This window comes from Podarcis pityusensis (assembly GCF_964106645.2).
Source record: "Podarcis pityusensis genome assembly, chromosome: 1".
In the NCBI taxonomy this organism is placed as follows: Eukaryota; Metazoa; Chordata; class Lepidosauria; order Squamata; family Lacertidae; genus Podarcis; species Podarcis pityusensis.
In genome coordinates this window covers 95,406,640-95,550,818 of record NC_138028.1, presented here as the reverse complement: position 1 = coordinate 95,550,818, position 144,179 = coordinate 95,406,640, and the positions used below count along the sequence as shown (strand labels likewise).

Here is a 144,179-nt window from a genome sequence, read left to right as displayed (position 1 = left end):
GTGATAACACATGTTCATCCCTGTCCTTAGGGAAGCACATTTATTATGTGATGTAGCTTGAAGCAGCCAGAAAATAAATGTAAATAAATACTTATGGCTTTGAAGTTCTGCTAATGATTAAGTAGTTTATCATGCACTGATGAGTTCTCTTCCAGCCAGCTTTCCTCCAGCCAAACTGCACTGCTTCCTGTTCCCCTCTGCACCCTTGTGTTAATTACTTTGATTAACTACAGGAGAGACTTTATTAAATTTACTGATTCCACTGTCTATAAACCAATACCCTGTAATCCCTCTGCATCAATAACCAGCAGGAGACCTGGTAGCTACAAACTTTCTGAAAGAATCACACTTCTTATTTTTTGCTTGTGATGGATGAAATTTCTATCTATATAAGCCCAAAGCACATCTGAGTTCTGCTCGAAGGAGTTAAGTAAACTACACAAACCTTTGAAACTCAGAGGATTCCAATAAGACAACCAAGATGATAAGTCTCGCTTTGAACATCACTGTGATTGAGTGGAGGGGTCAAATACATTGCAAACTGATCCCTTAGATCAGTGGTTTTTCAAATCTACTCCCAGGAAATGCTTTCTGCAGTAATTTGTCTATGGAGGCACCCTGCCAAGTCTTTAACCCAACTCAATATTGCAAAATAAAAAGGAAACATTTAGCTATAGGAGTCCTGTGCCCTGCATATTCCCATATCTCCAGTGGACCCATGAAACACTCACTCCTCCCACATCCCCTGCCAGGAGTTGGTCCCTCTCTCATGCCAGGGTTCCTTGTGGGAATTCCAGAAATCCTTCATTATTGCTGTTTTTTAGATCGCGGATGGCGCACTGTGTGGGGAGGGGGCCAGAGTCAGGACAGTGCCCCTGCGTAATTGATTGGTTTTGAAAGAACATATACTAAGTTCCAAGAGGCCTTCATGGAACTTTAGACCTTTAAACCACAGACCTGCATGGAGCGACGATGCCGCACCCTCAGTGCACTCGCCGAAACCCAGCGCCCCGGAAAATGCCATTGAATAAGCAGCTCGAAATAACTTGACCTCCAAGGAGGACCAACATACACTGCGCAACTTGTCCCAAATCAGCCACAGGGTTTTGAGAGTAATAGGCGTTTCTGGTGTCTGGCACTGCTGGGTGCCTGCGGCGGCGCCATCCCACAATTAGATTTTTCACATGGAAAGTATTACAGGGTTCTGGCAACCAAAAGCATTTGCTAAAGTAGGAGACAGCTGCCCTGTGGATGCTCATGGTCTTAATGGGCAAGCCTTTCCTCTTGAGGAAGACCAGGTATTTTAGAACATCAGATTCATCAGCGGAGTGCCTATGAGAGCAACAATGTGTGGCTCTAAAGCCTTCAAAAGATGACCATGCTCTTGTATGGGCCTGCAGTGTGGTGGGTGCAAGTGCCTGTAATACTCCCTCTGTTGTCCAGTTTCCCAAAGATCTTCCAGGAAGAGATCTGGTAGCTGGGCAGCCTCGGATGCCAGGTCACAAAAACATTCCATCTGGAAGTGAGACAAGGCATCCACGATGTCATTGTGACCTATTGACATGGGTTGTGGGCAATGAAATGGGTTGTTGCATATGAAACTTAAGGTGGAATTTGGAGATAATTTTTCCAACAAACAAGAAAATAATGGAGGGACTTGTCTGGGGATGAAGGGTAGAACTAAGTCATTGGCTCCCTTCCCCCTTCGATGTTTAGAAAGATGTTTAGCACAATGAACATTTCAACAAAGATATTGTGAGAAATTGTATGAAATCGTTTTGATAAACAGCATTGTCAAGAAAGAACGAATGGATGCTTACTGGTATTTTCTGCAGAGGGCAGGTGTTTTGTTAAAAAAAATGAAAACAAGGGTCTGATTCAGATGTTAGCCTCTTTCTCTCTTCTCTTCTCTTCTCTTCTTTTTTTTTTCAATGAAAGTAGAATGAAATTGTAGTTGAAACAAAAGTAATACGGCCAGGGACAAGTTTGAAATGGTAATGAGAACAGAAAAGACGAAACATGCATCCTTTCCAGTGCCAAACACTTTAATGAGGATAAAACAAATTTAAGATTGTAATCTCAAGTTGCTTATTGGGTGCCAGCACTGATACTACAAAAATGTGCCAGTCCAGCACTTTATATCAAGCACAACAGTGTAGAAAATTGCTCATTTTGAAACATATTATCTATCTCCTGAGTCACCCAATCCAAATAACTCTGGGATGTAAATCTTTCCTTTCCTAGATAATTGATTCTGATTTTGCATTACTGCTACCTCTCATCTGAAACAAATTAGTGGTTTATCAAGCTGTGACCGCGTTACCAAGTCTACCATCACATAACCCGAGCTGGTATAGGAAGTAACAGACAGGGCTGGTTTCATTCAGCAGGAACCAAGGCATCAGCTGGAGTTGTAGCTATTTTCTGCCATTAACTTCAAAGATGATAAACTGAAGGACAGTTAGACAAAATTGAAACCCCATTATGTTGCCTGAGTATAGCCTTTGGAAGACAAAAAACAAAAATCCTAGTGAGACATTCTTAACGCAAAATTCCCAACAAAAGAAAGAAATTCCTTCCAGTAGCACCTTAAAGACCAACTAAGTTTGTTATTGGTATGAACTTTCGTGTGCATGCACACTTCTTCAGATACCAACATGGCTACCTACCTGTAAAATTCCCAGTACTGGATATCTCCAGAGAAAGTATTGCTCAGTAGATTACGTGTGCTGCTTTCACCTGGAATACATCAAATTGGCACTAGATATTTAACTGGCACGGTTTGCTATAACAAAAGGGATCACTAACCTGGATACTGGATCTTCTTAGCTTCTGCTTCTTCTTCAAAGAATATAAAATAGCATTTTTTAAAAACAAAACAAAACAATGAACAGTTACAAGATTACGAATAGAGAGCCAAAACCGTGCTGGTTTTACATTTTCTTAGTTTCTACAATTAGAAAAGTCATCCCCAGATGGGGAAACAATGTCTCCTATTCCCAAGGGTTCAAAGGCTGCCTGGAATTACTTGACAGTGAAGGAAAAGCACTATACAGAAACTCAGAAGCACCCCTTTCTTTATCACTTCACATTTCTAAAGGCTAAGCCCTGGCATTTACTCTGAATTAATTTCACAGGAGTACTATTGATTAGTTTACTGGAAGCTTTATGCCAGGGTCCACAAGCACTAGTTCAGGAAAGGCCTGATATACCATAGTTTTCACAGTGAGGTACCTATCCCTTGCTTACACACTAGAAAACATGAATGGCATTCATAAAACAAAAACAAAGGCAACCTTGTTGGTCCATAAAGGTGAGAAAGCCTCAGAAATGCTCAGTCAGTCAATGCCTTTATTAGGGCCAACCAAAGTGCAACGATACAGCTCACAAGCTGGAGAACTTGAAAGCTTTCACACTATTTTGAAACATTTTGGGTTGGTGCTAATAAAAAAAAGTTCATTTTGAAGAGTTTTTAAATATAAAAACATGCACACAGCTGTCTTATTTATAAAAGGAAAGATATGTCTTCTCTGTTAAGTGGTTTTTATTATAAAAGGTTATTTTCCTTTTAAAAAATGCTCTAACGAAAAATTTCTTGTAAGTAAACTTATTTATGTCTGTAAACATCAAGCGATATAGAACTGTTATTAAAGCTGCGTTCTCGACTTTTTAGTTCTGTTGCAAGTACCGCTTTTCTGTGCATCTATGGTTAGATATTACAGTGAATGTCAACTTTGGAGTATGTCCAAAAAATATAAACATTCCTTCTCTCTTTGGCATACAGATATGAATGTTGAGCTGACACCATTATATTTAGGTGGCTGTTCATGTTCACCAGTGTATTTTGTAGTTTTTGGATGCTCACAAAATTCATCTGAGATTGTCAACATTTACCCACCTTTTGACCTTGCGATGTAACATATGGAAATCTGGAGCCAGTGCTATCAAGGGTCCTCATGTGCCTGAATCTTCTTGTGCCAAGGAAATATTCATCATTTGTTGATCATAGCAGCCAGGTGTTTATCTGACTTAGGCAGCATTCCTAGATACAGTGGTACTGCTGGTTAAGAACTTAATTAGTTCTGGAGGCCCGTTCTTAACCTGAAACTGTTCTTAACCTGAGGTACCACTTTAGCTAATGGGGCCTCCCACTGCCACCGCGCTGCCAGAGCACGATTTCTGTTCTCATCCTGAAGTAGAGTTCTTAACCCGAGGTACTGTTTCTGGGTTAGCGAAGTCTGTAACCTGAAGCGTCGTCTGTAACCCGAGGTACCACTCATTCCAGTGTGGCAAAACCTCTGCTACCTTCAGATTCCAGCAGGTGATTTGGTCCTTCACATAAGGCTGATCAAGTTAGCTTATCAAGGTGGCCCTGTGCTGCATGTTTTGCAGAGGTGCAGCAGCTCAGCTGGCTAATTGACTGATTGGAAAGAATAATACAATCATAGAATTGTAGACTTGGAAAGGACTCTGAGGATCATCTAGTCATGTAATGCAGGAATATGTAGCTGGCCTGAACCCATGACCTTGGCCTTACCAGCACTATGCTAAAGAAAAGCAATCTTCAAAATTTACTTAGGTAGAAGGTCTGATTTGGAAAAATACTGAAGCTGTGCCAGCGGAGTACATTTGCGGTTGATTTCCAAAAGCGGTTGGAAGGTATTGAATCAGGGATAAATTAAGCCCAATAGCTTTTTCTCGTTCTTCCATTTTGTATGGAATACGGTTTCTTTACTATTCTTTCCCCACAGCAGAAAATCTGTAAGTAATTTCGAATGCTGGAGAAAAAAAATCAACTAAATAGATGGATAGCTTCACCCAGCAACTGCATTTAGTTATTGTTTGTACAGCAAAAGCAGATCTACAGTCCCATTTTCTTCCCTCCGTAAAGCTTTTTTGCCTTTCAGCACAGTCATTTACTGTAGTTTCCTTCAGCTAAACTCAAATCACCTCGCTTTATTGACTTTATCAGATGGCACTAAGTTTAAGATCTGCTAACTGAGCCATCAATGTTATTGTGTTGCATTTGACTCCATGGTGTCTGAGAGCTCTGCTAAAGAACATTTTCTTTTGGAACGCTACCAAAATTGTCATATGATGAAGGACACTGTGTTTAGTTCCTCTGACTATACCTAGGTAAGCACTAACCATCTTTTCCCTTCTTAATGCTATCTAGGTGATGTCTAAAAGGAAATAACATGTAGTTAGACAGCTCACTGCACTGATTTTTTTTTCTAGTTTACCTATCCAAATCATTTTACTTGGATGTTTTATGGCTTAAATAGCGGGTGGGCAGATTCAATAGTCTCAGTAGTTGCTTCGTTCTCCAGTGTTTCAAAGCAAGTGTTGCTACGTACTTTGAGTCTCGTAGGGTGATGAGACTCTGTAATAAAGTCAGCACCATCCAGGGTTTCCCAGTTAAGGACAATACACACTGGCCCAGCCTGGGATGGGTGAATGTTTGCAAGCTGGCATCTCAGCAAAGAGGCAATGAGGGAGGGAACTCACATGGTGGATCAGGTCTTTGAGCAGCTGGGTAGACAGACCAGACTATGAATCTTCACAGGGCCAAAAATCACACAACTGGGTCCTTGCACTAACTGATCACTACCGAGCTTGAAGATGCAGTGCTAACCTCCTGAGAACCAAATTTAGTGGCAGGGTAAAGAAGTGAATCTAAGAAAATGCTCTGCAAATTGAAAATACACTGCTGTTTCACATGTTTATGAGACATGGATGGCTCACTACTTACCAGCCAATGCAGATCCTCTATGCAGAATCCACACACCAATTGCGCACAAGCACAAAGCAACACTCAATCAAGCCCAGCTGCCCATGACATCAGTGAAGAATACTACTGTATTAAGGAACTGAGCATTTAGAAGACGCTCCAGAAAATGTTTATTCAGCCAGATAAACCATACATGGCTCCTTATCTCTCTTGGGAAACTACGGAAGATAAAATTCAGCAAGAGTAGAAGCAGCTCCTTGCAGGGTTTTCTCTTCTGTGCAGCTGTGGACTGTGTTGTCTGTCTTTGCAGCTGAAAGGTCTTGGCCAGGCATAGGCAAAACTGGCCCTCCAGATGTTTTGGGACTACAACTCCCATCATCCCTAGTTAACAGGACCAGTGGTCAGGGATGATGGGAGTTGTAGTCCCAAAACATCTGGAGGGCCGAGTTTGCCTATGCCTGGTCTTGACTGTCTTTGCAGCTGATCGCCCTGAGTCTCCCACACTAGATCTAGTGGCTCTTACCAGTGACAATAAGGAAGGTGTCCCTGACTGAGAATCTCCTGATGATTCCTATTTACAGTAAAGGCTTTCGTTAAAAAAAAAAAAAGTTCCCATTGATTCAAATTAAGAACAGAAGCCTCCTCTCTCCTGCTAAGGTCAGGGGAAGTCTTTCCATTGATCTGATGTGTCGGAAGATCCCAAAGGGAGGTTAATTGAATATCTGCCTGGTGGAAGTTAGATAGGTGTGTTAATAATTAAGATCCTAGTTTTCAGTTAAAACCTCTCTCCTGTCTGTTAGCAGAAGCTTCAAAAAAATCTTGAGCACAATGTTCTGTATCTTATAATTGCTTGGGAAATATAATCACTGTTAACTTAAGCATTTTTCTTGTTTTGCTCCAGCTTCAAAGAGCCATTGTTGTGAGCACTGTTGTGCTCAGCTAATGCTATGCTTGCTAGGAAATCTAGACTGAATATAAATTAAGTGCTAAACATACTTACTAGGGGGAAGGCTGCACTGATATAATGGGACTTACTTCTGAGAAAATGATGCATGGTTCACATTAGTCTAAGTGCAAAACAACAGACATACAAGCCAATTAAATAATATAACAGCATATTAAGACCAAAGCAATCACCAAATCACAGCAACCAAAACAACAGTGAGAGATAAAAAGATAAATATAGATAGATATATGTCTAGGGGGTGCACCTTTGCTCACATCACTCGCCAACCCCCTACCACGCCCTCATATTAACTTCCTAGAGCTTTCTCTTCCCACCCGACACAACCACTAAGCACTCATTTCAACTTCCCAACCCTATAATTGATGCCACTTCTCTCTTCCATTCAATAGCCTCAATTGCACCCACTTTTACATTCAACATGACTACTTCTCCCCTTTTCTGTAAACCCCGCCCCCCATTGTATACAGACCACTGCCATGGTAACTTCTTGCATCTTCCTCCTTCACATTGCAAATGCTAAGCAACCCTTTTATCTTCTGCCCAGTTACCTCTGTGCCATGAGAAAAGGCATTGAGGGGGCCTGGCCCCCTTCCAAAAAATATTGAGCGGGTCAAAAACAATTTGGCCACCTAGAGGTAGTGTGCCTGCCCATCAGGATGTTAGATTTAAACCTCTCCATGCACCCCCAGAATTTTGTGTGTGTGTGTGTGTGTGTGTGTGTGTCTGTCTATCTATCTATCTACACACACCATTTTGCTAGCACTACCAAATTTGGTTGGATCTTGTGACATAAGGAGGAAGACACCAGACCTCCAAACAGAGGTTTAGCCACCCCTGACTTACACAATATTTTACATAAGCTTTTCCTTGTGGTTGAATCTATCAAAAAGGTTGCCCCACTTGCATAGTTTCAGTTTTCTTCTGTTGAGGTTATTCTAAATGCCTTTCCCCAATTGTGTCTCACAATTCCATTTTTCTAAGAACTCCAGGCATGCAATATTATGTTGCTGGGAAAATGTGCTAGCATTTCCCTTTCCACTCATCACCAGAATGCTCTATTGCATTCTGTGAAATGTAGCCATACATATGTTATGGGCACCTATTGGTTAGTGTCTGTGATGTCAGTGGTAATCAGCAGCACAACTTTCTCTTATGTATGTACGGTTTAGAGACCTTAAAAGCTGTGCAAATGTATCATTGTTGTCAGCTATATTACAGTTTGCATGTGCAGAGGTTCTGGTCACAAGACCTGCTCAATTGCAGAGGTCAGAGATAGGATCTGCTGCACAATCAGTGTGTGTCTATTGAACAATGTGCTGCAAATTATTAAGGCGGCAACTTCTGGCCCAGAACTTCTTGGTATCCTTCTGATTAGAAAATAATTATGTAGCCAAGTCCTCATAACTGTACTATTAGGAAAGAAAGTGCAGAAGAGGCCTCAAACTAATCAAGTTTCCTGTTTATGCAGAATGCTTGCCAATAAGCTATCTATCTATATCCTTTTTTTAAAAAAAAATGTATAATTATCATTCCGAGGGAATTAAATCCAGCTGATTGACAAGAGAGAGGAAAGAAAACTTGACAAGGTATTTTTGCATTACAAATCTGAAGCCAGAAGCAAACAAGGTGTTACGTTCCTGATATTTACTACTCATCTGTGATCATAAATCACATGTTTTAATTAGGGATTTATGCCAGTGATTTAGCAAAAACAAAAACACACACAAAACAGGCCAGAGAGTGTTTTCCTTCGAATGAGAAGGTTTGGAATAAGAAAACAAAACTAATAATGGCAAATAAAGGAAGAGCATAGAATTTCCATATGCCAGCCCTCAGCCCAGAGCAGCAATCTGGTTATGTCTGGCTAGGGTCAGTTGTTGTGTACCTGGGAATCCATTTGCCCAGCCAATTTTAACTGTTTTCTTTCCAGATCAGCAACATCTATCTGTGATGCATGTATAGATAATATCCAGCTGTGTGGATGGTGTCCTTCATTGGCTTTCATTTGCCTAGGTTTGGCCCCTGACTACCACAAATCCATAATCTGCTAAGTCAGCCAAATGTATGGCAAGAAAATACCATCAGCAAAAGGATCAATGAAATATGTGGCAAGGTTAGCTTTGTTGCTTGCTATAAGAATGTAAGGTGAGACCTGCCGAATTAGACCACCTAGTCCAGCATTGTCCTCTCAGTAGCCAAAGAGATGCCTATGGAAAGCTCACAAGCAGGACCTATGGGCAGCTGCACTTTCTTCACTCATGTTCCCCAGAAACTGCTATCCAGAAGCACATTTGAAGTGGTGGTTGTTGTTTTTCCAATCAAGTGGTATATAAATTTTATGGAAGAAAGAAAGAAATGACAATACTGGATATAATGTAGCAATTAGGGCTATGCACAGCCCCCTCCATCTGCCCCATGGCCTCAATCTAGGGATCAGGGTGACCAGCCCTGGTCTGACCTGGGAACCACTCACCCCATCCTAGATACAGTTCTGAAGTAGTGTGCAGGCAGGGTTTCTGTTTACTTGGGATACTTTTTCAAAAATAAAAACCTAATTAAACATACAGCTGGGAGTGGGGCTGGGGAAGGAGGCATTGTACTCCACACACACACACACACACACACCACACACTGAGGCCAGGCCTAGTGAGTACAGCAACTCTTCCTCTTAGATCTTGAGCCAATGAGGCAGTTGTGAGGACTGAAGGTCTACCCACAGTTGTTGAAGCCTCCTCCTCCCCCAGATCCTTCCTGAGAAACCTGAGACTCTAGGGATACAACTGTCTCTTCTCCACCCTCTTCATATTTCTTCTGGCTCTGGGAGACCAGAGTGGAGGGGAACTGGTCACAGCAGGAGGGGGAGACCCTTTTTCAGCAGCCTGTCTCAATTCTGCCTCTTGGCCTCCCTCTGCTCCAGCCTCTGTTTCTGACCCTGATTCTGAACTGCTCTCTGCCCCAGTGTCTTCCTGCTCACTAAGCCCTGTCACCTCTTCCACTACTCCTCTGCATTCAGTGAGCACATGACAAAGACAATGATCACGCTTCTGGCTCATGCATTCAGACACCACCACATATCCTCAAGATCTAGTGAAATATAATCATTCTGACCAGTCTCTTCGTCCTGGGCTCTGACATTCTTCTAAGAGTTCCATCAACCCTAAGAAACAAACGCACTGCCACCTAGTGCTTTTCATCTCTAAATGTCCAAACGTTTTTTTGGAAGTAAATAAAATTCATGCCAGTTTTACAGATGGTGAAATCGAGGGAAATTGTTCCTCTGGCTGTTTCCAGAGAATTGCTCTGAGATACAACAATAGCTCTTTTGTGGGTGACAGACGTCCTAAATCTGTGCCACTGGCACATACATTCCTCACGATGGCCCTGAGTCTAAATGGGCTGGGCAGGAACTGTGTGGGTGGAGAAGCTGCTAATCTAAACAGAGATGGTAGCACTAAACCCCCTGTAAAAGTGGGATATTTTATTTGAATTCTTTCCTCCCCTGTTTTCTGCTCAGTGTTACAATCCGCAGGAAATCAGCTGTCTAGAACAGGAGTGCTGTCCACCTCCAGGTGGTGCTGAACTGCAACTTCCATCATGACCAATGGCCAGGGATGATAGCAACACCTGAAGGTCCACAGGTTAGACACCCGTGCTATAAAAGCATCCCAGCACTCACCTGGTTGGTTAATAGAAGAGTCAGTATGCTCAGGTCCCCACCAGGATAGTTATTAGAGGACATATGACCATTCATATTCCCATTAAATCTTCCCGTTAGAAACTTCCCTATGCTCCCTGTTCAGCACTTAATTTTATTACTATTGGATTTTCACACTACGCTTCATCCAACACAGTCCAAGATGCCTGCAGAGATGTCCCACATGTACACACATACAAAAAGCAACAAACAGATGCATCAGATCTTCTGCTTTCCAGAGAGCTAATTTAGAGATTTTTCTTATCCCCCAGGACATTTCTCAAAAGAAGTAGAAGAATAATTTAGCTGCAGTAATCTGATTGTTTGCTCTGAGCTTCAGAACATTTAAGCAAATATAGCAGTAACATGAGGACGATACAGTTACTGAAACGGCAATTCCTGCCATCCAAGACGCATTGTTGGGAGGATGCAAACAGGGCTGCTGCCTCCCATGTCATTCTTCTCCCAGCTTGCTCAAACAAAAACACCGGCAATCAGGAAATGATGCAATGGGACAGGCACACAGCCGGGGAGTGTTGCAAATGCAAATCGCAGCAGTAGCAGAAAAGGCAAGACTCTGGTGGGTCTGGGAGAGGTCCCAGAACGTTTTGTGAAAAGACTGCACAGGCACACAAAGAGACCAAAGGAGAAAGCATTTACAGTTGAGACTCTGCAGTTGAGACTCTAAGGGAGAGAAGGTGTTAGAGAAAGAAGAGAGGTTGCAAGGGAAGCCAGTGAAGGAAGGAAGAGTAAGAAACTAATTCTGGATTGGTAAACCCAGTGCTAAGGCAGAAAGAAAAGAGAGGAGGGTGGGGGATGGGAACCACCAGCTACAGAGAATAGCAAGGGGTGTGGGTAGAGGCAAATAAGCTAAACAGAGGGGTCCACTGAGGACATGGGGTTCCAAATCCTAGTGGTAAGGGTCCTACCAGGATCTCTGTGAATTTCAGCTATCGTCTGAGGCTCTGAGGAGTCTTGGGACCTTAACAGCGAATTCTGACATGTGTTAAAAACACACATTTTACCTTTAGAATTTGACATATCTCCAACAATTAAAATTGTCCCAAGAGAGTGCACAAATTTTAAAAGCACCTTCTCTATATCCATTGGTTGTGCCATGGATTCTAACATTTTCCCCTTCAAGACACTCCTGTTCTCCATGACAGCACAGAAGATATGAACAAAGAACACCATGGCCCTTTGGTGGTAGGCATCCATCCAGCATGTCTTAACTAGCCTTAACTATTAGAGTCATCCCTTACCCAATTTTCAGCATACCGGTACCAGCAAGCCAAACCTTCTTACATTGCCTTCTGCACCTATGTACATTACTTGTGTGAGCTGAATTAAAACCACCTGTTACATCATTCTGAATCCAATTGTCACATCACCATGCTCCCTCAGTTGAGCTTGTCCAAAGAGGCAAGATTTCTGGGCTGAAATGTGGAGTGGGGAGAGGTGGCCTGTTCTGCCTTGCATAAGCAAGCTTTTGGATTCTGCCTACCTAAAGACATTTAGCATTCGGCCCGAAGTCTCCCAAATTCAGCATGGACCATCCTCAAACTTCCATTTCCTACAAATCAGTCTGTTGAAACATTTGCTAACTATGAGCTGTAGAACCTACAAACACACACCGATTTCCCATTATAATGGCATAATATGATTATATCCCTCAACATAGGGCTATAATAACAACCGAACACTCCAATGGCCTTTGCTATGCCTCTGATTCTTTTCAAAAGCTTGCATGCACTCATCCATAATCTTGAAGAGAATGTGCTCCATCCTCAGCAGTGCTCATAGAACTGTCAACAACCTTGGCTTCCCGCACTTGGTTTGACATCCAGCCGTGATGCTGACAAAAGCAGAAGCTAAAATACTTAAACTAAAAATCTGAGAGATGTTGTTGCTCAGTTGTTGACATTTTTTGTGATTAACTACTAGGATCCAGATCCTAAATGTGGCACGGTTTGGATATATTTCACATAAATATTGACACACTTCATTTTTTCTTATTTGAGTGCTGTTTATTTAATTTATTATTATTATTATTATTATTATTATTTGGTACGCTACTAAACCCTGGCTTTTTTCAAACACATTCATTTCATTAGCAGCACACACTGTACACATCGTCCATTCCCATCACATATTGACTCAAAACAGCATGGTAGTTTGGTTGAATATTATTTATTACAGTGATCTAGGGAACTTAGAGTTCACAGAACCACCAAATAACACGTTCTCTTTTCCTCAAGGCAAGTAATTAGCCTTCCTATTGCCAAAGGGCTTCCTGGCTGCCCTGTCATTATTATCCCAATGAAAGAAAGAAAGAAAGAAAGAAAGAGCACTCACACTTTACATTGTGGGCGTACTTTGCTGGATCGTGCACAGTGCTACATTTCTCAGGGAACTTACTGGCAAACAGGGACTGGCTTGCCTCTCAGTTTTACTATTTGGAGGTTCACGCCCAGCCTCAGTAGTCCAGTTTCACTGCTGGGAGGTGAGGCCAGTCCCATTTATATAGGGGGTGGAGCCGACAGTAGCCAGGCAGTTGGCTCAGGAGATTCACCCACACTACTCTCCCTTAGTTTAATGTTTTCTTGTTTGCAGGTTAACTTTTTCTTCCTGTTTAGCGGATGCTGCTATGGTCTTTGACTGGTTGCTGTTGAAGGACCAAGAAGACATTTCCCTGCATTGGCAGGTTTTGGCTTCGCCATAGCAATTCGTCACAACTTTGGCGGTTTATGGCCTTAGGTGGAATCCTTTAGTCTTTTCTTCCCTATAATGGGCAGGGGGAGGGAGTTGACCTGGAGTCATTTTGCATGCTGCTGTCCTTCAGCCCTGGCAGGCTTATTTGGCTGTGGTGGCAACAGTCCCAAGTAGTGCAAGTGGGAGGGAGCTCTCTAGCTGACCTCCCCCCACTCCACCCATAATGCTTCAGCGCAATCCTAGATCCAGCCACCCGGCACCAACTCCTACAAGTGGTGGGCCAGAAAAATAATAATAAAGGGGAGAGCCATGGCTGTATCAATAGTGGGGCCTGTAGGGAGGGGGACTGAGGCCCTGGCAACTAACAAGTGATGCTAGGTGCTGTTACCAGCTACTTTTGTTCCTTGTGTGGCTTTTCCAACCCATCCTAGAACCAAAGGGCACAAGGGCAGCTTCCTATTCCCACCAGCATCACCAGCCGGATCAAAGCTTCTGTCTTCTTTTCAGTCTAACTTCAGCTATACCCACCTGAGAACTCACCTCTGTTTTAGAAGGCAGCATGGGATTAGACAGCATTTATTTATTCATATACCACGATGCACCTTAAAAACTCAAATACAGTAGTAGAATATACACAGTAGCAGCAGTAGCAGTAGCAGAATCTACACAGCCTTCCTATAACCTTGAATCAAATTTCCCCATTCCAGCTCCCCCCCCCCCCACAGGCAGAAGTTCTCCTGACAGGTTCTCTTCTCCATTCGTATAAATCCTCCAGCCTTCAAACACAACTGTACCTAGCACACCCATGCTCCTAACAGAGAAGAAATTAGTGCAACAGATGTCATCAAGCAGGCCATCGAAACGTGAAGACACCACTGTTAAAGCTGCAGAGTCTAGGAGGAGCTCGCTGTGGTGGTTCACTATTTCCAAAGTCCAGCAATCAATCAAACACATTTCTTCGTAAGCTGAGTGGCATAGATGTTTCTTTCATTCTGTCTCCTCTCTTCATGCTTCCTGCATTTGTTATAACTTCATTTTGTTACTTTTGCTCCTTAATTACTCCTTAAGTGCCTTTTTATTCATGTTCCATTTAATACAATTATACCCAATGCTTTATTTTCAGTATCGATTAGAAGTATCTGTGCCTCGTACATAATGTAGCAAATCTCAGACGTTCTCCTTTCTTATTTCAAGTTTTCTAGATTGCATGCTTAATGAGCTCATCTTTCCCAGCTTGCTACATTGAATTTGAAAACACTTTGACACCCCTTCCCTTTTGTCAGATTACACCTCCAGTTATCTGTTTCGCTCTCCCACGCCATTCATTCTTTTCTGGATCCAACCCATGCTATTACACATCCTTACTCCTAGGCGGCCTTCTCCACACACAGACCTCAGGACCATAAGTATAAGAGGCAAGAACTTGAGCTATATGATCAAATCTCAGAACTCAGTCTTAGAAAGTGGCTGATGCATTTGTAAAGTTAGGAAACCAAAGATGATACAACATTCAGTATAATATCATACCTCTTTTTTAGGACTAGGTAAAGGTACAGGGACCCCTGACCATTAGGTCCAGTCGTGGCCGACTCTGGGGTTGCGGTGCTCATCTCGCTTTAGTGGCCGAGGGAGCCGGCGTACAGCTTCCGGGTCATGTGGCCAGCATGACTAAGCCGCTTCTGGTGAACCAGAGCAGCGCATGGAAACACTGTTTACCTTCCCGCCGGAGCGGTACCTATGTATCTACTTGCACTTTGATGTGCTTTCGAACTGCTAGGTTGGCAGGAGCAGGGACCGAGCAACAGGAGCTCACCCCATCACGGGGATTCGAACCGCCGACCTTCTGATCGGCAAGTCCTAGGCTCTGTGGTTTAACCCACAGCGCCACCAATGTCCCTTTTTAGAACGAGAAGCTTGGTATTCCAGCCATGGAATTTGGGCTGCATGCGATATCAACAATGTTTGAAGGAAATAAGCATATTTAGGGCAGAGAATAATGAAACAGAATACAAATCTTTAAGCATATGGAAAGTGGGGAAAGGGAGAGTAAGGACAAAAAACTATTATCTATTGTTGCACGTCACCTCAGTCTCCAAATGGTGCGAGATTCCAGGGGTTCCAATTATGTTTACCCAGGGTCTGTGTTTCGTTTTGGAAATGAGGCACAGCAGAGACTGTTGTGTCTTTATTACATATGGTTTATTTACGCATATATGCAACCAGAGCCTACAATGGAGGGCTTCATAGCATTAATATTCCAAGAAGGTCTTCCTTCTTCCACAGCTGCAACCTTAGATACAAACTGACCTCAGCCACGGCTCTGACCCTCTCTTGCACTTGCTGCATTTTACAGACCGCCGCCTTTAGCAGACTGCAACCTTTTTTCCCTAGTTCACATCATGAGAAACCCCAATCCTGAACTGAACTCTAATACTTCAAAACTCTCCTTTAGCTTCCAGACTAACTCTGACTTGAGGGAGGAGCACCTCCCATTTGGCTTTCTTAATGGCTCATCACCCAGGTGATTACTAGGCTGGCTTTCCTATTCCCGCAACTGAATCTGTACTGGATCCTGGAATTAAAAGGGGATCCAATAATTCAGCCTAACCCCCCCCCCCAAAAAAACCCCTATATATTTGGGAAATTACTGTAGAATAGAGCAAAGCTGAGTAGTTTCCAAACTAAAGGAACATGTGAGCAAGAGCAAAATATATAAGCAATTAGTAAACATTCTCTTATCAATGATTAACAGAGAACTTTTAGGGTGCTTTAAATCAGGCCCTCCACTAACACCTTGGCCAAGCTGCCTGAGGCTGATGGGAGTCAAAGTCCAACAACTTCTGTAAAGCTGTATGGTCCACAGCTGTGTTTTAAATGTAAGATGGCTTCCCTAAGAGTGAAAGTGGTGCTAGATAATGCATTCCTGTGGAACCTCCCAGCTCAATCAAGTTCTGATTTAGCTTAATAAAGAATCAAGAACTCTTCAAGAACCCTTCAGTCTTAATTGTGCTGATGTAATTCCACACAGTCACATTTTCTGGCACAAGTACATAGTTAGATTTAGACATTTGAAGGGAAAAGGCTGTCTCATTCAAAAGACTGCCTGAAAATAGCAGTTGATCAAACTGCACATTCTTAATTATTGACATTTTGCCATAAAATGTTAATTCATGCTGGGGGTATTTCAGACTTCAAAGCATTTGATATTCCTCCTTCCATAATGCAGCTAACCTCTTTCCAATCCAATCAATGGGTTTTATTCAAGTGCAAGACATCAAAGCTTTGTCAACATTTGCCTTGTTTCACATTGATTTAAATCACAACCCACCACAAATTAGAATAATTTAGCCCTGGGCTGCAACCCTATACACACTTATCTGGGAGTGAGTCCATGGGAAACAGTGAGTTTTACTTCCAAGTAAATTCTGTTCATATTTCCCCCACTCTCAAATCTGCATCATTTCCAGGAATAGGCAATAGGCTGTAGGGATTCATTCTCTCTCTCTCTCTCTTTTCTTTTCTCTATAAGGTGTTTCAGACAGGGGACATTCCCAACCCAATCTGGGCATGCAAGACATGGAACCTGGAATTTTCTGCATGCAAAGCAGATGCTCTGAGCTGTGACCGATTCACAAGGAATGCTCAGATAATTACCTCTGTTTGAATACAACACACTGAAGACAATATTTCTAGGCCATTAAATGGAAGCAGTCAGGCCTCAAGAAGGACTCAAGTCTTTAGCATAGAAACAGGACCAAGAGCTGATTCTCACACTATACACGGTCGGGTTCCCTTCAGGTGTTGACCAGGAATGACCAGGGATAGTGGGATTTGAGGTAAAACAAAATTTGTTGGGCACAACATTGGCTGCCCATGGCTTATAGTTTTCCAGATGATAAGCTTCAGCAGGCTCATTCAGACTTTCCGCGTTGAGGGACTCCAACTTGTCTGCTGAGGAATATCTGTTCTCTAGAAACAATCCATTTATGCTCTAGAGCAGTGGTTCCTAATTAGCTACGTATTGCAGACCCCCTGTTTTTCAAAAGCGAAGCCATGAACTCCCTACTTTTGAAAAAATTGATACCTCTTTGGTAGTTTTTGTTATGTGAATGGTGCCACAGGCCCCCGGGTGGGTGGCGTCCATGGACCACCAATTGGGAACCACTGCTCTAGAGAGTTATTGCAGGACAGTGGCCAGGGCTGTTGGCTCTAGGGATAACTAGATGTAAAGGAGTACAACACTCTTTAATTAGTGATGCCATGTCTGCTTCTACGTCTACTCTGGCAAAACTGTTACAAAGCCCGATAATCTCATGTACAACATCAGAGCCGTGGGGGAAGGGGAGAAGTGGAAACCATGTTGCACTACCAGGATTCCTTGAATTGGTTTCCGCTAATGGAACCGAGTACTTGAATCCATCCCCAGGGGTTCTTTCACCTGATCATTTCCTAATGGGATGTATGCTCTCATATGCCGACAGTGCCCTTCTGCATTCTACGTAGGACAACCAGGCCAGTCTCTACTCAAAAGGACACAAAACTGACATCAGAAATGGCAATCTCAACCAATGGGATAACATTTTGGCCTCTGAGAATACTCTATAACTGACTGTAAAGTGGCCATACGGGAACAAGGAACTTCCGAGGAAGACTGCAGTATGAAATCATGGAGTTACAGTTCATCAAGAGGTTCAGGGTTATAACTTGTACAGTGGTACCTTGGTTCTCAAACTTAATTAGTCCTGGAAACCAAAGTGTTCCAAAACCAAGGCACGCTTTCCCATAGAAAGTGATGCAAAATAGATTAATCCGTTCCAGACTTTTAAAAACAACCCCTAAAACAGCAATTTAACATGAATTTTACTATCTAATGAGACCATTGATCCATAAACTGAAAGCAATAATCAATATACTGTACTATAAAATAAATAAGACAATATTGTAGATGATAAAAATTTAAAAAAAAAAAATTCCTTACTTGCGCTGATAGTCATTGTTTGGATGGGGGGCTTTTATCCATTTCCGCAGTCACACAATCAGTCAATCAGTAGCTGAACTGGGTTCCACACAGTCTCAAAAACAAAAACGCAAAATAAATAGCAAAAACAAAAGCACCAAACTTAATCCATTCTGGAAGTCCAAGGCACAGCTTCCGATTGGTGCAGGTGCCCCAGAAACAATAGCCGACAGCCGCGTTGACATTCGGCTTCCAAAAAACGTTTGAAAACCAGAACACTTACTTCTGGGTTTTTGGCATTTGAGAACCAAGGCATTTGAGAACCAAGGTACCACTGTAATCTGAATTGAGACAAACGAATTTTATCAACGCTACGTTTGTTACTTGACCTACCAATTCCAGGAAGTCAGTGGGTTTGTGAATGGTGATTATAATGACAGCATTATTTTCACTGTCAGTACTTGTCCACTTATCTGTCCAACCTCACTGTTTACAATATCTCTCTACCTCTGTGTATGTGTGCGCACACATGCGTGTGTGCACTCGCGCATCAGCACATACACACACAGATATCTGTAACTCAGTATAAAACTTGAAGAAGACCGTAGTCCATGAAAGCTTATGCCAAAATAAATGTGTTTGTCTTTAAGGTTCTATATATTCATTGTAGGTTTTGTTAGAACAGAATAGTGCACCCACCTCTCTGGGAATTCAATAATCATATAGAAGAAAGGATTTCAGCAGGTGTAGTTTGTCATGCAAAATTTTTCTTTCCTGCACAGTTGGCCTGTCTTCTTCTGCATCCGGCAACCCTACTGGGCCCTCACTTTTAAAAACCAATACTGCATCTCTTGAAAACACATCCCACAGCCTGAACTCACACATTGTAGGGGAAGGTTGGTATCCATGGGAAATATGTCTTTCATGGAATCTTATGTGTCATTATCTTTTCTCATTTTTAAAAGGAAAAAAATATTTAGTCTTTATTGATTTTCACTTTACTTTGTATATCCAAACAGATGCCAGGTGTACACATTAACAACAGAGAAAACAAACACCTCTACAAAAAGAAAAAAACCAGGAATCTTTTTAAAAAGGAAACAGGAATCTATACAGCTCAGAAGACAAGCAGCAGTGGTGTAAATGGGTGACACAAAAAATCCAATAAAAAGAAAGTGAAGATAAAACCATCTGGGATTAAAAAAAAACAAACAAAGGAAACAGGACCTTTGGAATTACTTGTATAATGTGATGGAGGGGGCGCTTCTATTATTTCCTTTTGTACTGATAAAACTAATAGATCATACAATAAATTTGTTCACTTTTGAAAGACATTTTAAGAACCTACGCTTCTGTGTCCATTTCTCTACTAATTCTAGGTGCCCTACCTGGTGGTACCAATCTTTCAGTGATGCTCCCTTCAAATCCTTCCCAGGAGCACAGTTTTGGTTTATGTGAACAACCTGTAACAATCTGCAATATCAAATATAATTTCTTATCAGGGAGGCTTGCCTGGCACCTTCATTACACAGCTTTAGGCACCAGGCAAAAACCAGGCATTCATCTGATTAACATTCTATGGATTTTTGAATGTGTTTGTGGGAGGCAGATTATGAATTTGTTGTTAATTATGTATTTTGTATTCTCATTTTGTATTTTTCTTTTGTGAATCACCCTGGGATCTTTGGATGAAGGGCAGTATACAAAATTAATAAATAATAAAATAATCATTTTAACTCACATGGGAAGGCCCGCCGAAGCCATAAGATGATCAATCCTTTTAGCAGATTTCATGATAATAGCTTCATGCAAAGAAGTCAGTACATGATCTGTGATTTGCCATGTGGAAAACAGTCAGTCCTCTCAATTAAACTGACCCTGTGAATTGCCCCTAAATTTCATGCTGTGGAAATTTTAAGCTCTTGGTGTTTTGCCGAACAGATGGCAACATATTCCAATATACTACTCAGTAATTAGAAAATGGTTGAAGTTTATCCAGTTGAGAGAGAAAACAACATTAGGGAAAGAAAACCTCAACAATTTAGAAAATTGCAGGATTAAAAATAAACCTGAAATTCTATTTTAATGCTACTTTGGGAACTGGAACATCGAGCACATTTAATACAAACAAGCAAACGAGTTCCATGATTATTAGTGTCCTTATCACTGAAATAAAGACGATGGATTGGACTTGATGCCAAGGCTCACAGAAATGGTAGTTCCTCTCTTCTAGCAGGATGAGGGACTGCAGGTGGCAGAGGTGGTGAGAGGATCACCACAGTAATTCCATCTGGTAGGAGGTAAGATGGACAAATACTTAAAGACAAAGTCACAAATGCAGGCATTAAGTCAAAACTGGGAGTGTATCAATAGCTTGGTTCTCATCAGGGAGATGTGTAGCTCAGAATAAAGTGCAGGAGTAGGTTCTGATAGTGCCAAGGCATCATATGTTTCCCAGGCTGCTCAACAAACTTTGCTCCGCTCTGCTAAGTGGCAGACAGAAGGCTCATATGTTTGCTAGTACTTTGGTTGCACTCAAAGCACTGACCTTCTTGCTGTTCATGCAGCTCTGTCTCTGGTGTTAAGGTGTGCCAGGGACAAAGAGCATAGCCGTGCAAACCCAAGTATGTTTACTCTTAAACCTGTCCCATTGAGTTCAATGGGCCTCACGTCCAGATAAGTGTGTGTGTAGAATTGCAGTCTATGTGTCATAATCCAGTCATTATGGGGGTCAGTTCTTCTTTCTTTCTTTCAAAATTTCTATTCTGCCCTTCCTTATAACTTTAAAACTGCAACATACATAGAACAGATTTTTGTAATGATAAATGGAAACCACTTGTTGAATTTATGAAATATAAATATGACATAAATATGGACGAATACAATACTTTTGAATGGATGTGTCTCTTACTGTTTCTCTCATTTTCTCTTACACTCTCTCCTAATAGTAGTAGTAGTAGTATCCTAATTAGAAAAGCAAATGGTGTTTGTGTTATTAGAGTGATTCAGTCGAAGATTGATGCTCTAAACTATTTGTGTGAAATCTAAGCATAGAGACCTTATGGGATGCACCGCTTTAACTCTCAGAGTCCAAACTAGCAGCGGCAGCAACAGCAATTTCATAGGGCTAACAGCTGTCCATGTCTTGCACAATAGGCACCTTCACCTGCATCCTTTGCCAGTTCCTGCATCCTAATATTCCACTCAATTATCCTATGTCTTGATTGTTTGCTTGACCCAGCATCATATGAAAGCCACACATGGCCAGTGTCATGGTTGGATACCTGTCAAAAGCTATAGAGCTCAGTTCCAGAGCCGCCTCCTCCTCCTCCTCCTCCTCTTGCCATTGTTGCCTGCTCACTTTCTCACTCACTTTCCTTTTCCTCCAGCCAGCGGTGGGAACCAGGTCCAGGTCAAAAGTGAATGGGTGATAGCAGGTTGGAGGAGGTGGGACTCACTGAAGGAATCTTACCTAACAATTCCCACAAATCATGGAGCCGGCACTAAAGCCAGATATAAGAGCATCAGAAGAGTCCTGCTAGATCAAGCCAAAAGGTCCAGCTAGTTCAGCATTCACAGTCGCCAACCAGAGGCCTATGGGAAGTCAACACAGCGGACCTAAGCCCTACAGCAACTCCTCCCATTTGCACTTCCCAGCAACTGATATTCAGATACTTACTACCTCCAACAGTGGGTATAGAACAGCCCATGTAGCTAGTAGCCATTGATGGCCTTATTCTCCATGTTTAATCCTCTTTTACAGCCCTCCAAGCCAATGCTACATATTGTGGGAGTGAGTTCCATGGTTTGAACTAAGCACTGTGTGAAGAAATATAGACCCTCCAAGTGTCCCTATTTTCCAGGGACATTCCAGATTTAGAGAGGGTCACCCCGGTTTCTGATTTGATCCCAGAGTCTCCCACTTTTCCTTAGGATGTCCCTATTTTCATTGGAGAAATGTTGGAGGGTATGGAGTTATCCGACCTCCGAGCCGCCTGAAGGCAATCCTGTATAGGGAAGTTGGTTTTTTAAATATTTAATGTTTTATTATGTTTTTACATATGTTGGAAGCTGTCCAGAATGGCTGGGGCAACCCAGTATGTGTGGGGTATAAATAGTAAAATTATCATTATGGAAGGGGATGTCCCTATTTTCATGGGGGAAATGTTGGAGGGCATGGAAGTACCTTCCTTTTGTCTGCCTTGAAGCTTCCAGCATTCAGCTTTCTTGGAAGGCCCTGGGTTGCAGCATTATGAGAGGAAGAGGAAAATGCTCACACACAATGGATGAGACCTTTCTCCTCAGGCTGTACCAGTACTCCAGGCATGTGCTTTTTCCTATTCAACGTCCTTCCCTACCTGTTTGAACCAGAGCAAAAGCTCTTTTCATATCCTAGCACGCTCTCAGCATTCCTACACTGGGACGCATTTCTAGGTGCTGTGCTTAATCCCAAGTGTATAACCTGGTACTTGTCCTAACACTGTCCCCTTTTCAGTGGCGTAGGAAGGGGAGTGCGGGGGGTGCGGGTTGCCCCGGGTGTCATCACTGGGAAGGGTGACAAAAAATAACTCCCACACCCACCGCACGCCCCTTCCTACGCCACAGCAGGAGCACTCTCCCCTCGAGTGATTTCCAGAAACCAGAAGCATTGCTCCATCTTTGCAGGCAGAGTACAGCCTTTATGGCTTGTAGACTTCGACAGCCCTCTCTTCCATGAATCTGCCTAAGCTGCCTCCTCCTCTCCATCTTCCTCCCCTGCTCGCTTTGGCGCAGTAAGTCTCTGCAGAGGAAAACCCTCTGCAGAAATCGGGAGAGTCCCAGCTCGGTCAGCCAGGCAGAGAGACAGGCTCCCCCTGGAGGTCAGGAAGGAGAGAGGGGATCTTCCTGCCAGGTTTGAGCCGCCTGGAAGGTTTCCAAGGCTTGATCTGGTTGAAATGGGCTGAGGCTGCTTGGGACAGGTTTCCATGAGGGCTGCTTTTCTGTACTCTCGGGGGCAGTGTGGGAGTGAGTTAATACTTTTTGCTGGGTCTGGGTTGCTCTGGGTTTTATGACTGCATGGTGGAAGCTGCCTTTGGAGGTTCGTTGCCCTAAAAAGTGGCTTTTGAATCTCTGCAATAAGCCAGAAACCCACCACCCAGCCCCATTTCTTCCCGTCTGCATAAGCGGGCTGCATTCGTCTCGCCACCACCAACATATGTCCAGCCACAGGCCAGCCGCTGGCTCCTATGGTAGGAAGCAAGAGCAATGGGGGGAGGGCTCGGGGAATTGAGGAGGAAGAGTTTGGAGATCCACACTTAGGTAAGCATGAAGGCAGAGGCGTAACTAGGTGAGGCAGGGGGCATTGGGCCTACAGCGTGCCTGAGCCACACATCTCTCCTGAGGAGGCGGCGGTGGGCGGACTGCCTGCAAGCTCCACACTTCTTTTCCAAGGAGCGTGGGCCTTGCGCCTGCCCATTGCCTCATCCACCCTACAGCTGAGGGGGAGGCTTGGGAGAGGCTCCACGCAGTGCACCCTGCCTTGGCTTGCCCCGCCTCCATGGGTGGCTCACTCTGCCCCCGGCTGCAGGGCGCGCACTGCCCCGGGCACCTGAGCAGCTAGCTGCGCCACTGCCCCTTCTCTTCCAAAAGGATTCCGTTGTGGTGCAAACTCAGCAGCAACACCAGGGAATTGAATTATTTGTCTGGGTTCTCCTTTCGCGACCTTTTCGTGACAAAGGCTATGCTCATTTGCAAAGGACTCTGGGCTCCCGCATGCTTAAAAGAGCAAAATATTCAATAATGATAAAGCATTGTTTTTTCGCAAGCTGCAGGTGACAGCAACACAGTTTCCCCTCCGGCCATGAATCCTAACTACCCAAAAGAGGAAGCGTTGATTTAAATCCATACAATATCATTTAAACTGTTGCAAGTTCCTCTCTGAGCGGCTAGTTGTTCCATTCTGTGTTTGGTTTTCAAGGCAGCTGATGATAAAACTAATGCCTCAGGAGATTCTTTTGTGATCGCTGCTTTCCTATCACTATTTCTTTCCCCACTTGCTTAAAGCCCGCGTTTCAGAGCCACTCTGCATGCAGACTCTCGAGGAGCCAGGTTCACTTCTAAGCCTCGGATTCAAAGGCTCGAGATAAAGAAGGTTGCGATGACCTGAGAGAACACACTATATTTCCCTCTAATTGCTTTTTGTATGTGTGTGTGCGCGCGCTGTTCCTCTTCTCCTTGCCTCCCTCTCCCTCCTATCCGAATGTTTAGTGGCTGAGACCTGCTGGAATTTCAGGGCATGGGGATGCAGGAGGGCCAGAAGAGGAAAGTAATCACTTTCTGGCAAGGTTTTTGTCAAGGCTGCTTAAACCCCCAGAGGACTCTTAGTGGCAAAGGCTTGGCAAGGCGCATCAGACATCATTGTCACTGCTGCAGTTAATTCAAGCCTGAAGCAGGGGCAGGCTTAGTGGGGGGAAGAGCAGGTGCTGGGTTTCACTCACACCTCCAGATTCACAATGAAGTGAGGACAGGGGGGTAAGAGGGGGCGGGGTGTGAGTGCCTGTGCCAAAATATGAATGAGAAAAGAAAGAAAGAAACACAGAAAGGATTGCTGTGTTCCATACCGCTTCCTCTCAGTTTTTCAGCACTCAACACAGCCATCCTTTGAAATGCACACTTGTTGTGCATTTTTGCCGTGTGTATCCCCAACCAAATAGCATGTACGGAAATGCATAGAATCATAGAACTTCAGAGCTGGAAGGGATCCTGAGGATCATCTAGTCCAACCCCCTGCAATGCAGGAATATGCAGGTGTCCCACCTGAAACCTCGGTGTTATCAGCACCATGTCCTAAGCAACTGAGCTATCCGACAGCATGCTGCTAGGGCAAACTGTGCATAAAAATGCATATATAGGTGAAAATGACATTAAAAATGCATGGCATTGTGGGAAATGTGCATATAGGGCCAAAGCAGCTCTTTGTATTTCCACATCCGCTTCCTGCACTCTCCTGGTTAAGCCTTGCTGCATCCATGTTTAATGGGGTAGGGAGGTTCTTCACACAACACCTAGCTGTGCCTCCCCTCCCCTTTAAAAAGTGTTGGGTGAGCTGTGAGGGGAGGCACTTTGGATGAACTATCTGGGGGAGGGGAAAGGAGATGGGGGAGGTGTAGATGGAGGGAAATTGTCAGGTGGTGGGGAGGACAGTTGGCAAAGGAGTAGACAGGGCTCATGAGCAGAGTAAGCAAGGACAGCAGTCCCTAGTGGGTAAAGGGCTAGGAGGGGTTGGTGACTGGAACAAACAAGGGTGGCAGCACCTGGTCTGTGTGGGTGTGTTCTGTAGTGAACCACAGGCAGCCAATGTAATGCAAAGAGCGGGATGTCAGCTGCTAAGAAGAGAGTTCTCCACTGTTCGCTTCTCTCCTGCTCTTCCCCCATGACTTATTCCCAACGGCTGTGTAAATCTGTATGCGGAAATCTCTTGTAAAGCCACCCACTGCAGCCTAATTAATGGAACAGAAAAGTAGCCACATTTCAGTCTCTTCCCTAAGCAACCCTTATTAAATTACCCCTGACGGATAATTCTTCAGGTCTATTATGATGCCTCCTCTACAATATATAAAGCATGATGGCAACCTTTATGCTCAGCCATTAAATATATTAATTGATCGCCTAGCATTTACGCAATTACTCCATTAATTCTAAATAGCATATTGCAGACCTTCAAAGGAGGCGTCTTTTCTTTTTTTCTTTTTTTTTAGGACCCTGAATTAGGGCGACAGTTAATCTTAAGTATCCTGGGACGACAAAATACGCTTTCTTCTACCTGAATCCATAATCCTTGCCCCTTCTGATCCCTCTTGCCTCATCCACCTTCAGAATATGATGCGACCTAGGAGGATTTTAAGCAGATGTAAGATCGCAAACTACAGTGACTGGAGGCAGCCTAGCAGTGGTACATTTCTTTGGTTACAAAATGTTCTAGCTTATTCTTAGCATAGCCACTTGGGTGCTGTCGAAAGCAGGCCTTGGACTTCATAGCATCCTATACCTTTTTAAATGGGTTTGTGGGAGGGAAGTTATTGTTTTGCTGTTTCTGTTTTAACTGTATATTTGTGCTTTTATCTTGCATTTTTATCTTGTGAACTGCCCTGAGATCTTTGGGTGAAGGGTGGTATATAAATCTAGTAAATAATAATAATAATAATAATAATAATAATAATAATAATAATTTATTAAAAAAAACATGGTGTCCCCTCCCCCCCCCCCAAAAAAAGGTTGTTGCATAGTGTGGTCCACAGTCAGAGAATACAGGAGTCCTAGTTCAACAACATCTGGAGTAAACTCCATTGGCTACACCAACGTGGGTAAATAGTATCATCGGTTTGCAGAGTTGGAAAGCACCACAAGGGTCATCTAGTCCAATGCTCTGCAATGCAGGAATCTTTTGCCCAATTTGGGGGCTTGAACCTACAACCCTGAAATTAAGAGCCTCGTACTCTACCGACTGGAGCTAAAAGACAGGAAGTGATATGGATCAAACAAGTTGAAGTGTATTTTTCCTCAAGAGATACACAACCATTAGGAATGAGCGCTCACACCTTACACTGTGGGCGCCCTTTGCGGGATTGCGCGTTGCGCCTCAGGCTCCTGGGGACCTATGGGCTGATTGGGCTGGCCTGCCTCTCAGTGCTATTCTTTGGAGGTTCCCGCCAAAACTCAGTTAGTCATTTAGCACTGCTGGAGGTGGGGCCAGTTGCATAAATAGGAGGCAAAGCCGGCAGCAGCCAGGCAGTCGGCTCTGGAGTTCCACCCACCCTACTGTCCCTTAGTTCAATGTTCTTTTTGCAAGTTAACCTTTTTCTTCCTGTTTAGAGGGTGCTGCTACAGTCTTTTGACTGGTTGCTGTTGAAGTGCCAGGAAGAAATTTTCCTGCATTGGCAGGTTTTGTCTTCCCCATAGCAATTCGTCACAACTTTGGCGGTTTAAGGACTTGGGCGGAATCCTTTAGTCTTTTCTTCCCTAAAATGGGGGGGGGGGGCCGTGAAGTGGTGATTCCAAGGTCTCTTCTTAAAGGGGTTGTAAATGGGTGTTACTGGCCATACACTGAAAGCTTATCAGTGAACTCTCCTGCATTGCAGGGATATGGGACGGGCTGCCTGCATACACACGCATCTTGCAGTGCACCTCCCATATCCCATTCACCCTGAGGAGCCCCAGTTCCCCCAGCTGGGGGGCTGGGAGGGATACACGCCCAATGCCTAAGCCAAGGTCTTCCTACATTTAAAAGTTTCATAAAGTTGTGGCCAAATTTTACTTCCATAACATGTTGTCATGGGTCATTATTCATTCTGGTGGTCCCTGGGGCCGGGGCTCCACCTGGTCATGCAAACACTGGCCTGCGAGCGCTCCAATTGGAGAACAGCCTTTACCAAAGATGTCATTGGTTCTGAAGACGCTCAAACTCAGGACGAAAGGGAGAAATGCGCTAAGAGGAAGGCGTGTTTGGCAAACCCTCACCATGATCAACTCCCGCCCGGAAACCTATGTCCCCACTGTGGAAGGACACGTGGATCCAGAATTGGTCTCCACAGTCATTTACAGTGGTACCTCGGGTTAAGAACTTAATTTGTTCTGGAGGTCCATTCTTTAACCTGAAACTGTTCTTAACCTGAAGCACCACTTTAGCTAATGGGGCCTCTCGCTGCCAGCGCGCCGCAGGAGCACGATTTCTGTTCTCATCCTGAAGCAAAGTTCTTAATCTGAGATACTACTTCTGGGTTAGCGGAGTCTGAAACCTGAAGCATCTGTAACCTGAAGCGTATGTAACCCGAGGTACCACTGTACTGTTAATACTGTGTTTATGGAAGACAATCTTACTTGGCTATGAGTGATCGCCAAAGAAAGAGAACAACTCCCATCAGCCCTAGCGAGCATGTTTAACTGCCAGAGATGATGGGAGTTGAAGTTCAGCAACATTTGGCAGGCTAAAGGTTCCCCACAGCTGCCATATATAATAGTGGAAGTGCTGCCTGCAGCAACTGAGGTGAAGATTGCGTGTTAAAAACCTCTAAGAGAGCTTGCTTAGGTACTCCACAGCATGGTACCCTGGCTCAGTGATGGCAGAGTCCACCTTAAGAAGAGACTGACTTGAAGTGAGTGTTTCTAATAATGTCAATGAAATCGAGAGAAAGAATGATGACAGAGGGTTGAATGGAGGGAAATGAAGTTATAGTTAATTCTTTCAGTGTGCAACATAAATGAAATGCCTCTTCAGAAATTTAACGGCAGCAGAGAACCACAAATGCGCAAAGGTGAAATAATCAGTCTGCATTTGTAACAGCTACCAAAGGGAAAAGGAAAGGAAAGGATGAAATGTAAAAGGATCCCTTTTCAGTTTTTTAAAAATGAACTGCATTACATATTTTAATGTCTGCATATCCCTTGGGGTTTGTATATTTCGGTCACATAGTTATCCAATTAAAATGAAAACTCAGTGTGTTATCCTTTAGGCGAGGACGGCTGCCAGCTGCAAAGTTTTATAAAGTCTTTAATCTTGTCCATAAATATTTAACAAGAATTGGTTGGTACACAAGCTGAAGAAAAGCACAAAATCAAAGGCAGGTGCTTGGCAATAACCCCTGCATTGTATGGGTGGAGGAAAAATTCTTAGCAATAATATTGCTCTTGTTTTTTAAAAGCAAATTAAAAATATTATTAATATGCATGCAGGCTCGTATATCCTTTCCCCTTTGAGCTTACAGGCTGCTAGAAGCATTTGCAGAAGCTCATTTCCTGGAACAGATCTCCTACTGGTAAAAGTAGTTCAAGGATCATAGGCACATCCCTCAGTACTTGAGAACACCAGCACAAAAATTTAGACCTTTATCCATCGTGGCTGATCAAAGAAACCAGTGGGGAATAGTTGGCTAGCCTATTGGCCAAAATTGTTGAAGGGTGGAATTCAACACATGTGTTTGTAACTTAGAATCATACAGTTGGAGTGCAGTGGTGGCCAAACTTGGCCCTCCAGCTGTTTTGGGACTACAATTCCCATCATCCCTGACCCCTGGTCCTGTTAGCTAGGGATGATGGGTATTTGGCCACCACTGATCCTAGTCCAACCCCCTGCAATGCAGGAATCTCAGCTGAAGCATCCATGATAGATGGCCATTGAACCTTTGCTTTAAAACCTCCAAGGAAGGAGAGTCCACAACCTGCCAAGGGAGACTTTTCCACTTAAGTGGCTTATATACAGCTCTCTGGCCAAGAGCCCCTTAAACCAGAAATGGGGAAGCAGATGTTACTGGATTCCAGCCGTCATCAGCTCTAGCCAACACTGTCAGCATTCACACAATTGATGGGAGTTGCAGTCCAACAAGGTCTGGAGAGTCCCAAGTTCCCCATCCCTGCCCTAGGCCAAGGGAGGAGAAGGGAAAGGAAGGTTGGAAGGTGTGCTGCGCTTAAGGGAAGGGGAGAGTTAATTCACTGTGCCTGAATATGTCACAAGGAGTGTCGAACATTATGATAAACTCTTTACCAAGAGTTGTGTTTTTCCTGCCTCTCCCAGAGCTTTGTAACCAGGGGTTGGTTTTTATTTCAGTCCACGATGCTGCATTATATACCAGCGTCAATTTTGCACAGGAAAGCGGTGGGAAAGTCTGCCATTGCAAGAAAATGGCAGCTGCAGTGAGACGAAAAGAGTTGCCCTTCCTCTTCCAGAGCTGTATTCCAATTCCAATTGTCTGTTCTTATCTGCCCAGAAAGTCATTAATATTTCAAGACTAAGAAGGTCATAGAAGTTCTGGGCTGCAATGTGCAATCTCCTATTACATCAAAGAACAGATGCACCAGTGGCGTGCATTTGGGGGCCAAATGTTTTGAGATGTAATTTTAGAGTCCCTGCAAATATTACAAGCTGGCAGAAGGGTTTCTATTATAGCTGCATGCTTCAGAGTTATCAATAAAGACAAAAAGTTCAAGCAGGTTCACAATGGGAAATAGCATACTTGGTTTCCATTAGATAAAGCGGAGAAAGAGCTAAAATTACCAGAGCTGACTTTGCTGGACTTTTAAATTGAAAATTTCAGCACCGCTTTGAAGCAGCTAGCAGGGGAGACTTGGGCTTCAACTCTGCTTTCCAGTTCTTTGTGTGACCTTGGGAAAGTCCCTTGGGTATGTGTGTGTTTTACACTTCTCTTCAAGGTTGAGGAAGAGAACATTTGACATTCACAAAGGTGTTTTAAGGTCAAGGAGAATCCTTGAAAAAATGACTTTTTAATGAACTTGCAGTTGCTGCATTCCACTACAGTGTCCTGTTCAACACACTCATACCCCACAAAATATTGGGCATCTGGCCTCCAGGAGGTAATACCGTATTTTTCGCTCTATAGGACGCACTTTTTCCCCTCCAAAAATTATGGGGAAATGTGTGCGCGTCCTATGGAGCGAACGCAGGCTCCTTGGCTTCAGTGATAGCAACGCGAAGCCTCCAAAGCGCAGAGGGAGCACTCCCGCCGTGCTCCGGAGACTATGCGTTGCTTTCGCTGAAGCCTGGAGAGCGAGAGGGGTCGGTAAGCACCAGCGGGTTCCTTTTGCTGAAGCTGGGAGAGCAAGACTCTCCTGGCTTCAGCGAAAGGAACCTGAAGCCTTTGGAGCGAAGCGCAAGTTCCCGCTGCGCTCAAAAGGCTTCAGGTGGCTATCCCTGAAGCCTTTGGAGCACAGCGGGACCTCACGCTGCGCTCCAAAGGCTTTGGGTTCCTTTTGCTAAAGCCTGGAGAGCAAGACTCTTTGCTCTTTGGGGCTGGGGGGGGGCAATAAGATTTTTTTTCTTGATTTCCCCCCCCCCCCTAAAAACTAGGTACGCCTTATGGTCCGGTGCGCCTTATGGAGCGAAAAATACGGTAAATTGCATTTTAATAATAATAATACAAAAAAGATATAAACAGATTTAATATGTGTTAAAATGTCAACACATCCGATGCAGGGGTGGGTGTGGAGGGAGGAGATTGTTCTGCTGGAAGAGGCCCTGAAGGGGTCTTCACCTGCTCCCCTCTCTCCTAGAAGCCTTCCCATAGAGGAATTGATGGTAGATCATTGTGCTTTTTTGCAAGAGGCACGAAAGATGTTGGCGCTCCTGAATCTCCATCCTGGTGAACAAGCGTCAAACTTGGATGGAGATGCAGTAGAAGATCAACTTAATGAGTTCTGTGGATGGTCCTCTCTGGAGTGTTGGATGGTTGCGTCAACAGAGTCAGAACTAACATGGTGACAATGATGTATTGCAGGCAGTTGGTGCAATGGACATTATTTGTGACAGGGGCTCATTGGCTAGCTCACCATAATAATGTGAAATATGGCCCGTATTAACAAAGCACCTTTTAATAAGTGATCACTTCTCATCTATTTTAATCACCTGTGACCTGCCCTGAACTGTGTATGGGGCAGCTGCTCAGTATACACACTACTTGTTGATTCAGTGCAAATCTTGTCTCTTAAATCCGAAAGCATTTCTTAAAACACCACAAACCTAAATCTAGAAATGTGATCAATAAACTGTGAATCAAACAGAAACAAGGGATCATTTGTCATATTTAAAAAGGGAACGGAAATGTAATATAAATGTAAAGCCAGAGGCCCATGTCTCTATTTCCAATCTGCTAGTTTCCCAAAATGGTTTCTATGGCAGCAGAAAATGTGAATGTTTTATTTTTATTATTACTACTGTTATTCAAAGAAACTGCTGCACTTAAGAACAATCACTTATTCCATGAAATATTTTGTTTTCTTATGCTATGCCAGAAATGATACAATATCAGGCATTTATATACTACAATACTGTATATAATTCGACTATAAAATAAGACACGTCCAAATGTGTTTTTTTCTTTCCCTCTCCCCACATTTTAATTCCCTTTCTAGTTGAAACTTTTACCATTTGTGGAATGAAGGCAGGCATCTGGTTGTTGTCTTATAAACAGCTGGAAGGGAGAACCTAATTTAATTAACAATATTAAGTGAGGAGAAATGGAAAGAGCAAGAAAATTAGTCATGATTTGCCATCAACCCTTCCTTTAGATTTGCAGAAATGAGATTACATTTAGAATAAACAGCTGTGTCGTTGATCATCATCTCCAGCGTTCAAAATTATGAGCCTTTTAGATTCTCCTTTTTTGAGTCTGACAACAGAATTTAGTAAGGGCTACACATTGAGCAGACATGTACGACGTCGTAGTTGTGAATACATTTCCACTGAATGGAGACTCAAGGCTAAAACAACTTGTAATCACTGTTCAAAATCTAAATATCGCAGATCAAAAGCCACAAGTGACTGGAGATGCCAGGAAATGTATTTAGTTAATTGAGTTTATATCTGGCCCTCCCTTGGAGGCTCAGGGCAGGTAACACATTTTGCTATAAATAACGTAAACGAAAGTGAATAAACTGCAAATTACTCATCTCCATCTGACAACACAGGGGAAAGTCTTCTACCACTTTCGAAGTATGCTTAGGGTAGCACTCCAGTGAATCTTTGGGGAAGCTTATTTATGCAATGCAGATGTGGAGCACTCCTGATACCTCATGCGTAGGGGAATACTTTCTAGCTGGTAGGCCAGATCCTTAAGTCACCTAAGTCCATGGGCCAGTTTGACAGGTAGGTGGGGCTGCCCATCTGTCAGTCAGTGGAGATCACAATGGTGGCAGGTGAAGCCTTATTCTTTGCCTTAGGGGTCAGCAACCTTTTTCAGCCGTGGGCCTGTCCTCCGTCCCTCAGACCATGTGGTGGGCCAACTATATATGGGGGTGGGGAATGAACGATTTCGTATGCCCCACAAATAACCCAGAGATGCATTTTAAATAAAAGCACACATTCTACTCATGTATAAACACGCTGATTCCCGGACCATCTGCGGGCCGGATTGAGAAGGCGATTGGGCTGGATCCAGCCCCCGGGCCTTAGTTTGCCTACCCCTGCTTTGCCTGCATATCTGAAATCAACCCACATCAGCAATGACACAGGACTTTGTAGGTGGAATGTAGGAAGCTGTCTTATGCTGTTGGCACTTCCAGTTCCATATTGTCTGCACTGACTGGCAGCCCTGGAAACTCCACGGATAGAACCTGGGATTTTCTGTATGCAAAAACACGTGCTCTACCGCTGAGCTACGAGCCTTTCCTGCTGAGCTTTGAAGCCTGGCCATGACACCAACCAGGACAGTTTTCCTTTTATATCTTGCATGTTCATTGCAGCATCTGTGACCCATCCTGAGCCTACTCCAGCTGAGGAATCACAAACCTCCTCCCCAAGCTAGTGAGCCCCACCTGGGCTGTAGGTCCTTGCCTGCCTTAGCCCCCTAGAGCATACCTCCTGCAATCAGAATAATTCAACTAAAACAAACAAAACCAATGAGGTCCATGCCATGAAGTAAATTGATCAGGAGTGATGGAGTTGCAGTCCAATAATATCTGGAGGGCCACAGGCTTCCCCAACCTCTAGAGTGAGTGTGAAATATTGAACAGAAGCAGTGGTCTCTTAAGGTATGACTTTAATGTGTTGTGAATATGTAAGGCCTTGAGATATCTAGCCGGATTCCAATACAGATCTTGAGAGCAGGAGGGCCAGGCTGGAAGTCTCTGCAGTAATTCCAAGTGGCCATCCTATGCAAAGAAAGGGGTGGGGCAAGATCTCGCCCCTTGGAATTCTGCAGCTGCTTCACTCTTCCTCATGGGTCCTGGGTGGCATCATAATTTGGAATACTGTATTTTTCGCTCTATAAGACGCACCAGACCATAAGACGCACCTAGTTTTTGGAGGAGGAAAATAAGCAAAAAAATATTCTGAATCCCAGAAGCCAGAACAGCAAGAGGGATCGCTGCGCAGTGAAAGCAACAATCCCTCTTGCTGTTCTGGCTTCTGGGATAGCTGCACAGCCTGCATTCGCTCCATAAGACGCACACACATTTCCCCTTACTTTTTAGGAGGGATAAAGTGAGTCTTATAGAGCAAAAAATACAGTATATATTTAGAAATCGGTTGAAGATATTTTTGTTTAAGTCAGCTTTTACAAACTCAGGGTAGGCTGTTTAAATATTTTGCCCCTTTAGTGAAGACTGCAGATTTGTGGGGAGGGGGGTGTATTAATGGTTCTGGTTTTACAGCTATTTTGCTCATCATTCCATTTTGTGGAATGTGTCTTTTGTTTTTATATTCTAATGTGCATGTACATTGCCCTGGGCTCCTCTGGTAGGAGGAGCAATTCAGAAATGTCATAAACAAACTGAATGATATGTCATAAGCATTTTGGTAAATATGGATTTGCCATATGGAAAACTAACGGAACCATCAGAAAACATGGCGAAGGACACAAATGCCAAGAGCTGAGGTTTCTTGGTTGGAATGAGCTGCTTAAACGCCAATGCACATTCTAAATGGATTGGGGGAGTGGGAGAGGGAAGGCTGATCTGATCTGAAGGAGAGTGCATAGTTGGCAGAGATGAAGACGTTGCAAGGAAGTGGAGGAGGGGAATACATAAAACGCAGCACTGATTTCATTTCCTCGCTTCATGTTACACATATATATCTCCTGATGAATATTTTCCCACATGGTCTTTCTAGAAACCAGGAAAGAATGGTATTTTAAATATTACTGCAAGCTAAGCTTGACCTTTAAATATTAGCATTTAAATATTAATGAAATAGCAGAAGGAAATCGGATTGACAGGTGTAATACAAGTCAGACAAAATAGCCCAGTAAAATTATATGCTGCTTTGAAGTTCCCATTAGTGATAACGAGGGATGTGCATATACTCCTGCATGCCGATCTGAAAATGGACTTGGGGGAGAAAAAATCCAGGCTGAATAAATGAACAGGAAATTGACTTAGAAGTAATTATTCTTCCTCCATAACTTTTGGGGCAAAATTATTTAAATTGCACAAGTTCCTTAATGCACATAAGTGGACCTGCTCTGTATTTTTTTTAAGGAAAAAGATTGGCTTCTTGTCACATCCATTTCCTAAAATACCATACTCAGAAGGTCCTTTTCATTTCACAAATTCAGTCAAATCTCCATCTTTCACATCACCCCAGCAAACTGTCCTGTTTCTTGTTAATAAATGAGCACCTCTGAAATATGCATGGATCTCAAGTATAGTTTGGCTTTAGTGTTAATAAGGGAACAATCATTCTTGGTTCAATCCACCATACAGTTCAATGTGCTTAAATCCCACAGAAATCAATGGTACATAATTACAGTTAAGAGTGGCCTGGAATTACTCTCATTGGCTGCAGATGAGAAACAATAGGTTGAGAAAGAGAGTTTCATTATCTAACAGAGGTAAGCAATGTTTTTTTAATAATAATTTAAAAAAACATTTTTGGAGGTATCCGATTCAGATCTCACAAATTAACTTCCAGGTCCTGAGTCATTTGCTTGTCCAAGATGTTCATTTTCCATCTGTTAAATGCTCATAGACAGGGGTCACCAATGCAGCACCCACAGGCACCACTACCTTTTATAATGCCTGAAAAAGGTCCCAGTAATCCACAATACATAGGGGACAGTTTGCTCTATCTTCCCAATTCTTGGTTGTGCTTGCTTGACTTCTACATTGTACACAGCCCCTTAAAAATGACCACATTTCACTGAATGTAAAGGCTTTTAAAAGAGGAGAGATGCAAATAACTTTTGTCTGTGAGCAAGCACAGTGGTGGTGGATGTAGGTGTGTCTCTTGATGGGGGACCTGCTTTGAGGAATGGGCATGTCTGTTCCCGTTGTGATCCTGTATCTTTTTCTCTTCTTTTAGATGTGGCAGCCATTTTGCGCAAAGCCACATTCCCATGGCAGACATTTTGTGACTGATGCCTATGGCACTTTCTCAAAAATCCAAATGTGCCCACTGGCCCCAAAGGGCTGGTGACCCCTTTTTGTTACGGATTTAGTATTGCTTACTGGTTTATTTAATCTTAAAATTTCTGAACCACTCTTCATCCAGACGGATCTCATGGCAATCAACAACAACATATAATAAAAACAAAATGTAATCCGTTCGTATGACAAGAAAAAATTAAAACAGCAACAGCTAAAATCCCCAAACAGACTACAGCCTGAGCAAATAAATAAGTCTTAGCCTGGCAGGGTAAAACACTGTAATCTTGACACAAGTGAAACCTCTCCTGGGTGCTTATTTTGGATTTTAGGTATGCATATGCCTCAGGCTTTAGTACTAAACCTTCTGCTCAGGCTCTCTGTGAGGATTTGAGAAAGGCTGTAATACACCTGAAAACCAAACCCCAGGCACAGAATAGTCCCTGTTGGCTTTAAATTCATGAACTGAGATGCTCTTGCTGAATCAGCGGACACTGAAATTGTGCAACATCTCCACAAATTAGATGGACCAGGTTGATCAGGTTATCTCGGGGCACATGCAATGAGAAACGTCATATGCCTCAATTTCGTTCGTAACGTGACACGTCTAAAATAACTTCCTTCATCCTCACAATCTCTGTCATGGATTTATTTCTCTTGACTCACATTATTCCAGGCTCAGGATTATTATTTTTCTTTAATAAGTTGTCATCTCACCAATTGAAATGCTAGGTTCTTTTGGACTTTCTGCCTCCTGGCGTGCTATAAAATATTTATTCTGTTGCCGCTGAGAAGATGTGTGCAGGTTTGGATCTCACTTAATTTTGTTTTATTTAATGTCTTGAGGTTTTCCAGGGCATATCAGCTGCAGCTCCATTTCTAGCTTGCTGTTATTAAGGTCTCAAAGACTCAGTGAGTCCTGGAGGAAAGTATAACATGTCTGTTGCCTACCCTGAACCTCCCAAAAAGTGAATTCCATCAAGAAATTATGTAATAATTACCAGCAATCTTTTACATCACCCTTCTGGTTAATGCACATTTATGAAGAATTGTATGGGTATTGGGCACACTGTTGCTGTGGATATCAGGACTTCTGCTTAATGCACTTAGAACAGGAACCTGGGTTCAAGTCCAACACTGGTTTTCTCTCAACAAAGTTCAAGTGGGAATACGCCTGGCTTTTTTTAAAAAATGAACCAGCTTTTCATATATATATATATATTTCCTGAATGCTTTTCCTGAAGGCTTGCTGCTACTTAATGCTAGGAAAATCTCCCTCAGGACTGCTGCTCATGGCATATTATGTATAGATATCTGGAAGGTTCCTTTCAGAAATGGATTTAAATATTAAGAAAGCCCTGATTTGTATGGGAATGTGGTTTGTTTAACCCACTACAACGGCCAGTGTAGTGGTTAGTATGTCCAACTGCGCATAGTTGGGTTCAAAGCAGCCTCTGTGATCTTAGATTAACCAAGTTAACATACTTCACAGAGTTGTTGTAAGAATAAAATAGAAGAACCTACGTATGCAATCCTGAACTTCTTGAAGGAAAGGTGGGGTATAAATGTGTATAATGAGAGCTTTGCCAATGAATGGAAATTGAAGCAGTGGATTCTTTGAATTGTTATTACTATTATAACTTTTCATTTCTTTGCACTGAGAGAAACCATTATGTTAGTTCTAGGGGGACCCAATCCTGTCACTTTATTCCAATGTATCTGTTCTTCGGCGTTCTAGTACAGTTGACATGCCATTTCTTTTGCTGTAGTACACTGCAAAGGATGTGTTTTTGGTAGTAATTTTCCACCTATTATTATCATATATGTAGCATGAAGTGTATCTGCAAAACCCCCTCCTCAAATTTCATATCTATCCATAGCATGTTCAGAGACATTGCGAGAGCTTCCACGGTCTCACTATGGATCCATTTGAATGAGTTCAGAGACCTTCTGAAATCTGGTGGGTTTTGTAAAGCAGTTTGCAACCCCATTAATCCCTGTATCCCCAGATGTATCAGCAGCCTCTGCTTTCCTTAAGGTAACCCTTCCCCTCATTGACTTGCAACTGTGGTGGCTAGGCCCAGAATTAATACGTCCTAAGTTGCTGTAGGAAAGCTTGCCCATGGCTTCATTGCTCTTTTCTTTACCTGCTACTCCTTCCCTGTCGTAACTCCCTTCATGCTTGAAACTCCGTCCAAATGTGCTATTCTCCATGCTTTTAGCCTCTGGCTCATTCAGCATATCTCCTTCTCCAGCAGAGCTGCCCTGTCTGGGCTCTTCCGGTCTGTTTAACTCACCTCTGCAGATGATCATCGGGCTGACAGTTTGAACTGAGCGTTTCTGCCCCAGCCACTATTGAACGATCCAACGTTCTTGGGGTCAAACTAGAGGTTCACACGGCATACAGCTGCTTATCTTGCTTTTCCCCCTTCAATAACCACATGTGTGGGGAGCTTGATTCTTACAGCATGTGAAGTAAGGTGTCCCCATGTCTTTAGTCCAAGCCTTCTAGCCACACTGGAGAGAAGAGCCAGCCCAGTATATTTTGGGACCTGAGACAAACCACAAAATGGTGCCTCCCCTCCACCAGGGAAGAAGGGGTGAGTGAAAATCTACATCAGCAACAAGGGTGGGAGGAGGCCAGCAGACCTCCTATTCGCCAAGGGGCCGCTGTAGAGTGGCATAGGAGTGTGCTGCCAAGGAGATGGTAGATCTAGCTTCCAAGGAGTGTGCTGCAATCATTCCTTGGAGGTCAGAATTGCTGCACCTGTGAATTCTGCCACCTGAGGTATTCACCTCACCTTGCCTCATGGGTGACCTGGTCCTGCTGGGAAGATCTCCCTTTTTTATTTTTTTAATGATATTTATTGAGAATTTAAAATTACAGAGAGAGAGAAGGAAAAAAAAGGAAAAGGAAAAAAGGTAGACAAAAAGAGAAATTAAATAATACAAGTCAATAAAAAGAAAAAAGAAAAAAAGAAAAAACAAAACACACAATACATCAAAAACAAAAACAAAAATAAACAAAAAATTTAAAAACAAATCCAATATTCCCAAATCTTTGTCTTTCATTAACTTGTTTCATCGACCTCCTCACACCTCCCTTTTTTGTATTCTAGTTATTAATTATCTCAGCAAATCCTTTCCATCTTTCACTATATTCTGTCATTAAATTACCTTAATTTATTTTAACCTTATCTTACCATGAAAAGCCCTAAAGCTTAAAACTTAAAACTTATTTATACATAATTCTTTTTAACATTTCTACTAAAGCCAAATAGTTTCATTCCAACATTTTTCTAATACTCATTAATTTTACATTTTCTAAATGAATTTTTAAAACTTTCTTCCAATCTTCATCCATCGTCTCTTCTTCCTGGTCTCGGGTTTTATCAGTCCTTTCTATCCCTTCCATCTAGTCCATCAACCTGGTGACCTTCTATCCGAGGCTCTTGAGTCTTTTCCATGTCCCTTCCGCAGGTCTTCTTTATATTTATACCTGCACTTTACTTTATCTTCTGCTGATCTTATTCTTAATTTCCTTCCTTTCTCTCGAGGAGACTCCAACTTGGCAATATCTTTATCCCTTCTCAACAAGTCAGCCCATTCTCCATAGTCAGCACTGAAATCCAAAAGATATTTGAAGGCATGTTTCAAAGTCCCTCCAAGGTTAAGGGCCCCCACAACTCCAAACTCCTCCTGGCCCAAAACCAGATCCGAAAAGTCAAAACATCCCTGCATAGGGGGATCTATCCAACTTCCCATCTCCAGACCAAACAGTACTCCATCTCTCCAAATCTGACTTTCTCCAGGTTCAGTCGTCAGAAACAACAACTTATGTTCCTGCAAGGCCGCAGCTCTCTCCATTTCTGTTACTTGAGGTTCAGCAACAACCTCCTCCTTTATCTTCTTCACAACTTGCTCTGTCAAAGCACATTCCTGGGTTGGTTCCTGAGTGGTTTCTATATAGGTATTCACTGTTTGTCCAAAATTGCCAACTGCAACAGTCATCAAATCCATCTTCTCATGTAGCTGTTCCAGTAAAGCACTTGTCTTGCAAGAAGCAAGCACTAAAGCTTCTTCTGGGCACATTCTTGTTCAAGGTCAATGTCTGATCTCACGATCTTTAATCTCTACAGCTGTAGAATTCCCCAGATCAACTCCAGCAACAGTTTCACAAGCTCCCTCTAGAGGAAACAATTTCGGTTTGTATCCGTCTTTTTAAAAGCAGATCTAGCAACAAAATTCCTTTCGTTTTTCAGATATTTTGTTCCTTTTAAGTGCAAGAGGGAACATTAGAATCAATATGTTTCTCTTTTTTAACTATCTGTCAAAAACGTTTTATCCACAGTCAATGAACTTCCCCAAAGCGTCTGTCTCTGACACCCCACTCCCAGGTTCAAGACAGTGGAAATTTATCTTTCTTTACTCTCTCTTCTGCAGGTTTAAACAGTCTAAGATTTCCCCCCTCTTCTCCTGCTTCCAAGGGGGGTTTAGTAATTTTAACTGATGGAAATTTAGTCCTTTACAAACGACTTTCCAGACTCTAGCTTGCAATGTCTTTGCTTCAATCTATTTACAAAAGTGGAAGGCGGACTTCCTGTTTAGACCTTCCTGCTTCGGTGCCAAATTAAAAAGTTTCATAGTCCAATTTTCTGTTCTACTCACGGGCAGTTGTTTAAAATCCAATTGTCCACAGGAAAAAGTCAGAGCTCTCCGGCAACAGCAATGCGGCTTCACTCCGTGAAAAGAGCAGTCGATTCGAAGCACCGCGCCATTCACCCCACGTCGCTCCGGATCCCCGAAACCGGGTTTCCCCGTGAGTAGGGGAGGCGCAAAAGGTGCCAGCCGAATCCCACGTCCACAGGCTTCTCCCGCCTGTGGTTTTTAGTGGGTCTCCGCCTCGCCGCGGCAGTCCAGACCCTAGTTCTCACGAAGCGGATTCCTCCCAATCAGAGGAAATCCGCCATTGCCGGAGGCGCTAACCCAGAAGTCTTGGGAAGATCTCCCTTTTGGGAGAATGATGTGATAAACCTCTGCACCATATGCTCTGCTCTCTCTCCCTATCTCCTGTCAATATTTATTTTTTGTTCCCTTCTCCTTTGGTCCGAGTAAAACCTATTAAGCAAGTGCACTTGCACACACAGACACTGAAGCTGTTACAATTTCACCTCCACCATTCTCCTCCTGCTCCCTTTCTCCCTTGCATACACATTTGTGCATATAACACAAGAATGGACTTTTAAGGCTGGGTGGTCAGGAGAGGATTAATGGAGTCAAAAGATTAAAGTTTGACAGACATGGGGTGCTGGTCAGGACCTCACCCATGATGCGACAGCTACTGAGGGGGGAACTCCAGAACAGATTCAATGCTCTCCTCAGACCGCACATTGTGGGAGAACATTGTGATAGTTGTCCCTCATTACTGATTTTTTTCTTCTTCTCATGGACTAACCTCTGATAAGATTCATGGCTCCTCAGAAACCTGTTCTTTCATAGAAGTTCTGAAGCCATTGAAAATTACTGTTTTAAGGGAACTGTCCTGATGGTTCTGAGTTTAGGGGCTGACATCTTCTGTTTCTGCTCTTTCAGTTGGGCAGGTTAACAACTGCAGCTATGGAATCAAAGTGGGCCATGCAGCCTACATGAATGGCTCCACTTGCTTTCTTCTCAGGAAGCTGCCTATGCAACAAACAGCCCACCCTTCAAAATCAGAGAAGCTAGATATATTTATTATTATGGTGTGTATCTACTGTGTGTGTGTGTGTGTGTGTGTGTGTACACACACACACACACAGGAAATTTGTTGTGCCAGCGTGTAATACATAATAGAAGTGTCCTTTCCTACTGAACTGAACTAGACAGTTCATGAGCTTTTTTCCGACATAGTATTTGTATGATTTAATTTCTGGCTGGCTAGCTTTGTACTCTGTCTTGCACATCTTTTCTGAAGCCTGTTATCCCTTCAAATTCTGTAGAGTTACCCACCAGAACAAGAATTACTGAACAAGTTAAAGCTTCAGGTTGTATTCCCAGACCTGCCTGTCTCTCCATCCTGAATTTTTTTTTAAAAAATTAATGTTATATATATTGCTCTCATCTATTAAAAAACAGTGCCATCTTCTGGTTTTGTCATTAAAGCACCTTTCTGTCAGAAAGAAGCGCCGCTTCAGTTAATGAATGTGTTTGATCTTGAAAGTTAAGCTTGCTTTGAACTTTTACAGGAAAATGCCATTGATAATAAAGCAGTGCACTGCTGAAAGTACATAGGCAGATTTATTATTGTTGTACTACATAGGTTAAGTTTAAGAGCAATGTTATTATAGTCATAGCTCTGCTCTGTATGGTTTTGACAAACTGAAGACACAGTTAGGTGAAAGTTACATAAGTGACTGAGCAGCAACATTACCCACCATAAGAGTCAAAAATTAATTTAGAGAACAGAGGGAGCTTAACATAAAGGGCAGAAACATTAACTAAACAGCTAAATTATGAAAGACTCATTCCCTGCTGCCAACACAATATCCACTGTTATTATATGGTGTCATGAGCCTTGGTTCTCTTGATTATTTTGAATGGGTCTACACTATCGCTGTGGTTCTGCTTAAATGAGCATCATGGTTTGGCTTAGATGAGCTCAGGGGGTTGACAAAAAGAGCCTTCCTGTTCCTTCCTGGACCCAGGCTTTGGAAGTTGACACTAATAATAATAATAATAATAATAATAATAATAATAATATATTATTTATACCTTGCCCATCTGGCTGGGTTTCCCCAGCTACTCTGGGCGGCTTCCAACAAAATATTAAAATACAATATTTTAAAAGCTTCCCTAAACATTAAATTGGAAGGACCAGAGAAAGAATTTGGGGTGAGTTTGCTGAGAGAATCAAAGCTGCACTAGATAGAGTCCGGATAAACCATGGTTTGATGTGGCTTAATGTGGGTTTTTTTATCCTAAAAAACCCCCCTAGTCCCACTCACTACTTTGAACACTCAGAACAAGCTGTTAGGGGGCCGGATGCTTAATCTTTTCTTTCCACATATTTACCTACTCTAAATTGTCTCCACTGAAGCTGCTATATTGAAGTGCCTCTTGGGTGTTTCCAGGGCCAATGAAAAGCAGACACAAAGGATACTGGTGTACCTGGGTCCAAAGAGCCTAGAGGTGCCTGACTCTGAGCTTTTAGAATTAAAGTTCTGGAGCAAAATGTGTCACCACCTTTCAATGCTTTTAGCCAATGAGTGAAGACAGAGCTACGGTTAAGGAAAATGTAGAGCCCTACAAGCCCAAGGGAAGACACACACACACACACGTTTCAAAATGATCCAGGAAGACTAGGGGTCAGCAACTTTTTTCAGCAGGGGGCTGATCCACTGTCCCTCAGACGTTGTGGGGGCCGGACTATATTTTGGAGGGGAAAAATACAAAATGAATGAATTTCTATGCCCCGCAAATAACGCAGAGATGCATTTTAAATAAAAGGGCACATTCTACTCATGTAAAAACACGCTGATTCCCGGACTGTCCGCAAGCCGGATTGAGAAGGCGATTGGGCCGCATCTGGCCCCTGGGCCTTGGTTGGCCTACCCATGAGGAAGATTCTTATCCAAACAATGGAGGAGAGGCTTCCTGGTTTATTTTTAAGTCATTCTTTGATGCATCTCTCTCTCTCTCTCTCTCTCTCTCTCTCTCTCTCTCTCTCAGTTTTTTACCTCTAGATTCAGCCAGTGGAGAAGGTGCATTTTGAAGGCTTGGGTCATTCTGAAGCTTTTTCAGCTTTCCTAAAAGAGAAATGATTGTTGCCCAGAAAAGATGATTGAGAAGTTGAGGGTTCCATTGTAGCTGTGACTGTGAAGTACTGTGCCCACCAAAAGGAAAAAGGTAGCAGCAAACACAGGAATTTCTGCTTCTTTTAACTCCGGTTTAATTTTATGCAAAAACAAAAAACGCCCAAGTTATTGTTTTCTGATTATGTAATTGTTTTTTAAAATGAAATAAAACACACTATTGCAAAATTAAAGAAAATCTATAATTAGTATTGTAAAAGACATCACCACTGCTGCATCTGAGGTTTCCTACCTACTTTGATGCAAAATCAGAGCCTCAATTCATGGGGTGGGGGTGGGGTGGGAGGAGCATAGCTGGAGTTAGATCCAGCTGCAAGGAATGACCTTGGAAATAGAGTTCTCTATAAAAGGAGCTCTGGTGGAAGACAAAGGAGTCACACCAGAATAGCAGGCTGGAGCTCCTCTCAAACCAAAGATGGAGAGAAAAACTCCTGGAGACGAAGACACCTGGGTGTCCAGTGAGTAGCAGTCAATGCGGGAAGAAAGGTACCACTCTGAACCCCTGGAAAAAAGTAAGCGTAGACAGGGAAACAAATCTAAATCAGTGGACCCTTTCACTTCAATGTCTGCTTACCAGGAAGCATGGAAAAGTCATGGAAGGCAGCTGGATGAGGTTTTCCCCCCCTTCTTCCTACCTGCCCCAGAAAACAGTTGAACTACCAGGAAAGGAACTGCTTTCCTGAATTAAGTAAAATAAGGACTATGCTTAATTCCTTGCAGTGGAGCTCTTGAGTGGGATTGCAGCCTAAATCAGAATATTTAGAGTTTGATGTAATGCTTAATGAAGGCTGTTAAGTTGCACTTTTCCTGTAACTGTGTCTATTTGTATAAAGAAGAGGAGGGCAGTGGGAATGGAAGCAGGCCCCTTGAGTGGCTTTTATCATGACTTCAAAGTGTCTGGAAATTTTATATACATACACACACTTGGCAGTCCTTGTCACCCTTGGGCCTCAGGTCAGTGGTTACAAAAATGACCTTTTAAACAGCTCCTTGGGGGCCAGAACTAAAAGGAAATATTGGGTCATTCAGTCTTCATAAGGCCTGAGAAGGTTGCTGAGACAACAGCTCAGTCTTGGAGAGTTCTTAGCACCCCTAGCTAGAGGGTGCTCTCCAAGGTGCTACTCAGTGGTCTTTTGCACTGCACCGCTCAAACGGGATTTCTGGATTCGCCTCACTTGGTGCCTGCTCTTCAAGGCCCAGCAACCTCACTTAGACCATGGGTTTCCCCAAACTCTACATGTTCAGCACACACCCCAGGTCCCCAACTCAAGGGAAGACAGGATGCCTGGTGGCTTTAGTTGTGAGTTTTGCAGAGGAGGCTACCCCATGCTTGTAGGCTCTCTGGATCAATTACTGCGTAGCAGGAACTTGAGTTTATCAGCTCTACATTTGTTAGCACAATACTCCTTCACAAAATGCTTCACCCACTGTTCATAACTACTGAAAGGAACAGCAGAAACACATTTGTCCCCATGTAACTTACCCGCCTTGCCCATGTTCTGTGACATCCATAAATCTACAATATGTGCACTCATGTGCACGCTCTCTGTAATACAACACAATCCAATGTTTTTTAATTGTAGGAGGAGACTAGTCTGTATGTTAGCTGAAACAAGCCAGACCCTATCAAGTTCTATGAAACTAAAGTTTGTGTGCAGCTCTTATTATGAGCTGCCCTGAAATCTTTGTTAGGGTGGCATATGAACACTGCTAAAAAACAGCATACCGTAAAAAGTCCCTGCACATTTCCCCCCCATGGGGTGAGAAACAGCTTTCCTGCCTTTGCAATGGGGGAGAAATTTATGAGCCCAGGGAAATATACTTGCATGCAATCAAAGACTTATGAGCAATCAAATGCTGATTTTGTCATCTGTCTTACTCCCACCCATAACACTCTAGCAGGTTGCCTTCCTTTTTATTTTTAAAGCTCCATGTATTATGCATACATTTGGTGGTGTTGGTTTTTTCAGTACTACCAATTTTGAATTTGGTTAAATACTGTTCTCGGTATACATGATGCAATGAAACCACAAATTCCAGCCCATGAGTGCTAGCTTTTGCCAGAAAAAATGGGAGAGCTATTGTCCTGTACAATCATCTGGTGGAAGGCTGTTCATACAGATGAAATATAAGCACACATCTTATGGCAGCCCTCCAGTTCAGATTACATATGTTTTATACCTGTATGGGTGCGACACTATGGGGTACAGCTAGGTGGTGGGAAATAAAGTGGCATCACAACTATTATATTCTAAAGTCCTGCTGACTATTGCTTTATATAAGTTGCTTAAGTTAAGTCTTTATTATGATTTATTTGGATTGGATTGTTATAAGATGTGTGATCTTGTATATGTTGTTGGGGTTTTTTGTTGTTGTTGTTTTTGCTTGTGAACCTCTTAGTGGTAATGTAGAAAGGTAGTATACAAATTAAAAGCAAAATGAAATGAAATGGAAAATCACCAGAGTACCATCTGATCCTATTCATGTTTATTCAGAAATAGGTCCCATTGAATATATGTATGTGTGCAGGACGGCAATCACAGAACACTAATGCTCTGGACTCTGGTCTGTGCCATCAATCTTGAAAAACACAGTGCTTTTAAGTCTCAGACAAAGGGGAAAAGCTATTGTGCTGACTAAGCCCGCACTGGGTCTAGCCTTTGAATATTAGAAAAAGCTTCTGTAGATGAATAGATATACACCACAAATTGGCAAAATTAGTACAGTTTTGTTGGAACAAAGAACAGTAATTCTTTCATTAGGAGATTTGGAAATGAGTACAGGCACCGCATTCTAGGAAAGCCTTTTACCCCAAAGACAGTTGTATTATTAAGGATCATGTACCTGCCAAAACTGTAAATTATGAGTTGATTGCCGATTCTGCAGCTTTTGATTAACCCTCTCATTATTCACTTGACCCAACTGCAACAGCGCAGTCTGCACTAGGGGTGGTATCCTAATATGGGGGTGTTTAGCTCTTTACACACAGTGGAAGAAGGGGAGGCTTCACGGAGACAGTTTAAGAATACATTCCAAACAGAATCTGGTTTGAGGAATGCATGAGTCAAGCTGCAGGTCCGATATTTAAGGCAGGAGTAGCCAACATGGAACCCTCCAGATGTGCTTGGACTCGAACTCCCATCATCCATGATCGTGCGCTGGCTGGCACCAATGGGAACTGGAGTCCAAGGGCACATATCATTGGCTCTCACTGGCTAAAGAATGCAAACTTCCCCTCTTCCTGTTCTGGCATGGCAGCAGCTAGGGCTGGTTCATCCATGGGGCAAGGTGAAGTGACGGCCTCAGGTGGCAGGATGCCTCAGGTGGCAAGATCCACAAGAGCATCACCTGCTGCTCCCACACTGGCAGCAACGGCTGTGTTGCGCTCCTTGGAGGCCAGATCTGCTACCTCATCAGCAGCTTCCCCCACCCCCAGTGCTGCTTCCACAGTGGCTTCTTGGCAAATAGAAGTCATTGCTAGGGAGGAAATGGCAGGGGGTCTCCTGGGCTCTGCACCTTCCAGGCATGTTTCAGAGTATCCCACCCCGTGCAGAGACTGCTGTATTTGATTCCCATTTTGGGGTACAGTTGATTTGATTCCTGATGTAGATCTTCACTCACCCCTTCTTTCCCCAGGTTCCCAAATGCACCGCTGGGGGCAGCCTTCAAAGGCATACACATGACTCAAAAATGGCCTCTGTTGATGTGCCCTGTGTCCAGTACCAAAATGAGGTGTGAAATAAGTCAGTTCTTCCCCTCCCCATTCCCCAGACTGGATAGAATTAAATATAATGATGTGCACTGGGAACACAGATTATTAGGAAGGCAGAATGCAAAAGTGATGAATGGAGCAGGAAGCGCACAGGGCTTGCCCTTGATCTCCATTTGATATTTCAGTATTGAGCTGAAAGTGTGCTAAGTATGTGTACTATAGGCCCCTTGGCTGCAATGAATGAGTCCAACATTTTAAATAAATCTGGCATGTGCATGCCCTAAGAATGATAGCAGTTATCAACACAGAGGGCTTCCCCCAGAATAATGCCAGCCAGAGCTGTCACTGGAGATGTTTATCATTCAGAATAAATGGGTAACCTAATTTCCTAATGATTATAATTCATAGCATTTATTACCAGATGAGTGTGTGTGTGTGTGTGTGTGTGTGTGTGTGTGTGTATTCATATAATAGACCTCAATATCCTATACTGCATATCCTAGTAATTTTAAGAGTCTGCAAAAGAAGCATACATAAAAAGCCACTGGCTGTTGCAACACAGATTCTGAAATCTAATCCAAAGAAATGAAGGGCAGAACCCTTAAGGCAGTGGCTGGGGCTCTAATTAACTTTATCTCTTGCTACATTCTGAGCTGCTGTTTAAACTGCCCGGAAGTGTAAGGAAGCTGCTGTTCAGTCAAAGGAAATGAAGCTCCATTGTGAAGCCACAATCCTTTGCATATGCATACAGGGGCGCAGCAGGTTAGAATGTCTATTGATTTGCATAACTAGAATGAGGTGTACTCCTATTTTAGCCAGTGGTGGGGAACCTCAGGTCCTGGGAGTGAATTAAGCACTCCAGGCCTCTCTATCTGGCACTCAGAACAAGGCCCAGGCAACGTCACTCCCAGGCCACACCCCTCATTCCCAGGCCACACCCCTTACCAGCCCTGCTTTGCACCCTTGTTGTGTATTTCTGCCTGGCTGGAATGTGCCCTTGAACTCCGACAATGCTTCTTGCTTCCTTGGATGGGGGATAGTGTGTGTGTGTGTGTGTGTGTGTGTGTGTGTGTGTGTGTGTGTGGAAACAAACTTACTGTACGAATATAACATTAGCATTCATTGGTTCTGCCCCTGCCCACTGCTGGCATGTGCCCACCCCCTCACCCCAAAGATTGTCAAGAATGGAATGCAGCCCTCAGGCTGACATAGGTTTCCCCTCACTACTCCCTTTTACACAACCCCTTTTCAGTCATTCATTCTTTGTACGATGACTTTGTAGGATTTGTCTGCCTTGTAGCGCTAGGCGGGGTATAAATAATAAATTATTATTATTATAGGCTCCTTTTACAGCCATCTCATGGTAGGATTATTGCAGATACCATATTGGCCCGAATATAAGCCACACCAGAATATAAGCTGCACCTTTAAAATTGGGGGGGGGGGGAGAGAGGAAAAAAGTAAAAATTCCCTAATATAAGCTGCTCCATTCCTCGCTACTCCTGGGTGCATACTGGGCGCGGGGCATGTTGCATTGCCTGCGGCCTTTCCCCTTCCTTGCCCTCTCCCTTCCCAGCCTTGGGGGAGAGGACGGGGGACACCTGGAGCTGTTTGCCCCATGCTCCTGGCTGCATACCGTAAGGTCACGAATATAAGCCACACTTTAACTTTTCATGGTTGGAATTTGGGGGGAAAGTGAGGCTTATATTCAGGCCAATACGGTATTAAAATTGTGCAGCATGAAGCAACTGGATGCATAAAAACTTATTCCTTTTTGTGGGAAACATTGTCCAGACCCATTAAGTTTGATTAAAAACTTGACTTGCAGAACTTTCTTCAAAACAGTATGAAAGAAACAGTAAAATTAAACAGTTTCATAACAGTAAATCCAAACAGTTCCATAAGATCATGTGCATGTCCAGCACACACTCAGCATCTTAGAAATAACTTCAAACAGGATTGAGATCAAAACCCTGTCTCTTCCTCATTCTAACCTGAGGCTCCTGGAGTGAGCTCCATTATCACATCTTATTCCCACTTTGACTGGAAACAAAAGACCAAGGCAACTCCCTTCAAAGTGGAGTGTTTGCAATTCCATACCGTAATCACCTGATCTAAGGTTAAACACCAAGTCAGACCTAGCAGAGAACAACTATATAGTGGTAACCCTAACCCATGGAAAAATCCCCATGTTAAACACATTCAGGTATTCTCCATTTCAGTGTGAATTAAAGAATTATACTTAACAAATCTTTCCAGTTTTGTGTGTGTAAAGAGCTCTCCCTGTATACAGATGCGCAGATGGGGTTTCCTATAGATGTTCTAATCAATGTACTTGGTTGCATGTTATTCCCTGTGCATTCATTCTACATGAAATGAATGACTGAAAAAGGCTTATATGAAAGGGCTTAAGAGTAAGTACACTTGATTCTAGAATTCTCATAGGAAAACCAATCAATGTTCTCTGTCTTGTGTATTCCTCCATTTCGAACAGTTTATATGTCTGCATTAGTCATGTAAATAAGGTATGGGCGTCCCTGAACATCACTGTAAATAATCGTGGAATTGCAAAAGCAAATGTATATTAAAACATTGGGTGTCTGGCAATCTTAAATCTGAATTTCAAACAATATCTTTAAATAGAGTTTAGTAGCAACCTTTCTACCTTATCAGCAAGTATAATTTCCAAGAGTCATTATTCTATCCAGTTATAGAAGAGAAAATATCTCCGGAAAGATTTCTGTAAGGGATAAACATTGGAATTCAAACTCATCAGTTCTGATTTGATAAATTGCTCTTGATTGGATTATTAACTGGCACACTTCCAATAAGCTAGAAAAATCAGGTCATGGGAGCAAAGTCAGATAAAGTTCCATCCCTGAAGACACTGGAACTTTCCTCCTGGTGGTCTGAAGAGACCAAATTTTGGTATGTTTACTCTCTCCCTGACAGACCAGGGTTGCTCCCATAACCAGCATTTGAAACAAATCCTGATTATGAATTATTAACCTGTTTAGTGTTAACATAGAATTAGAATTTACATGCAACACGAAATCATAAATTCAGGTAAACAGGGGAGGGGAAGGCATTTGTGCTGGAGAGGTCAGGAATATAAAAAGTAGCTACACATTTCAGGGGTGGACAATCAGGAAGTGACGGTTTGCAGTGAGCCAGTATGACAACTGCATTGGAAAAACATTTAGAACAGAAATCTAAGTAAGCTGTCCACAAAAGTATACCATGCGCCTGTCTTGACGTCAACATATTCATTCCCCAAGTTCATCATGTGCAGTTAACTAAGTAGACCAGTAGACCTAAAGGATCACCTTACCCCATAGTTGCCCACTTGACCACTTTGACGTGCAGAACTGGCACTTTTACAAGTGCCACATAATGTTCATTCTGCACTTGCAAGAAATCAATCTTAAAATGTAGCAGCATCTGCTCTCTGGAATTCCCTATACATTGCCATTAGGCAGGCGTTCAATGCATTGTGTTACGATAGCTGCTAGAAACTTTTCTGTTTATGCAAGTCTGCCTAGACATGTAATTTTATTGTGTGTATTTGTTTAAAAATGCTGGTTTTATTTTATAATTAATTATATAATAACAGAAATTAAAAGGGCATAGCAAACACAATTAGGGGGTGTACATCAAAGAAAAACTGTTGCCCAGTGAGCAAGATCAAGAGGAGAACCATTTTTATAAATCATAAGGTTCAGATTTCACATATTGATACAGGCAAAGAACTCACTACTACTTAAGTGAGGAGAAATTCTCCCCAAATGGCATGGAAATGTTCCAGGTCTTCAGATCATTTTGAGACTTTTAAGTTATGTATTATTCTCTCCCCTCCTCACCTGGTTCCCCCCCCCCTCCCCTGTGTGTGTTTGTTTCAAAAGTTTGATTTTATTGATAATTTCTTACATATATTTTATATTGCTTTATAAACTGCTTAGAAGTTTTTGTTGATTAAGCAGCATATAAATAGCGTTAAATACTTGTTGATTTTATCCTGGTTTTAACACACTTGAGTCTTGGGGTACTGGCAAGCTGACAAATTAACAAAACAGGCTGAAAAAATACCAAGGGGATAAAATTCACCATCTAACAGAAATCACTGACATGTGTCAACTGAGATAAGATCTTCCAAAATGTCATCATCCTTGGCCGTTGGCAAGTTTCCGCAGAAATTCTCGAAGTGTTGACAGCCACAGGGGAAGCTTCTCTACAGGGAATGTGCGCTGATAGGCCTATTGAGAGGACATTCTGAGGCAATCTCTGAAACTTTCTAGCAGCTTGTCTTGCAGCTTTGCTGGAGGGCCACTTTGAAAAAGAATCTGGAGTCTGCGCTGAGGCTTCAGGCCCCGCCCCAAAGCAACCTGCTTCCGAAGTGAATGGCTGCAGATACTGTTCATCACCTTGCACTTGCCTCTAGAGATGGCAGCTAGAAGGGGCTGGATGGTACCACTTAGGGGCTTAGTTTGGTCCAGGGGATGCCTGGCACTAGCGCTCAGACAAAAGATGCTGCATTAAGACAGGGGCAGCCAATATGGTGCCCTTGTGGACCACAGGGTGGGGCAGAAGGCCTCACCTGACCTCCAGTCACCTGCACCGCTGCTGCATAGCAGGATGGGGAGCAGCAAAATGGCGGCAAGGCTGGTGCGCTGCACAAGCAGAAGTGCCAGATTGGCATGTACACTGCACCAACCTTGCACCTTCCAGTTCTCCATCCTAATATGCTGCAGTGATGCAAGCAACCAGAGGTCAGGTGAGTACTGCTACCCTACCCCACTGCTACTCCCTCCACATATTGCTGGACTATAACTGTGATCATCAGCAATCGCTGGTCATGCTTGTGGGAGCTGGAATCTAACAGCATCTTGAAGGCATCTCATTGGCTATCTCTGCAGTAAGGAAGAAGCGAAAAAATGATCTCTTTATAAGCTTGACCCTACTGTGCTAAATTCTTGCAGCAAACTATTCACACGAGCTTGTTCAACAGCAATGAAAGCAACACAACAATATAGTCACAAAAGTTTGGTGGCCCTTCTGGGATAGGGTTCACCTTTTTCAGGACGAAAACTGAAATTGGCCCAAAATCTTAAGCCAGCTACACTCCCTCAACCTGGATTTAGCATGTGTCTATCTCGGTTTAGAAAAATATGAAGACTTAGTGTAGTTGTTGGGGGTTTTCTGCATGTGTTCTAATAAGTGGTCTGGAGGGTTAGACGTTACAGAAGGGTCAATTTCTTCAAGCCGACAAGGTTTACTGAATGGGCTTCCCAAGCCCTCCAAACAGAAGAGAGTCACTGCTGTAAGGCAGGCAAGGTTAAATTCGTTGACATCCTCCTGTGTTCCTTTGGGAAAGGATGCTTCAGCAAACTGTCAAGATTTAGAATCACAAATTGTGACAAGTGGTGCTTGAAATGTCTCTCTAAGCCAGATAGAATGAAGCCTGCATGAAGGATTTGCACCTCCAATTAGCGGCTTCTTACCTTCAGTGACAACTTGAAATGCATTCCCAAGGTTACTCTTATAAAGTTGTCACCTAACAAGCCTTACTCATTCCAGTCCTCCCAAACTTTTCTGAAGTCTCCCCTCCTGCCAAGAGAAAACATTTGCTATGTTTTTCTTAAGCAATCTATAAACTCCAAGGACTTGGTGCGAGTTTAAAACAGTTTTTAAAGCATTAATATATTTTAATCATTCATATATACTTTCCCAAACAGAAATCAGAATGTGTGGGAAGAAAAATAAACATGTATTTGGGTTTCATTAAAAAGAACGTGTTTTTTCTTCATTCCTGTACATTAAACCATCGTCTTTCTGCATTGAGAAGTGGTAATATATAAAAGGTAGCAATAAATTATTCCAATTTCTAAGAACACATCACTGCTGTTGGCTAGTGACAGTGAAAGTATTACCGAATAACTGTTCTGTTTGCACCACCTACTGTCCAAAAAAGTATGTGGAACATATTGGCTTGATAGGACTGATGGGAACTAAAAGAAGTGACATTAGAACAAAAGTTACAGATAGGTAGCCGTGTTGGTCTGCCATAATCAAAATAAAGAAAATCCTTCCAGTAGCACCTTTAAGACCAACTAAGTTAGTTCTTGGTATGAGCTTTCGTGTGCAAGCACACTTCTTCAGATACACTGAAACAGAAGTTGCCAGATCCTTCTATGTAGTGAGAAGGTGGGGAGGGGTATTACTCAGAAGGGTGGTGGGAATGGGAGATAGGCAGATAGCTGGGATGAGCCTGCTGACGACTCTTAACGACTGTAATGGGTCTTACAGGAAAAGGCAAGGGGTGAGAAGGTGAGAGATGGCTTAGTCATGTATAATGGGATAAGAATCCAATGTCTTTGTTCAAACCAGGTTTCTCCATGGTTTTAAGTTTGGTAATGAGTTGCAATTCAGCAGCTTCTCTTTCCAGTCTATTTCTGAAATTCCTTTGTAGTAAAACAGCTACTTTGAGATCTTGTATAGAATGTCCTGGGAGATTAAAGTGTTCTCCTACTGGTTTCTCTGTTTTGTGATTCTTGATGTCAGATTTATGTCCATTTATTCTTTGGCGTAAGGTTTGGCCTGTTTGTCCAATATAGAGAGCTGAAGGACACTGTTGACATTTGATGCCATACACAATGTTAGATGATGAGCAATTGAATAGTCCCGAGATGGTATGTGTGATGTTGTTGGGGCCAGTAATGGTGTTGTCCGGGTGTATGTGGCAGCAAAGTTGGCATCTGGGTTTATTGCAGGCTCTGGTGCCAGTGTCCGTGTTAAGTCTGGTTGTAGTATTATTGTGGGTTAGGAGTTGTTTAAGATTGGGTGGCTGTCTGTAGGCAATGAAAGGTCTTCCTCCCAGAGCTTGAGAAAGAGAACTGTCATTGTCCAGGAGAGGTTGTAGATCTCTGATGATGCGTTGTACAGTTTTAACTTGGGAGCTGTATGTGATGACTAGAGGTGTTCTGTTATTTTCTTTTTTGGGTCTGTCTTGCAGCAAGTTCTCTCTGGGTATAAGTCTGGCTCTGTTGATCTGTTGTCTAACTTCAAGTCAAAACTGTACAATCAAACCCATGACATCACTTGATAGCAGCCAAACAACTGGGTCAGTATTTAGGTAACTCTAGTGTCTGCCAGTGGCAGACGAGACTTTAAAATTTCAGCAACGCCCTGTGCTATACCAAAATTCAGTGCCCCTGCCTCTCTTGCCTTCTGTTGTTCATCATTGTTTCAGCACGCCCTGCAGTGCCCCAGTGTGGGCAAACCAGTTGCTCTCCCCTAAATCCACCTCCGAGTCTGCAATATTCTTGCATGCACCATTTGCCCATATTTGCTAGAATAAATATGCATTTCTCATATCCACAGCATGTATGCCTATATTTTGTGGTCCACTTTTCTAAGTGACTCACCTCTCTCGCTATCCTCATTCTGCCCAGAATCCCTCTGTGCTGTTCTCTTCCAACTTCCACTCTGCTATTTCCATGTGTCCATTAGCTTTAGAGGGCAGCCCTCTGTTTGAAAGACTGGTTTAAAGAGAATATTGGTGTTTTTTTTAATAAGGAAAAAAGGGGGGGCCCTAAGAAGGGAGAGCAGGAGCCCTGAAGTTGCCTATCAATGCTTAGTCCCTAGACAACTGTGGAGCGATATACTCTACTTCTACTTACACTACAGTAGTTATTTCTAAATTTGATTCTGTACAGTATTCATAAACTGCAAATGTACATATGCACTTTTTATGGGAATTTTGGTCCTCTTTTTTATTGTGCTGCATTTCCTCTGTTTTGGAGATTCATATATCACTATCTAATGAGTTTTGCTTTCAAATCTGGAAATACTTCTTAAAGAGACACAGTCCGTACCACCTTCTGTGATCTGTCACTGCCTGGTGCTTTTGAAGCCTCATTCCTTAACTAAATAGACAGCAATTTCTGCATGATTGGCCTGGACAAGAATCTCTTCCTGGCTACTGGCACATTATGCCATTTCACTCATGCCATGCAGTTACAGCCTTATACCAAGTTGAAGAGGAATGCAGTCTAGTTTCGCTTTAAAGTGGTACCTCGGGTTACCTACGCTTCTGGTTACCTACGCTTCAGGTTACAGACTCCGCTAACCCAGAAATAGTGCTTCAGGTTAAGAACTTTGCTTCAGGATGAGAACAGAAATTGTGCCCCGGGTGCTGACAACCCACGCTACGCCGCTGCCTATAAAAAGCTTCCTCACTATTCTGTGATACTTTTGTTTGGTCCTAAAAACCATAAATTTCCCTTTGCTTTTTGGAAGAAAAAATTTTGTTTATATATTAAACATAAATGATTCATTAGCCTGCATTAACTTTGCCCATGAATATTAAGGGCGCCTCCTGCCAGTATATGTCTGAACTTTGAACAATATTGTCCTTGAACCAGTTTACATACCTCTCTGGTGCTTTATGTGCATACTGGGGCCTGATTTGCTACATAGCTGGGGTTTGAAGATAACGGACACCTTGCAGAAGGGTAGCTGGGTTCATCTGCCGTAGCAAAAACGAGTCAGTCTTGCAAATATTTATTATTTGGCATAATTTTTTGGTGGGTTAAAACCCACTTCATTAGATGCATTGAATGTGATCTACGCTCACGGGGGCATAGAGAATAGAAAGGTTAAGGTTAAAGGGCAACGAAATGCAAAAAGCACCGTTCGAATGGCGCTCAGCTTGTATGCAAAATGACCATTGGCAGCATCAGCAGCATCAGTCGGGGATGGCACAGGGCATCTTAGCATCGCTAAGCAAACCGGCAATGCCGTCTTGGCTCTGCAAAAGCAGTCCAGTGCGTGTGTCTGCTCAGAAGTCAGTCCCGTTGAATCCAACGAGGTTTCCTCCCAGGTAAGTGTGTCTGCAGCACCAGTGACTTGAGGAGACAGCTGAAGAGTGTGGCTTTGCTCTCTGGTGAGAGTCGCGTCAGGCGACTGCCCAGTCCGTTTGGCTCAACTGCCATTGAAAGACGGAGCTCTGAGGAAGAGGAGAAGCGGGGAGAACCCTGCGCGCTTTCACCTCCCAGCTGCCTGCGCTTCTTCCTCCGATCCTCTAGAGGCCGCTGCAACCTGCCCCTTTGGGGCGGAAGGAGGGAAGCGAATGGGCACCGGAAGCTCTCGTGCACCGGCCTCCGCCGCTTCCGGCTGCTCCTTCCTTTTTCCTGCCTCCCTTTCCCTCTGCGCACGTGGGGTCGGCGCTGGCGTTCGGTCTCCGCAGCCATGGCGGCCAATACCGGGAACCTGCCGATGCGGCTGCTGCGCAAGAAGCTCCACAAGCGCAACCTCAAGATTCGCCAGCGCAACTTGGCCCGGCAAGCGGCGGGGGCGGCGGATGGCGTGATGGGCCCCGGGCCCTCCGGTAAGACGGCGGCCGGTGGGGAGACAGGGAGACGGGCGCCACGGAGGGAAGGAGGGAAGGACCAGGGACGGGCTTTTTCTGTTTCATTTGTGCGTTGGTTTATTGGATTTCTACGCTGCCCTTCATCCGGGGGTCACAGGGCGGGTGGCTGTATAAAGACGCAAAAAAATACATAACAGAGTAACGAGCAAAAACAGCAACCCCCCCCCCCAACAGTTTAAAAGGGTAATACAGTGGTACCTCGGGTTAAGTACTTAATTCGTTCCGGAGGTCCGTTCTTAACCTGAAACTGTTCTTAACCTGAAGCACCACTTTAGCTAATGGGGCCTCCTGCTGCTGCCGCGCCGCCGGAGTGTAACCCGAGGTACCACTGTAGATTATTGAGTTAGCCAAAGGCCTGGGAGAAGAGGAATGCATTTGCCTGGCGCCAAAAGGTGATACGTGGCTCCCTCCCACACACATTTATTGCACCCCGATCAGGGGACAACCCTGTGTTTCTTTGTATTTAAGAACGTGAGAATAGCCCGCTGGATCAAGCCAATGGCCCAGGTAAGTTCAGCATCCTGTTCTCAAGGTAGCCAAGGGGCTGTAAGCAAGATTCGAACACTCCTGTGTTTGGGGGCAACTGGTACAGTGGTGCCCCGCAAGACGAATGCCTCGCAAGACGGAAAACTCGCTAGATGAAAGAGTTTTCCGTTTTGGAGGTGCTTCGCAAAACAAATCTCCTATGGGCTTGCTTCACAAGACGAAAATGTCTTGCGAGTTCCTGCGTTTTTTTTTTCCTTTTCCCCCCTTTTTCTAAGCCGCTTATCTGCTTATCCGAAAAGCTGATAAGCCGCTAATAGCGCTAATCCGCTAATCCGTCAATGGGCTTGCTTCGCAAGACGAAAAAACCGCTAGACGAAGAGACTCACAGAACGGATTCTTTTCGTCTTGCGAGGCACCACTGTATTCAGAAGTTTGACTGCCTCTGACCATTGAGGCAGAACATAGCCATCATGGCCAACAGAGGGAGAAGCAGATTCCTCCAGGAATTTGTCTAATCTTTTAAAGTCATATGGGTTGGTGGCCACCTGTGGGAGTGACTTCCATAGTTTTAACTATGCACCGGATAAGGAAGTGCTTTCTTTTGTCTACCCTAAATCTTCCAACGTTCAGTTTCAGGTCATAAGAACATAGGAAGACTGCCTTATATCGAGCCAGACCATTGGTCTAGCTTGCTCAGCATTGTCTACACTGATTGACAGAGGCTTTCTGGGGTTTCAGGCTAGAATCTCTACCAACCCTACCTGGAGATGGTACTGGGGTTTGAACGCAGGGCCTTCTGCTTTCAAGGCAGCTAGTTACTCTACCACTGAGCTGTAACCCTTCCCCAAGTTCTAAGAGTTCTAGAGTTGTGAGAGAGGGAGAGAAACACTATGCACTTCCTCCATGCCATGTTTCGTGTCACTCACCTTTTCTCTAAACCAGGCATGTCCAATTCCCGAGAGACTGATCTTCTCCCAGTATAAAAAAAACTGGCAGTGATCTACCCATTGGCATTGGAGGGAGGAGGAGTGTGCGTGGGGTGGGTGGATTGTTGAGCATTTTTTAGGAGGGAAGTGCCCAGAGTTGTTGAGCATTTTGGGGGGAGGATTGCACAGAGATTTGTAGCTTTCCCCTCCGTAACTTTTTGTACATGATAAGGATCCCATGATCTACTAGGATCAGCCAGGGATCTACCGGTAGATCGTGATTTGCTGGTTGGACACTCCTGCTCTAAACTAAAAAGGCACAAGTGCTGCAACCCTTGCAGAGGAGTCATTCCACCCCCTTGGTCGTATTTGGTTGGCATTCTCTGAATCTTTTCCAGCTCTACAATATCCTTTCTAAAACATGTGCACACTTACTTTTTGTGAGCAAGAAGAGGTTGTCCATTGGGTCCAATAGAGAGAGTGTATGCACCAGTAGTAATTAACTGGAGGAGCTATGAATGTGATCTGGCCCTTAAAATTCATGTGTGAAGTTGTTGTTGTTGTTTCTTAAATGGTATCAGACATTGCTTTGATTTATTATTGTTTGTCTCATTAGGAGCAACAGTTGAGGGCATCGCAGAAGACTTTTCCAGCATCTCAGAAGCAGCAGCTGAAGAACAAAAAACAGAGGGTGTGGAACAGACTAAAGTAACACCAAACAATGGTGAGGCTGGAAACACACAGCCTGAGTTGAAAAAGAAGAAAAGAAAAATTGTGGCTGATACAGAAAATGGTATTATATCTCTTACTTTTATCCAGTTGTAATAATAATAATAATAATAATAATAATTTTTATTTATACCCCGCCCTCTCCAGCCAAGGCCGGGCTCAGAGCGGCTTACAAACAATAATAAAAACAAGTTAAATGATTACAACTTAAAAACTTAAAAATTAAAACATACAACATTAAAATATTGAAACATTAAAATATTAAAATGTAGCCTCATCGCAGAGGGAGAAGGAAAAGAAAAAAGAAAGAGAGGGAGGGAATCAAATTGGCTCCAAGCCAAAGGCCAGGCGGAACAACTCTGTCTTACAGGCCCTGCGGAAAGAAATCAGATCCTGCAGGGCCCTGGTCTCGTGAGGCAGAGCGTTCCACCAGACCAGAGCCAGAGTTGAAAAGGCCCTGGCTCTGGTTGAAGCCAATCTAACTTCCTTAGGGCCCGGGACCATTTTAATGCCTTTTATGGGGTGCTCAGGTGCCCAACAGTTGCCTATTAGGTGCTTGGGAACCACAGTGCAAAGGGGATTGCCAGTCCTATGTTTGTAAGTTGCCTTGTGCTGTTTCAAAGTTTACCTTGTCTGGTTTCAAAGTTTAAAGAAGTAGCACAAGTGCCTTGCAAGTGTGAAGCTTCTTCAAAGAGCAGCACAGGGAGGGAGACACAGCTTCTGTTGAATGGGAAACCTGAAAAATGGAGTCCATATTGGAAGAGCAGTAGATAAACTGGCTGTTCATCTGATTGAGCAACACAATTCTGCCTTCTCTGTTTTCTTCTTTGTTCTCTTCTGCTTTCTAGGTGACTACTCCACATAGTGCAGAACCAGCTTTTCCCTCCTTTTGCAGCTTAGATGCAGAAACTTTGGTGGTGGTTTATATGTGGCATAAGTACATTTTTGTCCATAGTTTAAATGCTAAAACCAGAGATCAACAATGTGGAATTCTTCCTATGGCCCTTTCAATGAATATACCAACTACACTGTCTGCCATATAGATTCTTGCTGCAGACTGCTAGTTCATATGTACATGTCCGGTGTTGGCATTGATTAATTTCCATGCATTGTGTATACACAGAAACTAAGAAAGCAAAAATGGAGGAAGAATGCACTGAGGAAGAAGACACCTTAAATGGGGAGCCCAAAGAAGAAAGTAGTGAAAATCTGGATGAGAAAGAAGAGTCTGAAGATGCCGATGGACCTGCTTTGCCTCTTGGACTAACAGGCGAGCTCCTCACCCCCCCCCCCCCACTTCTTTGTTCTGTTTCTTGTTTAGTGAGATTTTGTATATCAAAATGTTCAGATGGTACTGGTTTTTCTCTTTTTTAAAGCGAACGTTAAGTCAATTGGTAGTTTCACTTATTGTCTGTGGACTGACCCTTGGGAGTACATTTCATTGAACTCAGTGAGATTTATTGGACTGGGCTCCAGGGCTCTGGATTTTGATTTCTGTTGATCTTGGAGATCAAGTTATCCTTGCTTTGGCATCCGGCTGCAGCACGAACCTCTGGTCAGCAGTGGCAAGGCTTGATGGAGCAGTGCAGCCCACGCTATGTCTGCGGCTCCAGCATTCACATTGGTTAGAGTGGAAGGTGGGGTGGGCAGGAGGGATGTCCCTTTACGGTAGCATTGTAGCCTTAAATTGTCCAGACATGTGGAACTTTCCCATATTAATCTGCACAACTCAAGCCAAGAGATATTGGCAAGCAAATGCTACACATGCCGTAGGCCACGAGTAGGCAAACTCAGGCCCAGGGGCCAGATCCGGCCCAATCACCTACTAAATCCGGCCCGCAGACGGTCCGGGAATCAGCGTGTTTTTACATGAGTAGAATGTGTGCTTTTACTTCAAATGCATCTCTGGGTTATTTGTGGGGCATAGGAATTCGTTCATTCCCCCCCCCCATATAGTCTGGTCCCCCACAAGGTCTGAGGGACAGTGGACTGCCCCCCTACTAAAAAAGTTTGCTGACCCCTGCAGTAGGCTGTGTATGGGACTTGCAGATGTGTAGCTCCTTCAGGCATTGCTGCAATGTGGCTTTCATATGTGGAAAAATTAAACCATCTCAGCAATACAACTTTCCAGAGAAAGTTGTGTGTACTGAGGCTGGGAATGCTTAGGAGCTGGATAAGTTAGCTGTCGTCAGAATTTTCTGTGGTGTGCAGAAACGAAATTTGATACTGAAAGACCAGCTTTGTTCTACTTTAATAAGGGTTTGTTGCTATTTATTTTGGCATGTTGTCAATGGAAACTGACCAAGATCATTTCTGCCTTCAGGTGCTTTTGAGGATACGTCATTTGCTTCCCTTAATGGCCTTGTCAGTGAGAACACGTTGAAAGGAATAGCTGACATGGGCTTTACGCACATGACAGAAATTCAACATAAAAGTATTAAACCACTTGTGGAAGGCAGGTAAGAAATGGCTTGTGGAATGCAGGTGTGTTTTGTATGGACTCTTTTTTTTTTTTTGTAATCGTATCAATGGCAACTAGGCACGATAGCTGTGTTCTGCCTCCACAACTGGACGCAGCAATGCTTCTGAGCACCAGTTGCTGGAGATCACAGGAGGGGAGAGTGATCATGTGCTCGGATTCTGCCCTGAGGCATCTGGTTGGCCACTGAGAACAGAATGCTGGACTAGAAGGCCCATTGGCCTGATCCGACAGGGCTCTTTGTATGTTCCTATGAATGCAAAGTAACTAAGTAACTCTCGGATAGGCACAGAATGATTTCTCCTCTCCTCCCCACCCCATGTGCTGTTACTGGGGTTGCTATCTTGTGCATACTAGCCGGATAAGAGCCCAGTGAATACAGGGGTAATATTTAGCATGACTCCCAAACACACCATATGGAACAGGGAAACGCACATCTGTAAGGGAAAGGAGAGGAAGAGCAGGGCCTGTTTGCACAAGCAACAGTCTCATATGCAAATGGGGCATCACAATTGGATATCACCCCATGGGACTTAATTTGAATAATTGCTTATAGGACCAGGCTGCGTTTCCTTCTATCTCATTGCTGGATTGTGAGCATTGTATTAAAGCATGCCACATTAAAATCAGTTAAGGTTGTGGTGGAAAATTAAAATAGTGACAGTTTCAAGTAGTCCCACTTACGTATTTTGGCAAACGATTTTCTGTGTCATGTGTAATCATGTAGTTTAGGCTGCAATCCTATAACTAGAAGTAAGCTCAGTGGGACTTACTTTTGCCTAGGCATGCATAAACACAAACTCCGGGTTTATTTTTAATGTTTAGCTTTAAAGCTATTCTTATTTGATTTTAAATTGTTTCAGCTTTCCTACTCCTAAATTCAGTTCTTCATACTTACTCTATCTGCAGAGATATTCTAGCAGCTGCAAAAACCGGCAGTGGCAAAACTCTGGCATTTCTTATTCCAGCCATAGAACTCATCTACAAGTTAAAATTCATGCCCAGGAATGGTAAGATTTTCTGCATTGCCTTCTCACTTGAAAGTCTGAAGATAAATTTGGGAATAATTGTTTGCCATCATGGTCTCCTTTCTGCATCTTTCCCTCTGCCCCCTTCCAGGAACAGGCGTCCTCATCCTTTCGCCTACTCGGGAACTTGCCATGCAGACCTATGGTGTCCTCAAAGAATTGATGACTCATCACGTCCACACTTATGGCCTGATAATGGGAGGCAGTAATAGATCTGCCGAGGCACAGAAACTTGCAAATGGCATTAACATCATTGTGGCAACTCCAGGCAGGCTTCTGGACCATATGCAGGTAGGAAGAGGAGTGCGTAGCTCAGGGCTTATTTTGTGTGCCTTGTGATAGCTGGTGACACTGTTTAAATGCCTTGCAGAATACTCCAGGGTTTATGTTCAAGAACCTGCAGTGCCTGGTGATCGATGAGGCAGATAGAATCTTAGAAGTGGGATTTGAGGAAGAAATGAAACAGATCATTAAGCTCCTACCAAGTAAGCCAAACATTCAAATTGTCCTCATTCTTTCTTTCTTGAGATAGCAGGGAGAGCGGCGGTCTCAAAACACTTTATTTTTATTTTTTGCAGTTCTTGCTCACTTCTTCAGTGTCTTTTGCGTTTTCATTTTAAGCACTGTGCAGAATTTTAAATGGATGTGCCTTCCTTACAGCGGGCTAAATAGTAACATTTGTAGAGTAATCCCATGCATATTTACTTAGAAATTACTTCTATTCAGTAGATCTTACTCCCAAGTAGGCACGTTAAGGATTGCAGCCCATCTGCATTAGCACTTGCTAATAAATAAATAACGTTTTTGGTGTGCTTCTACTTCAAAACTGGACTGCTATGAAACTATTTGGCTCTTAGTTGAAAAAAACCTGTGACCGGCTAATTTTAGAAATATCCAGATTATACAAAGAGCAGGTGTGTTTCTCATAGCATTAGTGTGTTTTATTTCATTCAAGGTCTGTTGCTCTAATCCATTCAGTTGAAGTTGCTCCCTGTTTTTTCCCTTCCCAGAGCGTAGGCAAACCATGCTGTTCTCTGCTACACAAACGCGTAAAGTTGAAGACCTGGCCAAGATTTCTTTAAAAAAGGAGCCATTGTATGTTGGGGTTGATGACAATAAAGAGACAGCAACTGTAGATGGGCTTGAACAGGTAACTATCAAGCGATGGTGGTGGTGGTGGTGGAAGTAGTAGTAGAAAGATACATTAGCTTCTTAGCAGAGTTTGTTTCATTTTTACTGCTGTCCTGGACGCTCATTTATCTACTTTTATCAGAATTCCCTTTCTCCAGGTGCCCTTTGTTTTTCATATTGTCCTGGTTCTCATGTAACTCTTAAGTTATGGTTTAATTCAATTGTCCTAACCTGGTTCAGTGTCTTAACCAGGATTTATTCTCAATGACTAAACCACACATTTAAACCATGGCTTGTTGTTGATTCATAAGCTTTTATTGTTGGCCACCTGTAGTTCCACAGATATGCATCTAGCACAGGCATAGTCAAACTGGGCCCTCCAGATGTTTTGGGACTACAACTCCCATCATCCCTAGCTAACAGGACCGGTGGTCAGGGATGATGGGAATTGTAGTCCCAAAACATCTGGAGGGCCAAGTTTGCCTATACCTGATCTAGCATCTTCATTGTATAGCTTTCACCATATGCTGAAGCTGTAACTTCACTCTGGACTTTGGACAGTTAATACCTGTTGTTTTGTGGGACCCAGCACTTGCTGAATTTGTATTGTTCCGCTCTGGTTATAATGTTTTGCTTGTGTTTTTTTAATTTTACTGTAGCATATATAATTGTATATTATATTGCTGTAGCCTGCCCTAGGATCTTAATAAATAAGTGCTACATGCAAACCCAGACATTGAGATCTGCATCCAAGTTCAGCCAGTGTACATAATGTTTCTAATTTTGGCTTACAGCTGATCACTTTTTTCAAATATTCATGTATCTTCCATAACAAACCTGATTCCTATGCAGTGGCATAATTACAGCTAAGTGCAGCTTTCAAATAGTGTGGACGCCATGCTGCTGGCTGAAGATATTAATTGTCTATTATCTCACTTGGAATGGTTTTATACCAGATTTAGATTGGGCTTAGGTTTATTAAATTTGTATATTGCTTCCTACTAAAGTCTCAAAACAATTTGCAATTAGGATAAAGAAGATAAAAACACAGTCACATTAAAGGCAGATGCTGCCCAAGCGATGGCGGGGAGCGGGAACCATCTTTGCCTAGCACCAAAAGGATAACAGAGTTGGCAGTGACTAGCCTTAAAAAGTCATTCCTACAAAAACTGCAGGAATAGTTGAACATTATTTGGGGTAAACTTTAATTGTACTCATGCAGATTCTCTTTATAGTCCTTTTTTGTAAGGAAAATAGAACTTAAGGGGCTTAAAAGTAAAACCCACATTTCACTGAAATCTTTATTCAGGTGGCCTGACATTTTCTAAGGCCATCATTTTTGAACATGTTCACTGGAAAATCCCACTGAATTTAGTTGGATTGCTGGCAAATGTGCATAGGATGGAACTTTAAGAAAACGTAACTGTTTTCTATGATGGGATGTCTTTCTTCCTGCAGCCCCCAGTCTTCTACAGAGGGTTATCCAACCCTCCGGAGCAGATTTTGCCATCACAGCGGGCGGGGGGGGGGGCTGCAGAAGGAAGGGGAATCCATTCTGCCAGTGGTGCCTTTTCTACTGGCAGATGAATAGCATTGGAATCGGGTTTGTTTGTTTTTAAAACCCCTTTTTGATCCCTTTCCTTTAGTCGATGGGAGTCAACCACACACCTTCACTTCTGATCAAAATTTTTCAGGAGTAAGAGATTAGGAAATGGGTTATCAGAACACAATTCTTTAGGTGCATTTTGGTACAGTGTGCTTCCATTTGGAAGTTGCTAGAAATAGTACTATAGAAGGCTATATGTACATAAAACCATTTTCCCAATCATTTTTAGGGTTACGTAGTGTGCCCTTCAGAAAAGAGGTTCCTCCTGCTTTTCACTTTCCTCAAGAAGAATCGGAAGAAAAAGCTGATGGTGTTCTTCTCTTCATGTATGTCTGTGAAGTATCATTATGAACTTCTTAATTACATTGATCTCCCAGTCCTGGCCATTCACGTAAGTATATGTTTTGGAAATGACAATCTACTTTGAAACTGGCAGTGTTTATCCATGACTGTTTTGATCACTCAAGATTTATTTTGGGTTAATATACATAAAGCTGATAATCTGATAAACCAGAATCTAGCAGTAATCCGTCACTTGTGAGTTATTGCGTGCTCCCTTTTCACTGGCTGCGTTCAGAGGTAATGCTAAGCTTTGAAGTATTATTTGTTTAACTATCCATGAGATGCGTGCTGATATATGCTGCTTGAGTACTCCCACAATCTATTGCCAAGGTTCGTTCTTGGCTTCCCTGCTCATTCATGGTTTCTTTGAGAGAAACAAACCGAAAGGGCTGGTTTAAGCAATGCTAAGCCAGCTGCTCCATAGTTTGTTTTTCTGCTCAACTAAAGGATGGTGCTGGTGTTCAGTTAAATGAACCATGTTTTAAGCAAACCAATAGCTTAGCGGTCATTATGATGTGATGGATGTTATAAGCCAGCTGTTCTCAACTTGTGGGTCCCCAGATGTTGTTGAACTACAACTCCTATCACCCCTAGGTAGCAAGGCCAGAGCTCAGGGATGATGGGAGTTGTAGTCCAACAACATCTGGGGATCCACAGGTTGAGGCATTTTGACTGTTCAACCAGTACATTTACAAAAATTTTGGCCAGCTAAGTGCCATCTTTAACTGACAGCTGATCTCAGACTTATGGGACTTCCAGCACACACTGTGAATAATTTCAATAGCCCCTCTTTTTGGCAAGAAATTTACCCTGCTCTATGCTATCATGAGACCCCTTTTGCATCTACAGCTGGGTGTTTTGAGCTGACTTGCAAGCTTGAATAATGCATGTAGCTTTGAAGTTACTGTAAATTGCAGGTGGCCTTTTATGAAGCCTGAGAGTGCATAACAAGAATGTCAGCATCTCAGCAAGATTTCTGCAATGGAGTCATAAATTAACCTTTAAATGTCATCAGCGGAACCTTTCTCTTAAACCTGCCTTTAAAATGCTTATGTGAAGAACTCGGTTTTGTCAGCAAGGTTGAAGTTGTTTGTTAGAATGTTGTTAGCTGACAGTTAACCATTTTAAGTGTGTCTGCATTAATGTAGTAAAGTGATTCCCCCCCTCCCCAGTGCCCATACTGTGGAAGAAGCAAAGCACCCTTTGTTTCTTCTTAAATTAACACAAAAATGACTATTCAGGTAGAATTTACTAAATTAACTGCAATACTGTGCACTTTTTAGAAAGCAAAAAAAAAAAAGTTTTTCATTCTCTCCCATAAACGGACTTTTTTCTGTTTTGTTTTGTTTATGTTTTTGTTTATGTTTATGTTTACAACTGATGCAGTTCATATTCTGCCAATTTACCTAACCTGGAAGGCCCTGAGTATTTCCAGTGAAATGTGTCATTGTAACAAAGAACTTCAGGGCAGATTTGTGCAACAGTTTAACCATTCAATGGCAGAGGTTTTTTATTTGTGGTAGAACCCATTCCTGTGTATGGGTTTTACTATAACCTCTCTGGAATACAACTCCCATTAGCACGCCATGCTGGCTGAGACTAATGAGAATTGTAGTCTAAAACATTTGGAGGGCACTAGGTTGATTAAGGATGTTTTATTGTAAGAGCTGCTGCTGGTTTTCTTTACACACCAAAACAGGTTCACCAAAAAAGGTGTACCATAGATTTATGTGGGGTCAGGGAGAGGAGAATGCAGACTTAACCATGCGTTATTGGACAACGTCTCTAACCATCTACCTGGAGATTTTTATAGTTCAATACTTTTTGAGTTATTTTCCCACTGAAGTAGAAAGTGTGATATACAACATAAATCAGTCTTGAACTGCTACTCTCGATGGCTATGCTCTGCCTCCCATGTTGGAGTGTGTCTCTGAATGCCAGTTTCTGGGAATCGCAAGTGAGGAAAGTACTGTTGCACTCAGGTCTCTCTCACAGTCTTCCTACTGTAAGGTAAAGGTAAAGGGACCCCTGACCATTAGGTCCAGTCGTGACCGACTCTGGGGTTGAGGCGCTCATCTTGCTTTATTGGCCGAGGGAGCCGGCGTACAGCTTCCAGGTCATGTGGCCAGCATGACTAAGCCACTTCTGACGAACCAGAGCAGCACACGGAAACGCCGTTTACCTTCCTGCCGGAGCGGTACCTATTTATCTACTTGCACTTTGACGTGCTTTCGAACTGCTAGGTTGGCAGGAGCTGGGACTGAGCAACGGGAGCTCACCCCGTCGCAGGGATTCGAACCGCCGACCTTCTGTTCGGCAAGTCCTAGGCTCTGTGGTTTAACCCACAGCGCCACCCGTGTCCCTCTTCCTACTGTAGGCTGCTCTTCTTGCATTTTCTCATAAAAAGCAGTAATTGCTGCCTTTTTCCATGCTGGACATTTCTTCTGATTTTATGTGGTGGCTAAAAGTGTAAACTGACAGCCAGCAATTCTCTGATCTAAATCTTGCCTTAGGCATGGATTTGCTGGAGTGTTTTTTTGCAAACTGCAGAGCCTTGGCATACTGGCTGCAATATGGGGATAGTAATGCAGGGCTTTCTTTACAGGATTCTTGTAAGAATTAAAAAGCACTATTTCGCCGTGCATAATATATCACAGGTTATTTCCCACACAGTGGTGGTTCTGACACTTGTTCACACCTAGTTATGGCTTTGTAATGGATTTGGGGTTTGTTTGGCAGTATAATTTTTGACATAATTCTGATATATTTGTAGCCAGGTTGCTATTCATGCAGTGTGATACATGTACATTATAGGGATGTGTTGGCTTTCAGGCTCTCTCTGGAGAATCCCGTAGTTGCTTATGAACCTCATCATGAACATCTCACTTTCTTCTAGGGCAAGCAGAAGCAAACGAAGCGCACAACGACATTTTTCCAGTTCTGCAATGCAGATTCTGGAATACTCTTGTGCACAGATGTAGCTGCTCGAGGACTGGACATTCCGGAGGTTGACTGGATTGTTCAGTATGACCCACCAGATGATCCAAAGGTAGTACAATTTCCTGAAAGATGTATGTTTTCAGAGGCGCTGTGGATTTAACCCACCTAAGAAATTCCCCCGTGTTCCTGAAACTAAATGAGACCGCAAATCTTAATGTATTTATTTATGCATATTTATAACATGCACTTATAATATAGCAAGGTGGCATACGGCGTATAAGAATAAAAATAGAGCATCAATAAAATCCCTGCTAAGCTTGACTTCACAATTTAACATTTAAATTTTATCCATTACATTTCCTCCAAGGAGCGCAAGGTGGCATGCATACGTTTCTGTCCCATACAGTGATTATACCCAATTTCATTTTGCTTCTGCAGGGTTTCTGTATCCTGTACGTTCAGACTGTTTTCTGAGACCCTTCAAAATGTTTTTTTTTTCTTTTTTTCTCCTTTTTGGGGGAAATTATTTGCACAAGATTGCTCTTCTAAGGAAACTTTAAAAAAAAAAAAAGATAAAGGAACTGGAAAATCTGGTATATAGTGAGCAGAGAGCACCATTCTGCATATGGCAGAGCTCCTCACTCCTCTGTGTCTACTCAGCTGTTCTTTTCCTTCCCTCCATCGTCAAATCCCTCTGCTGAACCAAAGATCTGCTTACGTAGCAAAAGTCACAGTGCTAGTACCAATAGTTACTGGCATGTGGGGTGGCTTGCATCAGCGCAGAAACAGCAGCATCCCAGGAAGAGAGAGGCCAGACTTTCACGCTGCCTTCCAGTTAAATTGCTTGTTGCTGCATGATCAGTTTGCTGAAACATGCATGTAGCTTTCAGGATTGGAGCAGGATCCATGCTGCAGGTGTTTGCCTTCCGGTATGTGGAGACCAGTAACAGGGGGATGACCAGGGTGGGAGCAGATCTAGCTAGCATGTTCCTGTCCTCACACAGGCAATTCTATAATGGTGGGCATGGAATGCCTGAATAAGGCAAGAGTATTGGAATCATAGCTGGCTCCAGCGATGTTCAAGAGCAAGTTAGAGTGGCATTTAGGTGAGACATTGGGAGCCCAGAAGGAAAGAGCTGGTTAATGTGCTGCTGGCTGCCTGAGCATGCAAATGGTGACAGTAATGAGGAGCAGCAAGAAATAAAGATCATGGGCTGTGGTGGGTCCAGGGTGTTGGGACCTTAGCAGCAGCCAGAAGATGCTAACTTCCAGCTGCATCGGCTCCAACCAAGAAGTCAAGCTTCCAAACTCCCCCCCCCCAAAAAAAAAAGACCCCACAATGCTTTATTTTTCCCATTGTGTATACTTTTCCAAAGCATCCATGCTTTCCCTCTTTTTTTTACTAATTTATTTTGTCAAAGCTAAGTCCATAACTGAAGTAAATAAGAATTTCATTTGGGGAATAGGAGACTTTTATGTAAGTTTGGTTGCGGATCTGTTTATGTATGAGCACCCTTTGCTGTGCCTCTGTTTACTGTAAAAAAAAATGTTAGTTACTCTCGCATTGTTTCATTTTAAAAAGGAATACATTCACCGTGTTGGTAGGACTGCCCGGGGTATAAATGGAAGAGGACATGCTCTGCTGATTTTACGTCCGGAAGAACTGGGTTTCTTGCGTTACCTAAAGCAAGCCAGGGTAAGTCAGTGTGGAGCACTGCAGCTAAGCTTTAATGATTAATCAAATAATTTCTACCTGCCTTAATTGCCTAAAGAGTGTTTAACTAAATAACCTTAGTAGAATTGCAGAGCGGCTTCTGTAATGAAACTGCATAATTTAGAAGAAGCTTTCCATCATATGCATGTGGAGTTTAAGGGAGTAGAGAAAATTTAACACAAGCTATGGATGCACTGCTTTGATATCCTGGTTCTTGGTCCCATCGCATATCCAGCAGTATCAGAGCAAACAGAATCAGCTTCTAATTCCCATGATGCCAAGGATGGTCATAAGTTGTCAATAAAATTGTTTGTTTTGTATGTTTTGCATAGAATGGTGAGGGCTTTGATGGAGGCAATACCACCATGAAGATGTCAGGGCAGCGCTTCTGCATATATTGGTGGTAGCCCACAGGGGGTTCATATAAGCTTGTTTTCCCACCATAAAATGACTCACGAACACATCTTTTGCAGGAATTATGCAAATACAGAAACTTCCATGACGCATTTGCACAGGAATGCATCAACGTAATTGTCCCCTGTTGGGTATAGAAATGTGAAATGTCTTTGGTTATGAGGGTGTTTCAGAATGCGATTACAAAACAGCTGCTCATGCTGTGTATGAACTTCCATTCCTCTTTGAAACATTTTTGTGTTGAAATCGCTCTCTGGATTTCTGTCATCACCAAAAAAACCCTGCTTTATTTACACTAATTTAGCAAGTGCAGAAGAATGGGATTTGGGGTGAGCCTCCATATGTTCTAATCTAGACAGCTGCTATTTGTTTTTAGTGACAGTTCTCTGAACTGATGTTTGAGCAGCACCTGCCTTTTCAGTATCTTCTGCATATAATGTAACAGTTTTCTTAATTATTCTTTTAGGTACCATTAAATGAATTTGAATTTTCTTGGTCCAAAATTTCTGACATCCAATCTCAGGTAAAACAAAAATAAAAGCGTTTCTGCCACTTGCATTCTTAAGCTTGCTTCACCTATTTCTTTGGAAAAATTTGTACCCCACATATCTAGGTAACTAAAAATAAATACAAAAAGCAATCTAATGAATAAATCATAATAGAAGAACACACAGTGCACAAATTTGAAGCTATTGTGAGGTGTGAGTGAAACTAAATCTGGATGAATTTTAATCCTGCTACATTTAAAGTAACCGTAGCAACCTACTTATAAAACGAACATAGCACAGTGTGTGTCTTACGTATGTTGAGGCACCTGAGTGGTACCCTTATGGTCTTTCTTATTAGTGTTTATTTGTAGCCTTTCAGAATATTTATACGTCCTCATGGAAGGATTTCTAATAGAAAAGAGAGTAAAATAATAACAGTTCCCACAGGGCAGTTGATAGTATATGGCCTGAGGGACTCAGGGCAGGCAGAGGAATGGGCCATAGCTGGAACAGACCCTGATGTCGTTTTGCACTTCCTCCCACAAGAATTTCACTACGAAGGATAAAATGACAGCATGTGAGTGTAAACTGAGTTGACTGCAAGACGTTAATATCAGAGAGGTTGACATTGGGGCATGATTTTAGAAGCCTTTCCTCTATGGCATTATATATTTTTAAAAAACCTGGAAGTGGAAACATGCTGTGTATATTTTTAGCAGTAGGTAAGATGGAGACCAGGATATATTTTTTTCAGAGACCTGGTAAAAAGTCCCACTGTAGTATGTGGAGTTTTCACACTTCGTTCTATGAAGGAAATTTATACCTAATTTTCAAATTCTATAGCCACATATTTTTGTAAAAAAAATAAAAATGAAAAGAACAGTATTTCTTGATAATGAGCTTGCATTGTTAACTTTGAAAACTACAATTTGATAAATGTGTGTACTATTCCAACTGTATTGCTCTATTCTTCCAAATGATAAATGTCATTGTCAGTTACCTGCAAAATGTTCCATTTCCTCATTTATTAGATGACTGTATAATTGAACGTTCCTTCTGCCTTTGTAATTTTCAGCTGGAAAAATTGATCGAGAAGAACTACTTTCTTCACAAATCTGCCCAAGAAGCTTACAAAGCCTATATAAGAGCTTATGATTCCCATTCTCTGAAACAGATCTACAACGTCAATAACTTGGATCTGCTCAAGGTTGCACTCTCTTTTGGCTTCAAGGTCCCACCATTTGTGGACCTTAGTATCCTTTTATTGCAAAGTATTTCTTCCCCTTTCTATGATTCAGATGTGTTGGGGTCAGCTGTTCACTTGTCAGTAAACCGGTTTGTAGGCTGGTTCAATGGCAGTTTCGGAAATTCAGAACTGCAGGTGTAGATTTTAAACATGACATTTTCATGTGTAAAAGAAGGTGGAGGGCATGAGCTTTCAGCGTGTAGCGATAGCACTACTCTTAAGGAGGGCCTGCCAGGGCAAATGATTATGGTCTGCTTTTGTTGTTTCATTCCATCTTCTTTGCATCCTAAAATGCCCATTGACTTTGTGTTTACATGGACCAGTTATTCTATCCTTTGGAACACGACTGCTTCAGTCACAAGCTTGACATAATAATGGTATCTAATAGAGGGCTAACTTTGCTCTCCGTAGAAAAACTTAATTGGAAAACTCTGAGCGATGGCAGTCACTAGATAAATTTCTACAGGTGTTTTCTTCTCCCTTGCCACACTTGCAACCTAGTTTTGAAAATGTACTGCTAATGCTATGATTCCAACCCCCCCCCCCAAAAAAAGAGGCCTTGGTGCCATCCTTAGAATTTTAATAGCTTAAGCTAATTACATATTTATGAACTTGCATTCCTTGACACCATTTTCTCAGATGTAAACAGCAGCCACGGGAAGAGATTGCAAAAAAGAGGTGGTGGTGGAGGGTTTGGCTATCAGAAATCAAAGAACGTCCAGAAATCCAAAATCTTCAAACACATTAACAAGAAACAATCAGATAGCAGGCAGTTTTCCCGCTGAGATGCTTGTTCCGTGTTCACAGAAATGGCTTTTGATCCTTCACTTAATTACTCTGTTCTCTGCAAAGCAAGGTGCATTCAGTATAGAATTTGGTATAGACTTTGAAGCACACACTTTTAGGACACAGTCCAGTCCTCTGATCATTGTACCTATGCATGGAAGATTCCTTTTAGCTTTTCCCACTTCTACCAGCCTATGCTCACATGAATTGGCTGAAGTTCTCTTACCCGGGAAAATAGAATGCCTCTTCCTGTGTCCCCTAATCCCCTCTGCAGTGCAGGATATTAGTATTCTTGATATACGTCTTGGCTGACCCTTTGCGGGTCCTCCGGGAGCTAACACTGTGGCTACAATAGATTGGAGCTCAAGTCTCTATCCACTGATACTATGTGGCACTTTTAAAAGGGTGCTCTATTTTCTTCCATGGACTCCCAAGAGGTGATTAATACAATTCTTTTTTATGTACTCTTTAAGTTTTTGTACTCAGAGACTCTTCCTTGTGTTTTCTTACAAAGTAAACGTAGGTTGTCTGCCTGCTATGCCACATGGCTGTTCAGAAGCTCTTTAGAGGTTTGACAGCCCACTGGGGCCATGCTTAGAAATTGTAGGTGATTATTCCCCCCACCCCACCCGGTCCCAAGTGGCAATTCCTTTTTCCTCCAAAGCTTCAAAAGCCTTTTTGTAACTTTTGGAAGTATAAAGGATGTTTGAAGAAGAGAGAACCTTTATCCGAGACGTATATAAAGTGATATCTTACCTTGAATTGAAAGCTTTGAAGAAGTTCAGGGGTATTGCACTCTGTATGAATTTTTGAATTGAGTTTAAATGGTTAGAATTCAAAAGGTCAACCAAAATTATATATCACCGTGTCACACGGATAAATGCCTTTAGAGTTCTGGGCACATAGCACACTTCTCAGGCTATTGGTTCTGCCACCAAAGCGGATTCTTTCCTTTTTGTCCCTTTTGGAATAGGCTTCGGGCCCTGCAGCTGTGTTCCATTAGGGCATCCAGCTTGTGCATTTTAACTGCATGAACGGCCTTTTTCACATGGCAGCAGGAGAGCAACATCAGAAGCAGCGAGGTACTTGTGAATCCAAGTGGTTGTGTTTGCAGTAACACTGAAAGCCAGGTTTCCTACTGATGAGTTGCTTATATAGTAATATATGTTGTGTTGGAACAAGCAACTGGCAGTTGTCCTAACCACACTCTCACAACTGGAATGTCAGTTTTGAAGGCTCGCCCAAATGCTCTGGAGGGTTGTGGGAACCCGTGATCTGGAGTTGGGGTAACATTCCATTCTGCAAGGAGAAATCCCTGGACTGCGAGGACATTTGCTGTAGAGCTATGTTGAATTCCACCCTTGGGATGGAATTCAACAAAGCGCTAAGTGGAGGAACAAGGTCTGGCCATGCAAGAAGACTTCCACCTTCTCTTCCCCCCTGTGCCCTCGAACCTATTCTGGTGGCTCCCCCAACCCAGATTTAAGTTGGGGTGGGGGGAGAATCCTGCTGAGTAAGCGAACCTCGATCCAGTCACACAACTTAGTTGACACCTGCCCTCCTGGAGCCAGTTGGCTTATGATGCTATTTTTGAATTTTGTCAAAACTCAGAAGACCGCTGAGTCTTCTGAGAGATGCTCAGTTGTTAGAGGTCTAATACAACCATAGCTACCTGTGTGGGAGATGGCTGGAATAGCAACAGAGGATGTATGGCTGCTCAGAGAGCTTGTTCCAGGTAAGAAAACTTGGAGAGTATCTCCAGGCAAACTGGCAGAGCAGTTCTGCAGAGTTAGGGTGTTTCCCCCTCTCAACGCCTCTCCCTGCCTCAAAACAAATGGGCTAGGAATACTCAAGGGCTTAATTTGCAAGGCTGAGCTACTGTCAAAGTGTCTTCCTGTAGTCTCCTATTTGGAAGACTTGATGCCAGAAATTCACTAGGATTCACAGATGCCTCTCGCTTGATTGTGCAGATGCATTTGACTTCACCTCTGCTTTTACTTACGGGATGATTTACAAAACTCTGAAAATAGTTTCATGAGTCCCAGGGGACTTTTGGCTTTTATTGAACGGCATCTTTCCTCATGCTGCATGGCAAGCTGCTTTTGAAATGGAAACTCTTACATTGAGGGTTTCAGCTGCGATTCAGTTGTTTGAAGAAGAAAAGGAAAAGGGTCCACTGGGCAATCGTAAGTCTTAAGCAGCTCTTTGAATCCCACTTAATGTATACAGTAGCTTGCAAATAGGATAACAGCTTAGTCTGTTGAGCTCTGGCTCTCATATGAGTAGTATCACAGGAAGTTGTAAATACTATAAAAATGGACTGGAAATGTAAGGTTTCCTGTGCACTTTTCCCATAATCAATCTTATGGGTATTTAATAGACCTCGGCCATCGCGCACTCAAGGCTTGTCTCATAAAGGTGACTGATGGTTTGCACACTAATACTGTATTTCTTGAGGAATTGCCTCCCACTCAGAAAACCTTGACGAGGAAATTGGACTTTGTAAGCCGGTTAAAGGGAGGTTATCAAAATGGCTGTGGGGAGATTTTAAAAACAACCCCACTATAGACCCATAAAAGAAAACACAGTTGCTTTGCTGAAGCTTCCCATAATAGGAATTGAATAAGCCAGGCATGATGCAGGCACATCTTATAGAATGCTACAGTCCTGTGCTGCTTTGTGCAGATATAGAATAGCAATTACTTTCAAAATCATTCAAGATGAAGTGATACAGATGGGAGATTTATTGACCATGCAGCCAGAGTTTATCAAGTTGGATACTCTATGCCTCTCTATGGTTTCACAATAGTAACTGGGGGGGGGGGGGGCTTTAAGGCCATTGCAGATTACCATGACACACAGATTGATAGTTCACTTTTCCAGATGAGCTAAGTTACCATATTGGGAGGTCTGATTATGTCGATGGCTTGCACCATCTGAAACATTTCTTTAACCGCTCCCCACCAAAAAACCCTATTGAAATGTACTTCTTATGGGTGCATCCAAACAAACAAGAATTTGAAAAGATCTACCACTCACTTGTTGGGTTAGTGCAGTTTTCAGCATATTCTGTAATGTGAAATTCGTTCTTAAATTCTACTTGCACGCTTTCATGTGAAAAAAAGGGCATGTTATTAGAATTGTAGAGTTGGGAAATTCTATTGAACCATAGAATTGTGAAGTTGGAAGGGACCCTGAGGGTCATCTAACCCAATCCTTTGCAATGCAAAAATATCAATATTTGGGCCCCCATCCAATTTGAAACCATATCAGACCCTGCTTAGCTTTTCAAATGTGCTAGCAGTTTTTATTGCTGCGCCACTAAAGGAATACGAATGTTTGTGACGTAATTTGGTTTGAAATGTCAGGCTCATCCCTTTTCCTCCTGTTCTACTTGGTTGTTCCACTTGATTATTGGAGCCTGTTCCCTATTCTCTTCACTGCTATTTTTGTAGCTGCACATCCACTTATTAAGCACAGGTCTATTTTTAATGACTTTCAGGGGAAGCTAAACTTCATCCCAGAAGTTAGTTATCCTATGAAGAATTCTTGGGGTTCCCTCATCCCTCCAGTTAGAAAAGTTACATCTTGAAATTTCTGTTAGCAACGACTCACAAAGAAATACTTCCCTCTCATGTCACATGTGAGAGTGAGCCATTCACTTGAGTAGTTAGTTGTGACGTGAACTGGAGCTGACTCAAAGAGTGTAAGAACTGGCTCTGTTTTCACAGTGGAATACAAGATATCACAATAACTTGGTGGAAGCGGCCAAGTTCAACAGGCCCTTTATCATGCTGTCTAGCTTATCTGATTGTATTTTGCAGAGGCACTACCAACAGGAGAGATTTCTGGTCATATTCAATGGGCTAAGGAGATGGTTTGGTCAGCAGAAGCATTTCTGCTCGTCCAACAGAAAGGTCTCCCCCCTCCGTCCTCCACCCATTGTGCTGGGGTTTCTCCCAGTGTTTCCCTCTATTGCCTCCTCATGCTTCAGTCACTGGACGACTCCTAACCATAGTGGCAAAACGGCAGGAGTCAGCATTATTCTTCCAACTGATTTGATTACATTTCTGTCATTTTGAATGAAATGTGTTGCAATAGTTTCTATAACCATATACTGCTGCATGTGCTGGTCAGTTACACACCTCTAATACACATATGCACTCTGTGCCGGTTGTAGTTCTTCATTAAGCTGAATTCTGTGACGTATACAGTGTGCAAATTGGCATAAATGCATTACAGGCTTGTTAATATTTAGAGAGGCAAAAACTCAGAAACCCACCTAAAGCTTTATTGAACCACCTTTCTGGGATTTCAGCAGCTGTTGCCTAAGTAGATTTTTTTTTTAGCCATAAGAGCTGGTGGCTTTCTGTTGCTTTTTGCCTTAAAAGAAATCTGAGGTTCTCATGAAGCAGAATTACGGTATGTGGCTACTACCTCAAACAGTCTTGAGGAATATGCAGCACATACACAGATTCTGACAGTGGGCAAGAGATCCTGACATGAGGCTGAGGAGCTGACGACATGTTGAGATGCTCTGGAAGGCTATGCTTTGAGAATCAGCACAACCTTCAAAGGCAATTTTGGCTAAGAACTCTGCTTAGCAGAAAGTGCTTGGAACACTGTTTCAAGGCTGGAACACAAGGAAACTCTTTGCCTGTTGTACAAGTAGGATACTTCCTATTGGCTAATACAGGGGTGGTCAACCTTTTTATACCTACCACCCAATAATGCATCTTTCTTGATGGTAAAATTTCCTTACCTCCCACCAGTACTCGATGGAAGGAGGATTCAGCTTGTGCCATAGAACCCCCTACCGCCCACCTAGAATCCTGAAACGTCCACTAGTGGGCGGTAGGGACCAGGTTGACAACCCCTGGGCTAATATGTTACAGACCTCTTTGCCCCTTCAAAGTCCCCATTCCTCAATTGATACTGTGAAAAGTACCAAATAGGAGCCACGTTAGATTGAAAATTAGATCGCAATCTTCTTTGGGCAGGAATATTTGGCTGTTACTCTTAAGTACTGTGTCTCTCTAATGTTGCAGTGTCTCATCCAGTCTAAGAATAAGAATAATAGCAGCAGTTGGAATTTCCTTATACCAATCTTTAATTAATATCACTGATTTGAAGCCTAAGATGGGCACTATCCTGTCCACATATTTCCATGGCCTGGTCTACTTTGAGGCTTGCTTTCTAATACTGGAGGTTTGTATCTCTGGTGTAGATTTCCATTCCATTCTGGTGTTTCTGTGAGACGTGAATAGCTGGGGGCAGTAAACCCAAGCCTTGCACCCCTGGGAGCAATATCGGCTGAGAGAGATTAATCCTTTGGCACATGACGTTTCCGAAGAAGATCCAGTCATGTCCTAATTTTTTTTGCCCCCAACTTGTCTTCATCTGCTGAATCCTCTTCAGCCACACCTTGTAATGCCGCCTCTCTAGATGACAGGGCTGCCAAGCCAGCTCTCCCCTGATATAACCAAGTCTGAAACACACTTTGCTCCTCTTGCACCTGCCTTTCCTCCTATTTACCTCTACAGCTCTTTTGCACAACCTGTCTTCAGTGGTGTAGGTTGTTGCTGTTTGGCCTCAGGTTACTCTGTGATTTGTAACCATAAAACAGTTGGGGAATTTTTTTTTTCAGCCAAAGATCCATTGGTGGGAGAGTGCACATGCCAGTAGCGAGCAGGGCTGGAAACAAAAGTGGGTGGGACAATTAATGTAATTTCTACCTATGTATGGTAGGCTAGGGACATGGGTGGTGCCGTGGGTTAAACCACAGAGCCTAGGACTTGCTGATCAGAAGGTCGGCGGTTTGAATCCCTGTGACGGGGTGAGCTCCTGTTGCTTGGTCCCTGCTCCTGCCAACCTAGCAGTTTGAAAGCACGTCAAGTGCAAATAGATAAATAGGTACCGCTCCGGCGGGAAGGTAAACAGCATTTCCGTGCACTGCTCTGGTTCACCAGAAGCGGCTTAGTCATGCTGGCCATATGACCCAGAAGCTGTACGCCGGTTCCCTCGGCCAATAAAGCGAGATGAGCGCCACAACCCTAGAGTCGGTCACGACTGGACCTAACAGTCAGGGGTCCCTTTACCTTTACCTATGGTAGGCTAGTTTCTACACAGTCACATACTTCTCTCTATCCTCCATCCAGGGAAGCAGGAGTCAGTATCACAGTTCTAGGACACCTTTCAAGCAGGCAAAAGTGCCTGAGGTCATGAAGTTAGGCTGGTGAGGGTTCATGGCCTGCAGGAGCCTGTGGCCTGGGGACAATTCCAAGAGATACATTTGGCCCCCAAAGCCTGAGGTTGCAATTGGCAAAGGGATCTATTATGATGCTAACAACATTTAAACAGTGCTTGTCACATTAGTCTCATCTTGCATCCCCCAGAACCCATCTATAATGCTGAGGAGTTGGGTACGTACACTCCTGAGATATTTGTTACACGGTTGATAAGCTTGAATGTGCTTTCTCTCCAGAACAATAGCGTTAGCAAAACTTTCTCTGATTAGAAGCAAACAGAGCTCTGCAGAGTCATCAGTTTGATGAGAATAGCCTGTTGTGCACTGATGGCTTTTTACAGAAAATTCCCAGGGGGGATTTTTTAACACACCCTTGTATCTGGCCTCAACAGCAGTAAATGGGCTGCTTAACCGTATCCTTAAACTATGCCGATTTCCACTTAAGTGAATGGGCACCAAGAGAAAGCCTTAGCTCACGAAGAAAGCTATTCCGCCCTCCCCCAAACTTATATTCTCATTGTCTCAACATGCTGGAAAGTTTTACACTATCTATAAAAGCCTTGAAGGGTAGTCAAAGGCCTGGAAACGATGCCTTATGAGGAACGGCTAAGGGAGCTGGGCATGTTTAGCCTGGAGAAGAGGAGGTTAAGGGGTGATATGATAGCCATGTTCAAATATATAAAAGGATGTCACATAGAGGAGGGAGAAAGGTTGTTTTCTGCTGCTCCAGAGAAGCGGACACGGAGCAATGGATCCAAACTACAAGGAAGAAGATTCCACCTAAACATTAGGAAGAACTTCCTGACAGTAAGAGCTGTTCGACCGTGGAATTTGCTGCCAAGGAGTGTGGTGGAGTCTCCTTCTTTGGAGGTCTTTAAGCAGAGGCTTGACAACCATATGTCAGGAGTGCTCTGATGGTGTTTCCTGCTTGGCAGGGGGTTGGACTCGATGGCCCTTGTGGTCTCTTCCAACTCTATGATTCTAGTTTTCTGGTTGTATATGCACTATACCTTTAAAGCACATTCCACCCCCACAGAATTCTGGGCACTGTAGTTTACCCCTCAGAGTTAAGAGTGTCCAGCAACCTTTAACGAACTGAAGTACCCAGAACTTTTTTGAGTGGGGTGGTGGTGTTTCAAACGTATTTTAAAGGCATAGTGTGCAGGCCCCTGAAGCTACCACCTTGCGGAAGCTGAGCTTGTCACTACAAGGAACCGCATGTGTGCCATTTTGGGCGCCATGGGGGAAGAAAGGCAGGACATGAATAAAAACAAAATATATTTATTACATTTATAAACATTTCCCACCAAGGAGCTCAGGATGGTGTACACCAGGCTTCCTCAACCTCACCCCTCCAGATGCTTTGAGACTACAATCCCTGACCACTGGTCCTGCTAGCTAGGGATCATGGGAGTTGTAGGCCAAAAACATCTCGAGGGCTGAGGTTGAGGAAGCCTGGTGTACATGGTTCGACCCCTCTTCATTTAATCCTCACAAAAATTCCATGAGGTAGGCTACACTGTGAGGTCATGACTGGTCCAAGGTCACCCAGTGAGCTTCATGGGTCACTCTGCTGGCCAATGCTGATGCATGATGGGAGTTGTAATCCAAAGGCACCTGAAGGGCCACAGGTTCCCCATCACAGATTTAATTCATTTCCCATTCTTCCATAGCTGAACTGGAAAATAAACAAGTGACAAGGAGGAAATGTTCATTGGTTTGTTTATTTTATGTGTCACCCTTCATCTGTAGATCTTGAGGCAGTTCACAACATAGAAATAATAAATAAAAAAGAAAGAAAATGAAATGCATAATAAAAAAGAACAAATGAGACCCACAAACAAGTAACCATCTCTTCTATCTCTCTCCCCCCCCCCCCATTTGTTATTTGTTAGAGAATTTATAAACTGCTTCCCAAGAAATGTTTCCAAAGTGGTGCATGGTCACTTTTTAATTTAGAAAAATACCCACAAACCTATATAGCAAAAATGAAATAAAGAAAACAATATTAAAATGGGGTGCTGTGAAGCGGTATCTTCAGCAGATTTGCTGATCTTTTTCTAGTGCATGAAGGTCACCGTAATGATCTTCAGAGGGCAGAAATTGGAGATTAAGAAGGCAAAGATAAAAGCCCAGTGAAAAATATTGACTTGGTTGATGAACTGCATGATTTTATCATGATGTGAAGTATTTCCCCCACAAAGCTTTGCAGGTTGGGTTCTGAAAGTGAGAAAAGAAGAGCAATCCCATAAGTTTTCGAACTATGTGGCAAATAATATCTCAAACCAATGATTCCTTATTTTAATATTACTTCAGTACCTTTCTCAGAATTTCAATAAACGGTGGAACATCTCATAAGTCGGTTCTCAGCCTTCCCAACATGTTATATGCATTTTGTATCTATGTTACCTTCTTTGCCCTAGCACTACATTTTCACATGCACCAACTCACAAAAGGAGTTTTTTTTTTAATGAAGGTACCCATTTTTCATATATATTTTTCTCATGAACTGATGCTATCTCTGTCATGCCTCTCCCCATTATCTAGAGAAACATGGGTTCCGCAGAAGGCATGCTCCTGCTCTTTTGCCTTCACTGTTCATTCTTAACACTTCCCACCTTTCAACAAAAGAAATGATAAACAGTAATGAAAAAGTCGATTGTATCAGCTGCCAAGGCACCAAGCTCCTTTGGACAGACCGGAAATTGAAGTGAGGATGTTCCATAGATTATTGCTTCAGCCGCTGCAGAGAAAAAGCGAATTCAAACTGTAATTCTCCTGTGCCTAATAAGAGGCAACATTTTGCATAATAGTAATTGCATATGCAATGCGAACAACTTATTTCCTCCCTTCTTTTTCTTAATTGCTTTGTGGAAGAAGTAGGACCCACCTCTCTGTATTTCCCCCTCCTTCCATTTCCATTAAGTGGGCCAATTTGCTTTTCCATTACTTATAATTTATGAAAATCTGGACCTCATCTAGATCTGTCTTCTCTCTAAATTACAGCCTTGCTCTTGAGATGCTGAAGCCAGTTGCCATAGCAACTGCAGCATGATTATCTATGACGATAAACGCAACTTTCTCAAAGGACATTAAACAGTTCTTATCGAGAAGAAAATAACAACAGTGTCCTGTGAGATGGCCTCTCGCGTAGAAAACCAATTGGGAGACTGAGGGAGAGGTGACTCTTCCACAGATGCAATTACTTCATCCCACTCACTACAGCTAGTGCTGTTGCTCCTGTCTCAAAAGTCAGCCCTATTAAAACTGTTCTTGCCTTTGTTGTTGCTATCTGTCCCTCTAATAACCAACTCCGGTGGTTGAATGCCAACCAAATTGGAGTCAAAACGGGGCTACTGAAAAACAAGATGGAGGAATCAGCATCTTGTGAACATGAGGTATGCAGAAGTACAGGACAGCTTTTAAAAAAAAAAAAACACCACACACCACCACCAGAAGCAGGAAACTCTTTCCCCATATAAGTCCTATTGCCTTGCTGTCTTCACAGCTTTTGATGGCAATGGGTTTTACAAGTTTTGCATCACCATGGTGGAACCTCGTCCCGCAAGAAGAAGAAGAAATAAAAGGAAAATAATCTCTCTTCATTTTGTGTGTGTGTGTGTGTGTGTGTGTGTGTGTGTGAAGGTGCATTGTCTAGCAGGCATTGGGTTGAGAAAAAGACTGCTTCATATGTCTTTGGGGTCTTGCATTAACATTATGGTGCTAGTTTTGAGAATTATTTCTTTTGTAATGGGACTTTTTCGAAAAGCAGCATAAATATTTAAATGTGAAAAGTGGTGATAGCAGAGTGGCTCTGGCAGTTCAAAAGTGGATTGTTTGGATTATTATGAATTACTAAAAATCGGCTATATTTGTGGAAGTGACTTAACCTAGCCCTGCTTTCACCTATGGTCCTGCCAATGTTGTTGGCCTCCAGTTGCCATTAGCCCTCCATTAGTAGTCATTAGGATGGGTAATGGCCAGGGTAGGTGGGAATTGTAGTTGGCTTCTAATGGGTTATTGAATATTGCTTTATTTTATATAAGTTGTTTATTTTAAAGTTATTGTAACTTTTTATATTGGGTCAGATTGTTACTATTAATGCTTGATGTTTTATTATTATTTTTATATGTGTTGGAAGCCACCCAGAATGGCTGGGGCAACCCAGCCAGGTGGGCAGGGTATAAATAAAATTATAAATTTATTTATTTATTTATTTATTTTCCAATGACATTTAAAAGCTCACAGGTTCCCAATTCCTGGATTATAGACACTCCATGGAGTTCCCACCGTAACAGGTGAAATTACTTCTAATGTTGTTGGCATCTGTCCATCTCAGGAGACAATGGAGGAGTGTGCCTTGGGGGGGGGGGTGAAGTCAGGCTGTTAGAAGGTTGCAGAACCTGCTGCGGCTGTAGAGACTAATATGGGAGAGACATGTTTTGTTGCAGCTGGGGCAGATTAAGGCATCCAGTTTTTGTAGATCAGCATGGGATTGCACTGCAAATCTCCCTAGGAAGGAAGGAAGCATAGGTATAGCCAGGATTTATGTAGGGGGCGGGACAGGCTTTATGTTGGAGGCAGAACCTCAGTTAGTTTAGTACCTCAGTTAGTTTAGAACCTCAGTTAGTTTAGTATTTTTTTATGGATTTCCTTGATTTATAATCAAGGAAATTTTGTCCCCTGCCTCCCCCCACCCCCGGCTATGGACCCGCTGGTCAGGGGTCCCTTTACCTTAAACAAGCTATAGCTTAGGGCCCCGAGTGGGGCCCCAAAACAATTTAAAGGGAAAAAAACCTTGATGTACATTTCGAAAATATGAGATAAAAAACTAATAAAATAAAACCTACATACAGCAACAGTGTTTTGTGTTGTGCAGGCTCCTATGATGTAGAATCATAGAATCATAGAATCATAGAGTTGGAAGAGACCACAAGGGCCATCAAATCCAACCCCCTGCCAAGCAGGAAACACCATCAGAGCACTCCTGACATATGGTTGTCAAGCCTCTGCTTAAAGACCTCCAAAGAAGGAGACTCCACCACACTCCTTGGCAGCAAATTCCACTGTCGAACAGCTCTTACTGTCAGGAAGTTCTTCCTAATGTTTAGGTGGAATCTTCTTCCTTGTAGTTTGGATCCATTGCTCCGTGTCCGCTTCTCTGGAGCAGCAGAAAACAACCTTTCTCCCTCCTCTATGTGACATCCTTTTATATATTTGAACATGGCTATCATATCACCCCTTAACCTCCTCTTCTCCAGGCTAAACATGCCCAGCTCCCTTAGCCGTTCCTCATAAGGCATCGTTTCCAGGCCTTTGACCATTTTGGTTGCCCTCCTCTGGACACGTTCCAGTTTGTCAGTGTCCTTCTTGAACTGTGGTGCCCAGAACTGGACACAGTACTCCAGGTGAGGTCTGACCAGAGCAGAATACAGTGGCACTATTACTTCCCTTGATCTAGATGCTATAATCCCATTGATGAGGCCCAGAATTGCATTGGCTTTTTTAGCTGCCGCGTCACACTGTTGGCTCATGTCAAGTTTGTGGTCAACCAAGACTCCTAGATCCTTTTCACACGTACTGCTCTCAAGCCAGGTGTCACCCATCTTGTATTTGTGCCTCTCATTTTTTTTTGCCCAAGTGCAATACTTTACATTTCTCCCTGTTAAAATTCATTTTGTTTGTTTTGGCCCAGTTCTCTAATCTGTCAAGGTCGTTTTGAAGTGTGATCCTGTCCTCTGGGGTGTTAGCCACCCCTCCCAGTTTGGTGTCATCTGCAAATTTGATCAGGATGCCCTTGAGTCCATCATCCAAGTCGTTGATAAAGATGTTGAATAAGACCGGGCCCAAGACAGAACCCTGTGGCACCCCACTAGTCACTCTTCTCCAGGATGAAGAGGAACCATTGATGAGCACCCTTTGGGTTCGGTCAGTCAGCCAAGTGGTCCCACTGAGTGGTAGCATAGTCAAGACCGCATTTTACCAGCTTCTTTACAAGAATATAATGGGGCACCTTGTCAAATGCCTTGCTGAAATCAAGGTAGGCTACATCCACTGCGTTCCCTTCATCTACCAGGCTTGTAATTCTGTCAAAAAACGAGATCAGGTTAGTCTGACATGACTTATTTTTCAGAAATCCATGCTGACTATTGGTGATCACAGCATTCCTTTCTAGGTGCTCACAGACTGTTTGCTTAATGATCTGCTCCAGAATCTTCCCTGGTATTGATGTCAGACTGACTGGGCGGTAATTATTTGGGTCTTCTCTTTTCCCATTTTTGAAAATAGGGACAACATTTGCCCTCCTCCAGTCTGCCGGGACTTCGCCTGTTGTCCAGGAATTCTCAAAGATGACTGCCAGTATAAGTAATGCTAGCCTGCTCCCTCAAATATCACTGGTTTGCTCATTTCTATATCAATTACTTTGATAAAATACATGCTTTGTTATGTGCAAATGGCTTTAGATACCTATTAGGTTCAAAAATTACCATACCGCATATATTCAACACAAAAAACCAGCGGCAATTTGTTGTTGACAAACTGGACAGCTAGACATATAAAGGGCCCCATTACCTTCAGTAGCTTAGGGCCTCATCAAACCTAAATCAGACCCTGCGCACCCCCGGGGTAGAGAAAGCAAGGCGCGCGCAGCAGCAGCAGCAGCAGCAGCAGCAGCAACAACAGCACGTGGCGCTGGCAGCGGGAGCGGCCTTTCCGAAGGGGGCGGAGCGAGCAGCTGCTGCGCTTTGCGCGGCTCGGCTGCCGGCCACCTGCCCGCCGGCGGGAGTTTCCCAAGCAGTTCGGAGGAGCGAGGTGCGTTGATTGGACCCGCCGCCTCCTCCGCCCGCTCCCTTTCCCCTCAGTTTGGCGCGCCGGGAGCTCTATGCGGGCGGCGGCGAGCGGCTGCTCTTCCCGCCAAGCCGGCCATGCCGCTGAACGGCTCCTCCTCAGGCGCCGGAGGAGCCAACCGCACCTCGTCCTCCGACGACGGCGAGCCCCTGTCCCTCTTCCGCCTGCTGGTGCTGAGCCTGCTGGCGCTGCTGACTCTGGCCACGCTGGCGTGGAACCTGCTGGTGCTGGCCACCATCGTGCGCGTGAGGGCTTTCCACCGCGCGCCGCACAACCTGGTGGCGTCCACGGCGGCGGCCGACGCGCTGGTGGCGGCGCTGGTGATGCCTCTCAGCCTGGCCAAGGAGCTGTCGGGGGGCGGGCGGCGCTGGCGCCTGGGCCGGGCGCTGTGCCACGCGTGGGTCTGCCTCGACGTGCTCTGCTGCACGGCCAGCATCTGGAGCGTGGCCGCCATCGCCCTCGACCGCTACTGGTCCGTCTCCAGGCACCTGCGCTACACCCCGCGCGCGCGCCGCCGAGCCTCGGGCGCCCTCATCGGCGTGGCGTGGGCGCTGGGCGCGCTCCTGGCGCTGCTGCCGCTGCTGCTCGGCTGGGGAGGCAGCTCGTACAGCGCCGAGCAGCAGCGCTGCCAGGTCAGCCCCGAGCCCGCCTACGCCGTCTTCTCCACGGGGGGCGCTTTCTACCTGCCCCTGGGCGTCGTGCTCTTCGTCTACTGGAAGATCTACAAGGCGGCCAAGTTCCGCGTCGGAGGCAGGAACGCCGTCGGGCCCCTCCCAGACACGGGCCAGGTAAAGCACCGTCGTGGGGGGGGGGTAGGATTGGTGCGCAGGGAGGACGGGGGGGCGACGTGATATGCGAGGCTTCGCTGGAATCTGGCTCCTCCGCAACGCCACCCTCGGATCTGGCAGGGGGTGGGCTGGATGACCCTCCGACTCTCAAGTTCTGTGGGAAGCAGGGGGTTGCGCGCAGCATACACAGTAGGGGTGGTTGAGCAATAGAGCGAACGGTGGGTCGGAGAAGTTTAACAAGCATGAACCTAAATCTGCGTTTCACCAGCAGGCATCCAAACAATTCAAGGTTTGATTGTTGAACTGGGCCGTTGAGCAGGTGTAGACAGCAGTAGCTGCAAGCCAGGGTTATTTCCAACCAGCGCAGTTCAGACTTTGGTTTCATAGCTCCGGAATTTCAGATCTTTTCAAAAGCAACTGAGGCTGGGGAAGGAGAAGCATTCATTCGCCCTTTGGAAAAGTTGCTTCAAGCAGCCTGAAACTTCTATGCAGCCTTGAATGAAATCTTCTTTCTTTCTCTTTCTTTCGGAATCAAGTTTTGAAACTTGCAAGCAGAAAGATACAAGCTGGAAATTTGCAGCTGGATGCAGCTGGAAATTCAGGGGGGCACAGTGAAAAGGTGAGGAAGTACGTTTATGCAGAGCTTTTGCTTAGCTTCTTAAGCGTGAAGTGTAGGTTTTCCAAGACTGCTTGGAAGTTCTGCGCTCTGCTGTGGGGAGTGTCTACCTCTAATCCCAGGTGTGTGGGGTCTGGAGAAAGTTACTCAGTGTTATTTATGCTCCGGGATTAGCTCTAACGTTGGGAAGAGTTTCTATAACAGCTGTAGGGACTTCTGGATTTATTAGGAACAGCAAAAGTGAACATCAGGACAGAAAGGTTTAGCTAGGAATAGCTGGAGGATGAGAGTGGAGTGGCACATCTGAGATGGAAAGTAGATAAATGCAGGCATTAGACAGCCAGTGTGGCAGGATGAATGGGGAGGTGCAAAATTACACAGTTGGTTTGAAATCTGTTTTCGTCTTATGCGTTGCTTTTTTTTTTGGTGCAGCCTCAAAAGCTGATGCTCATTGTGTGAAGAAAGAAACCATTGTGAATACAAATATTTGGTGTGCACTGCTTCTAAGGTTTTACAATGCTTTAAGATGAGGCAAATAATAGTTTCCACCGTTTTATCCTTTGGCACAACCCAAGTGGAAAAGAGCTAATATTTTTATTTATACACATGCAGCCCAATTATGTACGTGTTTACACAGAAGGAAGCCCACACCATGTTCAATTAAATCGAGTCTGCTGTAGTCTTCATCTGCAATCCTAAACACACTCACAGTGCCACTGAAGGCAGTAGGATTAAATTTATGAGTTTAGGATTATGCTGTTTGGGATTACGCTGTTAATCCTCAAGATTCTTTAATAGTGTCTGTCTCCCCTTTCATTTTTTTGATGGGGTGCTTTTTATTATAAACCATCTTGGGACTCATTCTTTGGTAGGAAGGGAATTACAGTGGTACCTTGGTTTACGAACTTAATCCATCCTGGAAGTCCATTCTTAAACCGAAACCATTCTTAAACTGAGGCGTGCTTTCCCAAATGAGGCCTCCCACCACCGGTGCCCTTCCACCATTCAGCTTCCATTCTTAGACCGAGGTAAAGTTTGCAAACCAGGACACTACTTCTGGTTTTGCGGAGTTCGTAAACAGGGCTGTTCTTAAACCAAGGTACCACTGTATCAATATCTCTGGCATGCATGCATCTCCCCCAGCTCTCTGCACTGTTTTGGCATATTACAGCATGGTTTAACTATGTATTGAATTATTCTGTCACACATGCTTGCTTGTGGCAAAGAGTTTGGAAATGAAGTCTTTCTCTTAGAGTCATCATTTGTCTGTCCATCTATGCATCAGCAGCTACATAACCAAATCCACCTGTGTGCATTTCTTAACTCATAGCCACTCGTGAAGATGAATTGCAGGGGAGGTAGAATATGCAGGAATGAACTTTGCATGTCATGTAAAGGAGATAAGAGAGGAGAGTGGGTGGTCAGGCCTGTTTAGTACAGCCTCCTCTTTCTTAGCCAGCCAGGTGCTTCTAGAATGTCTACAAAGGGAGCTGACTTGCTGCATGGCTCTTTCGTTGCATTCCCTAAGCGCCTGGTATTCAAAGGCCTACTGCCTCTGAATAAGGAGGTTCTATTTAGCTATCATAAGGAATTGCTGTTGATAGAATTGTAGAGTTGCAAGGGTGCAATGCAGAAATCTTCCACCCGATGTGAGGCTTGAACCCATGGCTCTAGGATTAAGAATCTCATGTTCTGCCAACTGAGCTATCCATATTAATATGTACTACCATTTCTCATGCTGGTCACAGTCTCTATACCATTGAAGTCAGCAACAAAAGTTTACATTGTCTGGGCTTGATCTTCAGTGCCTGTCATTTCAGTTCATAAATGATCCCAGTTGATTTCCCTATAGCTTCCTTGCACGGCTTGATGTGAATGATTGTGACAGATTCCAGCTTTAATTCATTCAAGTGTGTCCAAAATCCATGGCAGCAATTTGCAAATTGGGGGGGAGGGGTTAGCCATGTTAGTTGGTTGCAGCAAAAAGAACAATGATACTTGTAGCAAATTAAAGACTAACAAAATGTATCATTGCATGAAGCTTTTGGTAACTATAGTCCACTTCATAAGATGCATGAAGTGTTACGTTGAGTTACAGCTATATATATGTACACATGGTAGTTTGTGTGGACAAGAAGATGGAATTGTTTCTTTTCGGGGGACGATGACTGTAAAACTGAGAGGATTTTTATCAGATTCTTTGTTTTGTTTTTTGGCTTACTGGTATAATGATGCAGTTGTTATCAAGAACAGTTTTGGGAAACTCCCGCTGTTAATTACAAAACTCTCATTGCACTTTTCTGCATTACAGTCCCACCACCACATGGGTAGCCCAGAATAATGCTGCATTCATGTGATAACATGGCTGTGGTCCACAAAAGCTTAACCTTCTGATGTTTTTTAAAATTGCATTTCCTATGTTATTGGCTCCATAATTTTCAAGTTTGCAATCGTTTGCTTTTTTTTGTAGGCAGAGAAAGAACTTTGCTACATACCATTTTTTGTGATATTAAAAACGAAATTTGTATAATGCTGTGTCTGGAAATAAGATACACAGACACAAGAGAATGTGTGTTTGCACACATACTGAAATTTGAGGGTGCAGTTCTTGGGATTAAGCCCCATTGAAAAGTAGTGGGGCATGTTACTAATGCTTTGGTAAGCTGCAACTTGATGTGTGGGACAAAAATCTTCATTTCTTAAGGCAAGTACTTAATAGTACTTGAAAAATAATTTATTCTTATCATATTAAGCAAGGGTGGAGGGAATTGTGGATCGTAAACCCCAAGGGGCCCTTAGATCTTCATCATGTCACCACGTGGGAGGGGAAGGTGCAGCAAAGATAATGGTGCTGCCTTTATTAGATTAGTGTATTATCATGGTAAAGTTGTTGCATGTTTTGCAACTTTCAGTTTATCTGAATGTGTGAATTGGCACCTGAATATAACGGTTACATTTTGGGGAATGCACATACAGATCTACTTGTTGCAAGCAACAGCAGGTTGCTACTCACATTTATGTCAAAGTAACCTCAGTTGAATTAAATGGGCCTTTCTTCTATGTAAATTTGGATAGAATTACAGCATAAGTCTCTTAGCATCCTTGATTAGGAAAGCGTTCCACTACCCGCAGTCCAGTTTCCTTTCTTGATAGGCAAAAGGTCCTTATATACAGTCCCAACCCAAAATGAATTTCTTTATTTTAAGCCTGTCTTTTTATTTCGTGTGCACACCATTGTCTTGAAACCTTTCTTTCGTGCTTGGCTTTACAGTGGAGCAGTTTTAATTATAACTAACAATGCTAGCTACTAGTGCTATTGATGCTTCAAGGGAGCAGAGTGATAGTCACTGCATTCTCTTCCAGTGTAATCAAACTTGCCTGGGCAAGGACTGCAAAGTTGGGTTCTTCATTTTCCTGGTATTCTGATATGATCTACAAAGGAGATTGATTAGTCACATTCCAGATAGAAATAGGTTATTGACATTCTGCATATTTTTGCAAATATGTTTGTTGGAGTTCTTTATTCACTGTGTCCTTGTTTCAGTATTGAAATAAAACATGGAAGGAACGGACAAGAGATAAGAAACATTGAGCCAATGTTATCTTTTTGGGAAAGGAAGAGGTGTTGTGCAGAGTTAACAAGACTTGGGGTACCTGCAAGCTATCGCTATTTCACAGGAGTAGCTCAAGCACACATAGGAACTTTAGGCTTGCACGTTTTAAACGGATTAAGGAGTTCTATTGCCCTAGTGCAACAAATCCACTTAAAAAATAATAATCCCCAGACTTTCTACTGTTAGGAAAGTGACAGGAAAACACAATGAAAAGTGTTAGATGAACAATTGATTAATGGGGTGAAGTATAAAAAGCCTGCCAGCAAATCAGGAATGCAGGACAAATGCTCATTGCAGCAAACAAATCGGAATGAATGTTCAATTAAGACAGGATATAATCTAATCTCCTGATTTGTGCAAGCAAATCATGATGAATGCTCAATAAACAGGTTGTCTGGAGGGGCCCCTAATCTTTGCACACAGAAAATCGATTCAGTTTTTTGTTTGTTTGTAACTGTGGCTTCAACCCTATATCTGCTTAGAGGAATGGGGGGGGGGAGGCCCCCTTAAATTCAGTAGGACTTGCACATGCAACAGAATTAGGACATAAAATGGACAATATATTTTGTTTTAATGTAGTCCCACTGCCATCAATGAGATCACTACAGGTAAGGTTGCTAGCAGGATAAGGTTTGCTAACATTCCTGGCAATTAATCATCTGCAGGGCCAAGCCTTTTATGTTAGGATCAAAGTAGACCACGGTGCTCAGTTCTGGTTGCCAGGACTTTTGATGCAGGTAGAAGCAAATATAAAGGAGAGGAGGCTGCAGAAAAGGGTCCAGGATGACAGGAAACACCTGAAGCAGCAGGAAGGAGAACAAATCAGTGAGGCAGACTATATTTACTGCATGTCCTGGAGGCAGTAAAGTCTGAAGTCAAACTGGCAGGTATACTCCCAGCCCTACTTACCAATTTCTGTTACTATAGCAATTTCGTTTTTTCCCTGTGCAAGTTCAACAGAGAAGCATTTGCTTAAGCTACTAATATAGATCCAGGGGAAAGATCTGCAGTCATTGATTTATTGGTTGAGAATCATGAGAATATCAATGCAGAGGAGCAGGAGGAATAGGCAAATAAATGCCCTTCTATTTCCTAGCATAGGTTTCAGAGTCATGTCTCTCACCTGTAGGGAAAGACCTCACTATCCACCCTGATGACTGATAACTTGGCCTTTCTGGGCTGCTACCCTCCTCTCATACTAAAGAGGTTCAAAACAGCCAGGCCCTTACAGATGGAACCCTGAGTTGGGCAAAGCAACATTAAATGCCTATTAATTTCTCACTTCAGTGATAACGATTACGTTTTGTCCATTCCTTTGTAGTTGGATTACTGAATAAAGCTGAGGACAGACACACAGAGCATTCTTTAGGCCAGAACAGTCCCAAAAAGAGCTGTACCTCATGTAGGGTCTCTGCTGTTTGTCAGTAAAGCCTCATACAAAGAGTAAGATGCAACAAAGGCTTCTCCTTACTACCCTGCTGCTTCCCCTACATGGGAGCATCTCCAGCTGATTTGGCGGGGCTGAAGTGGGAGAAAGACCAGATGTCCCACTGCATGAGTGGATTTCTGTTGCACAAGCAGGTGGAAATCATTGGATGTCACCCAGAAGTCCTTAATTGGAGCTGGGTTCAGCACCAGAGCTTCTCCTCAATACTGTTCATCAACCAGTATCAGGCAAGTCCTGCAGTGCTGCTGCTGGTGGTGGTGGTTGTGGTTGTTCTAGTTTTCCAGTAATATTTTCCAGCAATATTAGCCATTCAAAGAGCAAACAGATGGGGTCATTCCAGTGTTGTGTGTATGATTCATGTCAGAGGGTACAACGTTTTGAGGCAGACTGGTGTAATTTTTGGGGGGAGGGGGTCTACAGGGAAGGGTTAATTGATTGAGGAAAACAGTCTTTCTGTTTCTCCTATTGACGTTAGCCTCTGCTAGATCAAACCACCCTGGGCTCTCATGTGATGAAGGTCAGTTCAAAGACATCTAGCAGTGGAAGAACTGGATAGAACCCATTTTGTTCATTGCTATGTTTTATTCCATTAGTTATTGATGCTGCTGTAGTACCCTGTCTGTGGGGTGTGTGGGTGGGTGTGCTTTGGACAGTGGGATACATTTCTATAGGCTAGAGGAGAGAGGGCCAGTTTTCCTTTGGCTCCCCCATCTAGCCAAATGTTGGATCACTATAACGAAAGTGCCAAACAGTATGACTAGGATTAAAAAAAAAAAAGCCCATTTATATGCAGATGTTCACCTGGGGACATTGCCATTTTTGCTTTCCTTGTGCTGCGTCAAATGTTACTTTGCACTGCTTGAGAGCAAGGGGAATAGGTTTAGGGAAGAATGGCTTGAAAGGCAGAAATCCATGCACAAGACCTCACTACCCTTTGGATTCTGACTTATTTAAGATAGTGACTTATTTGAGCAGTAGTTTGTGCTGTATGTTGCAGGAGTGAATAATGGGGCAACGTAGTTCTGTCCTGATCTGTGTTTTTATTGCCTCCCTCCACCCCAGCAGAAGTCTTGCAACACACACACACACACACACACACACACACTGGTTGAAGTCTAGAGTTTGGGCTTGGACACAGCTGGTCTGTCTTTTGAAAAGCAGTGAAGGGGTGTGTGTGTGTGTAGAAATCCTTTACTTAAACAAAACTGTCTTGGTAATAATTCCTGTTTGCTTTTATGTCAAGGTGAAAGAAGCTTCTCATCAGCCGCAGATGGTGTTTACAGCTCGTCATGCGACTGTCACTTTCCAGACAGATGGAGAAACATGGAGAGAACAGAAAGAGAAGAAAGCGGCTATGATGGTTGGCATTTTAATTGGTGTGTTTGTACTTTGCTGGATTCCCTTCTTTGTCACAGAACTAATAAGCCCCCTCTGCTCCTGCACCATAGCACCAGTCTGGAAAAGCATCTTCCTCTGGCTTGGTTACTCCAACTCCTTCTTCAACCCTCTGATTTATACAGCTTTTAACAAAAACTACAACAATGCATTCAAGAACCTTTTTGTGAGGCAGAGGTAAAAATAGCAATTGGGGGGGGGGCATGGCTGCCAGACCTATTGGATTGTACTAAGCTCATTTACGCAAATTTTGTTTGCTAGGTAATTCTGTTTGCATATTTCGCTTGACTGTGGGAATTAAGCAATAAGAACGGGTGATATATCAGAAACATAGCCCATTACACACCCTCCATTGCAATGCAGCCCAGTTTTCTAGAGAAGAAATCTCTAACCATTGCAAAAGTCCTCCTGCCCAGTTGGCTGCAGCTCCCTATATGAAAGGGAGCAAATAATTTCAAGAACCCCACTCCGATCACAATTAAGCCTGTGCAACAAGCTGTCCTGTGTTGCCTTGTAAAGGCTAGACCGTATTTTTAACATCGTTCTGCTCATTTGCCAACGGCCAGTTTTAGTGTCATCAATAACTTTTACTATGAAACATTTATGGCGGGCGTAGTAAGGCACCAAAAACAAGAATTCCAAGAGTTACAAGGCACTACAATACACAGAGCCTGGAGGTAAGTAAAGTGTCAGCAACTAATAAAACCCCTAACAGTATTTGTTTGCTTTAGTAATTCTTCAGATATGAATCAGGATAAAGATCATTGACTGCTAAGAGACAAGAATCATTGAACTTGGGTGGCCGAACTTTTAAAACTTTAATTGCAGCAAAACTGAGCAAAAACAATCATGTGAAATGGCTCAAGGAAGTGTTGGGTTAAGTAGAGGATGGAGGCAATTTTCTGAAGACTACAGCAGGGGAGCATTGAAACTAAATTCCCAGATCGCAAGTCCAGAGCCTTCCATTCAAATCAGTTGTTTTGGGGGAAATATAGTTATGTGGAAACTTTCCTTTAGTAGCTGCAAATGACCCTATTAACTGGACTGGATTTGCCTACATGTAGCCAGCATGTGCTTTATGTCTTTGCCCTGTTACCATGTTGCTAAATGCATTTTATGGGGGAAATCAACATTGAATGGTAACTGGGGAGGACAGCGTATCGCTCTGCAAAGAGCGGGAAACATATTGCAACAACTGGTTTCCTTCAGAGTCATTTAGTGGTTACCACCATACTTTGGCAAACTCTTGGTGTTCTTTTCTTCCAGAAAAATACTAATGTGTATTTAATGAAAAATAAGTGCAATCTTTTCTTGCAGCATCACACGTATGTTTTACTATGCTGGGATAAAGCTCTTTTACTCAGCTGCATGTTCAGCTATTACCTCAGTTTTAAGATCAATGCAAAGTTGGCATCAGGCTCTTTAAAATGAGTCTGATAGCTTAGTCAGTATAAAATAACTTAATTGTCAAATATATTTTAAACAACAACAGCATGCAATATATACTTTGGTGACATCAATGCAGACCGAATTCTCAAGCTTTAAACTATTGCTTAGAGGTTCCAGGCTACCTCAAGATCCTAGTCTCTCCAGGAGTAGAGACGGGGAGGTTTTTGTTTTGTTTGTTTTAAATCAATTTACTGGTACAGGAGGAAACACCTGCATCAGCTTGGTTTGAAAACTATGCCTATATCAAGTTCCCCCCACCATTACCTGCTGCAGACTCTCAATATCCACACGTATTAAGCTGCTTTTTGGTCAGACAACCCTTCAAAAAGGCATATTACGCAATGTAGGGGACTGCAGGCAGGTGTGTCCCTATCGTATGAAGAGTACAAGGAAACACAGAGATCTATTGTGTGACTAGAAGTGCTGTCTGCTTGTTCAGAGGGAATGTGATTCCCCTGCTTGTATTGTTTGGTACCCCACATACACCACCACCCCACTGCAAAAGGAGCCCTACTGCCAACTTTGGAAGCAGGGGCACTTGGATTCAGTCAAGGCATTTGCACTTTTTTCAGCCCATTTACCTCTGCAGTCTGGGACCCCTTTCAGTCTTCAGCTAGCACACGTGTTGTTTCTAGAGTGAACTCAGCTCTTTTAGAATTTTCTAAATCCTATCAGGTTCTGTCATTTGTGCTGAAGGTTTCTATGCTTTGGGCAGAATTTCAGATGCCAATGTTGTAGCTTGTCAGAGAAATGGGCAAAACATCAATATCTGCACTCATCCCTGTTAGTGAAGAAGTTTTTTTTATCATGAATAGAAGAAGAAAAGCAGCTTAGAAAGCAAGTTAGTCAGCCAAACAAATTTGGAGCTTTTGATTTATACATATTTATTGTTTAACACATAATATATGTTTTCTAGTGCACATGAAATGTTAACTAGTGCAAAGGTAAATCATTTACAAAACAGTGTCACTTTACTTTATATGTGTGTGCATATATAAAAAGACAAATAATATTTCTGAACTGCTATACTGCATTAAATCTCAAAAAGGAATACATCTAGTCATTGGGCTGGATCAGAATGAAAATGAATTCAATCATATAAATGAATTGCTGTCTGAAGTTCTTCAAGAACACTTGTCTTTCAGCTTGGATAAAAGCATTTCATTTTTGCGGCATTCCTGTTGATAAACAAAGAGAAGGAAGATTTAAAATATTAAACAAGACATGTCAGTTAAATGATGATACTAACAGTGCAAACCTGCATGGCTACAAAGAAGCAAGGGTAATTAAATTCAATGGGTCTTATTTCCAACTAAACATAAAGGATTACAGCCCAAATCAGCTGTCTGTCTTTTAACACATGCTGTAGGTAATACGGAAGGCAAGGCAGGTGGAATTTACTGTTAAAGTGAAAAGGTGCTGGATGGGATTGGTCCGTATGAATTATGCTGGAAAATAAGAATATCTGAAAAAACCAGACGAATGCATCTGATTGTTCTTAGCCTTCTGCTACCAATTATATTACCTAGAATCATTCACACCAGCCCTTCTGAACCTCATGCCCTCTGTGTTTAGGACTAACTCTTCAGTCCTATGGCTAACAGAGATTATGTGAGTTGTAGCACCAAACATCTGCGGGGTACAGGTTGTGAACAACTAATCTGCATTCTGCCCACAACCGTACAGTGCTAGATGATTGGGCGGTGGGGGTGGGGACGGGACACTGTGGCATCACAAAGTAGTGCTGAATCAGTGTGTGTGTTATTAAGCCACCACGTCATGGTCAGAGCTTTTGAGACATAGTATTTCTGTGTGTGTGCGTGTTCTCTCTCCCTCTCTCCCCCCCCACCACTGTCCCATTTACCTCTTTAAATTCTTTGACCGTTTTGAAGTAGAGTCTTTGTTTCTCCAGTAACTCCAGATATTCATCATTGAGCTGGTCCCTTCTCATTTTGTTTTCTTGCTTCTTCTTTTCCATCTGTTGGTAACAAGGGAAAAGTATTATGGTACCTTGAAATGCACAAGACCAAAAACGAAATCCTCCAGCATTTTCCCCCCTCTTGAAACAAAAACAAAACACCAAATAAACAACAAGTGCTCCCTGCATCTGTTCCAACAATAGAAGCATTTGGTAGTGTACAACTAGGAAAGAGCAGAAATATAGCAAAGGATTAAAAAGTGAAATCACTATGAAACCTTCATTGCCACAAGTCAGTTATCTTGTGGTGAAGGTTTTCCAACACCCTTTGCTTAAAATCTCAAAAGTAAGGTAACTCATGAGGCCCCACCTTCATGGTCTGCATTCATAAATGAAAATCAATACCAAGTGAACTTTTGCCTTTCTGCTCATGGGATGTTTCTTTCCTACACTATCTTGTTCAAGGATACCTGCACTGTGGTTTCAACAGGTGTACTGACTTCAGCCAGATTTCCTACTGGACAATCCATGGCCCACACTGGTCCTTTTGCTAGAAGTGCTTGTCTCACCCAATGGGATGAGTTTAAAAAATGGAAAGTAAGAAGGAAACACCTTCCACTTTGTTGAGTGAGAGTGGCTGTAGCAAAGAAGCTTGTTGGTTGTTTTTTTTAAGGTTCAGCATTTTCCACAGGAGAACATCTACAGGGGGTCCTTTCAATGCTGAGATAGCAAGAAGATTACAATGGCATCCACTAGAGAAATTTTATAAGCTTGACTGATTAATTTAAATCCAAGTTTTATCTTTAGTCACAGATGTTCTGTGCTCAGATAAATAATGAACTGCCTCGGGCTTCCCCCGCCCCAGCCCCGTGGCTAAAAAGGAAGCCAAGACAGCCAGTGGGATGGATCCCGCTCACTGTCTTGGCTTCTTTGCTCTTTGGGGCTGGGGGGGGGAATAATTTTTTTCTTTATTTCCCCACCCCCCCAAAAAACCTAGGTGCGCCCTATGGTCCGGTGCGCCCTATAGAGCGAAAAATATGGTATCAAGTGCAGTAGTACTGCCTACCCTAAATAATAGTGGCTTTCCTACACCTTAGGTTATCCCTTGTTCTATTCAGCACATCTTAGTTACAAATCATTAAATCTAAAAACTGAGAATGGCCATTTATTTGAAGGAAGGATTTCTGTGAATGAAAGAAAAGGGGGTAATTTAAAGAATAATGCAAGGGAATTTTGGCAGATATGTGATCTGGGATAAGAACTGTGCATGTGTTTTAACAGGTGAAGGCTGCATGATGGAGGAACACAACACACACTTGATTATGTTCCAAGGCAATTGCTTTCAGGATCAAGTCTATGAATCCAAATCATTTCCATTGTGCTTGGTATAGAGACGCATCTTCAACCTGTGTGTTCTATTTCAATTGCTAGAATGTTGCAGTATGCGCACAGGGTAATAATGAGCATATCGTAGCAGCGCAGGAATGAAAGCATATTCCAGATGTTCTGTAGGTTTGTATTTCATTGCACAAATCATAAAGGTTATATTGAGGTCTAAGAAGAAACACCACCAAAACTTATGTGAAAATAATAAACTAACCTTCATTCGATTCTGTTTAATTCCTTCTACGATTTGTTCCATTTGCCGCAGAAACTGGTCTCGAGCACCAGAAGAAGCCATGGCTCTGAAATGAGAATGGGGTGCACATGGCACGAGGGCATTAGACAAAGGAGAATGGGTACCAAAGTCACTTGAGGAAAGAGTGAGAGTCCACGCAATATGTCTGCAGCCTAAATGGTAAATCATGGAAGTCAAACTTTGCTTGCAGTTGACAGAAAAGACAAACTTGGCCTCTTTGGATCCCAGTGATGCTTATTCAAGTCCCACTGATTTTGACAGAATTCTTAGGGCTAGCCTATTAAAGTGTGCCTTTGTCTGACAAAAGAAATTATAATGTAGGACTGTTTTCTAAATTTCTCCTTGAAAAACAAGAAGCAGCATACTGTCATAGTTTCAGAGAAAAGGCACTGAAACAAGTATTACATGAACTATTTAGGAGCAGAATGTGACATGCATAATTTCTTGAATGGGATACATGATTTAAATTTTTTTCTTAAGACTATTGAAACTTCTGGAAAGATTGTAAAGACATGTGACTGTTTCTTTAAATCAAGGGCTGGTCATCGTAAGGGAGGTGAAATGGCCACGCTGTGTTAGTAAGGGCTGTACCCACAAAAAAGAAAGGAGTACTTACTGCTGGAAGTTGTCATGAATTGAATTCAACAAGTTAACCTGGGAAAGACAAACACAAGGATGCATTTTTATGCAAAGTTTTCCATTTTAAAAAGCAAATGCCTTTTAAGCAATAGGGCTGGTTCAGAAAATGATGCGGCTTGGCTAATGCATGATCATACAGGCTTTGCTGCACTAAATTACTTGATTTGCAGTTTAATGTGCGTGAACCAACTCATTCAAAAACATTGCATCTGAGGCCCCACTGGGTTACCACAAATTTCTTATTGTATTCACACATACTTTCAGACATGAAGTAATGAACATGCATTTAATGAACCAGTAATATGTTACCCTAAGAACAGTACTTGAAATACAACAGTGTGAGGGTATTCAGAGCATTACACACAAGCATGTGTTGGTAGGGAATTTAGATGACTGCAGACAAATTGTGTACCTATTAACTTTTATCTTTTCAGGAGCATATAGTCAATGTTTTGTGCTCCTCACAGCTAGCATATGTGTTCAAATAAATATTGGGCTGCTGCTATCCTATTTATCAAAACATTATCATAGCCATCTCATAAAAAATTGAAGTACCATGTACAAAGGGATATGCAACCACAGAGTTACAAAACCCCAGTGAATTCTGGGCAGCAATGACTGTACTCTTGATTTTGTGTTTTGCCACACACCCCATGGCATCCGCTATTCGAAAAAGGGTGACAACCCTGGTCTAAGCTGTAGACAAAAATTCTCCTTGCCTCAGAGTGCTATTGCACATTTTTTGCTCCGCTAGCGTTTTTCTTGCCTTGCATTAGCTGCTGGAAAGAACACAATCGGTTTCCTATTTACGCGGCACAACAATGCAAACCACAGCAGGTCTTCAAAGAAACCATGGGTCTCCCCCTCCACCCCGCCCCTTTATAAATAACACTTGACACGAGACAACACATTGCCAAATTCAACAGGGCAATCAATCACATGCTTCACTTTATTCAAAGCAAAACCCTGGAGAACTGCTGCCTGTCAGAAGAATCAAAATCAGGATAGATGGACCAATTGTCTCAAGTCAGTTTGAAGGAAGGTTCATAATGTATTGACCTCTTTTAAGCAAAAGCCTTGAAGCAGTTGCATTCTGACACGATTACCTGAGGAGGCCCGCATTAGAATCCACTGCTTGATTTAATCCATGCACTTCAGACCAGCCCCCTATAATCAATCTCTGTGACCTCCATCCCCACCGAATTCTCCTCAGCACATCCCATACCATTAATTAGGATCTGCTGGCCTTCTTGGAGGGCTGAAGCAGGAGATGGGGAAATCCTCTTTGGCTAGGGGAATCTCATTCAGGAGTCAACCTGGGTTATTTATTTATTTATTTGACAAGATTTATGTACACCACTTAACAAAAAAAAATGTAAGTGGGTTACAGGAATATGGCTTCCTTGTCCATGCATTCACACAAAAGCACACACATTCTTCCAATTCACTTGTTTTTCTCCATGTTTGCTTTAGCCTTTGAAGACCACAACTTTTTGCATAATCAGGCATCAATAAGCAAATTTAGCAGAATCTAGCTGGCCCACAATTCCATGACATCTCATTTCAACATTGGGAACAGAGGAAGCTGCCTTAGAGTCAGACTATGACAGTCAGACAATTGGTCTATCCAGCTCAGTATGGTCACCAACTGGCAGGGGGCTCTTTAGGACTGTAGGCAGGGTTTTCTCTCAGCCCTTCCTGGTGATGTTGGGAGGGACTGAGCTGCTGCATTCTGTGATCTTCTGCATGCAGAGCACATGCTCAATACCACTGAGCTCTTGATACACAGTCAGGCAGTATTTATCAATTTAACACTTAGCATTTTAAAAGACGACTTTTAAAATAACTACATTCTCAGCGCTGTCATAATCACGTCAAGGAAAGGAAAAGATAATGAATATTTTAACTGCACATCGGTTATAGAAATAATGCCTCTCATTAAGAGGCATCTCTGAATTTATGTCTGGTTTTGCTCTCATCAGTGCAGGGTGAGAGTAATATAATTACACCTTGCCATTTAACTTTTTGGCAAGAACTCCTATGTGGAGGAGACAGAGGAGACATTCTACCCACACTGAGTTACATTAGAACTAATTAACGCTATACAGCACACAAAAGCATTGTGCAATTCTTTAAAAATTATTATTCTGTGAAGTGATGTCAATAAGGCAAGAGTGGGGGAAGAACCTGCTGCCCTCCAGATGTCGTTGGACTCCAATTCCCATCAGCCCCAGTCATCATGGCTGATGGTCAGGGGAGATGGGACCTGTAGTCCAGCAACATCAAGGAGTGCCATGGGTTCCCCATCCACTCCTGTCTTAAGGAAAAACCTTTTACAGAACAGACAGAAGAAACCAAACAGGAACCCAAATATATTCCCCATAGTTCCCCTTATTGCAAAAATAATGGCTTATACTGCTGGTGGGGCTTTGTGGTCAGCTAGAACATCTGATCAAGCAGCTTACCTCTTTTTCCAAATACACCTTCTTATCATCCAGTGTGTTGTAGAGGGTAAAGAATTGCTTCGTTTCTTTGTGTGTTGCCGAAACTGCAAACAAAGGGAAGATTCTTATAGTGTGATCCCAGACATGCCTTCTTAAGTAAGTACAACAGAGTCCAGTAAGACTTACTCTGGTTAAGTGAGTATAAGGTTGCAACCTTAGGCTGCACTCCTAAACACAAGCTTCTGGAGAAGAAGTCCCAGTGTCACCTGCACTCAAAATTGGGTGACTGAGAAAGCTGGTTTTCATGATAATTTTTAACTTAAATAAGTTAACAGTGCACAACATGAAAGGTGTACAATGTTAAAGGTTAAAAGGTGAACCTGCTGTCATATGTAAGGCTGGTTCTCCACCTATTAAGGAGCAGAATGGCTCCTATTAGCTCTGTAGGAAGAAATGAAAAGGCCTGAAAGCTAACAGAAGGATAAGACGACTTCCATTTATGCACAGTATCTTTCTCACACCCCTGCCTACACACCATACTCCCCTTCCTGAAAAACCACCCCCAAAACCCAGGGGACCTTTTGAGCTGGCATTTCATGGAAAAAAAACAACTGTCTCAAACATCCTCCAAGGGTAGGGAAACCCTTTAGGACTCCTCCATGAGCCTATTTGGATCCCAGCCAAAACCTGGAAATACAATTTTGCAAACATTCTTTTCAACTTTTCAACATTGTCATAGAAATCCAAGGAGGGAAAGAACACACTCCCAAGTACTCAGCCAACCTATAAAAGGCTGGCAATATATCTTAACATAAAACCAACATTCTGTGAATTGTAGCTCACATAAATTTATTGGGAGTGACAGTATTTCAGCTTGTAAAGCAAAAAGGGTTATTCTAAATGATTTGCAATGCTCATTTAGCATAGATCAGGCAGGCAAAAGGTAGAATTCTCCTAAATCATCAATTCACTACATTAAGTGTGGCTGGGACAGTGATACAACGATGGTTCCGGTCTAAGGAGAGGTAATGTACTTTCTGACACAGAACACTCTTTATAGCCATTAATGGTACTGAATAGCCTGAAGAGGCAGAGCAGTAAAACCCATATATTATTTTGCTTTGGCTGCTGATAAAGCTTCAGTGCGCATGCATGTATGTGCACCCCCCCCAACAGATGTTTTGGAGAAAAGCCAATGAGAAATGACATTGCAAATGAGTACCCTATTCCGGGAAAAATTCAGAAGTATAATAAGCAGCCATGGAAACCACTTGTTCAATATAAAAGATCACATTGCTAATTTTGACGAGCACAAATTTGACATCCCTGTAACTATAAGAACTAGACATTTGTTTTTACAGAGACAATTAAAAACACCTCCTCACCACGGTTTGAGCAATTTTGGAGGGAGGTGGGTGGGATACAACAATTACAACATGTTCCATATGGCGAGAAGTTGCCCACCTCTGGGAGTGAGAAATTCAAGTCCTTGAATTATCTACAGTCTGCGTCAAAGTGTCAAATGCCCATGTGGGCTTGCTTACCAGTGGACCCCCCTAACCTTAACCTATCCCCCCCCCAAAGAGGGTTCAGCAGGTAGACGCCTCATGTCCTGCCCTGCAGATTTCACCTAGTGTAAAGGAACAGTTTCCCCACGATCTCTGGAAATGGCAATGGAGAGCCAGGCATACACAGAGGATCCAGAGCAGAGAGTTCCATTAAGGGAGGTATGTGGAAAAAACTAAGTGAACAACTGGGGCAGACAGAAAATGAGGGCCAAGGGCAATAGGAGGAGTTTACCTCTGGGTACCAGAAAACGACAGGCTCCTATGGAACGCAGTACCTCTGATTTTCTTCTTCTGTCACCTTTGTCTTTCCCCCCTCGTTTTTTTGGACAGCCCACCCCATTTCTCCAAGAACAATGGATTTCACCAGAGGACGAGCATTTGGGAAACAAGCAGGCTTTCGTTGGTGGACTCGTAATCTGGTGAACCGGGTTCGCGTCCCCGCTCCTCCACATGCATCTGCTGGGTGAACTTGGGCTAGTCACGCTTCTCTGAAGTATCTCAGCCTCACTCACCTCACAGAGTGTTAGTTGTGGGGGAGGCAGTGAAAGGAGATTGTGAGCCGCTTTGAGACTCCTTAGGGTAGTGATAAAGCAGGATATCAAATCCAAACTCCTCTTCCTCCTCCTCCTCTTCTTCCTTAGGCTTACTTAAACCCCTAGCCAGTGCTGCATGAGCAGAAGAGCTGTTGCTGCTGTAGGGGTTTCCACTGAAGTAGTCAGCCACTAACAAGCAGATGAAGACTAGTTTGCAGCAACCACGTTACAAGTGCACTGGGATCATGGGCCTGGAGAAGGCTTCCTCACCTTGCACTGCATGCATATGTATGAGTGTGCACCTATTTGTGTGCATGCACAGGCCCCACACACGTTTCTGAAGTGGAAGAACAGCTGGGATTGGAAATAAATATGAATGCTGCACATCACACAAATTAACTGGTGTATTAGTGGGGAGGGCAGCCCTGACGTACCCATTGCATGTAGTGGGTTGGTTGTTGCTATTGTTTCCCCCCCTGCCTAGTGTCATAAGGAACAGTGTCTTAATATATAGACTGTAGAACTAAGTGGCAGAACATTCAAGAACCTACCCCTAAAGCGCCAAATCTTTGGCCCTGAGGGCATTTTAAAATCCATGTTTTGGAAAAACCCTGCTTGTCTGCGAAGGCATACGATGTGAATGTCAAACAGCCAGTGATACAACAACATTAAACAAGAAGTGGTTGCCATGCTCCATAGGTTTATAGTGCTTAGCTGTGAGGAATGCATTTCTGCCTGATATACGTACCCTGCCCGTAAAGTTCAATAAATCTTTTCTGGTACTGTGTTAACTCAGCTCTGCTGGGAACCTCATCAATCTTGCGTTGTAAAATGGCTATTTCTCTGTTTCGTCGGGCCTGAGGGGAGTTGAAAACAATATACAAAACAAAAACTGTGACTAGGTTTCTAAAAAACAAACTGACATTTAGAAACAACCTGATAACGGAATCAATTGCTGCCATGCGGACCCCCTGCCCTCTTGGCTCCACTGCGAAAGGTAACGTTTTCCAAATAATTACCCCCAAACTGGTATTTCCAACTTTTAAAACATCCATTACAGAAGAATCCGGGAGTCTCGCGTGAACCAGAAATTTACATTGCGCAGGACAGGAACACATTTAGCAAATACATCTGCCAACCCAGCTAGACTTATGGTTTGGAAAACTCACCAGAAGCAGTCTGATCTTCTGCAGCTTCTCTCTCTCGGTTTTGTACTGCTGATCTATAATTTTAGCAGGTTCCTAACATTGGAGACATAAAATAAAACTGATTTCCAGCTGACCAAATTCAGTCGAGACTATGATGACAAAGGGTCACTTATTCATACTGGGCCCAGGGTTTATACTGGTTCTGCACCAAAGTTAAAAACATACCGAGGGGAAGGGGTTCAAGAAAGCTATGTTCTGTCACATTTTACTGGATCCAACCAAACATGTTAACTTGTGCAACTACATATATAGCATATTCACCTAAAAGCAAGCTGCCCAGAGAAGCAGAAGAACATTCCCCATCACGAGTCCATCCTGGGTAAAGTTGAATCTGTTCGGGCTCTGCTTGTTGTACAGCTGTTAAAAACGCACACTAGCAGGTGGAAGGACAGTGGGGTTTGGGGAAGCACACCAGTCAGAGTGTCAGAAGACTATTCAACATAGTCCTCCTTGTGGAGAATAAAATCCTGGGTAAGCTATCCTGGAGTTCTGATTTGCTCCAGGAAAGCTCAAAGTATCTTTTTGTTCATTATTTGGACATTCAGTAATGAGCTGCAAGTTTACAGATGGCTTGCTTTTTCCTGTTTAACACTAACCCCAGTTTGCCATGGCATCCGAATCGGCAGACCATGGTTAAGGCTTGTCCTCCAAACCAGAAATTAGAAGCCAAGGTCTGAAGTGGGTTTTTCTTGGAGTGCAAGGACTCTGCAGTTTGATTTGGACACTACAACCAACTATGATTAGTGCAAAACAAAAGAGAAGTTTTCTGGAAGAGAGGATGGACTGCAAGGTTTCAAGAATCATCTGAATTGAGCAATCTTCTTGAAGGTGGAGTCCAAGCTCAAGCCTCATGTACTTTTAAATTGGGCAACAATTTAGAGGTCCTCTAATAGAAAACACCTGCATGCCACATCCATTATTAAATGTCCGCCATGTGTCCTGATGTTTCTTTTATTAAAATACACAGGCAAACTGAATCAGATTTGCTAGTCAGTGTACATAAAGGAACAAACTACCGCCCTCCAAAAAATACACACACTTTTGGGAACTGACTGTGTTCCAGTGTTCCAAGTCCCAATTCTTGTGTATAAAAATTTGCCTTCGATAAGAAAGACATGAGTTCAAATATATAAAGTTTTGTTAAAGTGAAATGAAGTGTTCATTTTAAGTAACCAGAGAAAGTGAATCACATCAAAAGACACATACACACACACACACACACACACACACACACACACACACACATTAGCACCTTTAATTAACAGACTGGCAAAACAAAAAATTCAGGCAGCATTCCAAATGAGGGCAAACACTTCTAAATGGAGCAAAGGGACCGCAAGCATTTTAAAATTCTTAAAAAATATATATGGGAAGAAGATTCCAAAGCTCAGTAAGAATGCTTAAATATTTTCTGTTTACCTTCTCTTCTCCATTTTCAGCTGCTTCTGTTTTCAAACTTTCAATGTTTTGCTGGAGGCGTGCCATCTCTTCCTAGAACAGCAAGAAAATAATAATTGTTTCTTTTCATTAGCAATCAACGTGTGCTCTTTATGGAAACAGAAGCCAGAGACAGTGTTTTCTTTTCGTAAAATATGCATCAGAAAGAGCCCAAAAACGTATAGACATTCTGTGCTTAGGGCTCCAGAGGAGGTGAATGTTCTTCATTATGTAAAGTAGCACACTCTATTGTCAAGGGGGTGGGGGAGAGAGAGGGGAAAACACACAGTCTGACTCTTATGCAAATGAACCCAAGTCAGAAGGGCAAGGGAATAAGTTCGAGTTTTTTTAAAAAAATCAAAATACAAGCACCACCATGACTACAGCATCTTGCACAAGCCCTGCTGTCCCTAACCATTTCGAAAGCGCTTTTGCAGAAGCAACACTGAGCACACTGCATCCCATAATGAAAATAGCCACCCCAAAATATTAAGTTACAGGGGTTTAAAATTCAATTTGTATTCTTGCCCCGTTCCATTTCTTTCCTCCTTTCTCATACAATTCACACATTTTATAACTCCTGATATTGATCACTTTTTCAAGGTACCTCGCAACAACCACTGATTATGGTTTCAGTCCAATTCATACATTACCTTGGCACCTAGGTGGTGGGAGCTCCACACGGCAGTCTTAACAGATGTCAGTGTTAAGACACTGCAATGTTCATAGGTTCCCACTGCACACGTCCACCTGGGAACTGTGGAATGGGAACCAGCTAGGTGACCAAGGCAAATGGCATTTTTTAAATAAAAAGATTATTTACTACAAGGTACCCAACAGCGGCTTAGCTAGACGTCTGGGGCATCACATGCGCCCTGCACCTGGGGGCGGGGTGAGCTGGGGCCTCAGCTGTAGGGCAGCTGAGCCTGAGGGGGAGGCGGTGGGCAGATGCCAGCCCCACGCTGCTGTTTCGGGCAGCAGGGAGCCTGCAGGCACCCGAGCCACTGCGTCACTCCCAGGAGACATGTGGCTCAGGTGCACTGTAGGCCACGCCCCATGGTAAGTGTGGGCTCCCCTCCCATGATGTGGTGTTTAGTGCGTCCCCCACTACACCTCTGGTCCTCATGTTGACACGGAGCCCCTAACCACATGGAAGTAGTTTTTCCAGTTACTGCGTTGCAAAAGCATTCCTAAGCAACAGGAATTAGTAAACATGGTCCATACATGTATTCTGCTGCATATACAAAGAAGCACAGGAGTACATCTGGATTATGGATCCTCAATCTGGATCCTTAAAAAGAATTGTGTGCAGGCAGTGACTTGGAATGAAGCATCTAAAAAACTTACTCTGCAATGTGCTCTAAATTCTTGCTCTTGGCTTTTGAGGTTCTCATTCATTGCCACCAGTGCCCGAAGCTTCTGCAATACACTAAATTAAAACAACAACAACAACACATTATTCTCGAGCATTTAGAGACATTTATTCTAAGAAAAATGAAGCATTGGGGAGTGGGAAAACAAAATATCTTCAAGAAGCAATTTAGGGCAGCAACAGAGCTGAATAAAACAGAAAGGTAGAATCTCACAGAAGAAACGTTCTCCTATATTGCTGTTCACAGTTTGGACGACTCCATTATCAATCGAGTGCACCTGTTTCTCATGGGTTAATTTTGAAGGAAAAAAGAGAGACCGGCAAATCTTAGGGTCTTCCAGTTTGAATATATACCATTTTCATGGAAGGATACAATGTACAGGATTCAATCAAACTTAAACATTTCTTAATACCCACTGATTTAAAAGGCAGAAACATTTTTATACTTCTCATCATAATGAAAAATTCCAGCTCATTACAGAATCTACGTAAAAGCCAGTACATTAAAACAATAAAACACACAGGTGGATTTCAGTGTTGCACTAAGGAGATCGTTCTGTCGGTGCAAGCATTGCAACTTGCTCTCCCTTCCAGTACACTGCTGGGAGTAAGGCCTATTGAACCTAATGAGGCTTACTTCCAAGTAGACCTGCACAGGACTGTGCTGCTAAGTCTCCCATCTGGAAGAAAATACGCTGACTTTCCTTAATAGGGTTATTTTAAGGCTCAGTGAGCAAACAGTAATTCTTAAAATAACCTTTTTTGATGCTGGGTGTTTTTGAACATTCAAGAAGTGCCAGATGTTTTCCCCAGCCCCTAATCCTTGAAAATCAATGCAAGTCTTAATTTGAAAATGATGTTTAACCATCATTTTGCAGTGACTGCACCATGTCAAGAATTAACGTGAGACTTCAACCAGCCCTGACTGTTGGTTGGGCTGATCAGAGTTGTAGCCAAAACCATACAGGGTCACCAAGCTGAGGAAGGCTGACAGAGTTTCCAGCATAAAGAACATTCTGCCATGAAAGGAAACATTTGGACTAGAATGTGTGTGTGTGTGTGTGTGTGTGTGTGTGCGCGCGCGCACACACACACACACACTATAAACTATAGATACAGAAACCCCACCACCACCAACAGGGACTACTGCTGAATTAACACAATTCATTGCAAAGGGGACAGGGAAGGATGGAGAGGAACTAGACACATACTTTGAATCTGCTTGGGATTCCACTGTTTCTAAGGCTGCCAGCTCCTTGTCCAATTTTTCACTGTGATTCTTAACCTAAAGGATTGGAATTAATAACACATGGTGTGAAAATGTAATAAAAACCAATTTAACCCAAAAAACAAAGCTTTAAGCAAAGCCCTCTAAGAATGATAGGGTTCTATTTAAAACTCTGGCAAGCTCTACCTATTTTTTCCTCAAATAGCATGACCAGTTGTTCTCAAAAGGCACCAGGAGTAGCTCACAGGGCCCTTGACCGTCACAATTGGATGTAACCCTTGGCATTAGTGTTGAGATGTGAGCCTAGGCCCGGTACAGTTCTGCTGTACCAGCGCTGTCTCCTCCAGCTGCCTACAGAGGTGAGTACTGGATTGCACACTTGCCTACCAGGATAGTGCATGGTCCCCTCTCATACCAACTTGTACAGGATTTGTTAAGGTCTCTCCCACCCCCCTTTTTTTTTTGCAAGGGATAAAACACTGGTACATCTTGTGCACAAGTTTCTTTCATCTTTCCTATTTCTTGCTGCAGTATCATTACAAGACAAAAGTCAATATGGCATTATGCTTGTCTGGGACAGATTTGGATAACCAGCAGGAGGCAGCTTTTACTAACGTAGCAGAACCTTCCCTAACAAGCAACAATGGAAAATGTGATATTCCGGGCTGCCTCTTACTCTTATTTGCACACTGTTACAATTATTACAATTACAATTATTCAAGTTCATTTTGGTCCAGGTGGTCAAATGAAGAAGGTGTCAGGGCTCTTATGCAACTGAGCAGAAGAATGAATTTCAGCAGGTGTAGCTTGCATTACATCCCAAAATTCTCTTCTACACAACAATTAGATGTAGAGGCCTCTTTTGCATCTGGCCAACACAGAGTTGACAGAGACCAGTCTAAATAGAAGAGGGGAGGACAAAGGGAAGAACGAGCTTACCTCATTCAATTTCTTCTTAGCCTCACTACATCCTGCTTGCAGGTCAGCACATTTTGCCTGCAACTGTTTTCAAAAGAAGAACACAGGGGGAAAGTCAAGTTAAGTGATCACCAATCTGGTATTTTAATCAAAGGCAGCAATATTTCCTAACAATGGCATGCGTATACACACATACACACCAAGAAACATGCTGGAACTATACTTAATGGTTCTTCTAATATCTACAGAAGCATTGCTCAGGCTGGATTGTAAAGAAAATTTATAAAAGTAGCAGTGAGAAACCTCAGAAACGAGGCTTTTGCTTATGAAACACCCAATCTGAGAAATAGGTCTATGCAAACCATATACACTGCATGGTGAACTGTAGCTATTCATAATAAAAAGGACAATATTTTACAACCTCTTTACCAAAAACATTTCATGCCCACTTCCCAGATTCATGCTTTATGTCCCGAGGAATCAATTAGCAATGCAGCAGGTGGATAACATTTGTTTTACAATGCCCCAGGCAAATTCTTTAAACCTAAACATGTTGGGCTGAATCAATCTTAATTTTGTGCACCTTTGAGGTTCTTTGCTTGTCCCTGCACTGGCAAATTTATTCCTGTCCTTCTTTCTTCTCTACAGTGCGGTGCTTTGTAAGAGTTTCTGATCACATGGAGGTTTCAAGCAAACATGGGTAGAAGCTCCCTTCAGACTTCCCCCACTCAACACAGGAAAATTTGGAAGAAATAAGGCAGGGCTGGTGTCCACAAGGTGTCAGTGCTTCCAAGATGGATGAAATGTTTCCTGTTTCAGCATTAAGCGTGAACAGGGCCATAATTTTAACTATTTTCTCTTGCAGTATATTATTGCAAAGTGTCTCTTATAGCTTCCTTCGGTTGCTTATCCATGGACAGAAAGAAAAAACAAAGGCACTGATTCTCCTGAGGTCTAAACTTACAGTAAATTTCCACTTTGAGAGTCTGGAAGGTTTTAGAAGCAAGTAATGTGTGAGAGATAAAGTTTACACCCATGTATTTATGTATATATCAACAAAGTTCTCTGGACAGCTATCAGCTGAACAAGAACGGAATGTAGCAGTTCCAGGATACCCTTTTTTTGGGATCAAAACATCTGGATTTAGAAGAACAACAACAAATGAATTATAGTGTGGGAGGAACTCCATTTACAGAATGCTCCACTGGAGGAAATTTGTGCATGAGATAGGCCTTTTTTGCTGGCTTTCACTTCCTGCAACAGGCCTGTACCCTCCAAAAACTGTTCTGGGCTTCAGGGGACTCTCGTCAACAATATGGAAGGTGGCACTTGGGACAGTTGGTGGAAATTAAGTGAAAATCATCCCCCCACCCTTCTTTGGTGGGAGCCTTTACTGGATCGTAGCTGACACCGCAGTTCATCTTTAAATAAAATTCACTGACATGATGCACAAATATTGGAAAAGCATCAGGAAATATAACTCAGGAGAACATGTATACTAGAAAAAACCAGGTTGATTCTAGGAAATTGTATTCCATTTGGCTTCCTTAAAGTACAAAAGGGGGTGGGGAGGAATGGCAGATAGAATGGAACAGAAGGCAATTAAATCAGCAAATCTGCAAAGATTTTGACAGGCAAAACAATAATGTTAGCAGCAGCCAAGTGAGCACCAATGTAATGTTTACAGGAGCTAAGGACTGGATAGCTCAGTTGGTAAGAGCATGGTGCCACCAAATTCTCAGGTTCAATCCCCACATGGGACAGTTGCATATTCCTGCACTGCAGGGGGTTGGACTAGAGCAGCCTTTCTCAACCTGTGGGTCCCCAGATGTTGTTGAACTACAACTCCCATCACCCCTAGCTAGCAAGGCCAGAGCTCAGGGATGATGGGAGTTGTAGTTCAACAACATCTGGGGACCCACGGGTTGAGAACCGCTGGACTAGAGGATCCTGATGGTCCCCCTTCCAACTCTTTTGATTCTATGATTTGTGGACCTTCCAGCATTTGGAAAAGAAAAAGAAAAAGAATCACAACTCCTTTGAAAGATTCTGTTAACGATGCAATTCTGTGCAGCTTTAAATGCCAACTATTTTTATTTATTTATTTCAGCAATTTATTGTACACTTAATCACGGTTGTCTCTGAGCAGTGTGCAGGAGATCCAGTACAATACAGTAAGTCTAAAATGAGTTAAAACTATAATATCAGAATGTAATTAAAAAAACCTGCTGGAATTAAGAATCCCTAGCAGGCACTGGGAGTAGAACAGGGAGGGCACCTGTCTGACCTCAACATTTGATATTCTGACAGTGGAGAATTTAAATGCTGCCTTTGCCTGTACATAAACACAGCTCACAGCTTTAATTCAGAATTGCTGGCAGTCAGTAAGCACCTGTTGCTTCCGTAGAGACAATCAAGGAAAGTGTGCAAACTTATGTACAAACCCTACAACTTATGTGCAAAAAATCCACGTAACCAATGCTTATTAAGACCCAGGTTACTCATATTGTAATTCTCCTAAATGGATGCTGAAGTTATAATCTTCTCCATAAGTGCAGAGTGGCAAAGTGGTTTACAAACCCTTAAAATAAGGGAACAACAACAACAAATCCCCACATACTTCATCCAGTTGCTTGGTTTTCTGTAAGATCTGTTTGTTTAAAGATGCCACCTTCCTTCTGTGCTGCTGGGCAGCTCCAAGTCTCTCTGGACGCTCCTCTGCAGAAAGTCCTGATTGCTAGAAAAAGATGGGGCGGGGAGAGGACACAATGAATGGAACACCCCCTCAGCACTTTGTCAGAGGCACAGGAATCATTACTTGCCTAATCTGTGCATTAAGACTGCTCCATAAACCACTGGGCAGCCGCATACAAGTGTGCAGAGGTCTGGATGCTTGCATGTCCTGCATTACAGGGAGTAAGCAAGTGTGGAAGTTGGCAGAGCTCTTCTGGAGGCAGAAATGTGAGGGGAACTGGGCATGTTCCACTTTGACCCGCAAGGCTGACTCAACACATTTCCTCCATCCTAGAAAGAGATACGGTGCTGGGAGCAAAGGGCAGGTGGATAATACTGTTAAAATTCAACAGCACATCATTATATGGGGATGGGGTGAGAATTCGCAGCATTACTTTGAATTTCAGCACCAGCTTCCCAGGACTGGACTGCAATGTTAAGTGTACTTAAGTCCCATTGAAACCAATGGGGCCGACTCTGTAGTGGGCACTTACCGACGCCGAGCACCATGCCAAGTTTCCTACCTCTTTGTCTCTCACCCTCTTTGTAACTGGGAGCAATGTTCGCCCGGCACTGGGAATCTCCCCTGCCACTGACTGCCACTAGACTGACTTCAAAGTAAACACAGACAGACTATGCTGCAAGACTAATTCTCCCTGCACACATAAATTGACTGGAATTTAATTACTGTATTTAGCTGCTACCTCATTTTGTGTTTTATGTTCATGGAAAAATACAACAAATGTGGAAGGCAGCAATCAAGATCATTTTGATCATGATTAATATGATTATGATTATGATTTCTGTAATGCTCCTTCACCCGCAGGAGTCCAGAGCAGTCTGGTATGGTAAAAGGTAAAGGTAAAGGACCCCTGGACGGTTAAGTCCAGTCAGTAAAATACAACAGTTATCCATTTAAAAATAACAACTTTTTTGCAGTTTTTGCTGCAAGCCACTGCTCCGTGATTTATTTTTCCTTTGTACTCATAAAAAACATTCTGTTGAAAGAAGGATATAACATCTGACCTGTTAAAACAAAGTTTTGAACAATATCATCTATTTGTGCTATTTACGAACTGAAACATGAGGTATAGCAAGTAGGGCTATGGAAGACATATGTTATAACACAACTGAAGCTTCTTGGCTCTTGCTTGAAATTGAAGTCCAAAAGGTTTCTACTAAAGTAATTTATTTTCAAAACCACACTAGACGTGTAGCAGTTTTAAGTGAGAGCCGACACATTCTGTTATCTTCAGATCATAAACATTTAGTTGAAAATTCTCTTGCATACTCCAAAATTGCATTCACAGATGGATGGCAAAACCCAGGAATTGTTTTTAAATTTGTCAATTAAAACATTCAGCAGATGCTACGAACACCCACCTAAGTTCTTTTAAACTTGCCATTCATTTGTCAACTGAAGAGAAAAAGTAGCAGATCAATGAGGTGCCAGAAAATAGAAACAAAGTTATCTCTATTTCAGAAAAATAAGCATTTTAATTTTATTTTTTAAACTTATATACCACCCTTCATCTGAAGATCTCAGGGTGGACATTTATTTCCAAAATGGAAAAAAAGACTATTTAATTTTTGTGGGAGCAGGTGGTTCTGCAATTTGTAAGGTACTTTATGTGCAAGGCACTTGACCCCCTGCCCTTATTTGCTCTCACAACTGTTCAACATCCCCATGCATGAAACTCTTTCCATTCCCATAACACTGTTAACGTTAACACAGTTAACTTATTAGTTATATACTGTCAAAAAGAATCCCAAAAGGAGTCCCCAAGTAGTTGGTATATTTAAATCAGGGGAAATAGCCAAGATGAGAATGGTAAAGCACTTTGAACATTTTAAAACTGCTACCATAGTTAGAAACTATATTCTTTTCCCTAAGAGCCTCTCGATTCAGGCACAGATTCCAGATTCTAAGCCTAAACACTGCAACTGCATAATTCCCTCTCAATTCATGCAAGACTATGTGCATCTTTCTCCTTTTCCTCCCAAACACATCACTCATCTCTTTAGACCCAAGTACAACCAGGAAAGCCTGACCTTCCTGAATTTAAGACGTAATTAAGTGACTGCTCTATAGTAACCACTAAACTCAAGGGCACACAAACACACACCATTGCTTTAAGCAATCTTCATTGTGCACTGACAGGAAATCTATTATAAAAGCCCAAAATAGCCAAGCCAGATTTTCAAAAAAAAACCCCTATAACTAGCAGAAAGGTAAGAGGAATGGGCTGAGGAAATAGATAAAGAGGAAGAAATCAGGATGGGAGGGTTTGTCTTCTTGCAAACAAAACACAGCTTGACTCCAACAACTATGGGTGAAATTCAAATAATGCACCCCATCAGTGGAAGCCCAGGCAAGGTCCTCCACCTGAGCAATGGGGTTTATCCTCCTCTGCTCCCTCACAACTGGCCTGGGTGTGGGTGGGTGGGTGTGTCAGGAGGACCCCCAAAACAGCTCCCTGGTGGGGGGAAGGAGAGGGAGAATTGCTCCATCTGGTCTGACTGAATGAGCAACATAGCACGACACCGAATAGCTCCATATATTACAGCTGTAAAACTTCACACACTGTTTCATGGCGCACAAGGACGTGGGAGAAACTATTCCTCTACAAAGTCATATGCAACTTTTAGCTACTTGTTTAGAAGACACAGGAATCTGATTTTTATTGATGGCAGCACAGATTTGTATGCCTGCACAAAGAAGCATTGGCACACCAACTAGCATCACTATTGTAGATATTGTTCTAAAGAATATATATTTTAAAACTGAAGCTTCAAAATTTGAAGACTTAATAGGCAATTGCTCAGGTATGGTTTTCTTAAAACAGTTTAAAAAAAAATCACCTACCTTTTCAGCATATTCTGATACTATCTGCTTGATCTCATCAGACTGAAGTCCAACTATCTGCCCTACAGTGCTTGCGGTCAGTCTGCCCTGAAAGTAGAACACAAGTCTTATGAAGGCACATGACATAGCTTTTTGAAAAAGCAGGGCAGTTTGAATTGATGTAAATGCAATGTCTGTTTCCATGAAGAAGTACCACTGTCCTCCATGAAAGCAGCAAGGCTTGGACGGAGAATAAGCAAGCAGAACTGGCCGGAGCAGTGGGGAGATACTTGGAAGAGTGGGCATCAGCTAGCAAGCCTTTTCCCCCTCATCATAAAATCCGGCTATAGGAACGGGAACAGGACAACATTTGCTACCTTAGCAAGGCTTCCATGGCATTGGCTCAGTTACATCAAGTCAGAACACAAGAATTGCTGCTGCTTTGCTATGAAGGTTCCTTGCTTAAAGTATATTTGAGAGATAAGGAGCATTTTGGACTCATATCCCAAGAATGGAAGAAAGGGCTGTGTATGTAGATGAGGCACCGTGCAAATGAGCCAGGTGGGAAGAGAATTTGAGTGACACCTGCTGGTCACTGAATGTAGGTAGCAACAGCAGAAAGTTTGCATGTGTGCATAGAAGTGATAAGCATTACTATGAGTGAACGAAGACCTTGGCTTTGCTGAGGTATGTGTGCTGTGGGGCAGGGGAGCAGAAAAAAAACTGTGTACAGGAAGATAGTGGACTCCATTAGAACCTAGCCAAATGAGAAGGCTCTTCAAAGGTTCCGCAGTCTTGGGAGACAGAAAAGATGAGCAAGAAGTACTTTTCTCTTACTGCTGGTGAGCAAACGAATCAGAAAGTCTTCAGCAAAAATATTAAGTTATGTCTTAACAGCCTGGTTTGTTGAGAAGCTGTTAAACCAGGGGCCAGCAAACTTACTGTGCCTTGGGCAGGTGTCTACAGCGCCAAACGCGCAGTGGGCCGGAGGGTGGGGGAGTGCGTGCCCATATGTGTGTGCACACGCTATTTCCGGCACACTTCCGGGTCGGAGGAGCACCGGAAATAGCTTGTGCACATGTGCACGGGCCTCCTCCGACCCGGATGTGCACCGGAAATAACGCTTGCGCTTGCGCACATGCTGTTTCCGGTGCTCCTCCGACCCGGAAGTGGGCAGCCGCGCAGCACCAGTAAAAGCGGGCGGTGGTGGCAGGGGTCGCCGCGGGCTGGATAAACAAGTCCCTTGGGCCTTAGTTTGGGGACTCCTGCATTAAACCATTGTTTCATGGTTTGGAGAAAAAAGGGAACTGGGAGTTTTGGAAGTTTCCTCATTTGTTTCTTCTTTTCACAAAGCGAGGAGTGTAAAGGCTGTGAGCTGTCAAAGGCCTTGTCTGTAATAAGCAGAGATAACTCTCCTTATGCTTTTTGTAGGCAAGGACACAACCAACAAAGGCTAAACACCTTTTGAAAAAGATCACCTTTCAAGCTTAGTAGTCTTTTCCTTGTGTCAATTTACACTGCAATGTAAGGCCTCAGGCAGCCTGACTCCATTTAACCCTATTTCATGGGTTGTGATAGCTTTCAAGTCAATCTGCAGGTGCAGGAGGAAAGAACAGGGATGTGAATAACTTTAGTTGTATATACTGCAGAGTTTGCTTGATAGGTACAGAGTGCAGCTAGGCAATGAGAAATATGCATCCTTTCTTTCTCTACTGAATTGCAGTTCACTCCAGTTTCAATTCATAGCCCCATGAAAAAGGGAACTTTCAGATATAAGAAATCAAGATTGAGTGATATCTGGAAAGAATTTTTTTTGGCCTGTGCTACCCTGTTAATAATACCAGAGTAGTGGTTGAAATAATACTTTTTTCCAAAAAAACTATGACTAACAAACAGAACTGCTTACCTCTTCTGTTCCCATTGCAGCCATCTCAGTCATCAATGTTTTAATACGAAGCTGATAAAAAATAAAAGTGCTGAGATCAGAACAGTTGTTTCAAAATATGTAGCACATGTTTTAATTTTTATTTATAGAAAAAATGTGACAAGGCTTGGAGGTTAGCAAAACAAAACAAATACACACACTTTCCCTCCCCTTTTCATACAAAACTCCTTCTCAACACTGTGATGGCAGCCTGGGAGCTACTGCAAACATGGCTCCTTAGTAAGAAAGCAATGGATATACCCCCCCTTTTGCTCACTTGTTTATTCACAAACAAACAAAACACAAAATGCTGTGTAATAATCTGAAGTCTCTGCTCCTCTACTTTGGTGAAACACAAAGCAAAAGAAAACATCCTTTTCTTTAGGCCCTCACAGCATCATTCTTCTTGGAACAGTCACACTTTACTTTATTTGAAAACATGTGCACATACCCAAGTTTATATACATGTGGTGCACCAGCTGTCAACAGCACTCACACATTTGAATGGCTGAGTTTCCGTATTCGATGCAGGGTTAATCCCATTTTAAGGCACCATAAGACGTTTAGAGGACAGCGGGACACAAATGCAATACATAAAATAAAGCTATCTACTGAAAGGCAAGTGCACCACTAAAACTCTACCACATGCATTTTGTAGCACTATGTATCTGCACCAAACTCAATTTCAAGTAAGAGTGCATGTTGGTTCTGAGAATGCAAAATCTACAGATACAAAAAGGGAAGTGGGGGAAACCTCTATACCACCAGCTTTGTTTCATTCCATGTAGTAGGAAGTAGCAACCCTGAACTGAGCCTTGTCACAAATTATCAGTGAATTCCACCTCTTCTGCAGCTTGGAGGTCATCTTCCGTGTAGGCATCAGCTTTCCCAGATGATGGAAGCCCAGCAGGCAGCAGCGTTTTCTTGTCTTCAACCTATTGAAGAAAAGGATGTTGTCTAACATTAAGAGGAAATGGTGCATCTACAAAATCACAAGGCGGGGAGGGGGGCGGAATTAAAAAAAAAGGAAACGAACAACGTATGCTTTCAGAATATATTATAAGGAAAGGCTCCAGAGAGCCTTTCATGGACACATTAAAAACACACTACAGTAATAATTCAGACACAGGCATGTATCCAACACTGCTGCTCTGTTCATGCAGCAGACCTCTGCTTGTACAATTTAACTTCCCACCTCCTCTCCCTTGCAGCCCCTCCAGCACCCCCAAAATCTGCTCCAGGGGGCTGGAAGACATTGAGAGCAGATTTTGGGCATGTGCAGGAGCTGAGAGGATGGAGGAAGTTTTGCCGCATGAGCAGAACTCCTCTTGCATAGCATCGGATGAAGCCCAGAAGAAGCAGAACGGTATCCTGAACAGGACCTCCTAACCTCCTTTCCCTCACAGTGGCTAAATTTTAACGAAAGCATTTGACAGTCTTAGGCTAAAAGCATGCAAGGTCAATAAGATGTGATGAAGCGTTGCAGCCATATTTTGTAGAAGTCAACAAAGGGAGTGAGATGCCGCTTTAGGAACGGCATTCTTGCTGCATGGAACTTTGGGGCCTTCCACAACATTGCAATGCATGTACATTTCTGCAAGCGGAAAATAAGCTCCATCGGCTTAATTAACTTCACTGGCAACTTTCTTGGGTGAAGTGCTCTTCGTTCTCTAATACTAATTTAACTCACATCCCCCACCAACCAGAGTGTAGCCTGAAATGTTAGGAAACATTTCTTTCCAACAGCGTGTGCTGAAAGTCTGCCAATCTGAAACTGCTTTGCAGGGCGCCACTGGGCTACATCCTGCTTGCTAGCAGTTCCCAAGAAAATAACAACAACAGAGGGGTTTTCTTTGTTTGTTTTCTGTTGCCTGTGAATTGCTAAACTGCATTATGCTGAGTTACTTTTGTTTTAGTTTTATTGTTAGCAATGGTTTTAATGTTTACAGTGTGCCACCCTGGGATCCTTGCATGCAGGGCTAATTACAAACATTGAAAAATAAAAACAAACAAAAATAAAGACTGCTGAGCCCCTTTGTCTGGAACAGGCAGTGACAAAAGTCAAACTGGCTCTGAATTTAACCCACAGTGAAAAGGATCATGAACAATTCTAGCAATGTTTCCCCACAATGTGTTGAATACAGCAGCATCAGGGTGGTGACCACAACACAGTAAGATTGGGTGGCCTAGAAAGAACAAGCAAACAAGTAGTTTTCAATATTATGAAAAATAATAATCAATTGCTGCATCACACTTTATATATATAAAAACCTGCTTTGGTGTCTAGTATTTTTGTCCAACACATATTTTTTCAGCTGGATTCCAGATGAGGAAACAAGCTTACCTTCTCAATTTTCCCTTGTCTGCTGAAACCATACCTCCTAGAAAAAGTAAAAAGGGAGGGGGAAACAAATCAGAATATGCAGCTGGATTCACTTTCATTGCAGAAGATGTGCTTTTGCAAACATGCCAAGACCAGCTCTCAGTGCTTTTTAGAAAAACAACAGCAGCCGCAGCAGCAGTTTGGGGTTAGTTATATTCACCATTTTATTCTGAGTGTACATTTTGTAATTTATATGCCATTAACAAGTAAACCATTTTTCCTGTTGCAACACTGCAATTCATCATCAAAGTCTTCCCAGTGCATTCTAAACCTCTGCAGTACAGCAGGTTCCAGGGGGGCTGAAAGGGGGGAAGGAGGGGGGTTGCCTTATCGTTCATGACAGTGGTGCTCCGAGGCTTGTTGCTGAATTGCTAATGAAAGCCCGTTTTAATTCCAAGAACATTTCACTTTTGCCCCCCAAGGCATTAATCTGCCAGCCCTCCCTAGCTTTATTTGCTTTCTCTGAATATGCCCTTTCCACTGAAGTTCTAGTTTAAACATCTCCTTCTGCTGCAGCTGTATTTCACTCTCCCACTAGGGAGTAGTTCCACTGCACTCAGGCAACCAGGTTTTAATATGCTGCTACACAACCTATAAAGCAGAGGATACTGAGGAAGGCACGCTGTGCATGCCGTAAGGTCCCAGGTTCAGTCCTTGTCATCTCCAGGTTGATCTGGTGCAGGGGACCCAGTCTGAAAACCTGAACAGCCATTCCCAGCAAAAGGGAAAATTGCAGGAAAAGGGGCTGGCTGGAGCAATTTTCTCTCCCATGAGAAAAGTTCACAACATTTGGAGCTTTTTAGATCAGGGAAAAAGCTAAGTAAGGGGCAGGGCAGGGCAGGAACTGATATGAGGGTTCGAACACCATGCACAATGTGGCAAAAGTGGGCATGGTGATAGAGTGAGTGTTCCCCTCTCTCTCATATAACACTAGACCCCAAGGTTGTCCATTGAAGCTAACTGATGGATGGTCTACAGAAAGTCCTTCACAGTGCAGTTATAAACTGTGGCTACCAACTTTGATGGCTTTGAAAGGGGATTAGCCTTATGTTCTGTAGACTGCTATATACCAATGGCTGCTATATTTGTTGTAACTAACAAAGCCACGTAAAATCACTCTAGGCTCCATGATACTGCTGTGTTTAATCACTGCCGTCTGAGATCAGCTGGGTTCACGTGATAAAGGAGTCCTTTAAAATATTTACATATAAAGGAGCAGAAGATCAGGGAGGTAACAGCTAGGAACCTATTTTCCTGGGGAGTATGCGAAAAGAGTGGAAGTTGGGATTTTTTCCCTATGCACTCTTCTCTCTCACCCCTTAGCCCCTAGAGAAAACTGTGACTTTTGCACTGAGAAAAAAAGACAGTCCCCGTGAACATTAATTTAACAATGCTGTTAAATACCAAATGTGGAAGACATGTTAACGTGAAAGATGCAAATTCAAGTGCCAAGAGCCAACTGGAAGGGGGGGGGGATCCACACCACATGTACACAGGAGGAAAAATACTCACAAGAAATAACCAGTGATACTAAAGAGGGGGGGATAGGAAAACAAAAAGATGAAGAACTTGAAAAAGTGATCTGGCTTGCCATAGGGAGTAGAAGACACACTTAGGCCACAGTTTCAAACACACTTAGGCTTATTGTAAGTGTGCAAACCACCTGTATGACTAAAGAACTGCAGTGGAAAAGCTAGTGAATCAAAATGTCAATACATATTATATTATAACCATTTCACCAGTTATTTATGGCAAGCAACACATTGCTTTTGTGCTCTGTACACACTTAGATTATTGCAGGAGAGTAGCTATGGAAATCTGCTGTCACTAACCCAGAGTCTTTTGACACTTAAATGTGTTGTGGAGCAACATTTCCCCCCAAGAACTTGAGCGGATGGCATGATTAATTACATTACCATCCTGTCTTTCTTCCAAGCTCAAGATGGCATACGTGATTAGCACCCCCCACCCCCATCATGAACCTAGCATGGAGCATAGAGGGCTTTAGCCTTTTCCTTCCCAATCAGGATCAGGGCCCCTGCAACTCCATAGCCAACGAAGGCTCCATCTAAACATATGGGTCTTTGCTGGTGATGCAAACTGCAGCTAGTGAGAATGGGTGGCAAAAGATTAAAAGCTCCCCTACCCCTCACTGTACAGTTCCGGAATGGGTCCCCTAGCCTGATGATTTGCAAAAAAAGAGAAACAGCAGCAACAGCAAAGCTACATTATTAGCATCCCTTCTTAGTTGGCCCCCAGAAGACATTTAAGGTTCTCCTGCATCTGCCTACAGGGAAGAGAGAGCCACAGCATGCTGTCTTTCAGATCTTTTGTCTGCCATTATTGGAATCCTTCAGATGCCCCCAAGAAATCCTGGGTTCCCTGGAACACACTTTAACAAAATGAATATACCTGCCATATTCCAGAAGCGTAGCATGAACTTTAGACTCCTCGTCGACTAACTTTTCTGCTCCTGCTCGTCGCTGGTATTTCCTTTGTGGCTTGTAAACTTCCTGAAAGCCAACAAAATGAGCATAAACATGTGTCAAACTACAAATGGTCAGTAAGCAATCCAATGTCAACATTCTTTCTCCATAGAAACCTCCTACCTGGACCTTCTCAGGGCTTTTGTGGCTCTATAATACAACACAACACAGTCTGTCATAACATAATATCCTTCACTGGCTGCTCATTGACCTAGACTCACCCCTCCTCCTCGCTTTTGCACTTTCCTAGCTTATTATTACTATTATTAAGAACATGGCTACTCCAGAACATATGAATCTATTCAAAGTGATCTCAGACATATCTGCAAAACATCTTAAACAAAGTAAGGAAAAAAATACTATGCATAATTAAAGAGATGATTAATTCCGAGTCACTGCGGTTAGTGTTCATGCATTCCACTTCTAGCCTCTTATTGAATAATTATGCTTAATTACTACTCTCTTCATTATGGCTACTTTAGCCAGTCACATAGGAAAAGAAAATCGATTTAACATAATTGGGGTGGTGGTAAGAATGTGCAAGAAAAAAAAGTTGCTGAACTAAGTTCAAGGAAATCTCCCCCCCCCCCCCTTTTTAAAAAGCAATGCTTCAATACAGCCAAGTTGTTCTTGTACACGGCTACAGTTAAAAAGAAAGAAGCATCAATGCCAGACACTCTTTGTTAAAAAGAACTCTCAGAAAAAGCAGTGCCTTCAGATGACATTCCACACTTTCTTCCAGACACAATGACAAAGGCAGTTTACTCTCCCTGAGATACAATGACAAACGAGATCATTGTTTCCATGACTTGGCTTCTCTACTCTGTTGACTCTGCCAGAGGAAGATATGTCAAGAGCTTTTTACCCTCCTTCCTTTTTTCTTTTAAAAATGTTTTGATCAATGTTGGCAGTTTTGCAAGTGGGAAATCTTTTTCAACTATAGCACATCAGTTGAGATGCAACGGAATCCATTCAAACTCCCGCGTTTCCGAATTCACAGCAGCGCAACGTTCTGTTTTGTGTGGCATTTTAAAAGTGACATTGCCCGGACAAAGAGAGACAAGGGAAGGAATACACAGAGCTGGTATTCAAAAGATGAGCACAATGGGATATCAATCTATCAAGCCTCCAAGAGCCACATGGCAGCTCCAACTAAAATTAATATGGTATTATAATGGAGCAATGCAATCTAAAGGAACAGAGAAATAAAATCCTGACACAGTAAACCCTCTGCAGGTAGGAAAGGAACTGATTTATTGCACAACACTGTACACATTTTCCTATGCGGTAGAGTTGCAATGTTTCATGGTGTTCCTGATTATTTCGGCAGTTTTTTTTTACATAAACACACGTATTTATACAAAAATATACATATATTCAACGGGGCTTGTCCTCTTGTTAATGTGTCCAAGAATGCAGCTTTAAAATATTGTGTTTCTGACTCAACTTGCACCCGACTCACAGACTCTAACTAGGGCTGCCACTTGTACTAACCTAGCAGAGAGAGTCATTTGAGGGCTGTATATGCCAAAGTGCTAGGATTGTTGCTGGCATTCCACAACTTGACCAGAAAATTCTCATTTAGTGTGTTACCAATGATGTGGGATGAAACATTTTCTAGCCCCCTCCCCACCGCCATGAACCCCAGGGGAGATCAATTTCTAAAAATGAATTCTTTTATAAAAACTAACTAGGAATGTATTGAATGGATACCACAATGGATAAAACTGAGCACCTTTGAAGTTGCAATTCATTTGAAGAAAAGTTACTATCCCCAGGAAGCAGGTATGCAGATATATCATACAAACATGGTCTACGCATCTTTAAAAGGGAAGGGGCAGTAAATTAAAGCCAAAATATATACATAATCAAAACAACGCAAAATCCAATTATTATTTATTTGTAAATTTTCTGAAAACCCACACTGCTGAATGCCACACTTACAGAGATTTCACTAACTGCTTTGACAGACTTTTCTTTTCTTTGCATGAAGTCATCATCCTGCAAAGCAATTTAGATAGCTTTAAATACCAGCATACAAACATATTTAACCTCAACAGTGTCAACAAAGATTGGCCAGTTGTTGGGTCAACTTGTCCAAAGCTGTGATGTTAAAATGTACCAAAAAATACAACTAATCCTTCAGCAGAATACAGGCAATCAAGGGCCATGTACACACTTCAGAAGGCCCGACAGATTTTTACAAATATGTTTTAAGCTGGTGAAGAAAACTGACTAATGTAGGTTCCAGCCTAATCTCATGTTACACAGCTAGGAGGCTACCACTGACAAAGTCCTATTCCAAGTTTGGGAACTCAAGGCTTTGTTTGATGACCATACCAAGCTTACCTGGCAGACTTCAGATAACAGGGAGGAATATATCAGGAGGCACACACCTTCAGGTAGCTGGGTATTAATTTGTTTACATATTTACATTATCATCATCATCAATATTATTTTATTTATACCCTATCCATCTGGCTGGGTTTCCCCAGCCACTCTGGGTGGCTTACAGCATCTCTAAAAACATAACAAAAACATCAAGCATTAAAAGCCTCCCGATACAGGGCTGCCTTCAGATGTCTTCTAAAAGTTGTGTAACTCTTTATCTCCTTGACATCTGAAGGGAGGATGTTCCACGGGGAGGGTGCCACTACTGTGAAGGCCCTCTGCCTGGTTCCCTGTTACTTCGCTTCTTGCAGTGAGGGAACCAGAAGACCCTTGGAGGAGGATGCTCCTTCAGGTATACTGGGGTGAGGCTGTTTAGGGATTTAAAGGTCAGCACCAACACTTTGAATTGTGCTCGGAAACGTACTGGGAACCTGTGAAGATCCTTTAGGACTGGTGTTATATGGTCCCGGCGGCATCTCGCAGTCACCAGTTTAGCGGATGCATTCTGGATTAATTCTAGTTTCTGAGTCACCTTCAAAGGTAGACTAACTTAGAGCACATTGCAGTAGTCCAAGCAGGAGATAACCAGGGCATGCACTACTCTGGTGAGACAGTCCATGGGCAGGTAGGGTCTCAGCCCATATACCAGGTGGATGTGGTAGACAGCTGCCCTGGACACAGAACTGACCTGAGCCTCCATGGACAGCACTTTGAATGGACATGGTAGCAAATAATCAGTGCAGATCTTTCTGTGGCAATCAATACCCAGTTGCCACATTTTGCACCTGCTATAATCTCTAAACGGTCTTCAAGGATAGCCCCATGTAGAGCATATTTGTTGTTTAGTCGTGTCCGACTCTTCGTGACCCCATGCACCAGAGCACGCCAGGCACTTCTGTCTTCCACTGCCTCCCGCAGTTTGGTCAAACTCATGCTGGTAGCTTCGAAGACACTATCCAACCATCTCGTCCTCTGTCGTCCCCTTCTCCCTGTGCCCTCCATCTTTCCCAACATCAGGGTCTTTTCCAGGGAGTCTTCTCTTCTCATGAGGTGGCCAAAGTATTGGCGCCTCAGCTTCACGATCTGTCCTTCCAGTGAGCACTCAGGGCTGATTTCCTTCAGAATGGATAGGTTTGATCTCCTTGCAGTCCATGGGACTCTCAAGAGTCTCCTCCAGCACCATAATTCAAAAGCATCAATTCTTCGGTGATCAGCCTTCTTTATGGTCCAGCTCTCACTTCCATACATCACTACTGGGAAAACCATGGCTTTAACTATACGAACCTTTGTTGGTAAGGTGATGTCTCTGCTTTGTAGAGCATATTACAAAAGTCTAATTGGGAAATTACTAAAGCATGGATTACTGTGGTCAGATTACTTCAATCCAGGAATGGCTGTGGCTGAAGAACCAACCAGAGCTGGAAACAGGTACTCTGCACCTCTGCAGCAACTTTTAAAGGTGGGAACCAGGAACAGCCTCAGGCTACATAAACCACACTACTGAAGCTGCAATCCTACCTACTTTACCTAGGACTAAGCTCCACAATGCAATTTACATCTTAGACATATGGTGTTAATAGTAAAACATTAGCAGGAACTTGGCCCATCAGATAGAAAAATTCAGAGGATCTTCCAGCACTGACACCTTTAACATCACTTTCCATTTATTGACAAATGAGGCAGAGAAAGATGCTCACTAGTTTGCAGCTGCACAAGTAATGAAAGGCACCAACATACACAGGGAGATGCAAGAATCGTATGTTGAACTTTCAACAACGTGAGTGAAAACCCCCAAAACACAGCCTAAAAAAAAATAATGAACTATTTTATTTCAGTGGGCAGCTGTCATGTTAAGGTATAGCATTATCAACTGCCAATCACCTTTTAATCACAGAGAAACAATACACCTGGACTTTCCTTCTCAAGGAATGGCTCATTCTGCACTAAGAATAGGTGGGCAACGTATTTTTAAGAATGGGAAACGTTTTGGTGCTTGCACAGTGTAGGTTTGTGTTGCCACTGCACAAACATATTCAAATACAATTTTGTGAAAAAGATCTTACAAGAAAAAAGTGACTTGTGTCAAGAACAGCTTCCCAGAGCATCCGATGATTGCACTTGGATGCACTGCAAATTCATCTACCTTTTTTGATGCACAACTGGGCATTTAATACTTAAGGAGTTGGACTGAATTACTCTACTCATATTTTCTGCTCCAGTGCCAGCTCATAACGTGTGATCTATCCGCTTATGTCCTAAAACCTATGAGCCAAATCAGCTGGTGCAGGTTTGCATGAATCCTATCCGTTTTACAGACGGTTAAAAGAATCACTTCTAGTTCTGAATTACAAAAGACGCAGCCAAACATTTACCTCTGGCAGACTGTGTGTCTTCTGAAACTGAGATATAGAATATGAGCGGATGTAATCTCCCATTTCTTCACGGGTTTCTATTGCACGTTTCACAAGCCACTGGGAGAAAAGAAAAAGGGAAACCTTTAAAGCAACACCTTGGATGGATATATATACTCAGGACAGACTTGGATATCAAAAAGGGAATAAAAAATAAGGAAAATCAACACTCTATAAACAAAGGGCTACAGTTATTACAGCTACTTACCTTTCATATTTTGAAACATTTAGACAATGAACATGGGCATCAGTGCATGTTCATCATCTGAACCAAGAAACAGAAAACCCACTGAGTCTCAGCATGACATAAAAGATTAGTGTGTCTGACTGAGACTAGATTCAGCTAAGCGTTACACAGAATAAAACCACTGAAATTAAAGGACATAGTTATGTTGGGTCCATTAATTTCAATAGGTCTACTTCAAGTAAAACTCAGTTGAATATCAACCCAGGATTTAAATTTCTGACCAGCTGTTGTGGCTGATGTTGACCCAGCCACTCCCTTTCAACTCAGCCTACCTCAAAGGGTTATTAGGAGGCTAAACATGTTGAAAGAACACAAATATGATGGAAGACAGGTTAGGCCCTTGTTTTTCTCACTTGTAGATATTTCTGGCATGTTTCACTCAGCCTTTGCTGTGCTTTTCCTCTGAACAGTGTGAGTTAATCTGTTCTTCATGAGGCCAACTCTGCCTCACAGGGACTAGAGGCAGGAGTGGCCAATATGCCGTCCTTCTGATGCTCCCAACATTGTCAGCCAGTATAGTCAATACTTTGGATGATGTGAGCTATAGTCCAGCAACATCTGGAGACACCTGGACTGGGCTGTATGAAACTCCAATTCCTGCTTTTCCATGACCATATCACAAAGGTGCATAGCAGCAAAACCGGAGTAGTCACAAACGACAATCTGCAGGCCCAGATCGGATGTGTCACTTGCTTATCAGGTTGCCCGAAGACTTAGCATGCCAATGGACATAACACAGTACTGGTGCACAGGCACAAGGCTTGGGACGTGTGACCTAAAGGAAAATCTTAACTCATGTTGTCATTGTAGATCAGGAGTCGGCAACTAGAAATCTCAGGCTAAGTTCAGCTCCTATTTGGTGCAACCAGGTCGTTGCTGCACTTAGTTGAAAAATACAGAAACAAACAAGGGCCATGGAAGAGTAGCAGGTGCTGGTCTCATTCTGGCTATCAACCTACTTCTCCCCACTTTGTCAAACTGACAACCAGGCAAAAATAGTTGCTGCCTTGCTCTTACATCTGCAGCTCTCAACTCTGCTTTGGTGTGTGTGTGTGTGTGTGTGTGGAAACCCATGCTCTCTATTTAAGCAGCCAGCTTTCCAGGCAAAGAACTCATCCCTGTTCACTTGCAACAGAAACACCTTCCTGGCTTGGTTTGGCTGAAACGTCAATTTTGCAAATGACGTTCCAAGACAGAGAAAAGCAAGCATATATAAAACTATAAAGCAACAGTATTCCCATTTACATGGGCAATAGCAAACCATTTGAACACTCCGGGTCTTGCTAATAATTGACTCAAATTTGGAAATGGGTTAAATGCTTTGAATTATTTTTATTTCACAGAAGATGGTATAGAAACGATTACATAAAAGACTCTGAGATCCCAAGTTAAACACTAGGTTTAGAAGATGCCTCTAATTTGCTCCTTGTTCAGGATCTAATCAGAGATGGAACTATGCTTCCAATACAGTCTCTGCAAGCAACAGCGATGCAGTATCTCTTTCCATACACTTTTTGGTTACAGGAAATGCTGCAAGGCTACAAAAGGGATTAATCAATGGTGCAGGGATGGGGAATGGGTAGCCACCTAGATGTTGCTAGACTCCCATCATTCCTGACCAATGGTAACACTAGCTAGGGCTGAAGGGAGCTTTGAGCCCCACAGCATCTAAAGGGCCTCCTACCCACATTAGTGGAACCATTTGTTTATGATTAGGAACACACATTCTACTTGGTTGTTTCCTGATCAAAACCATGCCCCAGTGGCTATTAGAGTTGCAGGGAAGAGAGAAAGAGGGTTACAATATGGTTTTTCATCAGCAGGCCTACTATACGGAGGTGTTGGGGGGAGCAACTTTTCAAGGAGCACCTACCTGCACAACAGGAAATATGTGGATGAAATCCAATCCCTGTATTTGATGAGGCTCCAAGCGATGAGGGCATTTCATTCTCGGCAAGACGGATACAATTTTCTCAGTCAAGGCACTGGAAAGAAGGTGAAGGATGACAGAGCTTAAGGTGAAACTTGGTGGAAGCAAAGCCTTAACTAGCCTGAAACTGCCCTCTAGTGGCTGAAATCAAATATTAGATTTTTAAAAGTGAATACACAAGCAATTTAGACCTGTGCTGATAAATGCTGATCTGTAGGACTGGAGGCACTTCTTTTTTAAAAATCATCTTTAGACAAGCTTGCAAACTCTTATTAAAAACTGAGAAAAAAATTCAAGGTTGTTGTTTCTTTTATAAACCTGTTGTTAAAAGCTTATTATCAAACAATCAATCTTTACTTCATAAAATGTTTTCAGTTTCAGTCCAGGGAATGGTCTGTGATTTCCTTATTCTAGAATGAAGCTAAGCAAGTGTGAATTCGATCCAGTGCGCCAATGGGATGCACATCTAATCAGTTCTGAGCTTCCCAAGGTAGCGCATGGTAAAGTAACAACAGTTTAAGACATTCATGTGTTAATAGAAACACTCTACAGCCATACCTTGGTTTTGGAACAGTTTAGTTCCCGAATGTTTTGGCTCCCGAACGCTGCAAACCAGGAAGTGACTGTTCCGGTTTGCGAACTATTTTTGGAAGCTGAACGTCCGACGGGGCTTCCAATTGGCTGCTTCCTGCAGCCAATCAGAAGTCGCAATTTGGTTTCTGAACATTTTGGAAGTCAAATGGACTTCGGGAACGGATTCCGTTCTACTTCCAAGGTACGACTGTAATTGTCACTGTTTTATTTAAAAGTCCTAACATTTAAATAGCGCAAAAAGAAGGAGGAGGCAGCAGAAAGTAAGTGTGGGCTTCTACATGTTCCTGCTGTACTTAAACATTTCACTTTATTTTCATGGCTGCTTTCAGGCTTAGGATGAGAAGAGATTATATTACTGGGAGGGCACATCAGGGGCAGTAAGACCAAAAAATAGAGAGCACAGCAGATTTGAAGGACCGCCTCTCCCCATATGAACCAAACCAGACCCTGCAAGCATTCTCTGAGGCCCTTCTTCGTGTGCCTCCTTCATAAGATGTCAAGAGAGTGGCAATATGAGAACAGGTCTTTTCTGCAGTGGCTTCGTGCTTGTGGAATGCTCTTTCCAGGGAGCTTTGGCTGGTTCCTTCATTACATATCTTTAGGCACCAGGCAAAAACATTCCTCTTCTCCCAGGCCTTTGGCTAATTAAACAAACGACGGCCTTTTAAATTGCAGTTTATTGTTAGTTATAATGGTATGCAAGTTTTGTGTTTTTATATTGTAAACCACCCTGTGATGAAGGGTGGTATAGAAATTCAATACATAATAATAATTCTTAAGGCTCAGGTGACCACTTATGCAAGCTTCAGTTACAAATATGACTGGTACTGAACACATTGCACAACTGGAAAGAAAGATCCCTTTCTGGCAAGCTCCCACTTACATTTTTTGGCCGATGGTAGAGTTTTCCTGAAACAGTAAGTCCACATCAATGTCGAAACTGCATGTTGTGATGCACCACGTCATGCCGCCTACCACCTAGAACAAGGCAAGCACACTCGTTTTATCCCTTGCAGATGTTTGGTGGAAGAACGCAGAAGTTACACAGAAGCATCTTGTGCATTTATTTAAAAATGAAACACAAAAGATAGCCCCCCAATGTCACATTTTCACGATGGCTATGTTCTGCCTCCAGTGTCAGCTGGAGGTAGTATTGCTTCTGAATACCAGTTCCTGGCAGTGCTCTTGGGCACTGTATAAGGGCTTCCACTCACACTGGGCAATCCTCTCCATCACCCACAGAACCCCACAAAATCGGCCTGGGGTGGTCAGGGGAACCTCCAAACAGTAAACATCTGGAGGAGAGGGAGGTTTATTCCCTCCGGCAAGCAACAATGCTTATGCTGATTGCACATTCTGTCAGTTTTTGAACTATTTTAGCTGTTTTTATGGTATCTTTGCAAATTGCAATGAAACACATATAAAAAGAGATTCATTTTTATAAAAAAAACCTTTAAAATTGCACTCTTAATTCACAACCATCTGGATAACATTTGTACTCGTCTGTACAAATTAGCCCTTGCTGATTTTTTTTTTTTTTTACCAATTAAAGCATGCCTTGTGCATAATTTGTTACACTCTCACCTTGTCAAAGGGGGACAGCCCTTTAATTCTTGCCCTGAAGTATCCAGCTGCCACCAGCAGCTCTAAGATTTCACTCAGCTTAATACTTTGCTCTTCATCTTCACGGGTTTCAACCTAGAAGAGATAGTAAACTGATTCTATGTTCAAAAAAACAAAACCATGTTCTTCTAAGTGTACACACTACAAATTTCTTGCAAAATATTTCCTTTTAGTAGACACACTGTTGACTACATTGTAAAACAGTTTTAATACTTTTATAGCCGGTTCCGACCTGCGGAACTGGCTATAAAAATATCAATGCACATAGCTCCAAAGAATCCTGCAAAAACAAGATGGTGGAAGTCCGGTGTATGAAAACTGTTCAACTATTGCACAGGTTTTTCCTCCAGTAGTATATGCTGAGATTTCTGATTCTGTCAGACACAAGAATAATGAAGTAACCAATGCTCCTCAACTCAAGGAAGACAGGCACATTTGTCACTTATAAAGACAATACAAGCAAGTTCCCAAATTCTTTAACAAAACATTCTAAAACTTCTACAGCTTAGCCCAACCATTACATTTCTAATACCACCACTGCAGTGTGGCGTTACTGATGTTTACAATGTTTTATATCTCTTGAGCTATTTGGTATTTTTTCAGAGTCCTGAATCTTGGTGCTTGAGGGAAAGTTCCACTAGCTTCTGCTAGCTCACCAGCTCTAAGAAATGTAAAGTTTGAACCAAAGTTGTTATTATCATGTGTTTTGAGGCACTTCTGACAGAAGCCCTTGCACTAATGAAGATCAGATGAATTTGGCTGATAAAACAGCCATGTCATTTGGAGAGAGAGGGAAATACCATCTTAAAACACAAAATTATGTGCAATTTATGAAAGTTTTATTGTGTTTTTAATATTCTGTTAGAAGGTGCTCAGAGTGGCTAGGGCAACCAAGTCAGATTGGTGGCATACAATTATTATTAGTAGTAGTAGTACTAGAAAAAAATATGCATGTACGTACAGTGGTTCCTCGGGTTACATACGCTTCAGGTACCCAGGTAACCCAGAAATATTACCTCGGGTTAAGAACTTTGCTTCAGGATGAGAAGAGAAATCATGCTCCGGTGGCACGATGGCAGCGGGAGGCCCCATTAGCTAAACTGGTGCTTCAGGTTAAGAACAGTTTCAGATTAAGAACGGACCTCCGGAATGAATTACTGTATTTTTCACCCCATAGGACACACCTTTTCCCCTCCAAAAATGAAGGGGAAATGTGTGTGCGTCCTATGGGGCGAATGCAGGCTTTCGCTGAAGCCTGGAGAGTGAGAGGGGTCGGCGCGCACCGACCCCTTTGGATCTCCAGGTTTCGCGCAGATCTCCGCAAGCCATGGGAGCCCGCGCCGGGCTCCCACGGCTTGCAGAGAGTTGCCTGCATGCCGAAGGCTGGGCGCGTTGAGCTCAGCGTGCCCAGACTTCGCGCAGCTCTCCGCCGGGCTCCCGCGGCTTGCGGAGAGTTGCCTGTTCTGGGGGCTGGGGTTGGGGGAAGCTTGGGCTTCCCCCGCCCCAGCCCCACACCTGGGAAAAAAAATAATTCCCCCCCCCCTTTATTTCCCCCCCAAAAAACTAGGTGCACCTTATGGGACGGTGTGTCCTATAGGGCGAAAAATACGGTAAGTACGTAACCAGAGGTACCGCTGTAGTAAACATCATATCCACTTCAGACTGGTGCTGATGTTACAAGTTGGTCTATATTTGCGTACAAGCTGGATGCTTGCAAAGGTCACAAAGCCATGCTATTTATACATCATAACAGACAGCCCTCCAGATGTTGTTGAATGACGAGTCCCATCAGTCCCAGCCAGAACAGTTAATGGTCAATGATGATGGGAACTGTAGTCTTTGAAGAGGAAGAAAATCTGTAGAGCTTCACAGTGACTCCCCCGTATTACAATACAGAACTGTACTTTGACAGAGTTAAAAAAATGTGTATGTTGGTAGACATGCAGCTCCACGTATGTGTATGTTGGTACTAAAGCACATTATGGGAGTAACCTTCTAGAGAAAGCGTCTCTCTGCTGCCACTCCCCGCATCACTCAGAACCTGTGAGATGTTCTTCAAAAGGATGACAAGCAACTACAGTCCTGGGACCAAGTAACTACTGAACACAGTGGGCCTTATTTCTCAGAAACCATGCATAGGATTGCTCTGCTAGACAAAAAGCAGAACTTTACTTCTAACAATGATTTACTGTTTTTAATTAATGTTTTTCTATGTTTTTATCAGTTCTCATTTTATATGTAAGCTGCCTTGAGTCACATCAGAGTACAAATAAATTTGTTATAATAACAACTTTTACCTTCTAGATGTGGTGCAACATTGTGGACTGTCCGTTCACAGTACAACATATAACTGTTCTATAGAAAATGCTCACAGAAAATAAACACAGCTATCCAGTTCTCTGTGACAAACATTTACCATTACCGATTTCTGAACAGCAAAGGAAATGTGGTATTTTATTCCCCCACTCCCACCTCCAAAGGATCCACAGGGTATTTCAAGCGCAAGACATGACACTCAGGGAAATATTCTCTGGAACAGAGAATATGCAACTCCAAGCAGCCTCCTATCTTCTGGGTACACCATGGGAGTTTGGGAGGAGAGTTTTATTTCAGTCTGCACTCACCCAAATGAAGCTGATGTACTGCCTGTCAGTACAGTAAGCCTGCAAACTTACATGCATTTAACTTGCTTGCATTCAGCCACTGGTTCCTTCCCAACCTTTTTTTGGCCATACCCCACCTAAGCATCTCTAAAAACCTGATCCACCCCCCCCCCCCCCACGGAGCGCTACTCCCCCTGAATGCGCCCAGTGTATTTTCTGTTTAGATAAACTTTTCTGTTTAATAATAATGATGATGATTTTTATTTATACTCCGCCCTCCCCAGCCAAGGTTTAGATAACCTTTCCATTGTCACCAGTTGACCACCGTGTACATTCTGATTTCAATTTTTAAAATGTGTATGTCACAATATATATTTACAGTATATACTATATATGAGGCCCCTAGAACCACAAGAAATGCAAAAAATTCACTGTTAGTAACTCATTATCGAATTGTCCCCTGTGGGATGTGTGCCTAGTTGGGAACCACAGCATTCCTCTTTATGCATGTGGTAAAAAATATATATAAATGAATAAAAATGTGGTAAAAAAAATATAAATGAATAAAAATGCACAAAGTGGGCAGGGCGTTCGGGGGGAATTTACTTTGGTAATCCCACTGTCCACTGAACCCATATGCGATTTTGACTTTAGGCGTGATCCCTCGCGTAAATTGAGGGCTTACTGAACTAAGCACCCGTCCAGGAAGACGTCTGAGGTAATAGCAATGATGAGCGCCTTGAGCATGTGCAGAGTGTGACACTGGCCCAGCAATTTATCCCCTCGCTGAGTTCTCCTCCCCGTCATACAAACAAACACCGGTCCCAGGACTAACGTTTCCTGGAGAAGCCTGCGCCCCTGGCTGCGCTTACCCTATATACACGCTTCCTTCCCCAGAAGCGAACCTCGACGTGTTCGGGGCGCGTTTCTTGCAAGGCAACAGGACTTGCGGGCTCGCCTTGCGAAGCAAGCGCTGCCCGGAAAGCTCCCGCCCCCAAGAGCGCTATGGGGAACGGCAGCCCATAGACAAAAGCGGGGCAGGGCAGCGCCCCCCGCAAGGGAAAGGCCAGCCTGCCCTGCGAGAGGGAAACACAGCCCCGCCGCTTCAGCCTTACCTCCTGAGGAGGCTGGTGCTCCTGCCCTCTGACGGCGCCCATGCCAGGTTCTCGACTCCCAGCTCGCTAATATCCCGCAGCGCGCAAAGGCTACAAAACGCGTTTCTCCTTCCGCAAACTTGCCCTCTCCCCTTTCCCGCTCATTGGTTTGTTCCGCCAGCAACCCAGCTCCGCCCCTCATCCGTACTACGGCACGCAGCATAACGCGGACCGTTCCATTTTGTAAAAAAAGGGGGGGAATAGGGGGGAGAGTGAGCACAGACCACTCATGTGACTTGCCTGGAACGGAAGACGCGGAGCGGGCGGCGTCGCGGTTCATCCGAGCGGGGCCGGTCTCCGAGCAGCCTTCCCGGGAAGTGATCGTCTTCATGGAGCTCTGCGGGTGTCACTGCAGAGCGAGGCGCCCCGGATCTGAGCAAGAAGCATTGCGGCATAATGCTTCCGTGCACTGCATTTGAAAACCTTAAGCCACGGTGAAGCGGAGATGTGTCCATTGCATAACGTTTGAAGGAATTGGTTTATTAAATTTGTTAGTCGCTTGTCACCCAAAGGTCTCCAAGCCACTTACAGCAGCACACCCACACCCACCCCATATGGGGAAGGGGGAAAGGGGGCTCATCAATATATTGTCTAACCTAACATGAAAAAATAAAAACAACACACAATATAAATAACAAACAACATTGAGGATTCTCAAATAATAAACAATTAGCCCGCTAAGTAGCATTCTAATCTCCCCACCCTGCAGTCTGGTGTCAAGGCCAGCTGTAGTAAATCAGCGGGTGGGTCTAGTGTCCTCCACATAGCTGTCAACTTTTTTCTTGCTAGGAATCCTATTCGGAATAAGGGAATTTTCCTTTTAAAAATCTCTCCTGTCTCTGGGTGTGGGGGGAGCAATAGCAAGGCAAAGCAGGAAGATTGTAGCAAAAGTTCCAGCTGTTTTGCAGGTGGTCTGGCTACTGCTCCTCTCGTGCTGGTGGGGGTGCAGCAGGGAGAACACATAAAACCACTGTTGTTTTTATTGGGGGGGGGGGTACGTAAGGGTATGCATACCCCTAAACAATTTGTGAATCTTTGTGCTTTTGTCCATTTACTGTATTTTTCCCAATTTGAACTATAAAATGGTGATTTTCTTGAGTCAAAATGAGAGTACCCCTAACCATTTTTAAAGAAAAAAAGCACAGCATGAAACATCAGAATTTCTCAAGAAACAACAAGATACCTATAGATTGCAACTAACGTCACCTGTAATTCTGGCTTTAAACACCAGTGGTGAGAATGCATTTGAGCCAGACTAAATGGCTACATGTGCACAGTTTTGGTATCCATGGAGCACTTTGAGGGCGCAGTGGTGGTGTTGTTTTTTCAGGGTCAAAAAGGCAGGTTTGCTGGTGCCCTTACCCCATGCTGCCTTGCACTCTTAGGCTGGATGAGGCAGGAGTCACCTATCGTCTTCATTTCTTCAGAATATCTCTGGGTCCATTGTTCATGATGGCAAAAACAGTTTGCAGGCATCAGGCCCATCTGCTGCAAAGAGAGGGAATCTGACCCTTTTTTGCAACATTTCCTTTCCAATACAGTACGTGGTGTAAAAGAATGAAAGTATTTTCACTATAAATCCTAAACACATTTGCTAAGGAAACTGAGCTCACAGTTCATGACTGTGATGTCAAGTGGTAACTTTTATGTCTGAAACAGCCATCACATGTAACCGTGCAGAATATCATAAAATGTATATACTGATAGTGGAACGAGCTAGATACGTTTTGGGAGGACGGAGCTTTATTTTCTCTTTTCCCTACAACAGACTGTGCTGCCAAAGAGGCAGACCACTTGAAAGAACACACTTAACTTGAGGCAGTTCATACATCCACTGCAAGTCAATGTATGCTGTGGATTAATCCAGTGGCGAGCCATTGTATGGCAAGCTTGCATTTGTGACTCTGTTCTGAGTCCCACTGATTTCAATGGAACATCATTTTCAAGCGTTGCTGGGAGCACTGCCTTAGGTTTCAGAGGACTTTTCTCTTAATTCATTTACAGATAAACCAAATCTGAAAACATCCTGTGATGCAGTCCCATTCAAACCAGCTTCCATCTCACTTAAAAACCTGTGTACATGTAAGACATCCATCACGTTTGTGCAGGTTATAGCTTCTTTGAATAGAAGTTGGGAAGGTTTCAGATGCGGGGAAACAAATCAGGTCATGGGCATTGGGTGAATAATAATAATAATAATAATAATAATAATAAATTTATTATTTATACCCCACCCATCTGGCTGGGTTTCCCCAGCCACTTTGGGTGGCTTCCAACAAAGGATTAAAAATACATTAAAAGCATCAGACATTAAAAACTTCCTAAATATTCCCCCCCCCCATGGTGTGTATAGCAATGTAAAGATGCAATTTGAAACACAGCTGTGTTTGTGTGTGCAGAAATGACCTTGTTGCTGTTTAAGTTGCTGCATAACCTATGATGCAAATGGTGTATGGGTCATGGCCATGTACACAAAATCACACCTTGTATTAATGCATGCAGAATGGGATTCATTGCCTGGATCCTTAGTCAAGATCACTGGTGAAGATTAGACCCTTCATTTCATCCATATTGAAAGAAGTGGGGTGACAATATGTACCCTTTCCCACATTCTAACCATGCTGGTGGCGATTTCAACAAGAGAAGTAGTGAGCTTCAGGTGTTAGTAAACCTGCACTGTCATATTGAGTGCAAGTTCTTACATACATTATAGAACTGGGAAAGAAGGAAAGAAAGAAAGAAAGAAAGAAAGAAAGAAAGAAAGAGATGTTTTATTCTCTGAATTAGTATCAGATTATTAGGCTGCATCTACACAGCTGTAAAAAACACTCTGAAAATGCTCCGGAAAAAAACTGCTTTAAAGCTCACAATGGAAAATTTCACAGAGTTCTGATTTCAGCTCTACAGCGCCATCTGGCGTCACAGTGTTATAACGCATTTATAACATTTTATTTTTACTAATGTAGCTAAGTCCTTAATTTGGGTTGCAATCCTACACACTCTTCTCTGAACCCATTGACCATGTTGGGATTTATTTCTGAGTAAATATGTAAAAGATTGCACTGTTAGGATGCGAAGGTTGCAATGTTTTTCCTTTGCAAAAGGAAAGTGGGGAAAGGAATCAAACCAAATCAGAATGTTGCTTAGTTTTATCAGTACAGAAATTTCTACTTGGGTACTAGGCTTATCTGAAAGCAGCTGAATATCATTTCTGCTTCCCATAGTTATGCTCCATATTCACATTTGCTCATTTTGTAAGATTATTTCTAACGACACCAGAAGCAGAACTCAGCGTGGTATCTGAGAATCGAGCCATGTTCTTGCAGCTTCATGGCTCAGCGCTCGCTATCAGCGGCACCTGTAATTCTGATTTGAAAATCAGCAGCACGATAGCACTTTCCTTGTTGGTGTATGGAAGAGGCATGATAAAATATCTCCCACTCTTCTGCAATGATGCTGACTTGTGTTCTCTTTGGTAAGAATAATTACTTGTTAGTAAGCCAAGCAGGTAGCACGAACTGTTCTGCCAGATCCACCTAACATCTCTTGCACCTGGCAACAGTTGATACCTGACATTTCAAAGGAAAACAGGCAAGCAAAACAACATACATAACAAATGTAAGACTTGTTCACGCATGGATTTCCCTTTGAGGGTTGTAACCTCAGGTGCTGTAATCTTGGGTAACAGTAGCATCAGCTAATTTGACTGCATGTAGAATATCTGGGTGCCTTCACAGATAGATATTCAAATGCAAGTGACTCAAACTTTTAATGTTTGACGTTTTCCTATGTTTTCATATGTACTGTAAGCTGCCCAGAGTGGCTAGGGAAACCCAGACAGATGGGCAGGGTATAAATAATAAAATTATTATTATTACAATTATTATTATTAATGGTAAATTGGTGCGGACTCAAATTATCTTGCTGACATTGAAGTTACATTATTTCTCAATTGCATGTACAGATACCATTTTTTTTCCTTTTCATGGAAAGGAAACTTTCATAGAAACATAAACTTTGGCTGTGTAGGGTACGCCACACCTTTAAAGCACATTCAAAGCATATTCTTTCTCTCAAAGAATTCTGGGCAGTTTACCCTTCATAGAATTAGAATTCTCAGCAACCTCTAATTAACTACAGTGCCCAGAATTCTTTGAGGGGTGGTTGCCAAGCTTCAGAATGTGTTATGTACTGGCAAGTAAATTTTGGATTTGGAGGGGGCAGTGAAGAGCCAAATGGCAGCCAGAGCCCATTGGGACTGGCAGAGCAGAAAGCAGGGAGACCAAGAGTAGATGGAGCCAGAGAATGACAGCCACTTTTCCCAATTTTGTCCCCATCCTGCACCCTGATGAGTTCTTAAAGAGCAACACTGAGCCTAAGGAGGAAGAATTGACAGGCAGTGCCACCCCCTTGGACTGGTTAAAAGGCAGGCAGGTGGAAGCTAGCTGGAGACCGAGGCTGGTGCAGAAGGGCCTTAATGGATCAGCTACCATTGCCCACATGAAGAAGAAGAGTTTAAAGAGTTTGGATTTGATATCCTGCTTTATCACTACCCAAAGGAGTCTCAAAGTGGCTAACATTCTCCTTTCCCTTCCTCCCCCACAACAAACACTCTGTGAGGTGAGTGAGGCTGAGAGACTTCAGAGAAGTGTGACTAGCCCAAGGTCACCCAGCAGCTGCATGTGGAGGAGCGAAGACGTGAACCCGGTTCCCCAGATTACGAGTCCACCACTCTTAACCACTGCACCACACTGGCTTCACATGATGGTGAATGGCATGAACATTGCACGACGGTTTCCTTAAGTTTTTTTTTAGGGTTGGCATTTTTGCTTACGGACTCTGACCCTGTCTCATGAAAGATAAGGCTATCAGTAGCTACTAGCCATAACGGCTATGTTCTGCTTCCATGGTCAGAAGCAGCAATGCTTCTCTGAATGCTAGTTGCTGAAAACCCCAGGAGGGGAGAAGGCTCTTGTGCTTGGATTCCGTTTGCAGGCTTCCCACAGGCATCTGAGTGACTACTGTGGCAACAGGGGCCTGGACTAAGTGGGCTATTGGCTTGGTCCAGCAGGATTTTATTATGTTCTTGCGACTTTTTCACTGTAGCCTGGCACACACAAATCAAACTGGTGAGATGCTTCACCTGCCAAATATTTGTGGGTCAGTCCGCTGTTAAAAACACAGCACTGCTTAAGAAAGGTGACAACTCCATTCACTTTAGGAACGTAGGATGTTGCCTTCAGCCAAGTCTGAGGATTTTTCTATCTAGTTCAGTATTCTCTATACTGACTGGCATATCCGTCCAGAGTTTCAGACGGGGGTCTCACCTAGCCCTACCTGAAGATGCCAGGATTGAACCTGGGACATTCTCATGCAAAGCAGATGTCTTCCCACTTAAGGGAGTTCCTTCACCTCCACTCCCGAGAAACATGGTTTTCTGTGCCACCATTTATGTTCACAACAGAAAGTTAAAATTAATATTTCATTATCTATTGGTGTGGCTTCCCTTTGGATTTGGCCATTATTTTCCCCGAGTTAACAACAGATGGCGCTGGAGTTAAGCAAATGAAGGAGCCTTAAAAAAAAAAAAAAAAAAAAAAAAAGCAGCTGAGTTTGGGCTTGAAAACAGAAATCCATTCTTGGTAAATATTAATAATAATTGTGCATGCATTTGAAAGAAAATAAAATATAACCCAGTGTCTAAATGACTGCACATTTGGCATTGGGAAATAATTTTCACATGTTTGTTATTGTTGTTCTTGGTAACACATACTTTCTGCTGCTTGAGACAGAATCGTAGAACTGTAGAGTTGGAAGGGTCTCAAGGGTCATCTAGTCCAATGTAGGAATCTCAGCTAAAGTATCCATGACAGATGGCCATCCAACCTCTGCTTACAAACCTCCACGAAAACAGAGTCCACCAAACTCCAAGGGAGTCCGTCCCACTGTCGAACAGCTGTTACCACCTGAAAGCTATTCCTGATGTTTAGTTGGCATCTCCTTTCCTGTAACTTGAATCCATGGGTTTGAGTCCTATCCTCCAGACCAAGAGAAAACAAGCTTCCTCCATCTTCCATGTGACAGCCCTTCATATATTTGAAGATGGCTATCATATTTCCTCTTCATCTCCTCTCTTCCAGGCTAAACATACCCAGTTCCCTCAACTGTTCCTCATAAGGTTTCCAGACCTTTGATCATCTTGGTTGCCCTCCTCTGTTTTAGCATGTCAATATCTTTCTTAAATTGTGGCACCCAGAACTGGTTACAGTATTGGTCTGACCAAGACAGAACAGAGTGGTACTATTATTTCCCTTGATCAGGACACTAAATTTCTGTTGATGCTGATGTGTGTTTACTCTTCCTAAACTTGTCCTGTGGGTAACAATTTTTTTTTTTTGCTTTTGCACTATTACATGGCTAAGTGATTCATGCAAAATGTTTAGGACTTAGAGGCCCAGAGAATTTATGGAAATGATAGGCCTTTATATGTGTTTCTCTCCCCCACCCCACCCCCCCCCTCTCTCTCTCTCTCTCTCACACACACACACACGCTTCATTATGAGCACCTAAGAAATGCCTTGCTGGACTACGTAGACATATGGCCCAACCTTTTTTTCTGTAGAAGTTCAAGTTCACAAATAGGAACTCCCCTCCATAGAAGTTCAAGTTCACAAATAGGACATAATAGAAAAGAAGTTCACAAATAGGAACTTCTTTTTTCATAGAAGTTCAAGTTCACAAATAGGACATAATGGAAATTGTTGTCCCCCTCAGCATCTAGTAATCCAGGTTACATTGTCTCTGAGCATAGAAGTTCCATTTTAAGGGTTCGTCCACCCTTCCACTTGTCTCATGCCTAGAAAGCACAGGTCCAAGTGGTTTTCTGCTCGTACTGGGCTTTCTAGGCATGGATCTGGGCTTAGAAAGCATCTTCAGCTCTAAATCAGAGCAAATGTTAATCCAGAGAAAGCTCAGTTGACATTTGCTCTGATGCAGCAGTAAAGATTGGATCTCCCCAGGGGAAGGCAGTGGGGAAAGCAGAAGGGTGGATGAACCCTTAGTTATCCCAACCTCCATGAATTTATCTGACCCTTTTTGAGAGCCATCTAAGACCATCACCGCATCTGGTCGCAATGATTCTCTGTGATGCACACAAACCTAATGGCACGTAAAGTCTGTCTTTTACACATGCATAGCATAAATTTCCTTCTCTCAGCCTCAAGCTTGGTCAGAACTTCTGCAGAACAACTCCAACCACATGTCCCACATGGGAATTTGCAGCACTTCATGTCTGTAGCATGCAACTGGAAAACACAAGAGTCTTCTTAGAAAAGGCCAAGTCTCTCTCATCCTACCTTGAGGTCCTTCACTTAGAGCTGGAAGCTAGCTACGTATCTAGAATCCTCACCCTGCACAGGTCACCAGCGCAGGATTGTGGGAACACGAAATTAAGTATTTTGTACATATGTACCATTGGGAGTGGATGCTTTGGAGCCATAGCTCAGTGGTAGACCATCTGCTTTGCACACAGGAAGTTCAATCCCTGGTATATTCAAGGAGAACAAAGAGACTTCAGCCTGAAAAGCTGCTGCCAGTTTCTGTAGACCATACTTATCTAGATGGAGCAATGATCGGACAGTACAAGGCAGCTTCTTATTAAACCCTTAATATTAATAGCCAACAGTTTTCCAGTCTCAAGGTATTTTCAGATGACACCAAAAGAACACATTTATTTGATTATTGTTGATTGATCTAATGTTCTGTTGTGCTAACTCTGTTTGGCAATCTGTTTGGCGTTCTCTAGCTCCTCTGCAAATGACATAGCAATTCCCATGGTACCCTGAGGCCATCCAGTCCTTTCCCCTGTCACCGCCATCGTTGTGCTGGATGCAGGAAGGTGGATTGATTTCCTTCCTTCCAAAACGAATGTGTGTGTCCTATAGGGTTGCCATATTTCAGAAAGTGAAAATCCAGATTTTTTTAGCCTTTGGGGGTCCTTTCCTCTACAATTCTACGATTCCATGGATATTTTAACTTGTTGAAAGAGTTTGCATAGATGGTTCCCCCAACTGGTTCATGCCAAAACACTACCCTCTCCCTCCATAGGAATGTGATAGTTTGCGGAATAATGTCATTTAGATTTTCAGAAAGAATTAAGTGAGCTATCGTGTCAATAATGCTGGTGGGGAAAGGCTAGAAGCTCAGAGGCTTAGCTCTGTAGACAGGATGCCACCTCAAAGCAGGGAACTTAAACTGAATAATCTGATAACATTCCATTGTTATTGTTGAATGTGTTGATTATTTCCGCATTACCAAAATGCTTTAGAGGATCGAAAG

The 144,179-nt window shown here is 42.9% G+C and overlaps 3 protein-coding genes and 2 long non-coding RNA genes across 8 annotated transcripts; 2 read left to right on the top strand and 3 right to left on the bottom strand.

Moving 5' to 3' along the window:
• The first annotated feature begins 56,646 nt into the window (after nucleotides 1-56,646).
• Nucleotides 56,647-73,642, top strand: DDX18 (DEAD-box helicase 18). Its single transcript, XM_081007279.1, has 14 exons — nucleotides 56,647-56,852; nucleotides 58,923-59,099; nucleotides 60,159-60,305; nucleotides 61,359-61,494; nucleotides 62,424-62,524; nucleotides 62,634-62,833; nucleotides 62,913-63,027; nucleotides 63,553-63,692; nucleotides 65,509-65,670; nucleotides 68,518-68,670; nucleotides 70,144-70,257; nucleotides 71,156-71,212; nucleotides 72,253-72,430; nucleotides 73,063-73,642. Exons 1-14 carry the CDS (start codon nucleotides 56,714-56,716, stop codon nucleotides 73,206-73,208), a joined length of 1,965 nt encoding a protein of 654 aa, XP_080863405.1. The 5' UTR covers nucleotides 56,647-56,713; the 3' UTR covers nucleotides 73,209-73,642.
• LOC308479431 lies at nucleotides 66,282-68,511 on the bottom strand. Its single transcript, XR_013987670.1, has 3 exons — nucleotides 67,976-68,511; nucleotides 66,997-67,607; nucleotides 66,282-66,954 (listed from the first exon to the last, which is right to left on the bottom strand). It is a non-coding gene; the product is annotated as an uncharacterized lncRNA (long non-coding RNA).
• An 8,735-nt stretch (nucleotides 73,643-82,377) lies between the features above and the next one.
• Nucleotides 82,378-84,191, bottom strand: LOC308479380. The gene is made up of 2 exons (XR_013987653.1): nucleotides 84,078-84,191; nucleotides 82,378-84,043 (listed from the first exon to the last, which is right to left on the bottom strand). It is a non-coding gene; the product is annotated as an uncharacterized lncRNA (long non-coding RNA).
• A 1,844-nt stretch (nucleotides 84,192-86,035) lies between these two features.
• LOC308478691 (5-hydroxytryptamine receptor 5B-like) lies at nucleotides 86,036-99,142 on the top strand. Of its 3 annotated transcripts, none has more exons than XR_013987218.1 (3): nucleotides 86,036-87,093; nucleotides 94,014-94,842; nucleotides 98,814-99,142. XR_013987218.1 is itself a non-coding variant. In XM_081008701.1 (3 exons), the coding sequence occupies exons 1-3, from the start codon at nucleotides 86,383-86,385 to the stop codon at nucleotides 98,826-98,828; spliced, it is 843 nt and encodes a 280-aa protein (XP_080864827.1). In that variant the 5' UTR covers nucleotides 86,036-86,382; the 3' UTR covers nucleotides 98,829-99,142. The 3 variants fall into 3 exon arrangements, 2 of the variants coding, with proteins under 2 accessions (XP_080864827.1, XP_080864826.1); XM_081008701.1 differs by having other exon boundaries at nucleotides 94,014-94,130; XM_081008700.1 differs by lacking the exon at nucleotides 98,814-99,142 and having other exon boundaries at nucleotides 94,014-96,325.
• CCDC93 (CCC complex scaffolding subunit CCDC93) lies at nucleotides 96,474-135,961 on the bottom strand. 2 transcript variants are annotated; one of them, XM_081007291.1, is made up of 24 exons: nucleotides 135,804-135,961; nucleotides 132,047-132,160; nucleotides 131,346-131,440; nucleotides 129,812-129,923; nucleotides 127,653-127,751; nucleotides 124,834-124,890; nucleotides 122,816-122,916; nucleotides 121,916-121,933; nucleotides 120,365-120,401; nucleotides 118,863-118,955; nucleotides 118,003-118,053; nucleotides 116,118-116,204; nucleotides 113,139-113,255; nucleotides 110,540-110,602; nucleotides 109,584-109,657; nucleotides 108,348-108,429; nucleotides 106,983-107,054; nucleotides 105,525-105,596; nucleotides 105,104-105,212; nucleotides 102,276-102,358; nucleotides 99,788-99,825; nucleotides 99,133-99,217; nucleotides 97,479-97,592; nucleotides 96,474-96,792 (listed from the first exon to the last, which is right to left on the bottom strand). In XM_081007291.1, exons 1-24 carry the CDS (start codon nucleotides 135,843-135,845, stop codon nucleotides 96,739-96,741), a joined length of 1,869 nt encoding a protein of 622 aa, XP_080863417.1. In that variant the 5' UTR covers nucleotides 135,846-135,961; the 3' UTR covers nucleotides 96,474-96,738. The 2 variants fall into 2 exon arrangements, with proteins under 2 accessions (XP_080863417.1, XP_080863418.1); XM_081007292.1 differs by lacking the exon at nucleotides 121,916-121,933.
• Nucleotides 135,962-144,179: the final 8,218 nt, after the last annotated feature.

Coding starts and splice junctions, on each gene's coding strand:
- DDX18 (XM_081007279.1), top strand. CDS start 56,714: ATGGCGGCCAATACCGGGAACCTGCCGATGCGGCTGCTGCGCAAGAAG. Junction 59,100..60,158: donor TGTGGCTGATACAGAAAATG/GTATTATATCTC, acceptor GTGTATACACAG/AAACTAAGAAAGCAAAAATG. Junction 63,028..63,552: donor GATCATTAAGCTCCTACCAA/GTAAGCCAAACA, acceptor TTCCCTTCCCAG/AGCGTAGGCAAACCATGCTG.
- CCDC93 (XM_081007291.1), bottom strand. CDS start 135,845: ATGGGCGCCGTCAGAGGGCAGGAGCACCAGCCTCCTCAGGAG. Junction 105,597..106,982: donor CTGAAAATGGAGAAGAGAAG/GTAAACAGAAAA, acceptor CTCCAATGTTAG/GAACCTGCTAAAATTATAGA. Junction 97,593..99,132: donor TTAAACAGAATCGAATGAAG/GTTAGTTTATTA, acceptor TGTTACCAACAG/ATGGAAAAGAAGAAGCAAGA.
- LOC308478691 (XM_081008700.1), top strand. CDS start 86,383: ATGCCGCTGAACGGCTCCTCCTCAGGCGCCGGAGGAGCCAACCGCACC. Junction 87,094..94,013: donor CCCTCCCAGACACGGGCCAG/GTAAAGCACCGT, acceptor TTTTATGTCAAG/GTGAAAGAAGCTTCTCATCA.